We start from the raw sequence: 144179 nt of genomic DNA, 5'->3' as shown, positions 1-144179 counted from the left end.
TCACACAGCGGGCCATTGACGCCTTCAGAAGTACAACTTCTTTGTGATGCACCGCAGCACCCTATTTGTCCACTATGCTATTTCTTAGGATGGCCTCCGAAACACATACACACTTGCCACCAGTCTCAGAGTTTGCATTACACAAGAAGCCTTGTACAAATTGTCAAGCACCAAAGCTGTACACTAGTCCACTGGTATGCATGTCTGGCTCCCAACTGCACACTGTCACATTGGCATGAGTTCGATCTCCATTTATGATGACATGGAGTTTCATACCAAAACTGCAAGAGGGAAACCTGGTGCTAGTGTTTACACACCCTGCTGGTAAGGGGGTATTCGCACAAAGGAGATACCTGAAAGGATATAGGAGGAGCAACATGACATCAATCGTCACAGAGTATTCCCCGTAGACTTCCCCAACTCACATGGGTGAGCCCATTGGAGAGGAAGGTCAGTGTTATCAGAGTAATTTGGCAGGTTACACTCTCGACACTACGCTTCATCTTTTGCTGATGACAACAGCCCCAATGCGTTTCAACGAGAGTGTCATTGTCGTCGTTTAGTTTGTGACCGGATTCCTATTCTGGACACTCTCAAGTTCTGCCATGTTCTTACCTCCTGAGCCAATCAGAAAAACCTGCCAGCCAATCAGAACTGAGAGCATGACGAATTCGACAAATACCACTCAAAGCCACTGTGACTGCAGTGACCACAACAAAGCGATTGCAATATGGCTGCCGCCCTCTTAAGCACAAATTTGGTTAAGGTAGCTAGACGCCAGCACAAAACACTGCTGGATCCCTTGCCATGTAAGTAGGAGTTCTGGAATCAGAGGAGGGCATTCCACTGGTTCCTGTACAGTGGAAACAGCCTCCTCTCCCTCCTCCCTTTTCTTACCTCCCTCCCAGCTATGAGTGCCGACCTTTCTGATATAGTATAAGCCTGGGTTACACAATAACAAAAAAGGTTGCATGAGAGAAATGAGCCCCTGCTCCTGCTCCCCCACTCAAAAAACAATTCCAGAGCCGCTGTAAGCAAAGACTGCTCACTCCTCTCGGCAACAACCTTCTCTCCCTCCCAGGGATATATGCTGGTGGCACAGCATGTCACAAAATCGTGGCACCATCATGTGATGTGAGCTCCCTGCGCTGACAAGTGTAATTTTTACCCTTTGTGAATGTCCAGTAAAGCACTTCATCCAGCGTTGATGAGCATTACATGAATATGTACGAGCTTCACTCTGCACCGCCCATCCCCCCGACTGGGCTTTGAACAATCTTCTTGTTTTACCCACAGTCACCTCAAGTTTGCTGTATGGCAATGACTAGTGTGACTTACTCTTTGATTGTGACCATTGCACTGCTTTCAGAACATCATAAGCAAAAATAACTCTTTAGACTTGATTAATGCAACAACCAGGGCACGTTGGTAGATATTTAAAAAGGCAACAGCATAATAAAAGACACAGATGGAGACGAGACAACAAGGACAAGCACTGATCCAGCGCTAGTCCTTGTCATTCCGTGTCTTTTCTTGCACTGCCACCTTTTCAACTCTTTAGTACACCTAAAAAGTTACCTACGGTGAGTGCCACCACCCACAAACCGTTCAGATATAGCAACACATGTACCGAAAACTGTAAACATATTTATGCAGTTGGAATGAAATAACAGGATCAGGTATAACAGTTCTCAACGAAAAACACTCCATTGCTCTAAGGAAATTTCGCGCAACTAGCACAGAACACTAAGGATAAGAATTTGGTGCGTAAAGGATTTTTTTCTGGGTCGTAGAGCAGCAGCGACAAATGCAGCACCAGCAGGTAGGGCACAGCCAGGGAGCGATCGGGGTGCTGAGGCCAGCATTCCGTAGACAGGTGAAAACTTTATGTAAACGGCGAAGACTGGTTGGAAAATCTGAGGAAAAGATGACAACGTTGTCGAGGTAGCAGAGACAAGTACGCCACTTCAGGCCATGCAGGATGCCGTCCATTATGCATTCAAAGGTGCCGGGCGCGTTGCAGAGACCGAACGGCATTACAGCGAATTCATACAAGCCATCTGGTGTTACATACGCGGTTTTGGAACATTTAGCGTCAGCCATGGGCACCTGCCAGTAGCCAGAGTGATCTAAGGAGGAAAAAACTCCACTCCTTGAAATAGTCAAGTGTGTCATCGATACATGGAAACAGGTATACATCCTTTCTGGTAATCTTGTTAAGCCTTCGATAAGCAATATAAAATCGTATGGTGCCATTTTTCTTTTCTTTAACTACGATGACTGGTGATCCCCAGCAACTACTAGAAGGCTGGATGATAACGCGTTTGAGCATTTCATTCACCTGGTGGATAATGCGTCTTTCAGTCGGCGGTACATCGGTAGGGACGCTGTCGAATGGGTGCATGGTGCCCAGTGTCGATAGTGTCTAAAACAGTCGTGCGGCTGAGTGATGTTGCTTGGCAGTCAAAAAAGGAAGAGAAGCCTTGGAGCAAGTGAAGAAGTTCGTTGTGCGGCGTCATCATAAGGTCACTGGCAATAGCTGGCTCAAAAGAACACGGCTAGTGACTGAGGAGGCGATGCCTTGAGAGCGACAAGATAAGTGGAGTCGTCCATTGTGTCAAATATTGAAGATGAGGTCAGTGGCTCTGCTCTGCCAAGGTTTTCACAGTGGCGTAAAGTAATTGGTTTGGCCAATGGGTTTGACACACACATGAGAGGGGCATCAGTTCTGAACTTAGGACGGTGAACGGTAGTCGTAGTGACCGGCAGCGAACTAAGTGTTCAGACGGTGTGACGAGTACTGTGCCATCATTTACAGAGTCACAAGAGATACTGACAAGAGCAGAAGACCAGGCAGGTATAACGGTGTCTTCTGAAATGGCAATATTGCGACAAGGGTCCTTGTTGTCAGTGATATCTGTAGAAAATGGAAACAGTTCGATTTCAACGCAGGTGCAGTCGATGATCGCATGATGTGTGGAGAGAAAGCCCCAACCTAATGTGACGTCGTCGTGTGAACGTGATCGCAACACGATGAATTCGATGACATAAAGGACTTTCTGAATAACAACACGAGCGGTGCATGCGCGGGATGGCTCGACATGCTGCGCGTTGGCAGTCTGAAGGGACACACTAGAAAGCATTGTCGTCACTTTTCCTATCTTACAGCAAATACAAACATCTATTGCTGAAAGTGCAGCGCCGGTGTCTAAAAGTGCCAGCGACAATATTCCATCTAATTGCGACTTCGATAACCTTTTTTGGGGAAGTGTGAGGCCTTATACATTTCGCTGACACCGCAGTTCTCACTTCCTGAACGGCGATATATAGTTTTCCTGGCGCAGAGGGCTCTGCCAACGGTGCATGGGGAAAAGGGAGCGGCAGCGAGGAGAAGGTGAATGGCGAGTGGAGAATGTGGTCTCGACGGCAGAACGAGATTCCAATAAAGGAGATTCAAAGCTGTCTGAATAGTTGCAGCATTGTTGGAAACGTGGCACATATGGACGCACATTGTTGGAGACATTCGGTGTAAGTAGCCAACAGTGACGTGCCACGTGTCCAGCCACGGTCACAATAAAAACAAATCATATGGTTGTTTTCCGTGTGCCAATGGTCTTGAGGTCATGCATACTGCACCACTGGCCTGGCGGGAGATGATACGGATAGACACAAAGGCGGGCGAAGGGGACCATAGGTCTGCGGTGCAGGGCTCGCAGTGACTTCAGCACACGTCACGGGAGCAGTTGGAGGCTGCTGGAGAGAAGGCGAAAAGTGGTCGGCTACCTGCTCCTTGATGACATATTGGAGAGCGGGCGCCAATGGAGAACTCGACTGGCCATGTGTATGCGGTATCAGAGAAAGCTGATGAGCAACCTCTTCACGGACGAACTCCTTGATCTGTAGCAGCAGCAAAGTGCGATCCAGGGCGACAACCAAGCTCGACATTGAAGTGGCTTGAGGAGGAGATTGGCAGGTGGCTACGTGTTGTTTGCATAGCTAATCGAAGCTTTGACAAAGACTGACGAGTTCAGACACTGTTGTCAGATTTTTTGCCAACATCTGGAAGGCGTCATTTTCACTGCCATTTAAAATACACCTGATCTTCTTGGCATCAGCCACTGTTACATCAACGTGGTTACAGAGGTCGACAACATCTCTTATACAGCTGGTAAATGTCTCCCCACTTTGTTGCCCATGACCATGCAAATGTTGCTCTGCACAAAGCTTGCAAATGGCGGGGCGCCCGAATATTTCCGTCACATTACTTTTGAAGACCACCCACGTCGTGAGATCACGTTCGTGGTTGTGGTGCCGTACGCTTGCAACATCGCTGAAATAAAACTACACGGAATTCAGTTTTTTTGGTTGCGGATGCTCACATGGTCGTAGTCAGCAAGCCAGTCTTCTACGTCATCGTCTTCTGTACTGCTTAAGGGTGGGTCACGTTGAGGCAACAGGCCAGGGCAAACCATGGCAGCCACTGGGGGCAGCAGGTCCTTGGTCCTTGGTGGACGGGCTGTAGTGTCCGATTGTGAAGTTCCAGATTTCCTGTTGTACATAGGAGCTCCACCAATTGTAAAGGTGGTTTATTCAGGTCGTGGAGCAGCAGCAACAAATGCAGCACCAGGAAGCAGGGCGCAGCCAGAGAGCGAACTGGGTACGAGCCATGCGATGGCAACGGGGCTTTTCAGCGTGCCAATCTTCTTCCTTACAGGTGCAACAAAGGCGCAATAGTGATCACGACTTGACGATAACGATGACAGCATAGTGTAAAGGATGATGGAAAGGATGGACACAGCAAATCCATATTCAAGCTTTTAAGCACTGTCCCGGTAGAACTGTAACTGTTGGCAAACCAATTAACAACACAACCGATTCTCAAGCCAGCTTGACACAAGAATACATTTGATACTTGTGCTTACATGTTGCACAGGCTCTCACAACTGGTATGCGCATGCAAGCTGTCATCAGAAAGACATAAATTGATGTTTTCTATTGCTTTAGAGCATGGACGTTTAATGTTATAGCTACAACACATATAGGTTTCCATTACATGTAACTTGATATGCCTATGGTTTGAGTCGAATACATATGAACGAGTACAAATAAGATGACAAGCATGCGCACAAAATGTGTTCTATAGTGACTTGTGTGGCATGGCTTGTTTAATGATTTGTGATGTCTGCATTATCACTGATTATTGTTTGTCACATTAATAATTATGATGCCTAATAAGTTTATTCAATTAGGTGTTGATTTAATGTTTATTTTGTATTTTTGTTGCTTTGGCCATTTATTGATGGATTTCTTGTGAGCCTTCTGCAGTTTGGAATAAAATAAGTAGGATATTTTATCAAATCTAAGATCATCCAAATTCCAAGCCTCCCTCTTTCCCTTTCTATCATGACTGGAGTCCCATAAACACACAAACATTCCCATTGCTTTTGAACATGATCTGTAAAGGTTGGAGTCTATGCCATGGCAAAGACTTAAAAATAATAGTGCAGCATCACAGACAGGCCCCAAAAGCAGAAAAACAACTGGTGTGGGATACCGATAGGCAGTCACTGCATGAGTGACTGCACTAAGGGTCCTGTTTGAACAATACAAAGCAGTGCACCATTAAAAGGAACACTCTCATTCGCAGACTTCACATTGCTGGCAATTTAGCTACAAGTTCCGGCTGCACTGCACAAGTGCATAGATGCACAGCAAGTATTATGCACTGCACAGGTGCACAGAACGTTACCATGCTACCAACCACAAGCCACTGGGCAAGGCTGGGCAGCCGTACAATTGCTAGGGGGGAAAATTCACACTGAACTCTAGAATCCCGTGTTCCTTAAGAGTGGAATGCACTACGCATGGCTGAGCTAGTTTAGACGGATGTGTTAACATGTCTCCCGCACAATACTTTTCTTCATGTGACAAATGAGTTTGAAGTGCGTACTTGAAGCTCTTCTGTAAGAAAATTAAAGTTATTACACATGGCACCAAGGTAGTCCGCTCCTCTCCACCCCCCCAGCCCCCCCAAATGCAGTGCCTGGCTCTTCAGCATTCGCTTACAGCAGCAGTGTGATGCTTACAAGGATTGTGACACACTACTCCTAAGATTGGCTAGCAACATTCCCTACAGGGGGTGGTATCCTGTAAGGGTCCACCTTGTGGACATGTCCATATTGTCTAGTGCTGAATGGCGGGGCTGGGGTACCAGTGAAAAGGAAACAGGTGCCCACAGCCAGTTTCCTTCTGGCTAGTTCAGCTTCAGCCAATCAGCTGTGGCCGAAATGGACAGTCCACTAGGTGGACAACTACAGAATACCCCCCCCCCCCCCCCTGGAGAGCATCTTTCTTCTGCTTCGAATGTTTCCTGGGGTGCAGGCTTTTAGCATGCTAGTTACCACAGTTCTCCTAACCCTTCACAGCCACCAAGGACCCATGGCGTGATTGGCTGTGCTGATATTTGTGCTGGTCTGTGGACCTCAGATGTCCCTGAGAGACTTAAAAAAAATGTTGAGTCTTGTACTAAGATTACAAGAGTAAAAGCCAACACTTCGGTCATTCAACAACCATAGGAATAATGGTTAACATGTGAATTTTCTTACTATATGGTACAGCTTCGTTGAAAAAAAGAAATGCGTCACCACTTCTTGTTCTTTCAAGGCTCCATTCTGTTGCATGCTTACATCACATGTCTTTACAACACCTAAGTGTATCCTACTTACAACTAATTCAACTGTGCTTTCTTGGCAAATGAAGAACTCTAGAACAAAGACAATGGAACTTTTTTTTTTTTGTAGAAGCTAAGGAGGCTAAGGCAGTCGATATAGGCAACCACCATGAGAAGACTGTCCTTTGAACTACCTCGGGAACTCTTCAAAACAGTTGTTTGGTCAGACAGCCAGATTTTTAACTTGTGCATACTAATGTTGCTCTTGAATATTACGCTACTATTCAACATATTACATAGCACACTGACATTTACATTGACATTCAGGTGCACAAAAGTGTTTGTGGTTGTTAAGCTAGTAAAATATTTCTTGCCACAATTCGCAGGGTGAAAAGCCACAGAGTTACTGTTACATTAATTAGGGGCACAGTAACACTAGAAAACAGTATCTATTGATGGTAATGAAGAAAAACTATCATGAGGCATGGTTAGAAAGTTATAAGGTGATGGATATCTATGGTGACTTCCAAGATATAAAAGTCTGCACTCAGTTCATATCTAGGCAACCTTCCAAATTCTTAAGCCTACATATTCTAGCGTGACTGCTGTTTATACCTTGTACTTCGTCTCACCGACTACATGCAGTGCAGCAATAGCTATGGGTAGTGCTGGCCGACCAGAACGGAGAACCAGAAGAATGTCTCCTCCCGTTATCTCCCTTTACTCCCCCTCTGAGCAAAGTCAACTTAATGGAAGCTTCATGGAAGAGTCAGTGGTGTACAATCAGTGTCTTATCCTGTATTCTCCAAGCCAGGTCTCATTACTAAGTAGCTGACACAATCCCTAGGCTTTCTGTACTGCACTGTGCTGGTGAGAAAGTCACTGTGATGGAAATTATACTTTAACAACATGAAAACATGACTTACAAGTCTTGACATGCGTCAGGTCACAAAAAGGCCTGTTGTTGGTTTGCTTGCACCTGCACAGAAGGTATTTCTTGCTCTCTTCAACTGTAAAGCGCACCGGCCCAACACCAAGTTCCTTGCCCTTGTGAGCCCCGTCGCAGAATGGCTATAAAGGATGTGGTAAAAGACTTAATACAAGACATTTTGACATTTGTTTGGACGTAAGGAAGAAAAAACAATTTAGGAATTCGCACAAGGATGATTGTAGCAGATATAGGCATAGGTCGTCATATATACTCACTAGTATACTAATACATAATCATGCCACACTCATTTCACAGGCATGAATAGAGAGTTAGGAATGATGTGAGCGGACTGGAATGCACAGGGGTGACTACCGGTGAGTTTGAGTGGAAGTGAGTATGAACAGTATGAGTGCAAGCGAAAGTCAGTGACAGAGATTTTGAACATGAGTGATTGTAGGTGAGTGTGATTGAAGGGAGATATGTACATGACTGAATGCCGGTAAGTTGGAGTGGTAGCAAGTATATGAACGTGAGCAAGTGCCGGCGATTGTGAATGGAAGGGACTATGAACACCTATGAGTGTTGGTGAGTACGAGTAAGTGTGAGTAGGAACGTGAATGAGTGCCAACGAGTGCAAGTGCAGATGAGTGCCTGCGAGTACAGATCCTGCTGAAATATTTGTGAGGAAGTATGAGTTAGTAACCACTTATTCTGTCGACCTGTGGATGTAGGTACACATGAGACAATCCGGCTAGGTTCACTCGGTTCGGTTAGGAGATAGGTGGAAGAGGTAACTACCACCCTTGTAGCCGGACTAAGTGCCCCTACAACAAACTGGAGTTCAGTAATCAAATGGGCACAAACTTGCATCGCTAAAGGCCCCATAATACCGTCAAGACACAGCTAAAACAAGGCTGATCGGGATTTCGTTGCAGAAAACCTCAGTTAGCTATCGCAGTACTAAGCATAACCGCTAGGTTAACAGATGCATACCTTACCTGCTTTTTGCTGAGACCACAGGCACACCAGGAATACGTTTTGCCCGCTTCAAGCTTCACAAATGCTGGAATCCTTTTAGCTATTTGTCCTTTCTTAACCGGCTCCTTTGGCGCTGCGGTCGTGCTACACTTGGCCTACAAAACAAAACAGACGTAATTACGTTCGCATGTTAGTACAGCCGTTCGTACGTAAGAACACTTCGTGAGAACTGACGCTGCCCAAAAATGACAGCGATTGAGATATTAAGAATTAATAACGACTAGACGAGCTCTTGTGTTATATGTAGCGGTGAAATTTGTTTCAGCGCTCTTTCACGAATCAACTCCGTAGTGCTGCCCGAGCAGAGAACGCAGCCAGGAGACGTATTGATAACAACCTCGAAAGAGTTATACGATAAATTAGATTTTAAAAGAAGGCAGTGATATTACTAATGCGCAGTGATGATACGCGCTAGGAAGGTGAGCACGAAACATTTTCTATAAACCGTTAGCGATCTACGAACACGAAACACCCGCACCGCATGCGCACGACTGCGTAGCTCACCGCTTGAAGCCGGACAATAATTCGCATCTTTAATGCGTTGTTTGTGATGGCAGACATGTTTTACTTGAATAAGGAAGTCACCACAAACGGGTTGCAGGAACTGTCAGGCCAAACGATTTTATTCCCAGTTGTTAGGTAAATTGTAACTCTCGCAAGGTCGTCAGCTAGAGGTGATGTTGATATTGATGCGACTTTTCCCGTTAAATGTACCCCATCCCACAGTGTACTATTCCGATGAAAGCGTTGCCTGATGAACTAAAATTTGTCTTATTTCATGCACAGTTTAAGGACAAAAATTTGTAATAGAGAGCTATATTATGCTTCTCTTCTGTATCTTTAATCCACGCTAAAATAAGTGCTGCACACATGGAGCAACGCATCGAAAGGCGGGAAAAATAAATCACCTGTGCTCTCTGCTGCGTCTTGGGCATGCCATGGGTCATCTCCAAATGTAGAAAAACATGTAGCAAAGCTCTGGTCAGCAAATTATAAGAACACATTTTATTTTTATTAAGCGCTGTACAACTACATAACACTGCGTCAAAGTTTTGCATGCGCGGGCGCGTTTACAGGAAGGCGTGACATTGAATCTCAAAGAAAGACCATGAGTTTGGGGTACTAATATGTCCCACACCAGCAAATAAGCGGAACGCGTAGCGCGCGCTACAAAAAGAAATACGAGTTCGTTTTACTGAACTTAATTTCTTCAGTAAACTTCAATAAAATACCCACTCGTTTAGTTTACAACGTCCAGTTTGATGCTAAACTCGACGCGTTACCGGGGTGACAGCGTCCACACCACAACTGTCGGCAGTGTAGGGGTTGGAGGACGGGACTTCGGGATGGAGAACCAAAACTTGGGGGGGATTTATTCTACATTCTATACAGGGAGGTGAGCGTCAAGTATCAGACGTACTGTCATTACGGGCCGGCAGCAACTCGGACGCTGCGGCCCGCGGCAAGAGGTTCGAGAGAGCTGAATCCGGGAATCAGGGCATATCCCAGAATGCTCAGGTCTCTCTGGAAGGCTTCTTATAAGCCCTTCGAGCACTGCAAGTCACGTCATGTTTGACCAATGGGAGAGTCCACTCCGATGACGCCACTTGCAGCCAATGGTAGGCGCCCGTGTCGCGGGGCACACCTGTCGGGGCTCTCTGCGGTCTTGCCACGCAGACTGGCAATCACTTCTAGGCCGGAGAAGGAGGGGGGCTGCACCTGCTCCATTGTCCGACGCCCACCTGCAAATCCCGGCGACTCGGCTCCGCAGCGGTGGCAACAGCCTTCTTCAAAGACGAAGGGGGTCGATTGCGCTCCATTGTCCCAGGCCCCCTTCTAATCCCGGCGACGCACGAACTTGTTGCCTTAAACTTGTTTGCTCGGCCGCTTCTCTGGAATGCGCTTTCCTGCTCCTGCATTCCTCAATTAGCTGTGCTGCCACTCGAAGCGGTTTGGGGAACTCGAAGTAGCCTCAGGAACCAGCTCCATATCTAACAGCTCGTCCTCGCCCCGGTTGTTCTGAATGGCCGGTGAACTCAATTCGCTGGCCATGAGGAACGCTGAAAGAAGCTGCAGGGTACTGGGGTCGAGCCACGTTTGACGAACTTCGGGATCCTTGGCCCTGGAGAACAAACGTCAAACAAACAAAACAACACAGCGCTGCCCCACGTGTAAGCGCAGGCTCTTCGCCCCTGACTCGCCAGACTATTACTGCGTCAAAATGAACCCTGATCTTTTAGTTCCCCAATTTTGACAACAGTTCCAACCACCCTTCCAAACAGCTATCCATTTCTCCTCGATTGCCGACAAGACCAGAGCACTATTGTTGTTGCAAAACAAAAGGGTCGTTGAGGATGCAAACAACAAATGAAAACAGCCGAACATAACATAAGTGGCCTAACTACACGAACAGCATGTTTCCAATCTATCGCAGTGGCGTACTTATCACACGTATTGGTGCCACTGAACAATCTGGTCAACCTCACAAGTACGTAATCACAAGCGCACTAGCCTTGTGGTCACTAAACAAAACGCGTACTTGCATTGTAGGCAAACTTTTCACTTACGCTTACTCACGTTTTTTCCCTGAAGGTCCTACAGGACACGTGACGTAAACGAACAATTAAACTTGCGGGACTTACACACTCCGCAGAACTCTTAAAATGATGCGTCTTCTACTAACTCTTTCCACGCACGTTCACTAAAGAAGTCAGAATACACGGCTGCCCTCACACACACTAGCAACCCAGTCATAAAGTCTGCTTCCTTCCGTCCACACAGGACACGCGCTAATGGAACTAAGAACGCTTCTCCGTGCAAATCATGCACTCACTCAAATCTACGCGCTTAACCTTACAAAATTCAAAAACGCTTAAAAAGAAAGAAGGTTAAATAACACACACGCGCGTTACGATAGGCCTCTTAACAATAACCTTGACCCTCAGGTTACTCACACACACAAAGAAAGCCTATCTACTAATTAATGAGCATCTCGCGAGACTACAAGTTTACTTAAAACGCATCTTTCAAATCTCGAGCTTCTCAAACGAAAACATAAACAAAGCTCAAACCTTACATATTGAAAGAAATCCTACTCTCAAATCGTGAAAACTTTCCGATGCCCAAAAATAAAACAAACTAACACGTTTTACTTCTACGGAAGGGCTCTTGGCCTCCCTTTGCAAACGCTTACGTCTGACTCATACTTTGAGTCTAACCCGGGGTGGACGTGGTCTGAAAGCTACTCTGGCTGCCGAGAGACAACAAAAGGGCTGATTCACTATCAGCTCCCCCAAGACGTTACGGTCTACTGCCAATTTGCGTCCCCGCGCCCCGCTTTCAACACAAACTCGATTGACCGCGTCGCTACTCCCCACCTGGTCTCGTCCTGCCACCTTGCGTTTCTTCGAACTGCACGCTGAGCTATAAAAAGAACTACGGAACGACGAGGAGCTTAACTGCCCCGTGCCCTTTGTCCGCGTCCGCGCAGAACATTCTTCGCGGTCCCCCTTTGACCGGTGGCTCGACCATTTTGGATGCGTCAACATCGTCCTTGACGACCGCACCTTTTTCCTCGCGCCCTGCCCATTTGGGTTTCTCGCCATCTTTGGCGGCGCCTCATTAGTTACCGACTTTCGGTTTTTACTGCGCTTCTTTTTAAGGCGCTTCCTCTTTGCACTCGCTTTCATGTCGCCTCGTGCCTCGTGCTGGCCGGTACACATTTCGTCGGCCCGGATCGGTCTCTTACCCGCACAGTCTGAGTGATTCTCACTTAAATCAACACTCTCTCTGCCTCGACTGGCGGACAGCTCAACCGACTCTGGAACAATGCAGCAGGCTTTACTAGAGTTAGACAACTCGCACTCTTGCGAACTGCCCTCTACTACATTGCCCCGCTCACGCTGTGCATCGGCACACAGCCCGTCGGTATCGATCGCTGTCTCACGCGCACAGTCCGAATGATTATTAACTGAACCATCCCTCTCTAGGCTATCTAGACTGGCGGAGAGCCGCACCGATCCCTGAACAATGCAGTTGTTCTCTCGTGAGCTACGGAGCTCGCCACCCCGAGAACTATTCTCAACTGCACCGTCCAGCTCGCACTTCATTTCTGCACGCACATCTGGCTCTACATGGGTGCTCGCTTCTGTCTGGTCAACAGTACCCTTTTCCTCGCTAGCAACCTCGCTAACCTTACCAGCGACGCACACACTCGGTAACTGTGCCAATTTGTTCGCAGCTGGCCTAGCTGTCTCCACAGTCATCTGTTGGCACAGCACCTCGTCGCTCTCCTTGCGGCCCTTAACGGCCTCTGTTGCCACTAAGGCATCGTTAGCAGCTAGCCTTTTCCCTTCACTTATGACTCTGCAGCTAATCTCACAGGCACTACGCTTTTCGTCGGCTTCTGGCGAAAATCCGCTCGATGCTGCCTCATTCTTTCGCTCTGTACTACCTACAGAATTCTCAGACAGCCGTTGTCTCTGTGCCAATAACTGATCACAATGCTGTATCTCTTTGATCAGTGCTGCCTTCTCTCTCTCATACTTTTCCTCTCGCTCACGTTCGCGTTCATTCTCACGTCCGTGACGCTCACACCTAAGAGTAAGTTCTTGAAGCTTATGCTTCCGTTCATTCTCGCGTTCTTCACGCTGACGTTCACTCCTAAGCTCACGACGCTCTCGCAAACGTACACGACGCACACGCTCCCGTGGCTCCTGTATCACCTCCCAAGCAAGCTCAATGCTTTTCTCATCATTGCCACTATCTTCAATCGCCTTTATGATAGCTGGCGTTTTCATCCGTTCGTCCGCCTCAACTCCCAAATCGTCGCACACCAACAACAAATCTAACCTCGTCAACCTTCTAAGATCCATGGCAGCTGCCCCGACAGGTGGTTAAAACTGTTTTCCTTAATTAATTTGTGCAAACACACAATGCAACAAACTCCCGATTCCCAGAACTATCAAAATTGAACACACAACCTTTGAGTCTGGCGAATCATAAGGAAAAAAACCACGCGCTCACTTACGGTTGCAGCACCCTGCCATCCGGTTCGTTCGTCCGCTGTTGCCGGTTCCTTCCGGACTCCCTGGGTCGAAGGCTCGCTCCTTCTTCGATACTCCCAGTCTCTTCGGACCTCTTTCGACGAAGGCTCTCTCTTCTTCGCTCTTCCCGGTTCTTTACGATCTCTCTCGACGAAGGTTGATTCGTAGCGCTGCCACCAGCTGATGTATTCGGAGGCGATCCTACCGCTGCCAACCAGATGTAGGGGTTGGAGGACGGGACTTCGGGATGGAAACCCAAAACTTGGGAGGGATTTATTCTACATTATATACAAGAGACGTGAGCGTCCAGTAACAGACGTACTGTCATTACGGGCCAGCAGCAACTCGGACGCTGCGGCCCGCGGCAAGAAGTTCGAGAGAGGTGAATCAGGGAAACAGGGACAGTCCCAGAATGCTCAGGTCTCTCTGGAAGGCTTCTTATAAGCCCTTCGAGCACTGCAAGTCACGTCATGTTTGACCAATGGGAGAGTCCACTCCGATGACGCCACTTGCAGCCAATGGTAGGCGCCCGTGTCGCGGGGCACACCTGTCGGGGCTCTCTGCGGTCTTGCCACGCAGACTGGCAATCACTTCTAGGCCGGAGAAGGAGGGGGGCTGCACCTGCTCCATTGTCCGACGCCCACCTGCAAATCCCGGCGACTCGGCTCCGCAGCGGTGGCAACAGCCTTCTTCAAAGACGAAGGGGGTCGATTGCGCTCCATTGTCCCAGGCCCCCTTCTAATCCCGGCGACGCACGAACTTGTTGCCTTAAACTTGTTTGCTCGGCCGCTTCTCTGGAATGCGCTTTCCTGCTCCTGCATTCCTCAATTAGCTGTGCTGCCACTCGAAGCGGTTTGGGGAACTCGAAGTAGCCTCAGGAACCAGCTCCATATCTAACAGCAGCGGCTACCGCAGAGTAACAAAAGCAAGTCTTGAAAGGCCATGCTTTTGCATGCTGCAGACGCCGGAAGCAAGGGCCGAAAATTCCGTTGTAGAAACTAAGGTTCCCGAAACTGGAACCACAACGTTCTCACTTTGCGCGGTTTCTAAATTAACCTCAATTGCGTTTGAAAATTCGTACGTAATGTTTGAGGCTGTTCAGCTGAACAAAAGTCTTGCACCATAAAAGGCACGATGTCATCATCGTAATTACTCTGAAAATGTTTCTCGTAGCAAGCTCACGTCGCGTGCGTGAGCAATACCAACGCGATTGACGTCGCGTTCGGTATCTTGCTACCACGCACCACCAGTACAAATTCCGTAGTAGCCCGGCATTATCCTCTGCGTGCGTCATCCCACATAGTTCGTGACGATTATCGTACATCTACGATCATATTAAACTGATATTAACGCCAGCATTTTAGCCACTGCCTTAGGCAACATAGTGACCGATGTGACGCTAGGGTACGGTGGCTAGCCACCGTAGCTAGGGTGCCCAGTGGCGAAAGACGTCTTAAGAGGAAGCTTTAGCTCGGGTGCTCCTATCTAAATACATGTAAAAGGAGAATTCGCTTTTTCTCGGCAACCACTGCACCAAATTTTACGAGGTTTGTTGCATTTAAAATAAAAACTTAATATCTAGTTACTGTTCGCTTCGAATTTTGGACTTGGGTCGTCAATTTTTTATTAAAGATTGGCAAAATTGCAAATATTCAGAAAATGATACTATCAAGTTTACAACTCTGTAATTCAGCAATTAAATATGATATCACAATTCTGTGAATTGCATCTAATAGTAAATTTAAAGCGGACAGAATTGGTATGTTACACATAAATCTGAAAAAAAGATTGTACTATGGAAATACAGCTTTTGAAGAACCCTTGTACACAACGTAACAAATTCACGTAAAATATAAATTGACACATCGAATTTATCCGCTTTGATTGATCTAATGAACGCCGTTTTCGGAATAGTGATATCCGTTCTTGATACAGAGCTATGGATTTGTAAACTTAGTGCTTCTATATTTTTTTTTTCGAACATTCGAATTTCTGAAAATTCTTTTAACAAAATAGAGGCCCTCAATCTAATTTCCGTTTCCAACAGTGTTACGATTGGCGTGTAATACCCCTTGCAAAAAGGATGATCGAAAGACCATGCCTAATCGAAACGGAGGTTGGATCCCTAATAAGCTTTGGATATCTCGAGAGGTTGCCGGTCTGGCGGGCGCCTCGCAGTGATTACGGGCCCCTTCAGCGCGATCCGCTATAAAGGCGCTGCTGCGATACTTGAAAGACACTGGACTTTCCGACAAATTGTGACAGTACACTGTGTGGCGCAGGACTGTACGGTGACACTGCGTAAGACTAGGAATGCCTTTGCGGGTTGCGTGACAGTGCCCACAGCAATAGTTCGTGTGTACGTGCGTGTGTGTGCTTAGGTTTTTTTTTTCCTTTTTTTAATCCTTCTTTCTTTCTCACCTATTGCATCCCCTTTCCCCTCCCCCAGTACAGGGTAGCCAACCGGAGATAATCTCTGGTTAACCTCCCTGTCTTTCCTTTGCCTTTCTCTCTCTCTCTCTTGTGTGCGTGCGTGACCAAAAGAAGAAAAAAGGCCCTTTCCGCGAACTGTGCGGCTCAAGGAGAGAACCCTTTCCGCGGACTGTGCGACTCAAGGGGAGACCCTTTGCTCGAACCAAACAGGACCCACGAGTTGCCGCCAGCTGAGGCAAGCACGTGCAACGTCGCCTAGATGAGAGGGAGCAGCCGCCAAGCACCGACGGGACTCAGTACATGTCACATGACGTTGATGTGAGCAAAATCCCGCTTACGATTTTAGCGGGCCTATTTAGGCGCCCCGCCCCCAATGTATTTTTTATTCACTCTCTTCTTTTATATCCTTCACCAACCACGGAATATACAGTGCATGTCTCGCACTAGCAATCGTCTCGCCCCTGCCTGGTCGCCATGGTCTACCGGACGCCTGCCGGCTGCCGACAACGCTACGCTACCCCGTAGTAACGCCGGTCGAGGTCCCAGTAACACGCGTCGCATCAACAGTCACTAGAATTTCGTTGAAATCGATCCGGGGGTTATCTGAGAAAAGCGTTTCTGCGTTTTACATGCATTTGAATAGGCCGCGTCGGAGTTCGGCCCGAGCTAAAGCTTCCTCTTAATTGATGGTTGACTATCTATAGTTATTACGCTTACGTATAATGCCAGTTAATTAACGCTGATGCTAATCATAAGTGTTCCCTCTGAGCGTGACAAAAGGCGCGCGGACCTGCTCGGATGTCCGCTGTCATAAAACAACTGGAAAAACAAGGAAGATAGCGATGATCGGACTGCGTGACCGGAAACGGGACGCCAGTCAACCTGCGCCGCTGGGCCTGGGAAAGAAAAAAAAAAGAGTGAAACGCAGTCGGAGGCAGACGCGAGCAACGAAGCGACGGCTGCGCAACCAACCGGCCGCACAGACCAGCACGACGAGACGAAATGGCCTACCGAGAGACGACGAGGAGTGAGGCAAGCGCAACTCAGCCAGCTCCACGGGCCAGCGTCAAGTCGACCCTGAAACAAAACACGGCGCCGGCCGGAGAAAAAATCGAGGTCGTGAGTGCGCGCGCGAAGCGAAAGGGAGCCGCCGTCGCGGCGTCTCGAACACGATGACGACGACGCGAGCCGCCCTTGCAGCCAGCAAAAACGGCCGAGGAGGAGGGATCGGATGAGGGCCGTCCCCATTCGCCTGGGATGGCAGCGCCCGCAGCAGACGACGACGCCGGCGCGCCGGCCCGGCGGCGGGCGCCCAGGTCAACAGTGGCGCTAGCTCGCGCGGCTGTTGCACCCACTTCCGGGCGCGAACAACGTGCACGACGCCGCGCCGGGGCCTGACCATTACTACACGATGGCCGCGGCTGCTCCCACGGTTCGCTGCTTCCGCGCAGCTGGACAAAGGCAGCGCGGGGCCGCCGGCAGAACAATGAGAGGCACTGCCCAATAAAGGAACTCCCCGGCGCCGAGCGGTCGCCGCCGTCTGCCGGCGGCGGCGGGCGCCGAACCCCCCCACCCCCCATGCCTCCGTCATCGCTGAGCGGCGACCCGCTTGCGTTGGCCCCAGTGAGTGGTGCGTGCGCGACAGCCCTCTCTTCTGGATGGAGTCGGGCGCACACCTGCCGACTGACGCCGGAGTGTCGCGCGCTGTGCTAGCCGAGCGTGATGTTTACGTCGAAACTCGCCCCTCTCTTGCAGAACGGATGTACTGCGTACGACACACACACGGGTTTGGGGCATGAAAAGACACGCAAATGGTTAAAAAAAAAAAGAAGTGCGCTGCGTGCTCCGGAGAGGAAAGTCGGCGCCACCGTGCCGCCGTGCTACGTATACCGCTCCGCACGTGCTGCTGCCGGCTTTCCCAGGCTCCGGCCGCCGCCGCTGCTGGCTGGCCGGGAGGGCGACCACGTCGGTGATCGCATCTTCTGGAGGAAGTCTGGCTCACCTTACGCACCTTACATATCAATTGAAATGGACGGCCACTGGTGCCGAGATTGAACAAACACGTGGCTTTTCCTTTTTCGTTTATCCCTCCCGGCGCATGCAAGATGAGTTGAAGGGGACTTCGAAGTAGTTTGTAACTTGGCGCGGTTCTCACTTCAACGTTCTCCGAGACCTTTATTATATGTGTGCGTATCTTCATTTGCTTTCCGCCACGCCGCTTGTTATTCATGCTTGCGCCACTTCATCCTCGGCTAAAAACGATGGAACAGCATGTGCGATAGCGCTGGTGAAAGGGACTCGTTCGACATCTTACTACAGCGCTGTACAAGCACAAAACACCTAGTCTGGCGGAGCAGCTTTAGACCGGCCGGTTTGAAGGTCTCGTAAGCATGTTTACACCTTCAGAAAGAGAGCGATGGAGAAGGCCAAATAAAAAGAAAAGAAACGGGGCAGTCAGTGTCCAGGAGGCGCCGAGGCGAGTTCCGAATACCTCCCAGCCTGCCGAACAAAGGACGGATGCGGTATCTGGTTCTAGCCAGTGAGATACGCGCGGCGTCGAAGCGGGGGGTGCCTGTATCAGTGGCTGCCGGCAGCACGTATGCTACCTTCCTTCCCTTTTACAACAGGCACAGTCCAACCTACACATGCACCTTGATGTGACAACCACGAGGCACATTTTACAGCGTATAGCGCAATTCCACAGCGGTTCTCGTGCGGCGGCGCGCGTGGTCAGTATCAAATGTAAATCACAGGACATCAAACAAAGCAGCCTGTGCCCAGGACATCGGCGCGAGAATGCGTCCTCAAACGCCGGCGTCGTTAGAGCCGGCGCAGCATACAGGAATATCCACCGGATATATTACAGGGAAGTGTCGGAAGAGGCTCTGGTATAGCGAAGGAATTAAGGAGTTGCATCGGATATAGTGAAGCGTTCGCAGAGTCTTGGTATACCAAGACTTTGCGACTTGATTTTGGCCAGTGGCAGTCAACCCAAACTCTAGAACTTCGAAAGGGCGTGAAAATTTTCTTATGCAGCTTCGCTGTATGAGATGTATGAGGTGCTCGAATTGGCACACACCTGTAAAGGCCTTTTCTCTCTCTCTCTCTCCCCTCGACATAATGTCGGCGTGACGTCGACTCATATCCCGCGGAACAACTATGCTGTTTACGACGACGGAAATACGCAGTTATCCGTTTAAATCGGTGACCACAACCGCCACTCCAACGCTTGGGACGCGTCACACTGGGTACACGTAGGGAAGACCGAAACTGAAACAGGATGATCGCTTATAACTTCAGCTCAAGCGTTCGTATAGTGAGCGTAGTGTGGTGGTATAGCGCGAACTCGGCATAAATAAAAGTCCCACATTTCCGCTCGTGTTTGTTTCTTTCCTTGTCCCGTGGATTCGTCCATCAGCATGGCGCCACGTCGACTTCCCGAATAGCCGTTTGTCCCCTTATACACACTAAACAGAAATAATCCCAGATAGGAGTAAGTGCTTCGTCGCCTATAGAATTCCCGAATTAAAGTTTAATATACTCTATTGATATGAAGTTTTAGTTAACTCCATCTCTCACAGGAATTTTTATTGAGACAACGATTATATAGACACTCCAGGCGCCTTTCTGCCGTCCCCGCGTGAGGTTCCGGACGAGTGAAAGCGTGTGAGGGTGAGTTGTATGCGCAAGCGAGGAGCGCGCGGGCCGGATGGCGCATTTACATTCGCTCGCCTGTGCAGCCGGTCGACTGCAGCGCCGCCCCCGCGGCGCCAGCGGGAACTATATATCTAGGTAACTCGGCATCATTCGGGGTAGCACGCGTTTTGGAACGATTGAAACGCTCGTTTACGTACACAAACGCGCGAACGTGTTAAAACACTTAATTTTATTAGATTCCATGGTGTAAAATAATTTCGCGCCATTGCATACGTTATGCCGAAGCCTCAGCGCTATATCTTAAAGCACTTAAATGACTCATTTACTTGCCGAAGTTTGAGTCTGGAGGCGACTGAAATGCCCATGCATGAACGCGTCAGAACGCGTTCTACACATCTTTCTCGGCTCCTAAACTATTCCCTAAATGCAACCTCAGAGATCGACCCCGATCACCTGGGGGCTAAAGAAAATTTAAAGTTTCAGCTTCGATTTCTGACTTCTAAGCCAATTTCTTCCCTTTCTCTCTCCTGCTGTTTATTCGTTTCATATAATGGGATCGTCTTTATTTGGGAACCGTCACGCTCTTTTTTCAATATGTCCCGTATAGGTATCTAACCTCTTTTACGCCAACTTAGGTACCAGGTGTGTGTCACTATGTGCCAGAATAGACAACTTGGGTCATTGGGTACGTGCAACTACACTGGGCACGTGTAACTTGGTAGGTGCCTGAATAGACGATTCAGGACGTTCGGCATATGTGCAACTAAGCAAGTGACGCGTTAACGTTCTCGGCCAATCCTCTAGAATTGGCCGAGAACGTTATAGTATGGCCTCCATGGTGTTACGAACGGCCTGCAGAGGTACCGACCTACAAATTTCTCCCAGCCCACTGCAGCTGCGGGGCCGGCGATCTACGGAGAAGCGACCGCCGAGTCAACAGCCATTTGGCGCCACCATGTCTGCTGCGACGACTCGCTTTGTAAGGACCACAATGCGCCGCGTCCCCAACCGAACGGCGCCGGGATATCTACAAAATCGGCGGGCCAAGTATTGTTTGTGGAGTCGCCGTCGCCTTCACGGTATGATTGGAGCGGGGGAACTTCTGGAATAAGAAGTTTTGTGGCGCCATCTCACGGTTTATAGAAGTCGTCAGTCAATGGGCAGGCGCGGCGGCCACTGTCTGCAGAGTCGACACTGGAATCAAGAGGCACCTGCTCGGGGCAGGACCCTGGACTGCGAGAACCCTCTCACCTCGGTGTGGTCAGTGAAACCTGTGCGGAAGTAAGTGTGTAAACCCTCCCCCTCCAAGGCTACGATGACTGGCCGCTCCCAGGTCGATGGTTGAACGGCCGTTTTCCCTCACCGAGGGATCTAGGGAGGACAGAGTGTATTTAAGGAGCCGTTGGCGGCTCCTCAGGGTGGATTCTCTCTCAGTCATGCTAGACTGATGAACTGTAACGTTCTCATGTAGATACTGTAAATAAATCCCCTATTCCTCGTTCTCGATAACAACAAGTCCTTCCCTTCAACAACGTCCTCAGTGTGGACGAGTTGGACGACGGCATGGGCCACCTACCATCTTTTTCATGCCCGACCCCAACCATTACAATGGGTGCCAGGATAGACAAGCAGAACAAGGGGCAAGAAGTTGAGAGAAGTTGGCAACAGAAAATTGAAGAATTCAGCTTCACCAAAGCTAGAAGGTCTACATGAAAAGCCTCCAAGTGTGGTTTTAAAACGCGTTCCTGCAGCTTTGCGTATACATAGCAACCTAGAGAGACCTCACGTTGCGCAATGCAAGCGCGGCCGCAGTCTGTTATCCGGCAACGTCGCTGGCGCCGCATTTTTATTGAAAAATAACGACCTCATGCCTGCTAAAAGAGGCAATTACATTAAAAAAAAAACATGGTATCGTGTTACCGCGACGTTTTTCATTAGCGACATATGAGACAAAGGAGTTAGCGCGCCTCCAATTGTACGAAGCTTCAAAATCATGTTGTTTCTCGGCAGCGTAGCATTTCGTCATCGCCCATTTCGAGGCGTATGTCTATATTTCTTTTCGTGTGGCTCAGCTGCCTTTTGCAATATCTGTGTTCCTGTTTCACCTGTGTCATGCCAATAAATAACGCTTATCTGAGTGTACTTACACAGTCGGCAGAAAAAAGAAAAAAAAAAGGGGGGGGGGTAGAAAGAAAAAAAGAGAGGAAAACAAAGTGGGAGCGTAGGGGTATTAGTGGCACGACAACGTTTTTCATTAGCGACATATGAGACAAAGGAGTTAGCGCGCCTCCAATTGTACGAAGCTTCAAAATCATGTTGTTTCTCGGCAGCGTAGCATTTCGTCATCGCCCATTTCGAGGCGTATGTCTATATTTCTTTTCGTGCGGCTCAGCTGCCTTTTGCAATATCTGTGTTCCTGTTTCACCTGTGTCATGCCAATAAATAACGCTTATCTGAGTGTACTTACACAGTCGGCAGAAAAAAGAAAAAAAAAGGGGGGGGGGTAGAAAGAAAAAAAGAGAGGAAAACAAAGTGGGAGCGTAGGGGTATTAGTGGCACGACAACGCGTGTGCGTACAAGCGCACGAGCTGTTTTTGACGGTTCACACGCACGCACACGCACGCACGCACACACGCACACACGCGCGTGCGTGCGCGCGCACCTACTCTACTTTTGTAGTTCCCCGAAGCTCCAGCCAGTGGCGTAGCTAGGTAGTCTGGCACCCGGGGCCCATATAGGTCTTCTGTCACCCGCCCCCCCCTCTCCACCGTGTGCAGTCAGGAAGGCGAGGATATCGAAAATTTCCGGGAAGTGGGGCGGCGGGGGGGTGTGATGTTTCAGCACCAGTACAGCCGCCTTAGAAGCCCCCCCCCCCCCCCCCCCCTTCGCTTTCGTTCCCAGAGATCGCTAATGTAGCAGGTATACAGGCTGTTTTATTTTCTCTACCAAATAACGCAGGGCGCTGCACTGATAACTTGTGATAAGCGCGTTTGAACATCTGATGTCAGACTGTAAGGCTTGGCAGGCAATAAAGATAAAGTTTTAATTAGCGATTTTAGAGGCAATATTGAATTTGCAAAATTGAAGCCCGACAGTCATATGCTGACCAACAACTCTCCAAAAATAGTCGTAGGTACTACGGCGTGCAGTATTTTGGCTGTCGCTAGCCCTGGAACCCAAACGAAAGTAAATAGCGTGTCAGTTACGCTGATCTCCCCACCCTATCAGAAAATGCCACCTGCTTCCTTGCTGCGCTGGCGCCAATGCTATTACGACTTCTCTTCATTCTGATCCATGAAGCCTTTCTTAATTTGCTGCTATTGGCAAACGTGATCATACGAGCTGCGGTACCGCCACAAGATTGGATACGGAATAGAGCACGCTCCGCGCGGATTCCTGGCGTCACCATGCAAAAAACGAGATTGCCGCGGTGCATGAAGCCCGTGCCAGCGAAAGCTTGCGCTGCTGTTGGTCTGCACACGCAATGGAGAGGATAGAGAGATCGACGTCACTGGTGCACTATTTCATATTTCTTTCGGTACATACTGCCATACTGGGCCGCCCGCAGTGACAAAGTACTGCAGGCTCTAGCACCCAAGAAGATTTTGTTTAGAGAAGATTTTGTTGAGCTAATAATATGACCTTGAGATCCTCAATTCCCGAATTGCAATGTTTCCTCTATAATTGCTAATTAAGCATTTATGTAAGATATACTTATTATTAATCTGTCATATCTTGCCCGATACCGAGTTCCTAGTGGTCACAAAGAAACATAACCTGATAGAATATCGGGAGATACCCTTACAAAATTCACTTTTTTCTAAAATTTCGTGTAGCTGACACAGGACACTATGTTTGTGAGATGAAGTCACACAACAACAAAAACAGGAGGAGGTGGAGGACAAGGAAAAGAAGGAAGGAAAGGTCAACCAGACGCACCTCCGATTTGCTACCCTTCCCAGGGGTTTAAGGGAAGAAAAGAAACGAGAGGGAGAGAAGAAGGTACTGTCGGTGTGAATACGTGCAGTTGACCATAACTTCACGCCTGTATAAGTAAGGTCACTGAGGACAGTCGATTTCATGAAACGTAGCAGTGCCCGCGTTGCTTTGTAAGCCTGCTAAGCCTGCGACGCATGGGGCCATGCATGGTCCGAGAATCTTACTCCCGTATTCAGAAATTCATCCTAACTTGAAGCCCATGCTTCACTTGATATTTATAAATATCGCCTGGTGCGAGCGCGCCCAAGACGCTCATTGCGTTTCCTTTGGTGCGTTCACCACGGGGGTCATTTAAATCAAGTCAAGCGTGGGCTTCAAGTTAACATGCATTTCTGAATACGGGGTTTAGTCTCTGAAAATGGTCTTCTATCTAATCGGTTTAACAACCTCCGAAGAACGTCACGTTCGATCTCATAGAGATTACAAAAGCGCAACACGTGCTCGATCGTCTCTTCACATTTGCACGAGTCACAAATCAGTGTGTCGGTCATTCCAATAAGGAATGAGTAGGGTTTCGTAAAAGCCACCCCTACACAGAGGCGGCACGGTATAGTTGTATCATGGCGGGAGAAGTGCGATGGAATGTGCAGCTTCAACGTAGGATTCAGCCGGTGGAGAAGGCAGTTGCAGAAGATCAGGGCGTTCCACAAAGTTTCAGTCTTGGTTTGAGCAAGCAAACAAACCCCTCAGCGTCTGTCCTTGATAAGTGTACAGGAAGTGTCAATGTTTCTTTATGGACTGACTGGGTGGCATCATCAGCAAGGTCGCTTCCAACGATGCCACAGTGCCCCGGAAGCCATTGGAAAATCATGTTACGTCCGTTTATAAGGGCTTCATTGAGAACCTTTTTGGTCTCAAACGCCAGTTATTCATGGGTCTTGCGTCGTGCTGACTGCAGACTCTGAAGGGCTGCCTTGGAGCCACAGTAAACGACCCACTTTCGAGGTTTGGCTTGTCCGACGTAATAACTGCGGCACGTATCAGCGGCAAGTTCCGTTGCCGTAGAGGCCGTTATATGGGACACTTTGAACGTAACTGTGACTTGTAAGGCCGGGATGATAACAACGCCTGTGGAGCTTGTTACGTTTCGCCTACGACGCGCGGTATAGCCGGCGCGGATGCAACGGACGCCGGGGCTTCGTTCAAAGCGGCGGACATTTTGGTCCGTTCGGAGCTGCCGCAACGCATCCCCGCCAAGCGCGTCCAGGCATGTTTCAGTGCCACGTGTCTTCGTGTGTGCGTGTGTGTGTGTGTGCCCACGCTTGTCAAAGCGCGGCAGCCAGGGAGAGGAGCTCCCCAAGTGTGAAGCGAGGAGGTCTGATCGGCGCCGGCCCGGCTGATGCGTCACTACACTCGTCTCAACATGTCTCTCAGCTTGTCCTTGCCCCGCTGTCACGTGGTCTCGTCCCGTGACGTTCCCTCTTGCCCTCAACTCCGAGAGTATAAGAGCAGCTGCCCCCGGACGCCAGGAGAGAGGCTCCGAATTCTTCCGTCGAGAAGCGTGCTCTCCCGTCTCTCCACTTCGGTCGACCTGACCGGCCGCTCTTTTGCGATGCTAGAATAAACAAGTTGTTCTGTTAGCAGTCGACTCATGCTTTGCCAGGACCTTCGGATGCTTCCAGTTGTGCCCCAGGCCGCCAGGCCAACGCTACCCTTGGGGCTTGCGACCCATTTGCAATAACGGGCGTCAGCACTGAGGTTCCAACAAGCTGGTGGCTGAGAAAGATAGATCGGTGTAAATGTGCGTTCTTTGTTCATATGTCTCGTTCAGTAATGACAGTGTGAGCTGACGTAGAGCCACTGTTGAGTGACGGGTCTTCTTCGTAATTCCCGGAATCGTGAGGCGTACTTGTGGCTGTTGTAGGCACCAGAGGAGTGACAGTGGTCTCGCTGCCGGTGTAAAGCCCGACGTAAGGTAGCCTTCATGTGTCGCAACAAGTTTAGCAAATGTGGCTTGAGGTCTTCGTGCTGGCAAAGCAGCAATGTAGTGACTGGGTATATACGCGACACAAATTTCGAATGTGTGCTCTAAGGTTGTCAATCGTTATATGTGTTGCAACCAAGTAATCTCTAGCAATCATGACTGTTGCGTGAGTCGGGGCACATCGTGGCAGTCCAAGACATGTTCGTAGAGCCTGGCCTGCAAGCTTTCGAAGGTACGAATGCTTGTTTTACATGTATTCGGAAAAACCGGCATGCTGTACCCTAAAAAGCCCAGAAACATTGCTCTGTACAGCTGCAGCATGGACCGTACCGACGTGCCCCAGGTTATTCCGCACAGGAACCTCAGTGTATGTACAATCGAAATTAGTCTCCGCTTCAGGTAGATTCAGTGGGGGCTCCATAAAAGGTCCCTGTCAATAATCACACCTAAGTAGCGGTGAGACTTCCGGTATGTGATAGTGGTGATAGGGGCCGTGGGTCCAGGGTGCAAGGGGCCAATGGGGGAGGGGGGGTGTCACATACGTCTGAAGACACAGGGAAATTGTTGATATTGTCGCCTTTCTCGACTACCCCCGGCGGGGGGGGGGGTGAGGGGTGTTGACAGAAGACCTATGGGCCCCGGGTGCCAGACGACCTAGCTACGCCACTGCGCTTTACTGATGAAACTTCACTTCCATCTGAAGTGAAACTTGACAATAGTTGCAGCGAAGCAAGCGTTTCATTTCAGTTCAGTAAATAGTTAGGCTTTCACCATTCCGCTATAATAGACGAGTTAAAACTTATAAAATTACGCGATTATAATTTTATTTTTGTGGTTACCGCCTTATTTAGGAACAGGAAAAGCTTGAAGTACGAACTGTTTGCAGCCTCGCGGAGGAACAGTGGCTGACGGTTATGAGGGTGTGGGCGGGGCTTCATTGCAGACTTAAGTTGTATCCGACTATAATAATGCGATTCCGGAGTGGAAGCTGCATACTACGGTCGCTGGAAGAAAATTCACTGGACTCGAAGGTGCTCACTTTTGCGATGGACAGCTCACATGCCTTCTTCGGCAACCTGGTGAAAAGAATAAGGCTCACCATACAGAAGCTCAAGCGACAAATGCTCACAATGGCCGACATAAGGGAATGGCTGACCATCGGCCTTAAGTCTCCCCACGCTTAAAGTCACTACATATGCCGACGGACCAGAAGAAAAAAAGCTTCCACAGATTTGGGCAGAACAAACTCACCGCTATAGTTATAGAGTGACAGAGGTTCCAGAAGCTATATGGAACCTGCTGCAAGAATCTATTCGGCTTTTCGCCGTGAGACTACCGCCCTCGGGTTATCTCTTCATCTTCACTCTCACCCTATGGAGGGTATAAGCACAGTACGCACATTTATCCAGTTAACATACACGTTGGAATCCATGTGAAGTGAAGCGGTGAAACTGGTATAAAAACTAAGTGCGATGCTTACAATTTACCATATTGTCATGCTCTGCAACGTTTAATCGCATGCAATGTTTGTGTGTGTTTTTTTTATGCACCTGACTTTATGTAATGAGAAGTCTATCTTATGCACTAGATACACCGTTCACGATGTATCCGTCGGAATGCGCACGTCAGTTTATGCAAATAAACTCCATATCTGTGAGACATCAACACCGTGATGTCAGGATGACGATGTTTAATGTTTACTGATGGAACAATGGTATATGAGGTGTGTATATGCAGACAGAAATGCGACACGAAAGACCACGGTGACACAAATACGTTAACTACATATTCGTCCATTTCATTCTGAACGCACGCCGTGCTATAGCCTTAGGCGACATGACGCCCGGGGTTCTTCACCAAGACAGCATGCAGCTAGCAAAGATCGGTATAGAGTTCGCAAAGATGACTTCGCTTTGAAAACGAACTTCGTCCAGCACCGGGAAATTCATCATGTACTATCGCGCTCAATATAATTTGCAACACGGACATACGGTCGTCAGTTCTTTCAATAATAAAAATGACAGGCGTCATTTTCCTTGTAAACAGGGTGCTATGTATCAGTAGTCGGGACGGTGTTCAGCCATTTGTGTGCGTATGCGTGGGCTACAACGATCAAGTAGTATGTGGTGGCGTCGGTGTGCATGCAAGTATATCAAATGATACTGCAAGCGTGCAGTGCTGTATAGCGGACGAATACGACGCCGCGTGCATCGCAAAGCTGTTTAAACGATAGCGCCATTATTTGAGGAGAGAGAAAGATCGTGGAGAGAAAGAAGGCGCTATTTCCTGCATGCCTTTAGGGAGCACGGCTTAGCGCCTTAGGGAAGCTATAGCGCTCTAAAGACAAAGAGAGTTCCGGGCACTCTCGTTGAGGGAGTAACTGCTTGTGCCATATTTCACTCTCCTTTCGAGACTATATAGTCCCTCTTTGCGAGAGAGTAGGGCAACTCCTCCTGACAGAGTTTTGTTACTCCACCGCAACGGAGTGCTAGTACTCTTCCGGAAAGTGCTAATAAAGAGGTAATAGTACCCCTCCAAATTGAGTACTTCTACTCCACCAAGCCGTGTTTCTACTCCCCCAAACAGAGAGCTTGTATTCCTTCAGAACCGTGAGTGCTATAGGAGAAGGGGACATAAAGAGCAAGCAAAGCAAAATAGCAGCGTTCTCTCCGAGAGCCTGCTGCTGTCGCAGCAAAAAATCTAGAGCCCATACAAATAATTGCTGAAATCTGCTGGTGTTATAAAGGGACACAGCTCCGTGCGCATGAAGCTCAAATTTAATATATGCAGGTATTTGCATGCCACGCGAAGAAAGTTAAAAGGTATCCGAAAGTTCAAACGTTACGAGAACTAACGGTTCTTCTGTGGACATGCGCGATTAATCTGAAGGGATCACTTCGATTTGCTGGAGCCTGCGTGTTGAACTACATATGCAGCGGCAGCCATCTTAACAAAATTCACACGCGTACGATCATCACAGAGAAAACGAAACTAAATTCAGCGACTTTCTCGCTAAGTTTACCAACACTTGTCCTGCATACGATGATGGCAAATGATGATGATCATTTACTGGCCTCTACTGTGAAACGGGGCGGTGACAAATAGCCACCTATGGGCTGCTTGAGTTAATCAGGTATGTTACGCATATACTTTTCATTCTAGCATTTTTGTAAACGTCTCTTTAACCTTTCTGTTCTTCCTCAAAACTACTCCATCTACCTTGTGGCGCTACCTATGCCTGTAAGGGATCCGGTCATATCAATCTCTTCCCTGCTTTTTTTCCCACCAATACTCTAAACGTCTCTTGCTTATCTCGACTGATGACAGGTTGGTGCCTCCATACACTTTACATCCAAGCGTTTCCGGAAGGCGTACGTTACCTACGGATCTGACTGGGTGAGTCCCTTCGCATTTTATTAGGACGTGCTAAGCGGTCTCCGGATATATATATATACATATATATATATATATATATATAATGTAGCATACACATGCCTCATCTTCTTGCGACTATTTGGTCCGGTATGTTTTTGTCCTTAGGCAACCAGCACGAGCCTGTAATGGGAAGGCACTGCCCTTTGTGTTATCGTACAGATTCTCCCTTCAAACTTCTTTCTTCCCATTCTTGTAAATCCCCATGGCCTTTCTTTTTTTTTCTTCATTCTTTGCATCCAATGCGCTGTCTCTGTTGCTCTCACTTTCCTTCGAAAGACTCCTGGCTGTCTATTTACACTTTCAATTACCCTGTACTTGTTTGCGTGCATTGCCTGGTTGCCTGCGTAACAATCAACCGCATTGCGAGCGCTCCACCAGGACGCATGCGCGGTATCCAGTGCGAGTGTTTGCGGGCGTGGTTACTATATATCCGTGGTGTGCGGTTTCTTGGCCGCAAGAGTTGCAGAGGTGTCGCCCCATCTTCGCCGCGCACTCTGCGGCCGCAATACTTAATTCTTGAGACACTGGAGGCGAGAACGTGACAGTCAACGCGCGCACCTGCATGTGGGAGGTCGGACCTTTTCCTAATCTTCGCGTGTAGACTGTCCTGCAAAGCTCCGCAGACTCTCCACGACTTTCGTCCACGAACCCATTCTTCGCATTCGAACCCAAGTCGAATGCGCAAAGTTGACTGCTACCCCGCCTTGGGAAGCACTCTACGCTTTGAGCCATAGCTGCATGGCTGCCTTGCAGCCAGCTTGTGGTGGGGCCCTCTAGAACGGGAACAGTCGGCGGAACGATAGTAACCTCGTCCCGATGAACTGCTGCAGCGGAGTGCATGACGCCGCGCCACAGCAGCGCGAAATTTCCTATAATAATAATAATAATAATAATAATAATAATAATAATAATAATAATAATAATAATAATAATAATAATAATAGAGACAATTGGCGGAAATCACTTGAAAATTCTTGTCAAACTCATGCGATGGCTTCCCGATAGAACCAATCAGATATGCTGCTCGTTAGCTCTATTGGTTAAAGGACTTCGGAGAGAGTATTTTCGACATTTTTATCTTTGCGTTATATGAAGGCGCCTTGGACCTCAGAACCATAGAACAAATATTGGCAAGCATCAGAGCGCCATCAATAATTTAGGGGACCCGCAGAAATCTGGCGCTGTCCTAGCGGTCGGACATTTAAGCCACAACGACGACGGAGACGTCGTTAGACTATAGCAGACGAGTGCGCGGGCTACAGCGCCAGGTTCACCCCGGCTAAAAAAATTTGAAGCCTTTTCGATGTGTCAGCAGCCAGTTGCCTAAGCGCCCATTCTATGGCTATTTGCGATAAGGATCTTACGTTCCTTAGAAGTTGATCAGTTTGGATTGTGTCCATACTGTGTTACGTTTGTGACACATGCGCAGCACGAGTTGATTGACGGTGGCTCGCCTCCCCTTTCTCCCTTTCAGCCCCTTGCGAATAGTATATATTTGTGCAGGCTTGAATAAACATGTTGCTGGCAGTCAGCGCTGGTCCTGTGCTCTTCCTTTGTCCGTGCGTTCTTTTTTTTTTTTTTGGCGCTGTTTAAGATGAATGATCCGTACCAACTAGCTCGCGTCCAAACCCTTCCGAGTCTTTAGTGTTATTTCTTCTCAGAAGTCAAGCGGCAGCAGCGCATCTCGGGCTCTCGTCACAAGCATATTTTGACAAAAAAAAAAAAAGCCAGAGATATCCTCATAACTGCAGCGGGTTCCACCATAAGGAAGTTGCGACCGAGGCATGCGCTGGCGTACTCGAATTTTCAGGCGCCTGCGATGCCTTGCAGGTAAGTTAGCTTACACGGGCGTGGAAAAGGTCCATCGTCGAACTAGTTGCGCCGTGACTGAAGTGTCGCGCTGCAGCGCCGAGGTGTGAACTGATGTCACATTTGTGCCACGCTGTCGTCCCCTCACCATTTTACGACTGTGCGTTCCTCTCGGTATATGTAGCCACCGTGCAGGATAAATAATGATAAATAGACGTCATAAATTTATCGTTATGGTCCAAGCACATTTTTGCCTTGCAATCTTCGTGTAATTGCGTTGGTTTTATCTGCACGGCCATGCAGCGTGCACGACCCCTGCTACATCAGTTTTTTTTTTTTTTTAACGACTCTCCGAAGGTTGAACGTCGCAAAGCGATCAGCTTTGGGACATCCGACGGAGGTAAACTGCTGGACACTCAAGCGTCCAGAGAACGCAAAAAAGTGCCCCGTATAAACGTGCACGGAAACTGCGCATACTGCGATGTAATGGTAAGCGTTGCTCTGCTATTTGGATATAAGGAGCAAAAAATTTAGAACTTGGCATCGTAGAGCACAGATGAGAGTCAGACAGAATAAAAAACAAAAGAAAGTTCGGACCTCAGATACTTTATCTGCGTTCATATGCTATCGACTCCTTCCCGTGCAGCGCGAAAATCTTTCCATTGCTTCAAGGGGTGGCATCGCAAAGTCGATTTCGGTTCCCTTAGGGGTCGCCAGGTGCTTAGGGCTACTCACCTGTCGCGCAACAGTTCACGTGGGCACTATTCACACAGCGGAGGCCGTCGGTACAGAACCCAAGCTCACCCTCAACTACAGTGCTCACGAAGTCTCGGCAGCGAATTCCCTAAACCCTCAGCCCTAGTTTCGTAAATACCTCCTTTCCCATCCCCAATTTTTATTTCTTTTCCCGCACACGCTCCGCTCGCAATACGGTTTTACACTTGCCCCCTGTTGCCGGAAAACTGAAAGGCCGCCTCCACCGTGACGTCACGGAAATACAAATCCTCCTCTGAGTTACCAGCGTTCTTAGGTTCTCACTGAATTTTCATAATGCACATACATCCCCGCTTGTACAGACTAAAACCCCTTAAACTTCGTAGAGTGCCACGCTGTGAAGAATGCCACCTCCTACTCGCGCGCTCTGGCCGAGGCTGACGCCGCGTCGCTATTGGCCTAATAGCATCACGTGGGCCCTCGCGCCGTGCAACAGCGCCATTTTTGCTCGAGAAGAGTCTACGGAGTGGCAAGGAGCTCATGTTGGCTGAAAGAGAGGAGAAACGAGGAGTGAAGGCGGAGGAGGAGTGTCATTACTTCACGAAGTTTAAGGGGTTTTAGTAAAGACCCCTCAGTCCACGCTTCCCGCTCTTTATCTCCCCCCTATCTCGTCCAACTGCGTTGAACGCGTTTTGCACTTACTTGAGGGTCTGGGGACCTCTTCACGGGGTGCCCTTCTTCGGGACGGTTCGTTTTGGACATCGCCGCGCTGTTGCATTTGAGACACGCCAGCCGTAAAATTGCAGGCTGCGCTGTTAATTGCGTCCTTGCGCCGTCTCCATTCTGTGTGTGCGTGTTTTTTTTTCGTAGATTCTAATTGTTCACTGCGCTCGGCTGAATAATCCTTTTGCCGCATTCGGAATTTCAAACCATTGTTTAGCCGTTGCAAGAGCGCACCCCTGTTCACGTTGAGCATTCGATGTGCCAGGACGCCACAAGCAACAGGCCGACAGAGGGAGGCGTGAAACGCGAGACGTAGGATACCTGTACCTTTATTACAGTATAAAGTATCTTTTTTTCATTTTGTACACTTCTGACAGAATTTGTACAAAGCCACGCATTTGACAGCGGAACCGGTCACAAGGGGAAAAACACATACCTACTATTAAAAAAAAACGCATTATTTACACTTTACATATGTACAAAAATGCATGGGAAAAAGGAAAGCTTTCGTTAAGTCATTCTCATCGTGCCTCCACACTCCAATACAATGAAACAACATATAATACAGCACAGTCTAGGACGCTTGAGCAAACTTATTAAAACACACATGCACGCACACACTGCTTTTTCGTACATTTGCTTCTAGTTCACAGTATTCGTAAGGCATTGAGGCAGGCAGAATGGTATTGGATTGTCACTTCCATACCACGCGTAGAAAAGTTTTTCATATGCTTCTTGGAGACACAGATATCGACACATGCATCTGAAGTAAGAAAGGGCAGCACAAAGTCGTTTGGCTACTCTAAGGGGAAAGAAGACTACTTATCTAAAAGAAAGTGCATCTATACACACACGCTCAACAACAGTGTACGGATTACACAATCTCCCCCAGCTCCCCAACCGACCAGGCACTTTCTGCAGGCTTCGCCTAGCTTCTATAGCTGCGTAACATGATGTTCACACATCAGTTATATATATTTATATATATATATATATGTATATACTTATATAATCTTTCTGTTACCAAAGAGTGGATGGAATAGTTTTTCTTTTCAGAGTGATTTGCACGTGCATGTACCACAAGAATGCGCTTTTGCTGAAAACATTCACAGGTTTGCTTAGCATGCAACAGACATGAAAGAGATGCAGTGAGGCACTAAGGCCTTGGCCTGCTAACAAAGCTGTAGCCACGGCAGCAGATGTGATAAGTGTTTTCACCCCAACGAAAGATGCTACAGCATCCTCAGTTTCCCTGCATTTCTCCCCAACCTGAGCCCTAACAAGAGACGCAGACGACGACATTGCTGCTACAGATTTTGGCACTTCTTTGTGTGTTCTTTCATAAGTAAAAACGAGAGGAAGAAAGAATAAACAGACACAACAAGCTAGAGAAGAGGAGTGCAACATGACAAGGTGCCCTAAAAATGGCTTTTCAGCCCAACCCTGTTTTAACTCGCAAAGCCTACTTGACTGCTAAAAAGAAAAGTGCCACAGGAGGCGCCACCAATAAAAACTCCATCTCTCCCTCACAAGAGTTTAATGCCGAGTTCCATGGGCAGGTAAAGTGGCAGAGCAACCGCACAACTCCAGACCTGCTGAGCACAGCGTTGGTAGAAGCTCAGTGCCCTCGCTTGCAGCAAGGCCTCCATAGAAAGCATAGAAAGCTAAATGGGGAAAGGTTACATACGGAGGCCACATGGTGACGCAGGAGTGAAAAATGTGAGATGTGTGACGAAGAAAGGGGCTAGGCCCTCCCCTGCTAGAAGGATAGGGTCTGCCCAATATGGAAGACATGAGCTGCATACACGGAGGGCCACGTTTGCGCGGTCAGGAAGGCAAACCAGGCTGGACACCCACTATGCACAGTTCTAGAGAACGAGACATTTCCCCACAAAGTTCGGTGAGGTGGACAAACGTGTACCCAAAGCTTAGCAATCATGCTTTCAAGCTGTCAATTGGGAAAAAGCAAGCTCCCACAAGATGTTAGAGGAAACAATAAAAGGCACATCACATTCCTACACAATGACAGGTGGGCTTGGTCAAGATACCGTACTTTAGAAGAAAAGGTAAAAGTTGCGATGAGTGAGAAGACAAAGCATAGCAATCAACATTAAACACTAACAACACACATTAAAGCATGTTGGACTCATTCACGCACTTCCTTTCATACAGATTTATCGAAGATGCCATGTGCAACATGTGTATGAGCTACACGGAAGCATTTGCATGCATTTCAAAGCAAATTATCAACAAAGCGCCTTGGGGCAACTGAAGCATCTTTTCTCAGGTTGTCTGGTCAGAATTCAAAGGAAGCAATATAAACTGCAACAGCACCAAGAGCACTTGTTTAGCTACTTTTGAAAATAGTGTGAAGGCTGTATTTTGCTGTTCTGGCCAAGGTAAGTGCTAAGCAACTCAGCAAAGCTGCCAGTCTAAGCTCAGAGGAAAGTCATGACAAATGAACAGTGATAAGAGTGGCAAGGAAAATGTGGAACACTCGTCTTGACCCTTCAAAGGAACAGGAGACGCAACCAAAGCTTCTACAAATGCACCTACGAGATAAATATGCCTCCACCTGAAGCAAGGTTTGACTGTGGGGGGGAGGGGGTCTGTAGAGAGCCAAGTCAATTTGGACAGTGCAAGAGACAAGCATTGGGGCATCAAGTGCTAACCCTAGTCCTAAAGGCTGTGCTGTGCCACAAGAAAGGAGTTATTGTGATGACCTGATTAAGAACAAGTAGAAAAGAAATGCACAGGTGACTCGAAGCTTTTTAGGAAGCAAACATCTGTTCTACAATAAACATATCTCTCAGGCTGGACACCGGTTTATGAGAAGAATGAGCACAGGCGGGCGAGTCTGAGAGCTTGAAAAATGAAGATGACTCAAACAACACGCATCTGATTTAAGTAACTCCATTCTTCATGCTTACCATTATAATATTAAAATATAACTAGATACAGTAAACAGCACGAGTTCTCAACAAATTAACACACTACACAGTGTCCACATGCTCAACACGCAGCTGCTTGCAAAGATACCGAGTTGCAGCAAAGCGGATACAGACACACCAAAGAGAATGCAACAAGCAATTTGTACTCCGTTCTTTTCCTTTCAGGAGAGGCTTTAGAGAAATGAGAGCAGGGTTAAATGGGAAAAGGAGGCTGTGCTGAGACATCACAAGCATATATATATATATATATATATATATATATATATATATATATATATATATATATATATATATATATATGTATATATATATAAAGGCATAGCAGGCAGTCCTTTCTTCCCTACTCAGCGGGAACCACGGTAATAAATAAGCTGACTCGCATGAAGGAAGAAGCTGCTTCGGGCAAGCTAGTACCTTTTGCACTCCGGAACAACAGACTCGTCCTCTTTTAAGAGAACAGAAATGTTATAAGAATGGCATAGTGCTTCCTCTCATCAAGGTTAACACCTCACAAATGATCTTCCCCAGCATTTCACCAAGCAGAATATAGGCTACACGTGACAGTGCAACAGGCTGCACTTTCTACCTGCCTCACAGATTCTTCGGTCCACACATGTTGCACAAACTTGACACCGGTTATCATAGACTACACCATCAAGCGCTATATTCATCTTTGCAAGCATCTCGACCATATCAGCTAATGAAAGAGAGGGAGGGGCATTGACATAAACTTACAGCACAAGTCTGGCACATTTTGCATGGAAACCAACAGTATTATTTTAGTGATTTTCTGAAAGACACTGAAATGGTTAGAAAAGATGATATTCAAGCACATAACTTGACAGAATATACAGCTAAATAAATCCCAAGACAAGGAATGTTGCCGAATTTTGTAACATGGTAAAAAATTGTTTGCAATTTCAATGCACTTTGCAGTGCCAGGCAAGTTAAATTAATTCCATCATGCTAGCGATCGATGCTCCTACGCAAGCAACATGCAGTCATCCAGCTGACGGAAGAACTGTCAAATCATGGGAAGAGATGGCCTCAGCACTTGCCTAGGCAAACAGTTTACAGTAGCAATACTCAACTTTAACAGATTTTGAAAAACACACTAAATGTGCATAATACACCAGCATAAAAACCACTTCAGTGTCTTGAATGGTCACAATTAAGACATGTACAGCTGTAAAGCTAGTGTAAAGAACAGCTCAAGTGTTTCCGTCGGCACTTTGAGCAAGGACAGAACTATTAAATGTGACTGGTTTCAGCACGTCCTTTCAGAGCACACAACAGAAGCATCGGCACAGGCAATTTCTGCTTCTAAACATTTGCTTTTACAGTTAACTGGAGCAGGCACAAGATAGCTGCTGAGACCTGTGCACAGGGGTACATTCAAAATACAGTAGCAACAAACATACAGCTATACAGTGCCAATAGGAACAAAACGTTTTGCAATATGAAAAATAGGCACTAGTCTTTATGGAATCGAGACTTTTACAACATTGATGTGAATGCAGCCATATTTTATGTACTCAATATGGTATTTCAATGGATTTTTTGTTTTGAAGACATCCATAAGTGCACACACTATGTGTACTCCACTCTTTGCTAACCTGGCAAATAGCACGTACCCAGAACACCCCACAAGAAATGAAAAGTCACATCCCTTTGGTCAAGTAATGCAAGGAATAAGACTACACAAGTCGATCAAGGGCTTGAAATGCATTTTGTAATGACCAATAAGCATATTTATATTCGTAACTCTGTGCCTTGGCAGGTGAGCATGGATTAGAGTACACAGTAGCAGATGAAAAGCTCAACATAATGTGCAATGACGGACTGGGTAGTACACAGCAACTCTTAATGATCATAGCGGCACCTAAAGTCGGTAACAGTCCACCTTTACAGTGCTCTATGGGAGTTAACAAGATAGCATTTACACAAAATTAAGCTGTGCTCTGCACGTTTCAATTTCAAGCTCTCAGGCGTGAGGCTTTGATGCTGAAAAGTATGCAATTGGTATACTTGTATATTGATCATGGTAGTTAGATCGCAATGACTGCAAAGCGTGCCCCTGTTAACTGCTTAAATCAAACGACTCATTGTAGCGGATTTTGATCCTCAGTACATACACAAATGAAAGCATGGCAGGTCTATGAGAACAAAACCCAAAGTCAACTTTTTGACAAGCACACTAGAAGAATGGGAGAAGTGCATTTCGAATGCTTCAATAGCTCTTAACTGCACATGACTGATGATAGCAAAAACTACACTATCTGCTAACACATGGTTTCATAACATGCGCGCCTCGGAGAACACCGGGCCAATTGTGAGGGTACAATACAACCAATCAGCTGTGAAGAAGTACAACGTGACGACCTGGCCTAATCAGTCGAAACGCAACGCTCGTTTGCGTCCTTGCGCACTGGTGCGATGGAGTGCCTCGCCCTCAAGCCAGTTGTTTCCAGCTGAATGGTCGGGGAGCAACAAAGCGAATGAAAGAGACGGTGCCACTTCAGCCTACCCGAGGAACATCCCGCGCACACGTAACCAGAAAGCTTTCACACGCCCTCTGCTTCCTCGGCGCAAACCGACCACAAAAAGAAAAAGCCTCTCCCTACCGGGGTCTCGCTCCCTGCCACGACGAACGGGTCCGCGCCGCCTTCATAGCGACGGGACGCAGCCGCTGCCGCGTGTCCGGCCGACACAAGCACGGGGAGTGGGGCAGTGCGAGAATGTTAAAAAAGAAAAGAGGTCAGGCAGACCCGCAACCCGCGACAACGGCGGTCTGCACGGGAACCTCTCGTCCAGCCGGGGCCGAGCAAAGAAAACGAGAGTTCTTTTTTTTTTTTTCGTTTCTTTTCAGCCCCATCACCTGGGCGGAGGCGGCGTGGTGCGAAAAAACAGTTCGAGGGAGCAGGGCAGTGCGGTGACGACCTGGCGGACGTAGTTGGGGCCCCAGCCCTTGACGAAGGAGATGCGCGCCACGTTGGGCGCGTACGGGCCGTCCCACGAGACCGACGGGATGCTGCGGTAGAAGCGCGCCCGCTCCCAGTCGAAGACGCGCAGACAGTAGCCCGGCTGCACCTTGAATACTGTGAGGTTGCGCACCGTGGGCACGTCGAGCGTCGGCGACGCCACAAACACGGCGTGCTGGGAGCGGTTGTAGAGCCACACGCCGTCGCGCTCCTGCAGCAGGGTCAGGCCCTGGCCGATCTTGGCACGCGTAGTCCGCACCACGTCGCGCTCCTCCTTGCACGGCGCGCCGGGGGAGGAAGAGCGCCCGGCCAGCGAGTGCAGCCGGAGCGCCTCTTCGCGCGCCGACGAGGGAGCGCACTCATCGAAGGTGACGTGCAACCACGGCCGCTGCACCGAGTACAGGTCTCCCACGCGCTCGTTCAGCTCCCAGTAGGCGATGCGGCACCACGGTTCGCCGTCGTCCCCGCTGGCCTCTCCGACTGGCCCAGCGGTGCAGTCCACCACCGGGGCCGTCGCCGAATAGCCTGCGTACGTGAGAAGGGAAGAACGAGATCAGAAACACAGTTTGCATTTGAAGTTGCGCCAAAGCGCCCGGACTACGGCGACTTTCGAGACCCGCTCCTGGCGTCCTGTGAGCACCAGACGCGCGTCACACTGCCACGCAAGTCCGAGACACAGCCTTAAAATTGCAACAGGTAGGGAGGTGGCCGAGGGCGGCTTGGGCCCTGTACAGCGCGGGTCGACGTACTCACTCACAAGTGCCCTTGCGCCACACTCATTTTTCAGTCATGAGGTACAGCGTTAGTGGTTAGCACGTGCTTGAGTGAGTGCCCGTATACGCGAGTACGAACTTAACGTGACTGCGATTTCGAGTGGAACTCAGTATGAACGTGAATGATTATCGCCGAGCGTGACGTATATGTATGCAGCGAGTGCCGGTAAGTGTGAATGGACGCTACGAGTGTGTACTGCGCTCAGCGATTCAAACGCGGTTGGGGACACTGAGCTGATGCATTGCGGCATACAATGAAAGCGAAAGCCGTACTGAGTGAATGGGTACCCCAGCGCTCACTGCTGGCGCAAGAAGCGCCGGCCGCAAGCACTGACACAGCCTGCGAAGATAATGGTGAGCGAGTGACCTATGCTGCACAGTGCTGTCGGACACAAGTGTGAGCTCTGGGCTGACTTACATTCGCGAGTTTCGTATGGGTGGCAGTTTTTATAAAACGGTGGTCTTTAAAAAAGTACGCACGCAAGAAAAATAAAAATGCGCTGTCACGCACACACACACACACACGGATGTAGCACTAAGTACGATGCGGACACTGAATTCGGTCGCCAGGCCTACGTCCCACACGATCGCGACGCTTGCCACTCAGCAATGCTACAAAAATTGCACTGCACCGCGCCAGCTTTCACTCTTGCTTCGCTACTGCTTCAAAGCTACGGCAGCGACCCGGCTAGAGGGAGAGAAAAAGAAATAAAAAAGCGCCCTAATGAGCGTCGACGTCTCCACCATCTGCCACACACGCGTAACGGGCGAAAACCTGCGACGCCAACGACCCGGCAGAATAACCCCCTTTATTATTATTTTTTTTTCCCCTGTAATCTCCCCTCCGATACCGGCCACCGTATGCCTTGGGGCGGTCTACCACTGGCGCCGCTGCAAAGCCCCGTCCCTCGGAGGCAGGCAGCTGCTAGCGTGGCCAGTCCGATTCAAAAGACGTGCACGCGCACTTCCCGCCGCATGTCCCCCCCTCTCATTTGCTCGAGGAACCCCAGCAGAGGACAAGCCAGCAGCGGTCAGTCAGCAGCGAGACAGACGAACGGCGCCTGGAGGCCCTTCCCCCCTCTAACCCCGTCGCGTCGCCGCCGCCGACGGCCCAGCAAGGAAACCGCTCTCTCGCTCAACATCTCTGCCGCCAGTCAAGACGGAGGGAAAAAAAGTGATAAAAATGGTGGGCGACCGGCAGGCAGGCGCGGCGGCAAGAAAAAGCATAGACCACCACCGCAAGGGGGCTTGCCGCAGCCGACCCAGAATTGCGAGACGCAAAACCTTTAAAAATATCGCGGGCACGATCGAGCGAAAATACTACGTTGCGGCAGCAGCGCCGGCGCGAGCGAACGCGAAGGCCTTCCTGGCGCCGGCTCCCGAGTACAAGCGAAGACCAAGTCCTTGGCTCAGACAAGGCTTTCGGCGAGGAAAAGCTGGGGAGATACGCGCAGAGAAACCAGCGCAGTGAGCACCTAATTTGATCGGCGAGCTCCGTCAGAAAACTTGCACCATTTTTTAATCGCTGCCTTCGTAACCAAGACCCAACTAGTGGATACATGCTGCGGGGGGCGACTCCTCAATCTCATAGTTTAAAATCGTACCTTTGCTAGAACAGGAACAGAGGTAGACACGCGCATATATCGCTGAATTGCGACACATCTTTAGCCAAAGCGATTCGCCATGCGACGGCAGGCACGTTGGCGCAGCAATACAAAGACTGGGCACACCTGTACCAGCAGTGAGGACGCCAACGCGCAAGTGTGCTGCTATGTTCTCTTATCACACAACTACCTTGCAACCAAACAAACTCCTCTTCCTGGAACTGAGCTCGCATACCAAATTCTATTCACGAGGAATGGCTTTATTTAGCAAATAGTAATTTAGTAAATTGTTCCTACTATTTAGCAAATAGTAGGAACAACTTTATTTTAGCAAATAGTAATCGTCCTGCGAAACCCACCGCTTATTCTGGCCTCTAGGCACCGAAACAGCGGAACAAGAACTTGACTTGCCGGTTTAAAAAACTGACAGCCGATTGTTACTATGAAGAACGCAAGACGGCGCCCAGTTGCCGTTACTTTTTGCGGTATCGCTTCACAGTTAACAAGTGAGGGCATGAACAGTGGCATGACACGGTATTTACAACCGCCTATTCGAGGAACATTACAAGCGAGTCTCAAGTGGTGCACATGGCAGTGCAATAAGCGTCATTTCAACCACGCAAAACGTAACCGACGTTATGTAGCCGAAGGCTCGCGCAGCGTTCGTAAACAACCACGCTAAATAAAGAAGAAAAAAAAAATCCGCAAGAATGAGGCATGAGCTCGGCATCGCAGAAATACCTGATGCGGACGACAAGGACGAGGCCACTGCGTTGCACCGACGGCGCAGAAGTGCGCGCAGCGCGATGACAAGACGCCGAAGTCTCTTGACAATTCCTTTCGAGAGACGGAGATACTTCTTGAGCCGGCGCAGCCAGGCCAACACCAGCATGCGGCAACTGCACACAGTACGTTCCATGGCGGCGGACGACGCTATGCAGGAGGACGTCGGCATAATCGAGACTACGCTGTCGCTGTGGCCGACGGCGCCAGGGATGTAGATTCAAACGACGACATCGCGCCGCCGCCAGCGCACGAAGAGTGACGCCGCTGCTGTCGAGGCCGCCATTGCGGCGCCCCTGGATGCACGCGTAGAGGGGGGTTCGCTCGTCGCAGGCAGACTCGACTCGGCACCGGTTGACGCGAGAAAGCGCGCGCGCCGGGCCGTCCTCATTCTCTAGCCAGCAGCGCACTCCCTCCACCGCCTCTCTCCAGCCCTTCCTCTTCTCTTTCCACACTTCCGGATACGCTTGCCGACACCGTCGACAGATGACGCCAGCAGCAAAGGAGGCGTAAAGCCCGGAGGCGCGCCGCTGCGATGTGCGAGTACGCCGGCGCAAACGCGCCCGTCGATCCGAATGAAACTTTCGTTGTTGTGGTTGCTTATGTTCTGGCATGACAAACGCAAACCAGAAAAAGCACTGTCTGCTATAACGCTGTAACTCACAAGAACGCAAACGAAAAAGAGTAGTCACAATGGCCCTGCCTCACCATGGGCAACGCATGATACGCTGAGGGCTATCAAGAGCGATAAAATAAAATAAAAGGATATGTGCCTTGCGGCCTTAAGTGTTTCAGTTCATGTTGGAGGGCCGTGCAGTAATCGATCCATATTGCGTACCCAGCAATGCGAAGCTCTGAAAGTTAAGAAAACTTTTACGACTCTTGCTCGGAAGTGTCCCGCAATCCCAACCGCACGGTCCAGCTCTGCTAGCGCGTACTGGGGAGTGAAACGTTCCATTAAGTCTGCAACACAAGCGAACTTTATCGGTCGACAAGTGCAACGGACAGCGAGTGAACTGCTTCCTCACTGTCCCCCTGCAGAGCTGTCTTTATTCTGTTGCGACCCACCTGCATGAGCAACAAGATCCAGAACTTTAGTTTGTGGTTAGTTAGCTACGACACGGAACGCTTTACATACAGTGCGACATGTTCTCAACAGACCAAACTACCGACAGACCAGCTACCGACTCCGTTTTGACGCGCAGAGCGTGTGTGGAAAGCGTCGCTGCGATGGGCACAGCGGTGGGAGCAGTAGCAGCTATGCTGCTCTGACGGAGTTGCTTCAGTGCAGGTTTCGATACGGCAGAACAAGGTAACCGCGCTTCATGGATGTTTACTATGAAATTTTAGTAAATGCCTCCCGTTAGGCTGTTCTAGGAGTAACTTTAACAGATGAGCTATGACCACACGTGCTTACTAGAAACTGCGTGCACCGTTACGGGAACCCCTCTGGCAGGCCGAGTGCCGGCTTCTGGCTCTTGCAACCCTGCACGGAACTAGCGAGAGAAAGAAAAGTACGGGACGTGGATGGCGCCTCCAGCTCCGGCAGGCCCCGAGTGACGTCGCTTCCTTCGTTTTCATATATCGCCGGCGCGACGTCGTGGCTCGAGCCAAAAATACTTTTCATCCGGGCGGACAGGAGGAATGCATCTGCGAGGATGCCGTCCAAAAGCGTTGCCCCTGATCGCGCCTCGAGCTTAGCGACGTCAGAACAGTAGCAGCGGCCCGGGGGAAAGCTTCTCTCGGCAGATTTCCATGTCTCTCCCGCGCATGCCACGGCGGGGTTAAAGAATTCCCCCCACCGCAGCAGAGTTGGAACGACTCCGCGGAGTCATTCTGAGCGCACGAAACGAAGACAGCACGGTCTTGGTTACAGAGCGGAGGAGGTAGCAAAACCACTCGCCAGGTGTGTCACAAGCAACCAAAACGACCTGGTGCGAGAGCAGACGTCATGCGGAACGCCGCTGAAAAAGTGTACTCTCATTGTAAACTAAACGCGTTCGCGAACTTTGAACGAAACATACCGTTCCTTCCACAGTCCCGTTTTGTCGCATCCTGCTCCGGCTAAACGACGCTCGCGTGTGACCAGAACGCTAAACATTTATGCCGCCGTAAGCATAAGCCTCTCTTAACCTATAGGAAAACGCAAGGTTAGAAAAAGTGGCGGCAGTTCCTGATATATGAAGGCGAGGCCTGACACCTAGGCCCAGCTTACAATGCAATTCGTAGTCGTCGCGCGAATTTATTAGCTTGCGATATCCACGAGGTCCCACGGACCCCCCGATCTCGGAGTCCCTGAACCACTCGGTTCTCGGCAAAGCTGGCGGAAAAAAAAAAAAAGTGCCGTGCCGGTCACAGCCTTTTAATCTATGCAAACCTTGTTACTATTCCATCTTAACTGCGCGCATACAATGTGCGCAATAATTGTGCGCTAATTTGGTGTCGCGTAGACGGCCCCCGGTCCTTCTGTGCCGGTCGGGTTGGTCTTCTTCCTTGCGACTATTTCCGGCTGCAATCCCGGGCCGGTGTAATGTGTGGATTCCCTTTCGCTCGATTCTATTTTCTTCTTGTTCATCATCCACCGTCAGCCGATAGCGGCGATAAGTCCATGGGCGGTACACTACTCAGGCCACTGACGATGCGCAATGAAAGAAATGTAATTGAAATAGAACAGTTACATTAATGCAGACCTGTTCGTCTAGCACTACGTTTATGTTGGACCTCGGCGCGCCTGCGTTTAGTTATACCTGCGCACGCACGTTGGCAGAAATAAGCGGGAGCCCTGCGCAGTCGGATATGATGGCTCGGAGGGCGTCAGCGGGTCGATCGAGCAGACAGCTAACGATAACGCTCCTCCAGTGAGCAATAACGTCTGACTAGCTGCAGTAAAAGTAAAACTGCATCCAGTCAGCCAGGGGCTGAATACACAAAGATTTTTCGTTCGGCAGTTGTTTGCCACTAGCCGGTCGCCTTCGTTTAGTACGTCCAAGGGCGCGCTATTAGCTAGTACCTGCTCTTACGGACAGTCCTATACAACGTGAGAACTTTCTACGTGTGTGTGTGCGAATACAGGACGAGAATGCGCTTTGCCACAAAGAACGACAGAAAGTGTTGCGGCGCGTAACCGTCAAACAAAGCGGAGGACTTAATCGGGGCCCGTTGCTTACGCGGTTACTGGGAGGGTATATAGTTCTGTATTTGGCGAAGACGCCCGGAGGTCTTGTCCAAACGCGCTGCCGGAAGCGTCCTTCGCCATTCAGACAAAAGAATCGCTCGCTCCCGTTTGCTGGGACCAGCGTATACCTGAGAAGCAGCGGGCCTTGGCGCCCGATCATTCGTCCCTCAACTTTCAGGCTCGACCTTCTTCCGCGCTAAACGGTTCGCTACTAGACCGCACTCAATGCGCAACGATCAAGAGGCGAGGCTGGGTCTCGCCGTTCACTTCTGCGAAATGTGCTACATTGACACAGAACGTCCTTCTTCCTTTCTTCTTCATATCACCTCATGTTATCATTCAAAGAATGATAACATGAATTCGGAGTCGGAGAAGCCGACAATACAGCCGTTGTCATGCCATCACTTTCAATTTCATCGAAATATTAAATCACTCGCTCCACGTAGTTGGGCGTACAGTGTGATTCAGCAAAATTTTAAACTGCGCGAAGAAGACGGGACATGAACAGTAACATACATATGACGCACACACTGCGCTTTATGTGCGCGTCTATGTTTCTGTTCATGTCCCGTTTTCTTCGCGCAGCAGTAGCTACAAGAAGCGCGACCTCGCACCTCCACAGACCGATGCGTGGCTCGGTTTACTTCACCTATCGAAGACATCTCTCTGCGTACCGTCTTGATTTCACTATGTAATGCAGCGATAGTTTACGGCCTCGAATACAAGTCAGGCGTGCCCTTTTATAATTGGTGCCCACCGAACAGGTGGTATACACTGCCACCGCGGGGTCCCTAGTGTTGTACATCCAGCACGACAAAAACTGCGCGCTATCTCGGCCCATTTATCCTATATAGCAGCGATGTGGAAGGTGTGAATAGGGCGACAATATGGCGTGCGTGACGTCACGTGAATACTCCTATACACGCTTACGAGACGAACACATTGGCACGCACAGATTTCAATACACGTAAATCGAAGCGTCCCGCAGACAACAGCACAAACAGAGGGACAAACAAACGAGGCGAAGGAGATACGTTCGCTCGGGTGATAGAAATATGTCCGCGCAATGCCAGGTCAGCAAATTAACAGGAATATATTCGCACGTCCGTGTCCCTCGCTATTTTGGCCACAAACGTCGACAAACGGGCGACGTACTGCAGGAATATCTCCACCTTGCATGCAGGCGCAATAATGTTCGAGAGCACATATTGGACACGTGCTCGTGACGTACTATCCATGCAAAAGAACTACCGTTCGAAACATAGTGAATGAACGCCGAGAACCAGCTGGAAGCCATAAAATTATTCCGTGGGATTCCGGCCAACAGCGCAGACATTCCGTTTCGAGGGCTCTGCAGACGCGAGTAGCAAAGGAAACGGCGTGCCTCTTAAGTGTTACCCCTGACAAAGTCTGCTCAAGAAGCCGTGAAATAGTCGATGTTTTCTAGAGCTTTAGGCCAACTCAGCAATGCGGAATGCAAACATAGATAGAACTGCCGATCGTGGCGGAGAACAATGCTGCTGCTGACAGAAAGCAAGCCGCAGCTGGGCACTGCGTGCACTTAGCAGGCGAACAGCGTGGAAAAAAACAAAGGAGAAGCGCGGTCGCGGCTAGGACCGATGAAATGCGCGCTTCTGGCGTCTTGCGATGTGGCGGGTCGTTACATATGCATGTCCCCGGGAAACACACAAACCGAGTCGAAGGTCCAGAGACTATATCACGCCTAACCGACCAACTACGATTTAATAAATTCTCTATTTCCATGGCGGGTGAAAGATCGAAAAATACTTTCCCTATTCAAATGACCGATATATATATCCCTTACCTTATTCTCATTATATGGGTTTACACAGGATGAATGACAAACAAATCAAAGCTCTTGGTCTTCGTACAGCCAACTTCCCATTCTTTCGCTCACACCTACACTTCAGTGAGACACGGCGCGGGTGAGAATAATCAGAGTGAGAGTTGGGGGAGGAGGGAGCACGGGCGATTACGATACGTCGCTCGCACGCACAAGGAGACTCGTTGGACTGGCAAAGAAGGCTAAGGGGAAGGAGGGTGCCTCGCCGCAGTTGATGCCCGCCTAGCGCACAATGATAAGGGACGGAGCGAGATGAATAAAAAGGGAGAGAGAATTCCATGAACCCATCGTTTTTTTTTCTCAAGCAGCGGGCTGCTGCTGCAGAGCCGGCGCGTCGTGACGCCCGCCGCATTCGTCACGGACAAGCGGCACGTAACGGCAGCCGTCGCAAAAACCGCGCAAGAGGCTAGCGAAGTGCCCGAGAAAATTTGGCCTCCGGGAGAGATCTCTCTCGTCTCGGACTTCAAACGCACGGCCGCCAAGGCCTCAGAGCCCCGCCGTTAGCCTTTCACCGCTGACGTAGAATGGGGCACATTCGCAGCACTCTTTGTTATATGCCTTGGCCACCCAAAAATCCATTTGCCGGGCGGCACGCTGTAATGACAAGGCGACCGTCAAGCAAACCCCAGAAGTTCGGTTCCGCGACGACAGAAGAGCGAGATATGGCGCGAGCAAGCCAGCGGTCGGTCTATTTGCGACGATTCAGCGTACTCGGAAAACTGCTGCATGCTGTCTGGATGTCACTCTGCTCTGAAACTGCGACAGGTGAGCCTAAAGAGGGCAAGAGTCAACCGGAACTCCCTCCCCTTGCTGCGCACGTCAAGGTACCGACTCCCCTTCACCTCTTTCCGCCCCCCTATTTCCTCGAACCAGTAAGGTCACGCGCTTGCGGGGACGGAGACAATACCAATTAACGCGCATACACAAGAAAGAAGACAACAGATACACAACGCCACGTCTCTATTTCGTCGAAGAAGCGTCAGCGCCGGGGTCCTAATTGGTCAGAAAAACTGCCTTCTCGGTGGCAGCCCACGACAGGGTGCACACAGCAAATGCAGCGGCAGCCGGCGCCCCGCCTTGCGCAGACACAAAGTGACAACAGCAGACGGCCGGGCAGACAGTCGGTCGCACGACCGCGTCCCCAAAAGCTAAGCAGCAGTGTGGTCGAGAGCACAGCGGCGGTAGACGCCACCGCACTAGCTGCCGGGCGCAGAGAGAAGAGGAAGGTTTTCTATGATTAGCAGGAGGGCAGCCCGAGCGACCGACCGCGCGCCGCGCTGGTGGTGGCTGCCGCTGCGGCGGCTGCTGGCGGAAGCAACAAACATCGTCTGCGGCGGCGCCGCCGCCGGTGATGTACGAGCGAAGGCTGGCGCCGAAACTCGCCGGCGCCACCGGCTCTCCCCAATCCCCTCTCTCCCGAGTCGGCGCCGCCGCTGCCGCCGCCGTCGCGTCGGAGCCGCCGCCCGCGATCCAGGGACGCGATAAAAGGCGACCGCGGACACTGCGCATGCTCCGATGACGCTCCCGCGCTGCCCGCGCGCTGCGAGGGGAGGCAAGAGAGAGAGAGGCAAGCAGCAGCGTGCGTGCGTGCGTGTGTATGTGCGCATAGTGGGAGGGGTCGTCGTCGTGCGTACGTACGTATTCGCCCGTACGATCACTCGTCTCGTCGTCGCCGCCGTCAAACGCTCCCTCGGACAGATGTCGCGCGCCGCACCGCACGCCGGCGCAAGCGTAGCACGCCCACTAAGCCAGAGGCGCCAAAATCGATTAGCCTCTTTACCGTTTCTTTTCATTCTTCTCGCACCCATGCCGACGCGTGCCGTCGCGAAACACGTGCTGTGCGGCGTCAGCCGCAGACCGGAACGGTTTTCGTCAGCACCTAGCGGCGTCGTTCTCTGCGATGGCAAGGACGCTTCCCTTCAGGCGCAAAGACTTCGAGCGCACTGGGTGCACGTCTAGCGCATTGTTGCTCTTCTAAAAGCCACGTGAAAGGGGTAAGCGAGCAGGCTACGTATAGTTAATTGGAACGTCGTTAAGCCTGCCCTACAACGCCTACAGCAGAAGTGCTGCTGTCCTACATCGGCGCGTGACTCGGACACTGTTATAGTAGGTACGCTATTATACGCATTCCAGCGTCAGCGAATGCAGACAAATAAGCGGCACCAAATCGTTGCACAGTGCTAATAAATTAATATTTGATCTAAAAACGTTTAGCTCAAGAACGTGCTGTCGTTCATTCTCTTCGGTGCTGACAAATATTTCGATGAAAAGGGACCGCCTGCTCTGGCATCCCATATTTCGTCTTCACTGTCGCTGCTGCTGGCGCCCTTCACAGCAGGTAAAACGGCACGAAATAAAGCCAACATAATACTCAAGATGTGACAGCGCGACTTTGGACGAGAACATAAAAACAGATAGTGGACGAGGGCCACGCAGAACCAACTAGCCCTATCTTTGACGTTAGCTACCTGCACCATACTCTAACCTATTCCGCCAAAGGTCGGCCGGCAAGCGTCTGACGTACGCACGGTCCGACAGCTCGAACGGCGGCAGCGAAGGTCGCCGCGGCCGCTCCAACAACGGTGTGTTTACTCTCCGCTGGAAACCCGCGGCTGTCCGTTCCCAGTGAACGACTTCGCGAGAAGTCAATAGTGCTCCCCGACCAAGTTGTAGAAGCCAGGCCGGCGCAAGAAAAGAGAATTCAGAAAGAAAGAAAAAGAAAGGAGGGGGGGGGGGGAGGAATACGGCAGCAGGCGACGCGCGCGCTCCGACACGGAGGGAGAGGCTCCTCGGCTCGGTGAAAGCGGCGCCGGGGCGACCACGACGCGAAGGTCGCGCCGGCGCCACCGCATACACGACAGGAGACGACAGCGCGCGCGTGTCCCTCAGACCGACAGGAGACGTCGATGACGCGACGCCGCCGGTTAAATATGATTACCGAGTGGAATGCGTTTTAAACCTGCTGTGCACGTGGAAAGGCGCGCCACCCACAACTAGGAGGGGGAGAGAAAAAGAAATTTGCCCATCGTCTGGCGCTAAGCCCTGGCGCGAGATGGCAGCGCCGTACGAGGCGAACATCTTTCCGAGTGAACGAGACTCGTCGGCCGTCCGATACATTCATATTCGTCATCCAGTTTGTTGACAGGTGCAATCTGTCAGGCCTGCTGCCCGCTTTCTCGTCTGCTAGATTTTCGTGTTTGTAAACTCCTGACTTTGACCAGTCTCAATGGACACTTGTTTGCTTTAGTGAAGCCAGCCGTCTCACAAATACTCTCTCTCTCTCTCTCTTTCACACATATACGGCAGGCTTACTTAAGCTTTTTGATCAAACAACGCGTTTAATATGTGTTTGTGACGAACATACATACGCGCTCGTATGCGCCGTCCCTACACGTTTAGCATGGCAAAGCGTACGCACTTGTCTGACTGGACAGTAATGCAATAAACTAATGAATAATTTTTTTTTTCGTGCAGCAAACGGTTTTGATGCTACCACGGTGCAGTCAAACGGCATCAAACTTACGTACACGGTGTTTTTGACCAACATCTCCCTCAACTCACTTTATCATCATCATCATCAGCCTGGTTGCGCCCACTGCAGGGCAAAGGCCTCTCCCATGCTTCTCCAACAACCCCGATCATGTACTAATTGTGGCCATGCCGTGCCTGCAAACTTCTTAATCTCATCCGCCCACCTAACTTTCTGCCGCCCCCTGCTACGCTTCCCTTCCCTTGGGATCAGCCACTCAAATACCTTACGGCTTCCTCGTATTGAAGCTTCGACATCGCTTGACTCCGGGTTCTTATAAGAACTCTGTATCCCCTTGTCACCACCAATAGCGCCAATCGTTGCCGAAATAAAAAAAACTATCGTTATCTTGTCATTACGTCATCGCGCAGCCGCCTCTCTCGGACCTTCGCCACACTGCGCTCGATACAAACCGTTATATATCACGGATAAGCCAGTTTCAAGCTGTTATCTACACTCATACCAATGTAATACTTGTAATACTTTTCTTTCTTCCGCCCCCTTCCTGAAGTACAAGATAGCGCCAACAGGGCGATACAATGGTTCACCTCCCTCCTTTCCCACTTTCATCTTATCTCTGTCTCCGCTGACTGGTTGCAAGCACGAGTATAATCGTTATTTAGCAATGAACAGAGCCTTGTTTGAATAAGCACGAGTTAAAGTTATCCAGGAGTTAGCGCAGGACAGGGGTGGTTGTAGATCACAAGGACAGACCTTCGTCCTGCAGTGGACATAAAATAGGCTGATGATGATGATGATGATGAACGCTATCCAGAGAGGAGTACAGCCTCCCTAATACTTAACCCGAACAGCTTTCTTTCGGATGACGCTGGAGATTGATGGTTGGGAATGGTTCTTTGAAAATGCTAGCATTATGCGTCTTCCTTCCAAAGCACTGGATGTTTGCTCCTTAAAACCTGCATTTGTTAAAATTAAGCCGCTAGAGACGCATATTCATGGTTCGGGTAGAGTCTGACGGCGTATGTATAAGTTAGGAAATGAAGTTGTAAATACAGAACTAACAATGTCTCATTAAAAAAGTACTACGCTATATTGCTTCTAAACATTTATTATTATTATTATTATTATTATTATTATTATTAATCGCTATCCTTCTTGCAGGGCGGCGCCAAAGTTGGATCCAAGCCTGCAGTTTACTGGAAACGCCGTAGAGGGCCATTGTATAGTGGTCTGCGTTTTTCATTCTAGCAACTTTAAGAGACATCGCGCTTACCACGGGTTTCGTTTTCGTCGAATTATCGAAGCATGACTGCATCTCTTAGTTATCATCGCACAATAAAACACTTATCGTTAGTTTGCCTGGTCGCTTTACCTTTGTCGACCGACAGCGAAACGAGTCCCACCCATCTGCAACAGCTTGCGTCTGCGACAGCATAAACTGCGTACAAAAGTAGCCTTTTCTTGATCTTTATTTTCACGTACAAGGCGTTGCTACAACAGATTATAGCTCTATCATAAAGTCTTTTGATTAATTATTCGCATTGAAAAATATAAAGCGCGAGAGACAATACACGGCGGCAGGCGAAGGGTCTTCGTTTAAAGTCGTTCGAACAAATACGCAGATCGCGTGCTTCCCACACGTAGAGGTATATAGCTTGTTTTAAAACTGGTCAGAAACTGTCGCGCACTCCAAGATGGGCAGCCACGAGGCGAGCATTTCGCAAGCCCACTAGACCGCGTTCCCGCGGGCAATAAATAACTCACGTGCAACATTGCGTCGAGGTACATAGCTACGAAACGCAAATAACGATTTGTTATGCGAAATCATTAATCCCGCGTGCAGTGGCAACGCTGCCACTCGCCACGTTGTCGGAAGGAGGGGTCCGCATATTTTCCGTTTCCTGGCTATGCGCCCATCTCTCTCTCTCTCTCTCTCTCTCTCTCTCTCTCAGCCTTCTTTCCGGCAGCTAGCTGTCGCGGCATCGCGTTAAAACCAAACCACGTCAAGGAAACGGTGGAATCTTGAATCTTGTCCAGAAGCGCGCTTTACGTACGCACCAATGCAGAGAAGCGGCAGCGAAACAACACGGATAACAGATACCACTGCCAGCGGAGAGAATCAAGGCACACGAGACACGTGGGGCGCGCCTAGCATTTAAATAAATAAATAAGATGTTAAAGGAAGGCATTCAAGCTATTACGGGTGGTCGTACTTTATTCTTGCGCTATGTGCTAAAAGGCGGGGGCAGGAAAACAGAAACAAACGCCTTCTTGAACATTATTACGGGTGCCTCTTAGCGCAAGTGTGCTTCAATACTGTAGCTTAGTGTACGCTCATGCAGCTTGAGCACAGCCGAGCCGATCTAACGTACACTGCAAAACGTAGTAACTACAGGAGGGTCGATGGTGGCGGCATCTTGATTAACCAAGATATATCTGACAATGTGACCTCCGAGATCCGGTGTCGCGCCGAAAGATGTCGGACACACACACACACACACACACACACACACACACACACACACACACACACACACACACACACACACACACACACACACACACACAGAGAGAGAGAGAGAGAGAGAGAGCATTCGTTATGATGAATGTGTATTGGTACAGAAAATGAACAAGAAATCCTTTAGAATGCCGACAACAACTTTTGTGAGGGGAACGGAGCATCGATCGCTCGCAGGAGTTCTAATCAGGCGCATTAAGTGTTGTTCCCTTTACCCCCATGCACGTGCCCCCATGACCCCATGACACGATCTTGCTGGTTTGAACTTGAACTTGGATTTGAGAGCCTCCCCATTCCGGTCCGTAACCAGGACGAAACGCACATGGGTGGGCGCGCGTTTAGTACAAACGTGCGGTCCCGTGGCGAAACCGAGGCAAGGCCTTCCAACTTTCTCCGCATTTCCGACTCGGGCCCCGTTTCCTGCTGCTTACGCGCGGCGTGCGAAATCGGAGGGTGCAAACAAACGAGCACCGTGCCAACAACGCCGTTGGTTGCACGTGCCCAGACGTTGTTGCCTCGTTGCCGCCGTTGTCACGCAAGAAAAAAAAAAAAAAAAAAAAACTCCCTTGAATACGGTGCCAGACCGAGCACCGTTTATCCTCATTGTGGTAGTTTACAGGTACAGAGGCGATTGCTGGCGCAGTCTTTTTTTTGGGTGTAGCCATCCAATTAGAGGGGTTTTCGGGCTAACCAAAATGCCATGCAAATAATAGCCGAGAAGAGCGGACAACGCGAGCGATGACTGCCAGAGATTTACTGTTAAAAAAGATGTTGAAGAAGAAGAAGCAGGCCGATATATTCATTTTCTTCTTTTACAATTCTCGCCACTGACCCTCACGTCTGCTTAGGCCACTGATCTATCTTCGTGATGCAAAAGAATTCACTGTTTTAGAGCGCAGCTCTTTGGCGTCCGTTCCTGGGTTTCGCGTCGTCGTCGGCGTTGTCGTCGTCGGCGTCGGCCTCGTAACCAGCTCGCCGACGAATCTGCTGCTCCGCCGCCGCGCATGCGCGCTGTCGGCTCTCCGGGCGAGGGAGGATGATGGAAGGGAGGAGGAGAGACTGTGGAGGAGGGCTGGCTACACAAATGGCCCTTTGGCGTCCGTTCCTGGGTTTCGCGTCGTCGTCGGCGTCGTCGTCGGCGTTGTCGTCGGCCTCGTAACCAGCTCGCCGACGAATATGCTCCGCCGCCGGCGCCGCGCATGCGCGCTGTCGGCTCTCCGGGCGAGGGAGGATGATGGAAGGGAGGAGGAGAGACTGTGGAGGAGGGCTGGCTACACAAATGGCTCTTTGGCGTCCGTTCCTGGGTTTCGCGTCGTCGTCGGCGTTATCGTCGGCCTCGTAACCAGCTCCGCCCCCCTTTCATCCCCCCAGCGCTAGCAGCGACCGACTGATACCGCTTTCGTGAGTCCGCTACCGCACTCACGAAAGACGTCGTGCACTTTCTGCAACTCGCATTAACCGTCCATCGATCCACACCGATGTTAGTAGTGGGGGACTTTAATGTTGACATAAAGACAAACAGCTATTTCCTAACACTTATGCGGGAGAACATCCCGTTCCTCTCGCTCGTAACGCGTCCCACGGCTGTGACAACCTCGCGAGGCACTTGTATAGATCTCGTCTTTGAGAATCAAGCATTGGTGTACCAAGTCGAACATATATCAGTCTATTTCTCCGACCACAAAGCTTCCTTCATGACTGTCAAGAACTGTTAGTGGAGTCTTTGTTAAAGGAATACGTGTGAAAAATAAAAAAAAAATTCTGTGAAAGCGCATACATGTGTTGCTCGATTTCTTTGCCTCAATCTATCGAAAAGGTGAAACAGCTTATTTGCTGCGCTCAAATTTCGCATTAGGAAGTAACGTAATCGTCGGTAATTTTTTTCTTAAAACGACAATTTATCTATAGCAAAAGCGAGATGCCACGAGTGCTTCCAATACTTCATTGGTATAACACACACACACACACACACACACACAAACGCGCGCGCGCGCGCGCACACACACACACACACACACACACACACACTGTTATCTGGTTTTCAGCACCATGGCTGTTAAGCTTTGGCACAGGATTCACGTAACTATCTAGTGTCTTACATTTTCCTGCTTGCTTATTATACAGGATCTGCGTTTCCCGTCCACCGTTTGGCTGACAGTATGCGCCCGGGTCCTAGTACGCCCATGTTGCCGAACAGATCCTTGTATAATGTAGTTTTCAATAATGCTAAGCCAGTAAGGACTCGCAGGCGGGGCTGCGTTCGGTTTATGTACGTAGAGAAACACCGTCGAGACGAAACACAGCGGTCTTCCGCAACTCTTTATTTATACAGGCAGACCGCACAGAGAACGCGGCCACATGGCTTTTCTGCAATCACACAAAGGCCTTCCGCGTGCCGCGAACCAAGCAACCAATCAGACGGGTTTACAAATCTCAAGCGCACTGACCGTTTACACGGCGCAGGGTCCTGACACACGTTATTGCTAAATGCTACGAGCGTGCGTCACGCCATGGGTGCCATGCGCACCGGTGGCAACAGCCCTTTACAAATCACGTTTATTCGGGCGGTTACGCAACGTAAAAGCTGGTAAATAAACTACATGCGCGAGGTCGCACGTGCGACAGTGGTTTCCGTGTGTGACACGCTATCCTAACCGAAACAGGAAAGTTTCTAAAGCGCGGTTGAAGGAAGCGTCACAAGATGGCGCTAGCAGTACTGCTTGCTGCTGCCGTCGACGTCTCCGGTGTCCTGCGGGGTATTCCGTTCACTACACCTTTTTATGGACAAGCTGTTGATAGTAAATGAGGCACCCGTATATGGCGGCATTGACTGCTTCCTGTATGGACCTGTTACTCGTGCGGGAAACTGATGTCGCGGGAACCGCAGGCCAACGCGAGCACAGATAAGCGTCACAGTGCTGTGGTTAGCACGAGTTCAGCATAGGAGCTAAATGATAAAAGCGACGCAGTAATGACAACGAAATTTCGAAGCAGTCCACGTTATCGCCGAGTTTCTTCCCGTGATAGTCTCGTTTACTAGCTTGGCAAAGAGTAATTGACGGTAATTAGTTTTTCAGGTGAGAAACGAAATTAGAAGTGTTCCAGCTAACAACGAAATGTCTTTTTTCTCTCTCTCTCTCTCTCTTGGGCTGTAGATTCGAGCTGTCTGTTATAAACCGCGGGAAAGCACATGCGGGCACCACGCATTTCTCTGCACGTAGGCTCCACAGTGGAGGCGCTGCGCTGCGCAACTTCACAACTCTTCTCTCTCCTCCTCTTCCATCCCCTTCCCCCTCTCGCTATCTATTTTGCCACTGGGAGCGTTCCTTACGACAATGCGTATAATAATCGCTCGCATTATTACTCACTTTTTTTATTTTTTAGACGTCAAACACTCCGAACTTTAGCAACACTAATGGCTTTCTCAATAGAGGACATAGTTTAGAACGGGCTGTTGGAAGAGCGGCGAACACTGTGTCGAGAGACTAAACGAGACGGAGAACTAGACAATGGACCGAAAGAAAAAGGGGGGGGGGGGAGCAGGCACAGCGGCGCACACAAGCAGCAGGTGTGGGAAGGTTGAAGAGGGGCGCCCGGCGGGGTTTATTCAGGCTGACACCGTGAATGGCGACAGTAGCCGGCTGACCGGTCCCGCCAGGCGAGAAGGTTGCGGAGGAGAGGCGCGGAATGTGCACCGTTGGTATATGTCTTCCGATTTTGCGCTTCCACTCAAGTTTTCGGCGCGGTTGAGTTGTGCACAGTCGGTGATATAGGTTACCGTCCATTTCATTCATATCTCAAGAACCACTACTACACTACCGAAGTTTCTATGATTTTGTGCTTATTTCACGAGCAAAGCGGAGTTTATGCGCAACGACATTCGGTGAAGACGTCACGCAGGTCGTGCCCTCGGCGCCCCCAACTGCCAGTTACCCAGCTAACATGTTTTTTATGGTGTAGGACGACACTGCAGGGAAATCGGAAAAGTGAACCGAGCGTCAAATCCGCAGCGGGGCACTTACATTTAAATGTTCTTTCCTGCGAACGCACTAAGATGTTGCACCAGCGGCCTTCCTCACGACCTATGTCGTCTAACTTTCGGACCGCTGATGCTGGGAACGCGGCTTGACTGTCCAGGCGATTATTTCGCTCCCTCCCTCCCTCACCGTAATCAAGCGCACCCTGCAGCACTCATAAAATATTTTTACCCTGAGAACCATTAAGCGGCAACAAGAACAGGTCAGCGAAGACGCACGACCACGCCACCAGCTTTGCTTCCATTCGCAAGCAAAGCTAGCGGCGACAAGTTGCGAAGATGCGCTATGGCGGTCACCTTAAGATGACGGCGGAGAGGGGAGAGGTCACACACACACAGCTACCCCCCCGCCGACCAGGCGAGTAGTGCGGCGGGAGCACTCTTTTCGGAGGCGTTCTTCACCGGGACCGCTCCGGCCCCCACTTGGGGTCCGCGCGAGCGAAGTGCCCGCCAAGAGAAAGGCATGCCAAGTATGCGAGCAAAGCGCGCATGCAACCAGCGCCGCCACCATCGGGGACGCCCTCTGACGGCCGGCGGGAGAAGTCGGCGGACTGGCGCCAATTATTGCGGCCACTTCGCGAATTCCGCGCGGACCTAGCGAGACTTCGAGGACAGCGAGTTGCCCCTGCTCCGGACGGCCCGCGTAGACGGGAAGCTAAACTATCCTGTGCGCGCTAATTAGCTGGTTACCACCGCCGGCGGTCGCCAATGAGCACCGAGCTAGCTCTCTACGTCCAAGGAGCCGGTTGGCGGAGTTGTGTGCAGTCAGACACCACAGAGAAACGCTAAACCAGGGCAGCAATTTGGCCGCGCTGGTCTAAGTGAGTGAGTGACGTGAATGCAGCGCAAAGCACCGAGTTGCGGGAATAAGTGGTTAGCGGAAAGAAGTACAAGCACACGCGCTGCCATAAACACTAAATCAGCTTAAAGTGGTAGGGTAGGAGAGGTCGATTACTAGAAGAGAAAATAAAGGTCCAACTTCGTTTTTTTTTTCTTTCTTTAGTTCGCCAATTTCCCGTAAGCCAGTGACATCACGAGTTCAAAAGTTTTCTACTTCCTACGTTCGTTCTTTGGCGTGTACAGTACAGCGTGTACTATCTTTACCGATAAAAAAGTTGACCAAGCCCGGAATCGCTGACGTCACGACAAACTGGTGCGAGCATTAAAGGGGCACCAGAGTAAGTTGTATGCATACTACAAACAAGTTACACGAACACTATATATATAAAAAAAAGCGACTCCTACCATAAGGAGAAGCGCGGTAAGCAAGACGGAGGAACGAAATAGCAAGTTTCAAGAACGTTTGCACCGAAGTAAGACTGACGTGCCGGCGCTCCGTGATCACGATTCCTCGCATGTGGCACAACCCCTCCATGGGGGATGGACCACGAACCAGGTGGTAAATATGATGAACGAAAGAAGAATGGGCACGAAATTCAACAAACTGAACTTTTACCTTAATTTCCTGTTGTCACAATCAACTCATTACCGCGAAATTGCAGAAATAGAGAGTGTTGAGAACAGTAACAAACAGATTTAGTGTCTTTGTGTCTTCAATGTGCAACAACACGTTGCATTTCTTTTTTTTTTTATTCACTAAACTGTTTAATCCGTGTCCTGCAATTTCTCATTGAACGAGCTGGTCACAGGAGTTCGATGGAGCCGCGCAGTTCGCTTCCCCAAGCTGCCCCACACGAGCATTCCGCCCGCTCGCCTCATCGCGGCTTCGGACTTCGCCTTGTGCCCAAACACGGACAATGCCGGACGCGTTGCCATGTCGGGGTCGACTGCCAGTGCACCGTTAAGAATGTGCCGCACTCGGTATCAGTAGTACGCTGACCGCAAAACGCGTCGACTTCTGGGAATCGGTGGCTTCGATAACCGCGAAAAAGCCCCGAAGAAGACAACGTATCTGCAGCTCGCGACGAAAATACGGGTCAAGCAGCTTCTCCTCTTGTAGATGGCTGCCGCGGGTGTGAGCACGAGTGAGAGAACAACGAGATTCAGGTAGGAATCACGATAAGAAACTCTCGCAGAAAAGAACAACAAACAGGGGGTCAACGCAAGCAAAGCCCCCACCCAGCAGGCGTTCTCCTTTCTGAAATGCCACGCATCATGTAAGTAACGCAAACCATTTGCGCGTCCATTAATCTAAAGCTATGAAAGTGGCCTCCCAGATAGCACCGGCGCACTCCAGTGCGACCACTGAGGCCAGGCTATCAATCAAACAGGAGTACACCATTGGTACGTCTAACGCGACGCTTTTACCAATTCAGCCAGTGACGGCAAATGATATGGGCGCGATGTAATATCTCATGGACCACTTTCATAGTCAATCTGCACAGCTGGCCCTGTTCTCTATGTACGATTTTTACGAAGTTGCGCGAAACAGGGGTTGAATTCACAAATATTCGCTGATATGTTCGCTATCAAGGCTGGTTGCATTTGTTCTCGCGAAGTGACCCAGCCTAAGAACTGCTCCGTGGATGCGGGCCCTGCTGTTTGTTTATTTGCTGCCAGCAAAGCGCAGGAAAACCGACTTGCGATTGCAAAGACGTCCCAGTGCAGGACACGCACCGCTGCAGGGCGATGAAGACGCCCTCCACCGCTTTCGTTGCCACGGAAACAGGTCCGTCGTATCGCAGCCGACCTGTGATCCCACGTGAGGCACAAACTGCCCTTTTTCGGAATTAGACTTACGCGTCACGAAGTTCACGCGCCACTATACCGACTCCCAAGTCCGTTGGCGCCACTGCAGACCTGCGACTACGTCGGTGGCGCTCCGCCTATCGCTTTCCTGGTTACAGGACACGCAGTACTCGTGGTCAGCTCGCGTCTATCTCGGTCGCACATCAGCAGTGCCGTCCACCCAGCACGGGGGCGGCGCCGTCCTTTCCTTCAATCGACGAAAACATAGTGAGTATGCAGCACGGCTCGCGTTCAACTTGAGTGGCTACGGGGCGAGATGCTAGGCTTTTCTACCTGCTTCAACATCCATCCCTCTTTCTCCCACAGAGATATCGATACAACAGCAGCAGCAGCAGCGACAACAACAACAAAATAAGACTGCCACCACGACACGAGCGTGCAACAAACACGAAAACGGAAGAACAGAGAGGGAGAGGGAGCAACTGCTCGCGGCAGTCTGCAATGGCGCCACTCCCTACGCATTCTTTCGGAGCCGCGTTCTGCTACGCGGGGGTCCTCCGTTGTAAGCTAGGACAACGCCGTGCCATGAAGTGAGCGGCTACGCTCTTTGTAGCGGCGTCCTTCTTCCTGCATCGGGGAAGGAACCCACCGTGCCCCACCTACACGGTTTCCCCTCGCGCTCGTTCACCCCCCCGGCCGCCACCCCGCTTTCGCGTCTCCCCTCCCATTCGCGTAGGCTGAAAAGCGGAGCACTCCAAGACGACGCTTCTCGCGAGACCCACCTTCACTGCGATGCGCGCGACAAAAGGCTGATCTCGCACGAGTGCGTGTCGAGCGAGGGATCAAGGAGGTCCTCGAAGCGCTGTACTCCAACGCATACGCGACGACGAACGCCGTACATGCAGAGGACATCGAACGTTTTCTCTCTTTTTTTTTTCAACGCCATTTTATATTTTTCGTCTCCTGCACAGAGTTAACAACAAAGCGACGACACGAGTTTACCACAAGCAGATACTGCTAGCCAAGGGCAAGGGCTTCACGCGTCACGTGGGGCGAGATGTCGCCCCACCACCGATGGCTCGGTACACAAGCCGCGTGTTTACAGTTTACATGATCACGACCGTGGCGAATCGTACCCAGCAACCAAGGACGAAACAAAGGAATACAAAAGAACAATCTCCTAAGTGCATCGCATGGGTAAGCGTAAGGCTGCGATAAAATCACCTTACGGTACGTGCTGGCCTCGGTGTCGTGCAAAGTGAACGCGAAGCGGTTATTCGGGCATTTTGAGCTATTACAGGATTAGCTTCATAATATACCATAGTACGTACGATTACTGCTGGTAGTACCACACCCACCGGACGGCATCGGTACACTTTAGTAGAAAACCGTCACTGCTGTAGTGCGAGCGAATTCGTCAGGCGCAATAGTTCGGCTGGTGCACAAGCACTTGAGTGCCGAGGTAATTGTACCACACATACTAAATAAGGAATGTCCAGTTTCCGGATTAAACGGAACGCATACAGCCGCACATGTAGTCGCATAACCGAAACCTGACCAGATATACACCCCTTTCCAAAGGCAATGCGCACGTCGAGAGGGATCAGCGCCTCCATGAGGTGGTAACTGCGTAACTGCTCTCCGCCGAAACGTCACTTCCGTTTGGAAGGCTGCCCGAGCGGTGACTCGTTGCGGGCGTGACCGTATCGCGAAAACGGTGGTTCTCCAAAGAATCTTTCTCGCACATACCAAACGCGTTTCGGTCATTGGCAAACGCCCAGTGTGTAAATATACAACTCTCCCGGCACAACCTCCTAAGAAATGGAGTCAAAGCGGGTATGCACTTAAAACGAGCCGTTTGTTCTTGCTCGCGCAGCATTTATGCGTAGCCCTTTTCCGGGGACTGAACCCTGTTCCTTCCAAAGCACGTTGCCTGAACGCGGCAAATGAAGGAAGACTGTCATTTTGCAGCCATTACGCGGACACAAGGCTGCGCACGCTTCCTGCAAGGTGCTTTCAGCTGTACGCTGCATTCGGGCAAGACGTGTCATGCGAAATGTACGCCTTGCTCTGCCGGGTAGTAGAAACGGCGCCGTCGCACTGTGTTCGAAACAAGTGCGCAAACACGCGCCTCGAGAGGAAGCGCAATGAAGCCTTATTGCTCTCTGGGCTGGTTTGCTGTTTCTGCATGGTGAAGTGGTGTTGTTTCTCTCCCTATTTCCGGCACCGCGTAACAGCCACACGGCCGCACTAATGGTTAATCTGAAACTCTGTTCCGGTTGGCCGTACGCAGTTAATGCTTATTTTACTGGCAACACTTAACCGCGCTTACACGTGGCGCAACCACGCCCGACGAAGTAATTGCACTTTAGCTTTCCAAACAAGGCAGGTGTTCACCGGAACATTGAGACTTGAAATGATCAACAGTTGTCGAGCAAGGGATGTGTAGGCACCAGCTTAAGGCACTTCTTTAAGCACTGTATCGGGTCTTAAAGTTCGTTGCTTAGCTGAGCATAAGTGCATATTAAGTGACTATAGCGAGTGCTCGGTAGTTTGCTGGGAGAAATGCGGTGAGTCGTCCTCGAGTAACTATACACAGCACAGTCCAGGCGAACAGTGCGGAAAACGAGCCGTTTACGCCGACGTTTCGGAAGAGCGTGAAACTTTTCGTGATGCGACAACGGGGGCCCGTACCAACCGCGACTGGCTGTATAACCTGTAGTGTTTATCGCTTGGCGCGAGCCGGCGCAAACTGACGCTTGCAAGTGTGTTGGACGCAGGCAGTGAGTCATTCTGCAGCTCGGGACCCCTGCGGCGGCGGTCATGACGAACGCACAGAGAATGCAACGTTTTTGAGAAGCAGTTGTCGAGCAGATGCGCGCTTTCCCTGCCGAACACAAGCGACACGTTGTTTCGAATGGAGGGGGGGGGGCAGGGGAGAGGAGACTATGTGTAACGAGGATGTTCCCCGCCCAAAGAAAGTCCGCCTCTCATCTCTCTTCAAGAAGCACGACACGCTGTGCATTGCGGACGCAGAAAAGAACCGTCACAAAATATGTCGAAATTGTCTCGTCAGGCTTTGCCCGGTGCTTCACGAGAGAGAGAGAGAGAGAGAGAGAGAGAGAGAGAGAGAGAGAGAGAGAGAGAAAGGATAGGAAAGGCAGGGAGGTCAACCAGAACAGCATCCGGTTTGCTACCCTACACTGGGGGTGGGGGAAAGGGGAATAGAAGGAGGAAGAAAGGGAGATAGTAGACTAGTTGGATAACTCCAGGTGCTACAGAGTGTTCCTGCACTGGGCAACCCACAATGACTTGAGGCCAAAGTGAATGGCCGCGCCAACCTCCGATCGAAATGTGGTCGATGCTCGTCGGTGATACCCCACATACAGATTTCCGAGCGAGATAGGGTGAGCGGGTGACGTCCGCGTCAATTGAATGTATTCCTCGAGCAACTCCTGTTCTCCCTAGAAATCACCAGGTAGCTGAATCAGGCGTTTGCACGTGCGTCGGAATATAATAATGATAGGACGAGGGCTACGGTGCGGGGTGGGTCGCGTTATTAATTGGGTGCCACGGACGCACGATTTGCAGCAAGCACGGAAGGACATGCGTAATGCGCAGAGCGAAATGTTGATTCACGGCAGTTTGGGAATCCTCCGGCGGCGCCAGCCGAGTGCAATCCGCCACATAAGTGACTCTCAACGTGGGGTCTCGATTTGTCGTGATCATTTGCACCATTCACGGGACTCCCTCCCTCCCTCTCCATCTCCTACCCCTCTCCCCTCTCTCTCTCACACACACATCTCCAATCTCCTTCCCCTCCTCTCTCTCTCTCTCTCTCTCACACACACACACACACACACACACACGGAAGGAAATAAAAGCCTGCTTCCGTCGTTGTCCCTTTTATCAACCAGGGCCAAGAACCTCAAGCATATGCAGTGCGGCGGGAAAGAAAGTGCGCCTGCCCTAGCGGCCGGGCCACGAATAAACGGAGAGAGGACACGACGCGCAGGCAGGAAGAGGAGGGCCGCCGCCAACAAAGGCGCGACCGCCGCAGAACAGCAACAGCGCTCGAGAAGTCAGCGATGCGAAGAAGGGCGCCGCCGCCGCCGAGGGTCAATGCTGCCTCGGGAGAGGCCGAAAGAGCGCTGGCGGCAGACCGTGACGTCAGAGAAGGGGAGCGGCACGCAGCGCAGCTCAGCGACCGCTGCCTGCGTTGTCCACCGGAGAGGCGAGGGAAACGGCCTCACACAGCGTAGTCCATTCACAAAATATCGGGTAAAGGAAAAAGAGGAAATGGAAGAGAGGGAGCACGGTTGCACACGCGAACCCCCTACCTAGCCTCATTAATTTCGCGCACCACGGAGGAGCAACACGAAAGCGCGTAACGCAGGACGAAAGGTGGGTGGGCGGGAGCAAGACCGTAGCTACGCAACTTCATTACGGCCAGAGTCTTCCCGCATCCGGTCAGTTTCATGAATTCAAATTCAAATTCAAATTTTATTTTGCCACCATGGTACAGATGATGGCGGGGACCCGTAGTAAAAGCTGCCGTTGGACAGCTTGACAAGGCCACGGGCCCCCACTTTGACAGCAATACAGTGGTTGTTTTTCTTTCCCTTTTTTTTTTTCACACACACGAAAAAGAAAAGAAAATACAGGAAATACAGATAACAAAGATAACGACGCAGCGTCACGACATCTCAGGGAAGGAAAAAAAGAGAAAGACACGCAGGGTTCAGGATGAGTGCAGCTGTCACGTTACGTTACGCTGGCTGCTCGACCACTGCGGTGCCGGAACGCAACTGCGGTGCGTCGGAGCGCGACGGTTATGTGCGGTGACAGCTTTCGAGTCTTTCAGCGTGGCTTAAACATGACAAATAGATCGGCGCGGGAAGACGGAAGCATTTTTTTCCCCTGTGTGTTGCGCTTAGCGATGGTGGTGCCGTGGACAGGGGCTGGAGGTCGATGATCTGCATCCAGGACGGGTTACGATGTTGTAAATACAACGTCTATTGGCGACTGAACGACTTATGACAGGTCACATACCAATTTTCCCCCTCCTACCCCATCCTATTTTCTTTCTTTCTTTTTCTTTATTTAACCGGGTCGTGTTCGACGAGCTCTAGAAGCACCCCGACCAGGGGGACGGCGAAACTGCGTCTCCATGAAGCTTCCTCAAGTATGAAAAGAAGAGCAGCAGGCTCCACGCGGAAGGCATGAATTATGCATGTGTGCGCGACGCGTGCAAATCGACCGAACGCAAGATGCATTTGATCACTGGTCGCGAGGAGAACTGCATCTTGCGCGTGTTTGAAACCACGAGCGCTCTCCGAGCTCCTTCACGCATCGGCTGCACAGTTCGAAGGGGTCGCACGCAGATAAGGTAACCAGGACTGTCGCTAGGGTCTCCTTCACGGCTCTCGAGGTGTGATCGACTGGAGGCGCTAGCGAATTGTGCACGACTTAGCGAACTATCTAAATTCGCACGACAGTTCTTATTATCCTAGAAGAATTCCAGGCACATGGACTACGAGAGAAACGAAGCCAATAATGCTGTTGAAATTAATGGTGTCACGAATAAAGCTGCAATTTCCATACGGGTATGGCTCGCTAACACCACACAGCCTTGAGGTAAATATAACTCGCGTGTTCTTTATAAAACGACAGCTCAATGTAAAACAGCTCACGACACCCCTCTGGTGACCTCTTCCAGCTTTCATCATGCCTCGAAGGTCTCACCGGCCGCAAAAATTTTCGGCGTCGCGCAAACCCGGATGAACGTACGATTCTATAGTATATAGGTCCAAAAGAGGATCCAGGGGGGTGAGCCCTATCCGCAACGACCAAAAGGTGCGGCGTTGACCTAAGTCATACAGCTTCGGGGGAATCCCCGAACAGAGTAGCGGCACAAAGAGCCTCGCGCAGCCTTTCGCGCCGTTAGAAACGTGCAACCACCGGCAACATGAATCCGCGGATTCGATCAACTGCCGCCACTCGACTTCCCCGGTCGACGATCGGGGCTAGGTAGGCAATTGCTCAATGTCCACTCACTGACACGCAGCGGCGGCGCGTAACGGCGACTGCCCGCTCCGATGGAACTGTCGCGCCACAAGTTCGATAGCAGGATAAAGTTACGGCGGGCTTCCCGGCCACGAGTACGTCGCAGTATACGCAAGAAAAGCCTGCCGCGGCCACGAGTACGTCGCAGTATACGCAAGAAAAGCCTGCCGCAAGAGCCGGCCGCATCGCTTTCAATAACGAAAATCTTCACCACAGAGACATACGCCGCGTGATACACCCCGTGGCACGAGTCGCAATCCGGCGCGTCCTTTCAGCCATCACGGCATCTGTGTACATGCACCAACGCGGTTTGAGCGGACACTAGACCAAGCGTACAAGACCTAGCGCGACGCACCGAACGTTACGGGTCACTGCTGACGGCGGGGCCGACGTCCTGATGCGACGCCTTCGGGAAACCACGAAGCAACGCTTCGCCTTCTCCCATGTGCTCTTTCGGACGCCGTCGACGTTGTCACCGCTCGCGCGTGCCCTCCCACCGCCAACCTTCCCTCCCTCCTCGGGAACCGCTGCCAGCGCCGGAAGGTCGGAACGCGAGAAACGTCCAGAAACCAGCGGCGGCGGCGGAGGGGGAGGGCAGCGCAGCTTGCGCGGCACCCCTTCCCCATCCACGCAGCAGGCGACGACGCCAGAGGAGAGCAGTGCGCGCAACAATGCGCGGCGGCAGCGCGATCTCCTCCGAGCCGACCGTGCGTATCGTTCTTGCACGCTATCAGCAACGGAGGACGGAACGGGTGTGCAACACGCCGCCCGTGTCACGTAGGCCGCTGCAGCCGAGGTTCGCATGCAGCAGCCGCAACGTCGCGACACACAATAAGCCGCCCACAAGCAGACGGGCGGGCGAGACAAGACGACGCGCCCGTGCGCCGCCCACCCACGGCACGGCATCCGCGGTGCAGTCGGGCCGGCAGATTCGGGCTATTGTATACGTGGCTGGCTGTTCACGAGCTCGAGGCAAGGGGATGCCACAAGTGAAAGTAGTGCGCGCAGTGCTTAATCGTAATCCTGAAAGTTTAAGAGAGAGATAAAGAACCTAGAAGGAGGGAGGGTGGAACAGAGGGAAGGTGCTTATCAAGTCGCCGCAACACTCTCCTATAAACATGCGGCTGGTATCCCATGTAAAGGTCCTTTTCGTTTTCCATTCTTTCTTCTGCCATTTTCCATTGGTCCGCACGGACCCCTGCGCCTCCGTTATCACCAGTATCGGCCACTCGCCGCGACGGGTGATAAGAAGTGAGTAGGTCCGAAGAAAAGTAATCCTCACACAATACACGACCCTGGAAAGAAGTCGGCGTTAGTGTCCTCCACATGCATGGCCGTCGCGCACACGCAACGGCGAAGCCCCGAGCACTGCAGCGCGACGAGTCCAAATTCCCTAGAGAAACCGCGTTGGCGACTTCCGCCGCTGGCCCGCCGCGAGTTCATTCGATGCCGCGAGCGCTGTAAAAAGCGAGCGCGTGCGTGCGTCGCCCCTTCGACCGCTACGGAGGAGTGCGCCCGCCAGAAGGGAAAAAAAAAAAAAAAACGCTCCCCGGCCGACCACGACGGGTTGTCGCCTTTTCCTGCAGGTGACGTTCTGCCGCGATAGAATCGCAGTGCGACGCGCCAGTTGCGTGAGCTCGCCGTGGAAATCGCCTCGAGTTGCACGCATGCGCGACTGCGCAGCGGAACCGTCCACCATATATGTATCTTGCCGTGACATGCATTATTTTCAATAACTACCGGGGCCCGTATAAGCTGTACATACCCGCCGTAGTTGCTCAGTGGCTATGGTGCTGGGCTGCTGAGCACGAGGTCGCGGGATCGAATCCTGGCCACGGCGGCCGCATTTCGATGGGGGCGAAATGCGAAAACACCCGTGTACTTAGATTTAGGTGCACGTTAAACAACCCCAGGTGGTCGAAATTTCCGGAGTCCTCCACTACGGCGTGCCTCACAATCAGAAAGTGGTTTTAGCACGTAAAACCCCAAATTTAATTTTTATAAAGCCGTAAATCAGGTGGGTCGCACCATCAGATTTAAATTAATGGTGTCTTTCAGGATAACTTTAACACGCGGCCAGGCTCACAAAACCAGCATTTCTGCGCGGATTGCCTAAGCTGAATTGAAAACTTCGCCTCCCTGCTGCCATATAAATAGGTTCGCCACAAACACTAGAATAGGATATGCCTCGTTTGAGGCAACTCGGTGAAAATTCCGTTTTTACGCCAACTTTTTCAACAACTGATAACTTTCTAAAAAATTCCAGCTAGCCAAGTTCTTAAAACAGGTAGATCAACAACCGTGCACCGGTGTGCAATAGCCGACTGTTCTCTTTGCGTGGCTCGAGGCGCGTATACAGTCGCGAGCAAAATATGAAACACCGAAATTGCTTTTAAGCTGGGATTAGCAGTGATATGCAGATTCGAATCTGAAATGTTCACAAGCCAAAAAGTATATCTATTCCCGTCCTCATTTAGAACATTTATGCGAGGCGCGTGCTTAACTACTACAGGACGTCTTCAAAATAATTTCGTTTCATATTTTGTTGCATGCAGTGCGCACATGACACCATAGCCGCGTTTTAAGCGTTTGATTTATTTAAGCAGCGATTGACAGGTACGACAGACCAAAGTCTCCGCTACCGTTAATGCACCGATTGACTGCGTAACTGCGCAGCACGCAGCAGCGGAGCCAGACGCTGCAACAGTGACTCGCTCTTCGACCACTAACTTTGTTATGAGGAGCACCGGGATGTTCGTAACGAAGATCAACGAGCAAGTTTTCACCCTCTGAACGTGCGCCTACAAGCTCGAACGCGTCTGGCAGGATGCCAACTGGCATGTCGCCGCATATATTTTAACCGCAATGCACATATTTACCGAGGACATGCCAACCCGCGAGTCGCCGCGTATATTTTAACCGTATTACATATATTTACAGAGGACATGGAACTGCGGGAACCATTTGGGCCGACTTCGCAGCTGAAGGCGCAAACTCTTCCGAAACATATGAAACGTAAAAGTTGCGCATCTAATGGGCTTACGATGCACCACTATTACGCTCTCAAAAGAAATATCTGACGCTGTCACTTCTAGTACGAAGCGCTGCTCTACATTCGCAACTTGCATGTTATATTTAGTAGTGTTTGGATTGGTTCGTGCAGCCTCTTGTCTGAATCCTCTTTTGCGTCATCTGTGCCTTCGCGATGTCCAATCAAGCAAACTTTTACCAACGACAGTAAGCTATGATTTAAATCCTTCGCAATGTCTAATCAAGCAAACTTTTACCTACGACAGTAAGCTATGATTTAAATCCTCACAGGCTCATGTAATTTTGTCTGGGTCCTCTCGTTCATCATACGTAAAAGCTAAAGACAAAGGCGAAAAACGACGCAAATCGCCGAATGCGGAACTAGATGGCGCCACTATACCGCGCCGCAGCGAACACTGAGGTTTCACCAAGGCGCGCAGTATCTGCATCGTCTGCACCGTTCTAGCTCAAGTTCGTCAACGTGCAACTGAAGCGGCTATTCATAAACAGGAGCACTTACATACATCCAACCGAAAAGAAAAAAAGCCGGGCTCCCGTGTACCCTAACAAAACTATACATGATAGAAGCGGCGTACAGCGCGAAGGACAACGAATTAGCAACTAGCCCAAGCCTCCACCCTTGTTAAACATGACATTCAATTGCACCTCCACATAAAGTCGATATACGCCAATAGAAGTCAATAGAAATACAGTAGACATTTCATAACACCTTGCCTGTACGGTAGGCTTATGTCAGCGACATTCGCTGTGTGCAACAGAGATCTGAACTTGCTATCGCAAGTCCGTTCAGTGTTGGTTCCATGCAAAGGGCATTCAGTATTTGTGTTCCTTTTCTTCGTAATTTTATTTTTTAACAATAACGCCGTCTAATCGCAAGGTGGACGGTACGCAGCAGTTGTACAGCGACAAAGCGCCAACCATTTTCTGAAGGAGGCGTCCACAAAGTACTTTCTGACAGAGGAGGGACAGGACCGAGCACCGAGCTTCACCAATGATCTCAAAAGATGCACAAACACACCACTGTGCCTTGATGCACTCCGCGCCAGTTGAGCGCATACGAGCCGGCACCCCATTTCTTTCGCCCGTCTCGAAAATGTTTATCGCTCTCCCGTCACCTCGACTCGTAACGTACTGAGATTTCCCAGAACGTCCGTGTCAACGCAGCAGCGCCAAGTGAACGAGACGTGTACGCGACCCATCTGCACACAACATGCACCGATTTTACGATCCACAAAGCCGAGCTTGTACAAAGTCCGCGCAATCCCAGGGGGCTACGAGCGCCGGCCCGGATCCACATTTGTGGCGGGCTGAAACAATAGTCCGGGGCCCGAAAAGAAAACAATGGCTCGCGTGGCACCTGACGCTGGCAGCGGACACGACGCCGCCCCGAAGCCGCCAACCGCCGACGTTGGGAAGGAAGCGAGCGCCTGAGCGAAACCTGACACGCTTGGGCTCCGTCCCGCGCTGGCTGTACGCACGGACCCTAGCTGGCCACGGTCGACGCTTGCGATTATTTGTGCTTGTGCACACTACCGGACTTATAAGCAGGGCATAACATTGAAGTGCTTTAGAAACGGAGCCGGCAAACGGCTATATACAGCGTGACCACGAAATACCCGTCCGTACCGCGCTGAATCCGAACTCCGCTTGGAGGCAGGGAGGATAGGGCGGCCGCGCTAAGCTTTGGGTTCCTAAATTCGGGTCTCTCAAATATAATTGTGGTTACGGTAAAGAAAAGGTAAAAGACGTGTTTTACTCCGTTTTACATATGCTTATGTAACTGAAAAAACTGGAGCAAATAAAATAGATATATGCAGAGACACTGACGATTCAGCTCGGTTGCATGTGCGACGTAACTACGAGGGAGTTGGTGCGACGATATGTACTATAGTGTCCGTTGAGGGACTGTTGACCCGTAAATTGAGCATGGCACTACGGATGGTTGGTGATATGTACGAAGCGGTGCCTACGTGTGCATATTTGGTCGTATTGGCGGCGTTTACCAGTCCCTGGTTTGACGGCCTGTTACAGGTATCGGCGGCCGTTACGCAGGTGGTACCCGGTGCCGCATGCTGGCGCTGTGCTCCTTAAGGCAGGTGAACGACAGCAATTGCGCTGTCGCTCACGTTCAACTGCCGTGGGGCTGCACCAATAGCACTTAAAAAGAATAATACATTGCAGAGGCGCCCACATTCCCGCCGCCGCACCCAAAATTAAGCAAGAATCAGTCTGTCGAATGGCGGCAGTTACAAACCAGATCCTATCGGAGTGCAGCTATCATGCAACTAATACACCCAGATTTATACACGACCGACAAGTGCAGATATTGCGACTCTAGAGCCACCCTAGAGCATATCCTATGGGAATGTACGGGGATAATACACACCAACGGTGATGCAGCCTAAAACAGCGACAGCCTCCGCGCGCGCTGGGAGTTCCCGTTGCTCAGCTCGGACCTGCAGCACCAACTCTGGGCCGTCCGGCAAGCCGAGGAGGCCGCGAAAGGCCAACAGCCTTTGGCCGAAACCTAAGCGGGGTCCAGACACACCCCACCAAATCGCAGGGCATTCAAAGTTATTTGGAATTTAGGGTTCTTTTTTCAACATAAGCAAATAGAACATTTATTTCGCAATCCCTTTTGCTTTAAATTGAAAGCTAGAAATGCGGAAAAGGTGGTGAGATGTTTTCGCGCAATTAAATAGCATATAGCAGTCAAAACATAACGAGGAACCTCGCCCTGTAGAGCGAAAGTCTTCCCGGATCTCGCAAATTTTCCCTCTGTACCCGCGCACACGGCGGCCATATATACACAGCCCACGAGCGACACTCGTCGGGCAACACTGAGACGCGTACAGCTCGAAGCGCTTCCAACGAAAGAATTTCGTTATACAGAGAGCTACATACACTGCAACGCGTTTCCAACTTCTCTGCTTTCACTTGTTGGAACCGAACTGCACAGACGCGTAACGGGACAGACAGCGAGTGGTTACATCGTTATGGTTAGGCTTAGGCCCTGTCTCATTTCTCTCTCACGTGTTTTCGTCTCTCTCTCTCTCTCTCTCTCTCTCTCTCTCTCTCTCTCTCTCTCTCTCCACTTGCGTGTACGCGTAGCGCCACGTCCGCTCCTCCGACACAGCGCGCGAAGGGACGCGGCCCCGGCCGCACCCGGGGCAGAGTCGCGCTACGTGACCGGGGACCAGAGAGGGCCACATGAAAACGAAGAGGGCAAAATAACGAAGCATGCTATACATACACAGGGAATAAAAATTTTCACGAAGAAACGAAAGCGCACCGGGCGCGCGAACAGCAGCCACACACACACACACACACACACACACACACACACACACACACACACACGCACACGCACGCGCGCGCGCACGCACACACACACGCACAAGCGTGCGCAGCGGCGCGCTGGCGACGCCGCCGCCCACCCCGGCGCCCGCCTGGCTGAGTGCACGGCGGCCTTGGTGGCCTTGCGGTCGAAGCGGGCCCGGCCCGCACGGCAGGCACGCACGCATACAACACACGGGGCGGGGATCGAGATGGAGAAGAAAAATAGTAACCAGCAGGACGGCAGCCGGCACAGGTGGGCAGAGGAGACGCGACGCGGTCGATGAACAGTGTCTAGACACGGGCTCGGTCGCCGCCGGCGTTCATAGAAGGGAGACGCGGGAGAAGCGAGAAGAAAAAATCGGAGCGCGCTTGATCGGCGGTCGAACGGGACCGCATAGCGGGCCGAGATAGTCGGCTGCCGCCGCCATGGGGCGTGAGATACTTCGTGTTGTGCTTGTTCGTATATATGGATGGGGCACACGAGGAAAGGGTGCACGTCCCCTTTAAGCATGTTTCACTGTAGCGACGACGTTGAAACGAATTTACCGACGTTACGAAAGTACCGACGAAACGAAAGTACCGACGTTAAACGAAAGTAGTTAAGAGAACTGAAATAAGCGAGAGAAAGAAAGAACGGATATGAGAAACGGGGAGCTTTATTTTTTGTATTGTTTCATTGGTCGGTGTCCTTTTTTCACCTTTTATCAGGGAGGTCAACCAGACGAATGTCTGGTTTGCTACCCAACACTGAGGATAAGGAAGGGACAAAGAGAGAGATAGTGGACACTACGCGCACGACTGAAAATGCGCACAAGGACTACAAACGGTCACTCAAAACGTTTTTTTTTCCTTCTTTTTTTTGTGCCGACGACGGATTTGGTTACGGTCCTAGTACTTTTGAAGCAGAAAACGGTCGGCAGTGCGGCCTGTCTCCCTACGGAATCGAAACAAAAATGACAAAAATCGACACTGTGGGAAATGACGAGTTCATATCCATATAAAATAATAATAATAATAATAATAATAATAATAATAATAATAATAATAGGGCCAGTTTTCGATTTTAACAACGAACATGAGAAAGTTTTACGACAGACAATGAACAGCGTGCGGGACATGCCAGACCATAAGGTGAGTTACTCTGGAGTTGATATCCTGGACGTCCCTGAACAAGGCGCATTAAACTGCCTAAAGTGGCCTACCGCGGTTACTCAGCGGTTATAACGTTCTTCTGTCGAATGTGTGGCCCTGGTTTCGAATCCCGGCCAGAGCGGCTGCGCTGGCATTGGAAGGTAGAAAGGAAAAGCGCCAGTGTACACCTGTGAGCAAAAGTACAGGGACCAGGGATTGCACGATCAAGCTGATTGCCTCCTTTCATCATCATCAGCCTGGTTACGCCCACTGCAGGGCAAAGGCCTCTCCCATACTTCTCCAACAACCCCGGTCATGTACTAATTGTGGCCATGCCGTCCCTGCAAACTTCTTAATCTCATCCGCCCACCTAACTTTCTGCCGCCCCATGCTACGCTTCCCTTCCCTTGAGATCCAGTCCGTAACCCTTAATGACCATCGGTTATCTTTGCCAATGAATATAAGTTGAAAAATGGTACTGCACTCCGAGGTTGGCATTGCGAACTTTCCAGTGCACACGTCAATTCCAGTTGATGCATGTTAACTACGAAGAAATTCCATTCTTTCGGCGACCCTGTGGTCCGTACACTTCTGCTCACGGGTGTACGTAGAATCGGGCGTATACGTTAGAAAAGCCAATGTAGTCAAATACTAATCCGAAAACCCGCGCTTCAGCGAGTCATAGCAAGTGTGCTGGTTTGAGATGGTTCACCAGCGCACCCATGACAAACAATCCAGCGACCAATTAATCAATCGTCCATTAATCAATAAATAAACCAAAATTCCGTGTAGCGAAAAAGCTCTACATAGAACCCGCCTGTAGAGCTACTTACCGAGGCCTTTGTCGGACTTGTGCACGGTCTCGGCACATTCGAAATTATTTAGCGCCAAGCCACTCCAGCACTGCACCGGTCATCAGGGCATCGACTGGACAATTAGGCCCCGCTCGCAGCTACGGCACCCGCCGTATGAACGCGATACGGCGGCTTCCGCGCGAAACTTGCGCAACGGTAATGTTTTCGTCAGCAAAGGCGTGCCTACAGCGAGCCACGTTTTCGTACGGCATGAAGGCGTCCGACCATCTCTTACGCCTCCCTACGATGGCCCTTTCGAGGTACCGAAGCGGACAGAAAAAAACGTGTTACCATCGGCCTCAACGGACGTGAAGAAGTCGTGGCGATATGAAGGGTCATACCTGGCGACCTCGCCATCATTATCCGCTTTGAACGACTTTACAACCGCTTAAGCGACGGATCTACCCGATCTCCCGGCATCTAAGGCTATTGTTGTTGCCTATCACGTGTGTGGCTGTTTTCTTGGGCCCCGCTGCACCACGTGCTGTTCTCGTGTCTGGCATACTTACTGGTTAGCTTCCTAGTTCTTTTCCGCCATCGTGAGTCAATGCTCTTTCTGTATAGGTATTTAAATATCTTAGCTGCCCACCTGTTATCGTCCAATTTCCTCAGGCGTTTTTCGTATAGAATTTTACTCTTGAGCTTCCCGTGCTTCGAACGATACCCAGCCCTTCGTTCTTCTACAAGGAGGGCAGCCCTCTAGCGGTCATCGTCATCTTCCTCGGCCGCCTTCTATATATGGTGCGCTCTGGCGCACGTGTCTCGTGCCTCATGCTGCGAGCTTAGAAGAAAAATGGAATAATAATAATAATAATAATAATAATAATAATAATAATAATAATAATAATAATAATAATAATAATAATAATAATAATAATTGCTTCTTCGGCTCCTGCCATCATTCCGAACGGTTCTCGGGTCTTTCGCTCGCTGACTCACACATTGTTGTAGTGGACCTAACCTCGGTCCCTGTAGTAGCAATGGACGAAACGTGTATCAGATACACATTTGCTATCTTGTACCGAGAAGATAAGCGAACGGCCTTGCCTTGCCGCCAGACCTCTCCTCGCCTATCGCATGTAGCAAAAGTGGATATTTACCAGAAACTGGGTTTGCTATGTGGCTTGTCGGCGTCCACGAACAGGCTTTAGTCGTTCATCTACCACGCGCGGTTTCCTATCAACCGTTGTAGGATATCAAATCGAGAAGGAAACCGCGCAAAATTCGGGACGTGGCAGAGATCACGGCGGCAAGATTTCGGATGAGATCAATTAGATCAGCCTTATCAAACCCACAGTTGACAGCTTCTCCAGAGTATAAACACCTGGCATTTCCCTGGCATAGCGATTCTTGTTATACAAAGATGCTTGAGGTCTGCCTCACCAAATTACGCTGCCGCATTCCCTCCCTAAATTTCTATTTACACAGGTCGGGTTTGGTTCCCTCTCCCCTTTGTTCTTTTTGTGAGGAGGAGGAGACGATACAGCACTATCTTCTATCTTGTCGCCGCTTTGCTGCGTTAAGAAAAAGATTGTTGGAGATGCCATTTAGAAGAATTGGCCTGGACTTGACAGAACCTGCAATTCTTTCGTTCGGGGCGTCCACTTTGGGTTTCAGCCACAGGGATGCATGCTTCGCTGTCCAAACATTCCTTACAGAATCTAAACGAATGCCCTGCTAAATTCTATTTTTATTATTACTTTTAAATTAATTATTTATCACTCAACAGCACCTTCCTGATTTTATTTTAGCCGGTTATTCAACCCTATTCAATGCTATTCCCATAGATAATAGGAAATTTATGCTATAAATTATTTTGGAATAATCCATCCATTTCTTGGCCAATCCCCCATCGTGGGTAGGAGCCAGACGTGCCACAGGCTACAACAACAACAACAACAACAACTTCCGTGCACTATTCCAGCAAAAGTGGAGTTACAAACGGAGAGCCTTTTCCTAAGTTGAAGAGCTCAGAATAACGCAACTTCATTACATTAAGTTATTGATTATATTCCTAACTTAATGCTTCCTTACATTAGTGTTAAATTTCGTTATATTAGAATGCTTACTGCGACGCACTTCATCGTACGTGCTATCACCTTCAACAGTCGCTTGCATGAACTGCGGCCCATGTGGCATTGAACACCACGCTTATATTGTCCTTCGTGCTTGTCCCATTATAGAAAACTCCTGCGAGGGCGCTTATCCTGCACAGATATCAGGAACGGACAGCCCACGCCTACGATGACCACACGCTGCCTCCGGGATCGGCACGTCCTTGGAGTGTGTCCCCTATTAAATGCTAGCGCATTAAAGTGAAGCAAGATGATAATGCAAGGCACACTCACCAAAAGGCGACGAGCAGGCATCTGCCATCGACTGAAAGCTGTAAGGAGGCGGCGGCGACGATTCTGCGAAAAGCAGCAGCGGGAACGGATTCAGAATCACGTTTGACGGGCGGTATCACGCAACGCTGGAACTATAGAGCTACACAGCTTCGCGTTCTCGCCTAACTCCCGCAATTAGATGAACGCGCGCAGCTACAAAAAAAAAATGATAAAGAAAATAATACGTACTCTGGTCTGTCCCTTTACCCCTCAAAGAGAGAGAGGGAGAGAGAACTGAATTTGGAACTGAATTCAAGTAACGTGACCCGCCTCATTTCATTAATATATATTAACATACCCCCTATCCAGTAACATTTGCAATACGCAGTCGCGAGGCAAGTACACGCACTCGTGCCATGACTCGCGCCTGACTCGTGACCCCACGGTCGAATCGACTCATTCGTAAGGGGTTGTGCGAATACCGGTTTTTGAAACCAAATCGTATGTAATCGAATATTTTTCAAATAGCTTGCGAATAATGTGCATCTTCGTCACCTATAATATCAAACAATTTTAACATGTTGGTATTAGCAACAATAGAAAGTTTCTGTCATTACAAAGCACATTATAAAACATGCTCTATTAAAGACACAAATCCATCAGTATATAGGAACGACTAAGCAGCTCGTTAGCAAACTCGGGGCTCTGAGGAGAATACGCGGTCATGCATTAGCAGCTCATAAAAAGTAACCTCGAGGACAAATATTAATATCCCTATACCGTCGCGACAAAACATGCATGTCGTCTGAGGCGAGGATAAGAGAGAGAGAGAGAGAGAGAGAGAGAGAGAGAGAGAGAGAGAGATTCTTCTGTTCGAATTGTCGCGGCAGATGGTGACACTAATGTATAAAGTATGCTGTCATGCAAGGTGTTTCTTTACGGTGTTCCTTTTCTTTACACAGTTGCTTCCTTTACGTGAAACAGGTGATGCAAGCTATAAATAGCACCAAAAACACAATACCCACTGCCGAATGCCGTGTCTCAACATTTTATTGCTAGTGGTCGTGTTTAGGCGGAAAAGTCTGGCTGTAGGTTGGATGAAAGTTATCGCATTCGATGTTTGATCGCGTACAGCCGACGACGTCAAGTATTAGAAAAATATTGGTATTTTCAATAAGTGACTATTCGATTCGAGGACCGTATCGAATATAGGGCAATATTCGAAGCGTTATCTGAATGTATTATTCGCACACCCGTGCCCGCTTAAGACGAGCGCCACAGGCAAACGAGTTGACTCGACCGCGGGGTTCAAGCATCAAGTGACCGTCCTGCACAACTTCATCGGTTGAACCGTGGTGCGTCGCACCGCAGTCTACAGTGTTTTTTTTTGTTTCTTTTACTTTGAACACTCTTAAAAAAAAAAAGAAACGCCCGCCAAGTCTCCGCATATGACCCCACTACAGAATAATTATGTGCGCAGGCGGACATAATTCGCAAGAAATACCAGAGTAATCAATTAAATAATTAAACTAACCGTGCTAATGAACTTCTCAGTTAACCTTTAGAGCACATGTTGAAATCGTAAATTCGCACGGAACGGCAATACATTTCTAGCTCCGCGATTGAACTGTTCAACACGGCCATGCAAGCCGAAATTATTGACTTACAAATTATTTGTTCAGTTTACCGGATCACGCACGCAGCATTGCAAAGCACAGCTCTCGGTGCAACCTTCCTGGGACGTAGCAGGGCGGCATAACAAATTGAAGCTGGGTTATATACGGCGCGATAAAGCGGTTCGGTCCGCCTCGCCCCTGCTGCCGAAGTTATCTATATGCATCCAATCGGGAGTGGGAACAAGACTGCGAGGAGAGAGAGAGAGAGAGAGAGAGAGAGAGAGAGAGAGAGAGAGAGAGAGAGATTTCATCTTGGCCCCCCTCTGTCCGGGGCTACTGGGCGTATATTATAAGAGGCAAGTGCGATGTCAGCTTGATTATTGCGCCGCCCTGCTACGTCACAGGAGGGTTGCACCACGAGCTGTGTGCTTCGCAGAGCTGCGTGCGTAATCACGTAAATTCAACGAATAACTTGAGGCTAGCTATTCCGGTTTACACGGCCGTTTTGAAATGCTGAAACACGGAACTTGACCTTTATGTAACAACTTGCAGCCTTCCCGCATGAAAATGAGCCGAAAAAAGTTGCAAATAGGAACTAGACTTCTATGACGATTTCCTTCGACTTTCCGACATAAACACGTGCCGGAAATATTGAAACTAAGTAGTTTATTAATGCAATTAGTGTAATTAGCGAAGTGATTCCTCTGCTCTTTCTTGCAAATGATGTGCGCCTCGGTACATAAATTATCTGTAGTGACGTGATTCGTGTAGCTGTCGTGAACTTTTTGTAAAGTGCACGAAAAAAATAAAAAACATTGAATACACAACGGCTGATGCTTCCGGCACACTCACCAATGGGTAGGTAGCTCTCCTCCAAGGTCTGCAGACTGTACGGCGGCGGTGGAGACTCTGCGACACGAGAAAAGGAGGTGGCACTCAGCTATTGGCTCTAGCGAGGCGAAAGCTCAATGTTATGCACGGTAACACCGTTCACACAGGTTTGAAGTCGCTGTTCCCAGCGAACAACGAACACTGCGACATATGCAAATCTATTTGGTACGTGGAAAAGCGCGCTACTGAAGAATGCGCCAGAATGTTATACATACGATGAAGAAAACCACGGTTGTAGCGCGGGGGAAGACGTAAAACAAGCCAAGAAATCGAGGTAGCTATTCACCACTACACTTACCGCTGGAATGAACACGTAGCAAATATCCAAACTATTTCGAAGTGAAGCCTGCATTAATTCTGTTAAATTTTTAATAAAAAATGGCAAATTTTGGTTATATGCTGGAGAGAGAGAGAGAAAGCTAATTTTTCAGGTTAGTTCATTAATAGCAGAGACACAAATATTTGAAGCGCCGCGAACACATGATTTCAGGAGGCGAACTTCACCGCCAACACAGACGCTCTCTTCATTTGCCCCGTCTGGCCTCCACAAGCGAAATTGCTTCACTGCGTCCTCCCATACCAGAGCGGTATGACCGCGTGACGAATACGTCACGGGGACTGGGGTGGAAAGGTGCACGTGTGTTGTTTGTAAAATGATGAGAAAAAAAGTTAAAGAAAGAAAAAATCTACCGTCTTTTAAATTTCACAATGGCGTGTTTCTGTGTTCCTTGTCGTTGTTTTATTCTTTGTGATATGTCATCTTGTTCTTCCTTTCTTTTTATTTGCTTCCTTTCTCCCTATCTTCAATCTCTATGCTCTCAAGTTTCTATACTCCACTTCCTAAAGCGTATAGGCAAGCGTCGTGCCCCTTCCGGTGCCAAATGCCAGCCTGCTTCTTCCCTTCTTTGCTCCTCTGTCCATAGTACACGTGTTTTCGAACATTATAATGAGCGCTAAGAATGTAGTTCCCCGTACCCAATTGGTCATGATCGATGAAAACTTTGCACGCGTTGGGAGGCGCGACACGTATGAAAATGAGTACGTCACGTGACACCGCCGACATGAGGAGAGGCAGCGCCAGGAAACATGACCACGGAAAACTCCACGCAGAGAGAAGGCAGGGAACAGGGGAAAAAAAAATACTGACAATAAAGTATGCGAAAAGAAACGAACTGATGGGCGAACGAGGAGCTGAATAACCGCAATTCGACGCTTTCTCTATGCACGGGCTGGGAGCGCGCGGGCGATAAGTAAAACCGATTGCGGCAGTTATCACAGAACATGCCGCTTAAAGGACATATTTTTGAAGTTGCGTGCAGGAACACTGCCTGTTGGGCTGCTGAGCACGAGGTCGCGGGATCGAATCCCGGCCACGGCGGCCGCATTTCGATGGGGGCGAAATGCGAAAACACCCGTGTGCTTAGATTTAGGTGCACGTTAAAGAACCCCAGGTGGTCGAAATTTCCGGAGTCCTCCACTACGGCGTGCCTCATAATCAGAAAGTGGTTTCGGCACGTTAAACCCCATAATTTAATTTAATTAGGAACACTGCCACACGCGTCTGACGCGCTAAGAAAAAAAAATGCGCTTAGCAAGTCTAAAGGTCACGAGAAACACAGCGTTTTAATTTGCTACTAGGTTAAGGTTGATTTCGAAATGCCGGAGCGGCGTCAACGACCTTGTCGTGACGCTGTGATACGGAGCAAAAATTCGTTGACGCGTACTACTAAGGATCGGTATGATGTTGCTTATAAGAAAAAAAAAGAGTAATGATAATAAAGTGTGCTGCGGGCATGGTTTTTCGCGGCGCTCGCGTGTGGCAGCCACAGCGATCGCACGAACGGTGCGTACCATTGTATAATGGCGTCATTACTCACGGTGCATTCACTTTCTGGATACCGAAATCGAAAACGGTTCCTTGCAAAAAAGAATTGCAGTCAATCGTTTGCGGCGCTCTGGTGCTTGCAAGGATATAAGTTCTTGTACAACCACTGAGTGAGGAACAAAAAGAAATGAAAGGGAAGTCGGAAACGTAATCAGTACGCAAGCAGATATTATTCGATTGGAAATATAGAAATATCATTCGATTGGAAATATCAGTTTGTTTTGCCGCCGACTGCGACTCCAGCATTCGTTGCAGCTAATGCGAGCACAACACGCAGCCTGGCTACCCGCTACGAGATGTTAACGGTCGGTGCTAGTGAGAGAGAGAGACAGAGAGAGAGAGAGGGGGGGAAAGAAAACATAAAGCACTTGCGTTCACCATCTTTAAGCTCACCACAGTAATTCCACAGCAACGCAAGACGAGAACATTTATTGGCTTAAGAAAGCTTCACACGTGAAACACGTGGTATATTCGCTTTGTCGCATAGCGGCGCGTCACCTACGGTTGGAACGCTGGCTAGTGAAAGGGCCATGTGCACCCCGTTCACGGCGGTTCGCCTACGGCTGTGGCGTGGGACGTTTACTAATTCCCGCCCGCAATCCATCAGCTCCGATAAGCTCACACGACTGCATTCGCCAAAGACGTCAGGAACGCGAGTTCGCTCAGAATGGCGCATGCGGCGAGAAAGAGTCGCACGAACTCGCGTGCCTGAAAGCTGCAACTGGGGTCCACCACTGGACAGGACGAGTAAGGACACCCACCTCCTTATTTATTTTTGTTTTTTTTCCCCGACACAACGGCAACCCATACCAACCCACTTCGGTGCCCGTGGACCGAAACGCTTGCTCGTGAAACCCCTTTCCTCCGGCGACCGGCCCTCGACGCGGGCAAGCGAGGACGAGGCCCTTGGGAGAGCGGCTGCCGGACAGGCCGAGAGACGACGAGGGGGGCTACGCCGGCGCCGCGACGTCGGACGGCTGCCAAGGCAGCGCCAACGGCCGCTGCTCCGAAGTGGAGGAGGAGGAGGAGGAGGGGGGAAGCAGCGGCGTCGGCTATCTTCGACGGCAGCGGAGGGAGGCGGCGGCGACCATCGAAGAAGAACCAGAAATATCCGCCGCTGCAACCTCCCCTTCCCTTTCACCGCCCTCCCCACTATTCCTCTCGCCTTCCGTCAGCTCCGGAACGACGCCGGAGGCGCTCCGACAACGACTCCGGAGACGAGCGAAGTCGAGCCCGTCGCTCGCGCGGCATCCAGCGAGCCTTTCTTTTTCTTTTTCCTTCTTTCACTCTCTCTCTCTTTCATTCTTTCTCTCTTTTCCCCGGCGCCGGCCGACGGACGTTCAAACGAGACGCGCGCGCGACGTTTCCGCTCCGGCGTCGTCGTTCCCTTTATCCGTTCCGTGCAGCACCGGGACACGAGAAGCAAAGGCGAAACCAGAGAGGCAGCGCCGACGTTTCCTGACAAATGGACACTCTGCCGAACGAGGTCCCGGAACGAACTGGGCAGCAGCAGCAACAAAATCACGCACGCGCCCCGATGGAGACAGCGCCGCGCGAAAATTCAGGTTTCAGGCTTTTGTTCTTCTTGATGTTGTTTTCCCCACTGACGGAACTGTAAACGCATGCAGAAGTGATGTGCAATCGTGTAACGTATCAATGGTATTTTGCTAGGGTGGGTCAATTCTCGTGACTACCGCTCATTCTCTACCGTGATGGCGGAATGCCATATCCCACTACGGGCTCCGTACGTAGCTGTTAGTGGCTGTAGTTTGCGCATGACAGAGGGTAGTTTGTTAGAAAATGGGTCGCCAAATCAGGGAAAGCGATTGACGGGAAAGCTTTCTCCCTTCCCCCACCCACACATACATGTTATTTTTTTTCTTGCTGAATGGCCGGTAATAACAATGAATAAAACCTCGCACAGGCCATGGCGTGCGAGAGCTACTGGACCGTACAGCAAAGGGTGTCAACAAACAATGTTTTAAAGATTTAACTCTTCGCAAAAACCCACGTCAGCCAATGGCGATGTCACTGGCCAACACAGCCCTTAGATCTTACGAACGATGGGCTTTGCTCAGTCGGGCTACGTGAAGCGTTACGCCAGGTTACCTCGTCATAGGCGGAAGCGATCGCACATTTAAAATCGAGCTGTGTTACTTACTACTGCACCCATTGTACAAGGCGGCCAAAACGCTCGACACACAATTGAAGAGAGAACGAGAGAATTGACGTCACAGGCGTAAAAAGCGGTGTAGAGGGAAAGGGCGCGATTCCATTCAGGCGCTGATAAGCGGCCGGCAAGGACGCAGTTCGGCCCCTTGAGCAAACGCATGGCGACACTGCGGCCCGACACGCCATCAGCCCACGGCTCGCCTATTTACCGCACCGCTTATCAGACGCCGCCGCCGCACTTGGAGGGAGGGGGGTCTCTACTCCAGCCTCGCGACACTCGAGTGCACAAAACACTGCGCTATCTGCACGACCGAGATGAGCCTGCCCACTCGAAGGGCATTACACATACACACACACACGCACACCGAGGAACTATACGCGACAGCGGCGAAACACGCTCGTTGCAGCAGTGCTCGTCACCAGGGGAGGCGCCTCTTTCCACAAAGCTAGGGAGCCTACATGCTCTCTAGGCAAAGCAGGGCAAGAAGATGGCAACCTGCTAAGTCAGACCGATCGAGGCCCCCTAGTACGCGAAATGTACAGCGTTCCCGCCGACACTTTCATTTGCTGTCCAAGTGTTCCTTTGCAGGGAAGCTTAGCAACGTGATCAGTTCATATCCCAAACACATTCTTAAGCGCTTAAAAAAACAAAAAAAAAAAACGCAGGACCAGAACGAGTAATAGTAGCGCACAACACACGACGTTAAAAGAGTCTGATTAGGATTGCTTTTGAAATTTGTGTACACAAACTTTTTCAAAGCAAGAACTACTCAGTATGGCATCTTGCGTTACAACAAGAGGGTGGCCCAGGTACCATTGCAATTTCCCTCGTGCGTGCGTGCGTGCGTGCGTGCGTGTGTGTGTGTGTGTGCGCGCGTGCGTTTTTGTGTAGTGGCGCCCTATCCCATCTTTACACACTCTTTAAAGAACAGAATTCATAAACCATGACGCATACTTCGCAACATCGTAGAACGAGCACCAATTCGTAAACTGTAGGCAAAAAAATTCGGGCGACTTGGTATAGTGTCTTCGTTCTACTGACTCTTGCTATCCGAGGCTCCCTTGCCATCCCTCGCTTCTCTTCTCCAGTTCCTAGTCATAAGCGCCGGCTAAACGGCCTGCCCACCGCGCCACAAATGTGGTTATTGAGCGAAGAAAAAAAAAAAAGGAAACGCGCCGTCGCGAGATTAGAACGCGGGCTCCCTTTTATCTCGGCTCACCGTGGCGCCTGAGAAGCACACACGCACGCACGCGCGAGCGCAAGTCGTTCTCTTTTGTCGCATAACAGCTTTACGGCCCACAGAGGGGACGAGGGAAAAAAAGATCTCGCCGGCAGGAATAGCTCCCCTCTGTCTCCCCGCTGCTCGACGCTCGCCGGCACACCAACGGCTACAGCTGCCGCTGCTTGCAGCATCGGGATCTGGCAGAATGACCTAGTTTCATTACTATACGGGGCTTAATTGCGCGCGCGAGACAGAATTAGGCACTTAGACACTGATAAGCTGGTAGAAAAGCTTTCAAATGAGTTACGACCGCGTCACACAAGGCATGCGCGACGCACGCGCCAGAGGCGCCTGCTTCGGGAATCCGTAAAGCTCTAAACTCGAGTTCACCGACACAAGACAGAACGACGAGAAAAGGAGCGGCTCCCATAACCGCGCTTACAGCTGCGCTAGCGTCGCAGCGCCAACAGTACATCAGCTCTCGTCCAGCTAAAGCGTACGACGGCCTTCGCGCTGTTTTTTGTTCTTAACGGCAGGCAACAACTATAGCTCAACGGCAAACACTCCTGCTGGTTATGTATCACGGCAAAAGCACCATATGTGAGGCGTCGGCGGTTCGGAATCCGGTATTTTGGTGCTCCACCATTTGCTACTTCACCATTCTGAACTCTCCACCAGAACATCTCCGAAGGTCGGGAATCAGAGAGTTTGGGTTACGCATACCCTGCGTCCTGCCGGGGGCGCCACTTCCAATCTCTGGTGGTCAGCAGGTCCGAGCGACACTGCAGACACGGGACACGGTCGAACTCTCAGACCCGATACATCGCCCTGCTGCCATGGGCATTGCACAAGGTTAGCTCACTGTTGCAATTTTCTTCTCCCTCGCACACCAGAGGCGTCATCGTCACCTCAAACGCTTCTTCGCGAGCCACTCATCGGCGCTTGGGCGCTCGTCAATCATCTTCACCGCAACCGCGGCCACCTTTGGTCTCCAAAAGCTTGCTGGCTAGCCAGCTCACGCTTATGCGGCGTCGTGTAGGGGGGAGGTCGAGGTCAAGAAGAGACACATGCTTCTGGCGCCGCATGCGTAAGCATTCTAGGGCTACTTCCCTCAGAAATCTGCCCGCGTGTCCGTCCATCTCTCGTCCTATGGAGGCATATATGAGATTTCCTCATTACTGTGTGTGGCTACCGAGATTTATGGTTGCGACTTTACATAGTGAGTATTGTTTAGTTTGGCGTATTAGCTGAAAAGCGGAGGCCTGCGTGACTGTGGTGCCGATGCGAAACAGCATTTCACCGAGTGAACGTGGACAGTGGCGTAGCAAGGTCGTCTGGCACCCGAGGCCCATAAGTCTTCTGTCACCCCCCCTCCCCCCCACGGGTGTAGCCGGCGAAAAGAGGGGTGTCTTAAGACCTATATGACTCCGCCCCGTTGCTACGCCACTGACTGTAGTGCTAATCCGTACCAGAAGGTGCGTCTTTCAGTGACAGGCTGCGGCGGGGGAGACGACGGAGGGTTTTCCCAGAACTGCAGCAAGAGACGCTAGGAGCTGGAGCGGCTTTACCTTCTAGCGACCTTTCGCCGTTGACATCTTCCAGCCCCGGTCGTCAGCGAAACACTGGGCATGGTATGCTTGCTTCCCCCTTTGCGCATGTGCTTTGTAAGTAGTTTGCCTCTCTTATGTACATAAACCCCCTTGTTCATTCATCCAACCTCTCGACTCGTACGCATCAGAAAGAAGCAACCCTCGTCGAGAAGGGACGGACGGCGGCGTGGGCCCGCTAATCCTCCGCGCGACGACCCGGTAGCATAGGTTAGGGCGGAGACCATCAGCGTGATACCAGGCCCGAAGGCTCCTTTGACATCTATCGGTAAAACAGATAACTTTTTCTGGCGTTCCAGGCAGTCCAACAGGTCTTCCTTAAGCTGTGCGAGTATATCTTGTGCCGAGAGGGAGCTGTCGGACACCAAAGATCTTGTGAGGCATGAGTCCCGAGCCTTCGAGGTACGAGGCGATCGTGAACCATGTGTTCCTAGGAGCTTTCCAGTGCAGGAAATGAGAGATGGGCCGTAGCTTACCGATTTTTAGTGGCTTGTTGGGATTTGCTATCATAGTGACTTCTGCGCGCTTCCATACTGCCAGGAGTTAGCATTTTTCCCAGCAGTCATTCATGTAGTCGAGGAGTCCATTAAGACCTTGTCTGGGAGGTTTCGTAAGTTCCTGTTGGCCACCTTGTCATTTCCTGGCCATGTGTTACGGGTTGCCCACACCGCAAGAAAAACAATCAAGATGCAGCTTCAGAACCGCTACAAGCCATTGAAGAAGCGTGCGAGGCAATGTTAACGGCACAGAGCCTGGAGGACCAGCAAAGGCTTTTGGTGGACCGGGCGAGGGTCGCGGCATTAGCCAACGGCTTTCTGCAATCAGAGAGCCGCCCACCTAGGCCGAAGAAAGAACACTTTCTCGCAGTTTGGCACAATAAACATTTATTCCTCCTCTCTCTTCTCTTCTCACGGAATCGGTACGCGCCTCTGACACGGCCCCTCGCGAGGGGAGACGTGAGAGTGGCGTCCAAATCGAAGTGCCTCATTGATTGATTTAACTGCTTAATTTATTTATGTAGTTGCCTGATTGACTTATCTAAGTGCCGAATTGGTTCCGGACATCGGCGCAGGCGTGCCTGGAAGATTGGGGAAGCAGGCGGAGTCAAGTTGTGTGTCCACTTCAAAAAGCTCCTTCACACTGGCATGAGAACATAAGTGGGGACCCTTCAAATTTCTGAAAAATGTTGCGCAACCCACAATGTCCCGCCGGCAACAATGGCCCATCCTGCGGTCTGGCTGGCACGCGCTCATCATATCCCCTGAATGGGAGGCGAAATGTCCCGAGTAAGTTGCGCTTATGGTCGCTATCGTAAAAAAATTTGCACATGCACTACATTAAATACTCCCTCTTTACATTTCTTCTCCTCGCTCAACACTTACCCATATCCTCCTAAATCGTTCTTCTCGGCAACCACTGACTGCACTAATCTTGATTAGGTCCGTCTCATTAAGATAATAAAAACTTGTAACTGTAGCAAGCAGTTTATATATTAGGGCTGTTATGTTTTTTCAACAAGAATTAAACTAAAAAAAAACACGTGCGTTTTCAACTCTAACGCAGTAATAAATAATGATATCACGTTTCTGTAAACACGTCATATTAAGAGATCCAAAGCGGGCAATGTTCACGTAATATAAACCACTCCGATATATACCACTAATTTGTGAGCAGGGCTTCGACAAAAAGATCTCGCAAACAGCGCAGCACAAATTTGTTCACTTAGATGCCCAACAATATGCAGTTTACAAAACTGCGATATCTGTCTTTGGCGGGGAGTTGAGAATTTGCAAACTTCGTGGTTCAGTCTTTCTTGAAACTTACCAATTCCCGGAAATCTAAAAAAAAAAGAAAAGAAAAAGATTCAGGCGCTAAATTGATGTTCTCCTTCCGAGAGTCACCGGAACTTAACTTTCCCTCTGTAACACAACGAATTTAATTGAAATGTGTCGTAATTGCATTTCTTTCTCTCCATTTACAATTAATATACCGTTTTGCACAATGGGACGTGCAGTGTAGGTCGCGCCTATACGCCTCTGCCGGCTGCCGAGTTGGCATCAAAGTCTTGATGAGAGCGCTACCACCGAAGCCGGACGGTGACTCTTTGATCGTGGCCATCATTGTACGCCAGTCCCAAGAGGAAAGACCGTTCAGTGTCGCTTGCATCCTGCACCGCGCGGTCGAGGACCAACAGGTGAGGAGAAGGAGCACGTGGTGTATAAGAAGGCGCTAGACGACGGACGAGCGCACGGAAATCCCGGCCGGGCAATGGAGCCCGCGCCTACGTCTTCACGTGCGCTGCTTCCGGCGTGGGAACAATCCTCGTGGCGCGAGCAACACAAGGCGGCGGCCACCGTAGCGCGCATCACGCCACTGGCGGCAACGACGACCGGATGACGACGGCGCCGACGGAAACGGGAGGCGACCGGCGCTGCTCGTCCTGGCCGGTGAAGTTTCGTTTGCTACGCTCCCAGCTCACTTGGTCGGCGCAAATGCTGAGGAAGACGGCCACGTGCCCGATCGCTGACCCAGTTCTCAATCGCTACGAGCGAGCAACAACCGATAGTGCTAGGCTGATCGGCAGCAGCTTCTGACGTCTGTACTCCACCTTAAGTTCCATGCTGTATACAGCTAAACTAGGGTACGCGTCAGCCGACTGGGGAAAAAAAATTAAAAACGAGATTGAAAGAAAGCAAAGGAAGAAGAAATGAGGGGGGGGGGGGGGGGGGGGCGCTCCGATACACTCTATGAGGGTGGTTGGCCGGCGATGCTGTGGTATCGCCTGATCCGTTTAGATCAATGCGACTTAGCCTTGAACCGGGTTCTGCCGAGCCTGAGCACGACATCGTGGTGCATATTGACGTTGCTGTTCCTTTCGCCGCTCGTAATGTTCCCGCTGCTCTTCGGGAGTCTTAACTGCGTAGCCTTTATAGCGCTATCAGAACAAAAATTAAATCAGTTGCGAGGTGGGTTCCTCTTTTACATGTGAAAGTGTAGTTACGTCACTCTCTGCTTCGTATGGTACAGTTGCCACTGCCCGGCAATTGCAGGTTATGCAACCGTAATCTTTACCGGGAAACGCTTGCGGCAAAGGCTATACGCGAAGGCGAGCTTCCTGGTTCTTTTTTCTCCGCTGCAAAGGCCGGCGCCACCGCTGCTGTAGAGTTACTGTATATGCTACCGTAGCTGCGGTAGCACATACAGTAACTCTACGCTGCCGTCGCTGCCGCGGAGGCGAGCGCCATCTGGTGGTGGTGCAAGGAACACAGCGGCGCAGGCCTCCCGCTGTGATTGACTTTTTGCCCACGGACACGACAAATGCACTGAGGCGTAGATGTATGCTGATTCGCTGTAAAAAGCACCAAAGGTCCCTCCATTGTCCGCCTCTGATGGCTTCCTTACGGGCATGCCGTCTGAATCAACCTGAGGATTAGTAGCGCACACTGGGCGAGCCCTACTCCATTCTCTGGAAAGCGTGTAGCCGGCTCTCCTTAATCACTGGATGACACGAGTCCTAGCATACGCCGCACTGCACGGAGTTTGTGATGCGACTGCATAGAGTGTCGTCGGCAGATTAGATATCGCCGAAGCGATCGCTATCAGTGGCGGGCTCTAAATACTCAACGTCGCCCAATGAGGAAACGCTCTCACGCTAGACAAGTCCAGCGATACGGGCCCTCTTCGTCAGAAGCCGGCGACGTTCGGCAATGTCATGATTTGGCCGGCCTCCTCCAGTTGCGAGCCGCTCGTTCTATAGCCGGCAAGGAAACAGCGCAGAAAACACGCGCACAACTTCCCGAAGTTCACACTTTCATTCAGCGCTCGCACTACGTGAGCACAGGACCTGAGTGTGTGACCCCAAGTATATATAGCAATGCGAACGCCATGTTTTTCAGCAGCCGGGCCCTGTCTACGAAATGAACAGTGCGGGCTGCTACTTCGCGAATACATATCTTTATCTGCCTGACGCCTACTCCACGAGTTCTTCGTCAATGTGTATGTCGGTGAAAAGCGGCGAAATACGCGCTGCAACGTCACAGGAGTCCCAACGTCGAACAGCAAGCAAGCAGTCCGGGTGCTTTGCCAGCCAGCATAGCACACGTGGAACCTCTCCGGCAGCGGCGGCATGCAGCACTGCAACGCGGGCGGCTGCTCCGTGAGAGGAGGAAAGCGGCGTGAGGGGTCGTGCGCTGCGGAGGATGAAGGAAGCCTAAATTTGCGCCTTCTCGGAAGAGAGGCCTCGCGGAGCTGACCGCTTTTATATTTAGTGGAGTGGGGGAGGAAGGGATTGAGAGGGGGGGGGGGGGGCGACATTGTTGCCGCGGAGCTCACGACACACGCAGGGAGGAAAGAACCGGTGGGTAGAGTAACGCGTGCGCGACATTGCAAAACTATATGCTCGAAAACGCAGCTACATGCACAGGCGACGTGTAGATCTCGGGATGACGATAAGGAGCTCGGTAACTATACAGCCGGAATAAACCGCAGCCAGCAACCCACCAAGGACGACTCGGCGCCCCTGTTGCAAATGAATGAACACAGCTCGAGTGAACAGTGGACAGACTGTCCTAGGCATGTAGCAGCGGCCAGCCGTAGTGTGTTCCTTCTGAATAGAAAATCCGCACGAAAACGCAGATGTTGCATTACCGTGCAAGCGTACCAAATCGCCGAGTAGCCGCAAGAAACATGAAGCAGAAAACCTCGAGAAAGGATTACATACGTACAAAATGAATGAATGAATGAATGAATGAATGAATGCCCTCTTCGGCTGATAGGCAAGTGTTCGCAATATAATGCTAACCGTGTTTCAAGCTCTGCGGCGTAAATATGCTTGGTGCCACTGAACGAATATCAAGAAGCAGCTCGGCACGCCGAAAGGGCCTCTCGTCAAACCACATTCTTTGCTCAACTCGTGTTGACAACAAAGCAGCAGCACGCCCCGAGCGCCCACCCATTTCTTGGACGAAGCGGCGTGGCTTAGCCCGGGCCACGGTGGTCCAAGGACCCTTTACCAGTTAGAACGGGCTGCAAGACCCATCTCACACGCACCAACGTGCGAACTGGCGTTCTCGGTCTTTCGCAAAGGACGACGATATGCACACTGCGCCATGAACGCAGTAACCGCGCCGTTTCAGATTCGAAGCACGTATTATGCCTTGCAAACACCTCTGTACAAGGCAGCTGTGGGAAGCTCGAGCACGCGCACAGAAGCGTGCACACTTACGAGCTATTACGCCCCATTAAATACCCGCGCATATTCAAGCCATGCACCATGGTGCGACGTGAGTACAGCCGACCTAACGAAGCGCCAGCGCATGCATGCAAACGTGCTCCGAAACGGCGCCTTTGTGTAGGGGACCTTTCCCCGACTCCTTGAAGGACCACACAACAGAGAAAAATAAGTAGAAATGTGTTCGTTTAAAGAAGAAACGAAGGAGAGAAAAAGAAAAAAGAAACGCTCTTGCGGTAGAAGGCTTCGTAAGCGAGAAAAAATGCAATAACAAAAGACCGGTAACGATGCCGCCTTCAAGTACCCGCACCAGATCGCCATGACGTCATGGATTTCGGCGACGTCTGCTAGGGCCGAGGTAAATTTTTTTTTTTATCCGTAGAGATGGACTACATTGTACTCTAAAAGAGACAAAAGCAGATTTTAGCAAGTTTAAAGACCTCTTTTTACTGAGGCATAACAGCCCAAATACGAGAAAATACCTTGAAATTTGTGACGTCACACTGGCGTGCTAAATAAAGGGGAACCATGGCTTTCACCTCCTCTCCTAATTATGGGCTTACTCATGCGAAAAAAGAAAACTGACGCTAATAGAGTTCTGAACGGATATTATCTGTCTAAATATATCTAGTGTTTCTCTTTAGTGATTCTCGGAGGCAGCGCCACCCTCGGCTAGAGTGTCTACTGCGCTACAACAACGCTCATCGGCGATTCCAGAGCTAAAAATTCCCCACCAGGCCTGCTGAATAATCGCTAAGCTTACTAATAACCAACAAGAAAGAAGACGAACGACGCGCGTTTTTGGCAGCATCGCCACCGCCTCAGGATAGTTGGCGTAGGGACTCTGTCTTGGACACCAATAGGCTATAACATCAATCTGCACCCTACAACAAGAGTCGCAGTTTCGCCCGAAAGGCGAAGCATCGATTGCGATAGCAAATCAGCAGACAGCAATACGAAGTAAGGATAATACTTTTATCGGCCGTAACTAAATTAACAAGCGTGGTGTCAGTGTGCACGGCCAACATTAACACATCGGCCTCGATGACCGCGAGCACTCGCTGTCAAAACGCTGGCGTGAAAAAAACATGGCAACATCGGCGAGCGAAGTCACCCTTCGTGCTATCTCTTCAACGAAAACTGCGTGCCGAGAAGACACAGCACGCACAAAGCTACGAGCCGCCGACGCACCTAGACTGCCCCCAACGCAGATCGTTCTCAAGGCGAAAAAGACCGCGCGCAAGCGCCACATGAAAAGTTGCAGTTGCAGTGCTGGTCGACCAATGTCGGAGACGGCGTTCCAACAACGACTCTACGGGCAGTGTACGATGCAGTCGTCTCACTGCGCTGTGATGTCTGAAAGCCATAATGAGGACAGTGGTGGTCGCTCTGCTCGGCCACAGACATCGCACGCAGAGCTGTCAGGATCGTTCCGCGTAAGCCTCCGCAATGGCGACAGCTAAACCAAAGCTGACATCGGTGCAGTCCCTTTCCACTTGACGCGACCTCCTACTGGGCGAATGAGCCATCAGGGATCGTCTCGCTCCCTCGGGTGGGCAGCGGAGGAGCGATGGATGGATCTCGTCACGGCGAACGAGTTGCGCGCAGACTTTGGCGGCTGCCTTGCTGGAGCCGAGCCAGCGCGAGAGGGGCGACAGCTCGGCGCCCGTCCACAAGTCTCCGTTCCGCTCGGTTTACTGGACCCCCCCTTCCTGCACGAGCCGCCGGTCACGGCCTTCCACAAAGTGACACTTTTTTTCTGCGAAGTGCCCACGCACTAGCGGACGTTTCGCGGAAGGCGCATTCCGCCTTGCGCAACAACCAACGCGTTAACTGCACCAACACCAACCTTTACGTGAAATAGATGCGAGCGGGTCGCGTCAGATGTTTGCTTGACCCAACCCGACCACACCGTGGTTACAACTACGCTTTCTCAGCCAAGGGGGTCGTCGAGTAAGCCTATCCACGCCTAGCAGGCGACCTAACCCGCACCGAGGCTCCCATGGTCCGAATCGCTAGAGTACAAGACAAATCGGATTTCGCTATAGCGCAGCTACAACTAACAAAACGTCTTCAGCGCGACAGAGGGACGAATGACTGAGGTTTAAAAAAAAAAAAATGAGCCGGAAAGGGCAGTAAACCGGGAAGGTCCAAGGCGCGCAGAAGATAGTGCCAGCCTTGCCGCCTTTCCCTACAAGAACCACTTCTCTCTCGTAACCAATACTTTATATCTTTAGATTAGGGCAAGCAAGAGGAATTGCGTTCCGCTCGAGCACGCAAGCGGCCTGGGTCGCAGCGAAACCGAAACAGGCTTTGGGTTTTCTTGGGCAAGCAAGCAAGGCACTCCCGTCCCCTGCAAACAAAAATCATTTACAAAAAAAAAAAGATGTCGCTGAGAGACTGCCACTTACCGTACAGACAACATGATTATACAACAGGAATCCGCCCATCCAATCGTTCCTGAAATAGTACTCCTCGATTCGCTATAAATTCCACTCGCGCCAAACAAGCCCAAGCCACGCGTCACGCACCGTTTACCCACTAGCAGAACGCGACGTGTTGCTATTTCAAAAGAAGACGCGAATACGGAATGCGAAACGTACAAATTTTTTTCGAGCCGGAAATTCATACCTAGTCTCGCACGTATGAAAACTATCGAAAGGCGCGGAAGTAAAAAAAAAAAAAAAAAGAATCGTAAAGAAGGTCAACAGGCGAAAATACGCGGAGCTACGCCCAAGGCACATTGAAGAACCTCTCGAAGAGACTCGCGTCTTTAAAATGCCACGGCTGGCAAGGGCAGTGCACCTAGCAGCAACACCGCCTATATAGAAGCTAGCAGTGCAGGAGAGGGTGCCTTGACGGCGACGAGGTCATCGAGGCACCCTGCACCTAGCAACAGCACTCGTTCCTGCCGCTATATAAGGATCTCTCAATCGTCTCGAGCGTCCCTTTTCAGAAACTGTGCTGCACGATGCCCCAGCTCCAAGGGAGCTCGTTGCTCCGGCTAAGAAATTTAAATCGCAGAAGTAGCAGCACTACAACTACCCGCATACACAAATGAATAGGCTCAAGCAACGACGCTGTCGTGTAGCTATACGTGCACTTAACGTAATCAAGAACATGTTCCCAGCCCTTTTAACAACCTATTAGAGAGAGAGAGAGAGAGAGAGAGAGAGAGAGAGAGAGAGAGAGAGAGAGAGAGAGAGAGAGAGAGAGAGAGAGAACAGATAAAAAGGAAAGACGGAGAGGTTAATCAGACCCACGTTCGGTTTGCTACCTTGCACTGGAAGAAGGGTATATAAGGATGGAGAGAGAGAGCACAATTTAGAGCGTACGCGCTGTCGCAGGGGGAATAAAGCGTGCACACTTTGCATGAGCGTTGCAGACCACCTATACCATCGAACGAACGGTATATACTGTCGCGCACCGACGTGAGTACCGTACGAAGACCAGAGAATGAAGCTAGAGAAAGCACAACGGAGGTTAATTGCAGTGTTTAATTTAATTGTACAAATAATAAAGTAAAGGGAAATGAAAGTGGACGATAAGTCAACTTGCCGCAGGTGGGCACCGAACCCACACGTTCCGCATCACGTGTGCGGTGCTTGGATGGATGGATGGATGGATGGATGGATGTTAGGAGCGTCCCCTTTGGAACGGGGCGGTGGGTTGCGCCACTATAAGCTACCGCGGCGCCACCTCTCCGCAAACTTTCTAGCGTGTTTGTGTACATTAGCCCCGGAATGTTTAGCCAGCGCCGCCCATTCTCAAGGCGGCGGATGTGGTACGATTGTGAGTAACAGAAAGATATAAATCAGCCGCCATTCTACCCTGTGAGTTAAGTCGATGTACAGCGAAGCTGTCGCCGACGTTACACAGGCACCACCACCACAAGCGACGTATCCACATTTACACATTAAAAATTGTTCACGGTCCTTTATGCCCGATCACAGCAATAATCGATTCCCGAATACCAAATGCGCGTTTCTTTTAAAGAGTACCATACTGAACATCGATGTAACATCACGACCTAATCGGAAACACAATTACGATACAGCGCGAGCTGAAAACCGGCATCATCCTACGGGAAAACTCATTTGCATGGTTGCGCAGCACAAGTGCTGTGCGGTCTGCACAACCGCACAGATGCCGTCAGGACGGACGGACGGACGAGCGTCGACGTGACGCTTCCAACTCGCCCCGCTATAACCGCAGGCAGAAGCCGGAGCAACAGTGATCAGCGTGTCGACGTGCTCGCCAAGTCGGCAGCGGCCGCGGAGCGCTCTCCGGGAGGGCGCCCCGGCGCCCGACCCAGTTTTAATTTTCGGCGCAACCGCTGCGCAAGCGGAGGGAAAGCGTCGGAACCCGGGAAGCACAGCGACCGCTCACTATACACCCTCGCTTGCGAGGAACGGTATACGTGCACGGCGCGCGAAGAGAGGACACATCATGCGGAAAGTGAGCGCACCTCTTCTGCTCACTCCGAAAATAGTTCGGTGTCTGTACGCAAGGCGCGACAAATCGTCGCGGTCGTGATACGCACTCGCTGCACAGTGCGAGCTCAGTCCCGATTCGGCACGGTGTTCCATCACGCTCGGTTTCCAGTTATCGCTAAAGACACCCGTGCCCACAAGGCAACGCCCACGATGGACCTCTTCCAGGAGGAAGACGTGCCCCGCGATACACGTCCTGCGGGCGCATAACGCCGCCGACTCACTTCATCTGACGCAAGTAACGACGCCGGAGGGTCGCGAGGAGCGCATCCATTTCGTTTCATTAGAGCCGGGGGCGTCGGCTTGCGCAACGCACGCGGAAGAAAGAAAGAAAAACGCGCTCGAGGAGGCGTGCATTATATTTCGCAGCCTCGCTGCGAGCAAGGTCCTGGCGACGGCGCGTCTCTGCGTTGAATACCGCTTCCTCGGTCGGAACGCTTCGCGCGTGAGGGCGTGCGTAGCGCGAGACGTTTCTTCTACTTGGCCGCCTGACAACATCCCGGGGCATCGCGAATGCGCGCTTGTTGTACACTGCTAGGAACGCATGGCTCTGCCGTTCGAGAAGAGAAACAAAGGGGCTGACCAGAGAAGGGCGGCGCGATTCTGTCGCGACCAAGGCGGATAAGAGTGGAAATTCGGCGGCTTGCGGAGTGAGAACCAACAAAAAAAAAAGAGAGAGAGAGAGAGAGAGAGAGAGAATGAAAAGCACGGTTATAGTGGTGCCCGATTGGCTACACTACACTTGGCGTTAACAGAGCAACGTCCCCTGACACGTATGCCCTTGACACCCAGGCGCCTAGACTCGACGACCGCCTGGTCACAGGCGGTCGTTGAGTCACAGGCGGTGTGATCATAGTCATCATAGCAGTGTGACTATAGTCACAGGCGGTCGTTGAGTCTAGTCGCCTACAAGAAGCGTAACAGCGTTTTTGTGGCTTTATGCACACAAGAGCACTTCGGCTAAGGTTCCAGGATAGCGTCTTGAGGGAGCGGTCTGTCGGTCTGTCTAAGGGGAGAGCCATCAGTACGTGGCGGCCCCAAATGGTCCTCCCGGCGAAGCAATGGCTAAGCCCTGCGCGGCTTGGCCGACGGACTGAGTCGCGTCACGTGATCGAACGGAAGCTTGCGCGTTCGGAATGCGCTTCGCAGTCATCAATTTACGAGTACATTCCGAATAAACGATGAAGCGGGACCACAAATTAGGACTGACTGTATTTCGGCGAGAACAAGGCCAAGAACCGGCCAGTGGCGAGACGGACGAGTCAAGCGTCCCGGCTGCAAGGGCCACGTTAGTCCAGGAGCTCTGGAAGTCACGTGGCTCGGGCCACGAGCCTCGCACCTCTCGGCCGCCAGGAGGCGGCAGCACTTGGGTCATCCGCGTCGTCTGCTACAGAGTGCACAAGGACGAGGGCACGGTTGAGTTAAGGAGACGCCATGGCCAATAATAACAATCGTTTTATAATGGCATGGCCGGTTCACTTGAAACACTATCCCTACGTCTCCTACAGAATAAGGCTGACCAAGGCAAACTAACGGACAAACTTTATTTCTTTGGCAATTTCGCGCCCGAACCGTAGGGCCAATAACTTCATTAGCGAGTTATCGATTTTACGTGCGCAAATGGGAGTTTGGTTACACAACGAGACCGTTGCGCACGCAAAGCGCCACACCCAGCTTGCGTTGTTTTACAATCATTTGCGGTTCTTTCGTAAGCCCGGAAGTTTGCGTCCCCTAGCTTTGCGTATGCAATATAAAAAAACTCCCTATTGTGACGTCAGTGATTTCACAGTATGCTTTAGCGTATCTGGACCCGTTCTGCTGATAGAAAAGTTCCACGAACCTTGTTTATCAATAAGCTAATTGCTGCGAGCAGATAACGCAGTGTGCGTGTGTGTGTGTGTGAGTGTGCGAAAGAGAGAGAGAGAGAGAGAGAGAGAGAGAGAGAGTCACGAAGAGCTGAAGCAGGTATTCGAAAGTGGCGTCGCCGCCGGCCCCCTCTCTCGGCATCATTTTTCGCTTACCACACCTGCGCTCCTGAAAAGACTGGCCCATATTCCCACTACCACAGAAGTGAAAGCCATCTTACCCGTATAGCACAGGTTATTTCTGACATAACATATTCCAACTTGTCTTAATTTATTTTGCCCCTTCGAATGAATACTAATCACTAATACCTTTATACAAAAAATATTTTAGCAAGCGGCAGAGTGCAATAAATGCATCACTGTGATACACGGAAAAAAAAAATTCTGGGATTTTGCATGCCAGAACCACTATTCGAATGTGACGCCGGCCGTACAGTGGGGAACTCCGGATTGCGACCACCTGGGGTTCTTTCACGCGCGCCCAAAGAACGCTGCACGAGCGCATTTGCATTTCGCCTTATTCGAAACACGGCCGACACGCCCGGGGATCGAGTCAGCGACTTAGTGCTTAGCAGCGCGCAGCGCCAAAATCTTAGTACTAAGCCACCAGGGCGAGTACTATGATACTTGCTTGTACAATCTAGTTTCGGAGGCTCGCCCCGTTCCTGCGTGCGCTCGTTGCAGCTGCCACGTACCCAAACAATAGAAGCCAGAAGAAACGCACGCAACACTCTTGTTTTAGTATCGTTATTATGTATTTAATTTGTGAGCAACGTCATCCTACCTAGCTTTACTGCTACACCACGTCAACAAATTCTGCCCTGTGTCATGACGCCGCGATGACGTCGAAGACGCCACGCACTCGCATTCCGGACAACTTTAGTATAGTAGTTATCTTAAGCTTCACAACCTTCACGCTTCGTCACGTCACGTCACGTCACGTCACGTCACATCCGTCCGTCCGTCCGTCCGTCCGTCCGTCCGTCCGTCCGTCCGTCCGTCCGTCCATCCGTCCATCCGTCCATCCATCCATCCATCCATCCATCCATCCATCCATCGTTGTCCAGCGTGACAAGCGCCCTCAAGAACGAACAGCCTTACAGTAAATGAAATATAATACCAACAACATTTGCTCGCACCGCCCACCTTAAGAAAGAAAGAAAAAAAGGTTGACCTATAGACGGTCAGACACTGTTGCTATACTTTTCCAAGGCAACTTCAAACTCTGAAACGCCTGCGCATATGCAGTAAGGACTTGTTCCTTTTTTAAATTTTTTATTTTAATTTTTTTTTAATATAGCCGACAGCCACGCGTCATAAACGTCGAAAAGCTACGGCTTTGTTGTTCGGCATTTCGTTTGTGTCGTCGTGCAGCGCGGTATCAAGGTCCACAGCAAGCTGTCTCGTGACCTCGGGTGGATTAGTGCCTGTTCTCCGCTGCATGTCATGCCCTCCAGGGCTCCTTGCAACATTAGAAACGCACGAAATAATGACGATATATTCATTTGACTGACACAATGCGCACGGACTGTGCAAAATTTCACAGCACACGTGTTCATTTTGCTCTCCTTCGCCTTTTGTTCCCGTGAGAATATATGTTAACAAGGCCGACGTATGCTTCGCTCGGCTGCGTGTAGTTAGTTCGTTACCTATATATATATATATATATATATATATATATATATATATATATATATATATATATATATATATATATCAACGAAACTTTCTTCCCCCATACTCTTCCAAACACACCAACCAGATGGCTTTGGTGTCAGATCACTAATTCCTCTTAATAATCATCAAAGAAAAGTTCGACGAGTTACTAAGTGCTCGTATTTAAAAAGTTCAGGACCGCTGATCCTCTCGCCCAGATGGGCAGAGCGCCGGTCGGACCACTGAGTACGGTTACACCAACCCAGTATATTAACTGACACACAGGCACGCATGCAGTCGTGCAAAAAGTTGCCCGTTTCGACTGCACCTCGCCGGGCAATGAACTGAAAACCTTTCCGGCTCAAAGCTGTGGTACACGCCCAAGGCGCTCTCCCCTGGACGCGAGGGTGGGCGACAAAATAGGCGAGACGACAGGAGTAAGCGTGAGGGACAGGGTCCACTACATCGCCTAGCCGCTCTTTGCGGCTCGGCTTACAAGGGCGGCGGCGGCTCGCTCTGAAGAGGACCGAGACCTTCTTCCCCCCCTGTCCACGCCTGGCCCCAGCAGCTGCGGCTATAGCGCGCGATCAGGTTACGAGCAGCAGCGATGGGACGAGGACGCCGCGCATTCCTGACCGCATCTGGCCACGGCTCACCCTCACCCGTGTGTCCCCCCCCCCCCTCCTCTGACGAAAAGATGAACGCAGGCCGTAACCGCCTGCGTTGCGGCCAAGGGTGCAGGAGGCGGGGCGTGGTGCGGCGCTTGCCCACCGGACATGCGAACCCGCGACGGTGTGCAGCGACGCAAATGCGAGCGGCGAAGAAAGCGACAGACACGGATCAAAGGTGCAGGGGTCGTACGCGAAAGTTTTCAAAGCGTGAACATCCGGGATCCGGGACTTCCGGGATTGCGTGTAATGCCGCGCTGCTTCGAAGCTTTACGCAGCCTCTGTGATCGCAGCGCCCTCTCTGCTGTTCGTACACCAGTGCGGCATTACAGTATTGGAGGCCACGGTTTTGACATACTGCGGCCGCAACAAGGAGTTCATTCACCCCTTTGGCGAGTTTTGCAAACCCCCGTTGACGTTATTTTACCGATGTAGCTATGACTGTATATGCGAAAGGCGAGGTGTGAAAGCGCCCGTACATGTGTGGGCACCGTCGCTTTTCGGTGGATACTTCGCTGCAAAGTATGACATCGCAGCAGTGCAAGCGTGCGCCGTGGGAGAACAAGAGCGCTGATTTGCTCGGTTTCCCGAGTGCCGGGCTCCCAGTCCAGCCATAACTGTTATTTCGCCATCTTTGCTACGACCACTATACGATAACGAAGAGCACAACTCGCCTGTAACAGTTAACGAGTCACAATAACAGGAAAACGAAAGCGAAATCTCGTCCAGACTGGCACAGTGTACGCCTCGCACCTTGCCGATGATAAAAAAGACTCTGGACGGCTTTCGCGAAACGGCGCTACACGAATATCAGAGCCAGCGGAAAGCGCAAAACACCAGTGCGCGTAGAAACCATCCGACCGGCTGCCGTATGGCTGGATCACCCCGGGCAAGACATACCGTCAGATTTTCCCGTTAAGTATCCAACTGCTTCGAAAAGTTCGATGAGCCCCACGTCCGAAGAATCGGGCTTTTTTTTTTTTTTTGACGCACGTTTGTTTACCATTCAAAACAGAAAACACACGTTACGATTGCGTGATCCGACGTCGCATCCCAAAACCGTATGCGCAGAAGTTTTCAACAGCTGTCATCAGGAACCAGCGAGTTCCAACATAGCCTCCTTCCGGAAGCGTCGCGCGTCCATATATCGGCCACCGCAACTTACCACGCGTCTATACCGCTAGAAGTCCAAACCGGAAGTTCGACTTTACACGCAACGGAATGAAATCTTTACACTAGGCACCTTATACTCATCAAAAATAGCGTATACAGTAAACGGCCCGCTGTTAGAGGGAACGCATGAGTGTAGAGCATTGCCTTCTGGCAGTTGCACAATCGCCCAGCATTGCAGAACCCTACTTCTGATTGGTGGTACCGGCAACTCCCAGTGCCCCCTTGCGGTGCGTGCATTGACATATAGGTTCGGTTCGCCGCCACTTGCAGTTGAGGCGCCAGCAAAGTGAAAACAGCAAAGTAAGATCCTCACATTGAGGTGTTCTTTTTAACAGTGGACCGCTGCAATACGCAGCTCAAAAGAGACCACTACTAGTACTACTACCACTAGCACTACTGCTGCTGCTGCTGCTGCTGCTGCTGCTAATGCTGCAACAACAACAACGCAGTAGCATGGCTGTTTAAAAGTTGCGACAGCGTCTCCACTCTCTCGCGCCCATGACGGGTGTCCCCCGAGTACCCGACAGCAGATGGGCAAGCGTGGAACGGAGACAGTCTGGCCTCGTCTTGCGGCGCCAAAGCAGCAGGAATCCCGCCGAGGGGAAAGCAGCGACGAAGCTGGGGGTCGGGGACACGGGGGGAGGCTAGACTTAACACGTGCCGCCGATAAATCAGCGGGAACGTGAACAAGTGAAAGAACACTCACTCACGCACTAACAATGAGCATTGTATGCACAGTTGTCGCCCGCGCGTGTAAAGTCGAATGAATAACGACAAGTGGTGTGCACCCTAATAATCACTCGCAAACGGCGGTGATTGCGTATCCGTGCTGCCTTTCTTTCTCTACTTTCCTGTCGCTTTACCTCCCCTTGCCCAATCTCCCCAGCGTGGGGTAGCAAATTGGATCTTCCCCTCTAGTTAACCTCCTTGCTTTTTCTACCGTCTCTCTCTCTCTCCGTTTTTGATCCACGGCAATCTTCGCGCGTGGCTTTGGCATAGGCAAACGACGCCCGTCAAACGGTGCGAATGAAGTGACCGCGAGCGGCGCAATGGTGATTTCCGTGCTGATCTACAATAAGCATTCGTCACTCTCGTATCCAATTGCTTCCGAGTCATAGTACACTGCCCCGTAAAAAGCAAAACAAAGAAAAAAAATTAACGACAAGCATTTGTTCTTGCGCTCCGCTACTTGTACCTTACGACCGAAACGAACAGCTGCGTTCGTAGACGAGGTTCGTTTCACTCATTCCGCGAATATATATATATATATATATATATATATATATATATATATATATATATATATATATATATATATATATATATATATATATATATATTCCGCGTAAATACGCGGGACTAGCCAGCTCTGGAGAGCCTGCCACTTCCGTCAACGTTGCTCCTTCTCGAATTCATTCCGTGTATCAACAGCGTTTCGAAGAGCGGACCTTCTTGCTGCAAGACAACCGTAACGTATGCATTCCGATAACCCTACATGGTATGATTAACCGTTCCGGATGCATAAGGACTGCGTGAAAGTATAATACACTGTTCACTAACACTATTATGCGTGCGTGTGCGTGTGTGTGTGTGTGTGTGTGTGTGTGTGTGTGTGTGTGTGTGTGTGTGTGTGTGTGTGTGTGTGTGTGTGTGTGTGTGTGTTGGTATTGAACGTGTTACGGCATACACTAGAAGCCGCGGTACATTTCAAAGCAAGTCAAAGCCAAGAACCCGCAACAGCTATCGTCGTACAAAAAGAGAGCAAAGGGACGACAGGAAAGGGGACCGTGCGCAGCGACTGAAACCCCCTTTCATAAGGCTAGGCGCTGCGACTGTGAACTGCCGAAGAGACGGAGGGTGCAGCCAGCCGGAGGGCATGTAACCGTAATTCTAGCTAGTCGTGCACACCCTCCTGCAGCCCCGCATGCAGCTGGAAGCTGCAATTAGGCCACCGGATGGCCCGAGCATCCTACCGACGTCATCTCCCTCTCTCTCTCTCTCTCTCTCTCTCTCTCTCTCTCTTTACCCGCTTCCTGCGCGTGTGAGAAGAGAGCAACAGGATCATGTGCAACGCACGCAAGGCAGACGAGAAAAAATAGAACTTAAGTCGTATTCATGCACTTATTCCCTCTTACGGAATAACGCAAGGCTGCAGCGCTGCAACCGACATCTCGTGACGCTTTGGTCAACCACAAACCCGCGCAAATCGGAGCGCTATAAATACATTTCATCACGCGCGCTGTGCATCAGAAACTGTGCCGCAGCAACACACATTCCCACAATCTATTCTGTGTTGTTTCAGCGGTGCCCTCGCTGAAAAGAAGAAGACAGAGGGCGACTATACGTCACTGATTGTTGCTGGCAACACCTTAAGACCAGCAGCTAAATATGACATGGTTATTGTAATGGACCCTCTTCGCATTTGTAAAGCTAGCTGCCTTGCGAGGAAGATTTCCCAACTAATGGACGGCTTAGTCATATTTGCAAACAGCGCGTAGATGTACATTCTGCGTGTATCATGACATGGAAAATGTAGGCGGGGCCCTCGTTACGAAACTATGCGCTAGAGACAATCCGCAGCAGGTACAGCTAGCACTTTGTCTTGATTTGAATGATGGCCGGGGCCACCATTAGTTGCCACCATTAGCTGGGCAAACGTGAGGTGCAGAGAAGGCGAAGTTACGTACGAGGAATTTTAAGGGTCTCTCTTGCAGGTTTGTATGCTCTAGCAGAAATAAGTGTCACAAGGTGCAGCTTAGATATGACATTTCTCAATCGAAATTTCGTCTGAGTAACGGTCCTTAAAATCTCGATTTCAAGAAATATACGCTCCCAAATTCGTTTTACCTGCAACTGCCGAGTGTAGTAAGCATAATAACTTATTGTGATTGTGTTGTGCTTCGTTTATATTTCTTCGTTCTTTCTTTTTTGTCTGCTTAGGCGGGTAAAATATTCATGTCATCGCCCTTTCTTCGTTGTGTCTAAAACCAAAGCATACCCCTCGCAACGGTCTTGCTCGTAACAGAGTCATTCAATTGTGCTGAAGACAACAGCATCCATAAATATTCTGACCACACACATGCGCAGACGGCGAAGGAATCGAGGCACACGGCATCGAACCGGGAGAAAAAAGTTGAATGAAAGAAAGAAAGAGGGAAGCAAAACAAGAGAAGTCAGATGAAAGGAGCACGTCGGAGGAGATGGAGGGGAGGAGGACTCGGCCGAGGGAAGGAGAAAGCAGCAGTGGCATCGGCAGCGGCCGGCGCCGCCGTCGCTACATCCGAGGCAGACAGAGCAGAAACGCCGGAGCCCAGTTATTACCGTGCTCGCTGATTACAGGTTCCACCGCTCGCGACGCGAGTGAAGGAGAGGACAGCGAGAGAGTTTGGCAGAATGAAGAAGCCACGGCGGCGCCCACGAGAAGCGCAGCAGGAGGAGGTCGAGGAGGAAGAACCGACTCCCGCAGCACTCGGCAGCCGAGCGCATTGTTTCTCTCTCCGGTTTTTAGTTATCCGTCCTCGCGCGGAAGGCGCCACGCACGCACACACACACGTCGTCATTTGCGGGCGGCGGCGAGGCGCCTGCAATTGTGACTCCGCACGGCGGCGGTGGTGGTGGTTGTTGTTTCGCATTCGTCCCACTACCGCTGCCGTAGCAGTGCCGGCTGGTTGGTGCTTCACGGGGGACACGCTCATCAAGCCCCGTTTTCAAGACGCTAGGACCTGCCCTCGAAAAGGGGATTCCACAGCGCCGCGCGAATTTCTTTTTCTCGCTCTCTTTCAACCTGCTCTCGCACATTAGCGTAAGTCCAAATGTGCACCCCCCCCCTCCCGCCCCACGTTCTTTACCTCCGATAGACGGCACTCCCCCACAGCCCGCGTCCTCCTAATTTTGGGAACTTTAAACTAAAGGCTCAACCAGACGTACGCGTTCCAATGCGTCCGCACACGCCGCACTGACTCGACGTCGCGCCGCGCCCGACGGAGGAAGAGGGCGCGCACCCAAACGATGCACGAGTTGCCGCGCGTAGCCGCGCGTCTCGCCGCGGCGGCGCAGTGTTGCTAGCTTGCCATGTTCAAGGCAGTCTAGCCGTCGCTTAACGGCCATGTTAAGCATGTGTGTTACATATTGCAAGAAAACACAGACTTCACCACCACAGACTTCACGACGCGCGCGTGGAGCCGGAGAGATTGCTCAAACACATCACGCTAGGCATCTCGGAGACGACGAGTGCGCCACCTGTCGCTGTCATGAAAAAATGCCGCACCGCCATACGCGGTGCAGCCCAGCCGATGCTGAGACTTCCCATTCTAGGCACTCTACCCGGGCTTGCCTGAACGTCGCGCGAAGAGTCGTTCCGGAAGTGACGTTGGCTTGCCGTGGTCATGTGAGGTGCGTCATGCTACTGACGCGAGCGGCAGCTTCCGGCGCGGGCGCGAAAAACCTAGCGGCTGTAGGTCTCCACGCCGCCGCGCGCCTACACGCGAAACAGCCTCCGCGCCTGACGCCGTACGCGCCCAGGCGTGGTGCGGCGCGTGCGGGCGCATTGGAACGCGTACGTCTGGTTGAGCCTTAAGGGGTCTGCAGAACTGCGGAGGGAGGGGGGGGGGGAGAGGGATAGAGATTCATGTCGTGGGTTGCAGCTGCGAGGCATGGCGCAACTGAAAGCGAGAACAAACCCAAGCCATCCAAAGCGGAACGTACACACAGACACACACACATACATTCGCGCACACACAACGGGAAAAACGCCGAAGAGAGCGAAGCTGCCTTCACCGATTCCACGCCGCGAGAGAGTCCGGCTTTGGGAAACCATCATCCCAGAGCGCATTATCTGTGCGCGCTCATTGTGATCTCCGCGACTGCCACGTACAGTGCAAGGTTAGCCCGAATTAGAGGGTACTGTTTTATTCTCCACACCCGCCATTACACAGACCAAAAAAAATTCACCGACGATTACGACACTCCCTAATGCGAAATTTGAGCGCAGCTCTACACGTATTTTCATTTCGCGATTTATTGAGTGGCGCGGACAATATCTCGTGCAGCACGTTGCAAACGGAGGGAAGCGTTGCAAAACAAGTAACACTCAATCACAACGATAGCGGCAAGCAGAGTCGGCGATGGTCGAAAATTTTACCTGCGAGTTAAGCGCGTCGGATTTTATACAAGACTCTTCGAAGGTTCCAGGGTAATAAGCTGGTGCCTGTGTACTACACAATTCGCGTAGTAGGAATGAAGAAAAAAGGGCTTATTTGCTTAGTTACACGGCTCCAGTTACGGAAGCCCACTCCATGCAGGAGCAAGTTAAACATACGTGTTCACATCAGGACTCTCGGCCCCCACTGCACGAAAGTATCCGCTTTTAATGCCGTCGTCCTCCCTAAGCGAGTCGACTAGGGAATCTGAGGACTGTATCGCAGCAAATCACAATCGCCGAATCCGTTGCGATACCACGCCCATGCTATCGCAACGCTCCGCAGTAATCCCGCCTCCGAAGCCGCATGGCATGGAATATGTCAGGATAGCAACCTGCGAATCCGGGGTTGTCGTCTTTCTTCGGTAGCATTTAATCTTGGACCTTTTCATCATTAGTTCATTAGTTAAGGCCATCAGGTAGTGGCAGTGGCCTTTTGTGGACCCGTCAGCAGTCGGTGTCCGCGCTGCGTTGATAGGCGCTGATGGATGGGTGGGGGTTGCCTCGTGGCAAACGTCTAATCAATGCCCTTGGTCGTGTTGAGACCGAACAATGGCCAACAGCGGAGGGAACTTGGCCTCCGAAGTTTCGTGACTATGCGCCCAGGGTCTGTACTTGCGCTAGAACCGTTCCTAAGCGCAATTATCGAAATCGGCCGGCCCAATGGCAAGGTGCAGTTACGAAAGAAAAAAAAAACATTGTGAATGGCCGCATGTACAAAGTATTTTGTGACAACTGAAAGTAACTGCATCACAAGCTGTTGTACGTACGCAGGACTTCAATTAGGGCAAGTTCGTTCATTGCTAACTTGCGAGAAAGTAGCAGACAAAAAAAAAAAAAATCAGCGCCCATGTACTGTGCTTCCTTGTTCCCTGCCTCGATGACCTCCCCGTCGTATTTGCGCTGCGTTCTTCCCGAGTGAGCGCGCGCTGGCAGAGCGTTTCGATTAAAGTCCACTTGAGACACTTCCTTTCATTTCCCGCGGACATTCCGCAAACCAATTGGAACGGTTCCCGAAATGACACCAGTAAAGTTTCGTTCGTTCTCTGTCCTCGCTTCACCGTTGGAACTTGAAGCTTCTCGGACGATGATCGGCAGTTGTTGATCAAACGCAGGCAGGAAACGATGAGATCAGATGTACAAGAAATATTTATACGTAAACTTTTCTATATACATGGCAGGTAAAACAAATACATTACAAATTTGAACAATTGAGAAACAAAGTCTCACTCTTCGACTGTCTCAATGACTGTTAGAGCCCAGACTCGTTTTAACGTACATAGTACGGAGGCTCACTGATCTATCAGCAATCCTGATTTCAGCCAAGTCTGAGGGACAACATGTCGTCCCGATTTTTATAGCCCAAATACACAAAGAAAAAAAAAGGCGGTAGGGCCGTTGGTCCGTCCCACAGGTTCAGTTGCCAATCAGAGTCAACCGTTTGTCAAGCCACAACCCACAGGGATGGGCTTACTCTTAAAAATAAATATATTGGAAAACAAAGCTCTTTTCCTTCTTCCCCAAAACTCTTTTGCCCTCTCATTTCTACGTAGTTAGTGACGGGCTTAGCAAAACCCGCCAGGCCCGACCAAGTTATCGCTAGACCGCCTCAAATCCCAACGGCGTCTAGGCCGCAAATGTCTCGGAAGCAGGGGCATCGACACCACGTAGTGCCGCTGTACTCAAAGTTTGGCCGTGTGGGAGACGGATGGCCCTCCTTGTCCTTCAAACTTATTGTCTACAAGACAAAGTTCTCCGAGTGCGTGTTTACAAGACGCCGCCGTCCGAATGCACTCTTCACGTGTGCACCGCACCCCTACAGCGTGCACTGTATAAGCTGGCCTTCGACACCACACAGGCAGTCGCACCCAACAACAAGGCTGGCGATTGCGTTCCGGACGCGTAGCAGAATAGATCCCTGCTCCGTATATGCGGCACGGGGTCAAGGTTGCTAAGCCCTTCTTAACCGCGGCGGCGCCTTCAGGTACTCGGGCGCCAGACCCACCATACCGTGTACAGCGGTCCCTTTCAAGGCTGGTCTGTGCGGACTCGTGTGACCGTCGGCGGACTGCCAACACCGTGCGCACAATACCGACTTCCCGAAATCGGCACTCGCCCTACTGGCGCCTGCCGCGACGACCCAACACCGCGCGTTCCGTGACCCCACATAACACAGAAACGGTTGCCCCGCTGACATGAGGGGGGGGGGAGGGAAGGGCACCCCCTCTCTATACACACAGCACGTGGCCGATTCGTGACACTTAAGAACACGAACAATCAGAGCGACCTTACAACACCCATTCCGCGAGCCTGATTTATACTCGAGAGAGCCCGCGCGTGGCATGCACCACCTAAGGTCCGAGTGATTCAGCTAATGCAGAGTGCGCTGGGACTCCTGACGATGACTTGGTGGCGCAACTCACCGCCCCGTTCCAAAGGGGACGCTCATAACATCCATCCATCCATCCATCCATGACGCGGGGATTCGGCCCTAGCTTCGCGATTGGTTACGCTGGGAAGGTCGAGCTCTCGCATCCATCAACCGCCAGAACGTGTAGATGGCTGCAGTGCAGGTGCGACATTGGCCTCGCCTTCGCTTGCCACCGCGGTCGCTCATTTGCATGCTGGCAGGCTATTTTAGTGCCAGCCGCGCCGCTTCCCCGCGGCGGGCGCCTTCTTTGTTTTGAATCATGTCGCTGCCCCGGCGGCGCTTTCAGATCCAACGAAACTCCAGCAACAAACTCGCCCCTGTCCCTCTCGCGTAAAAAGAAAGAAAGAAAGAAAGAAAGAAAGAAAGAAAGAAAGAAAGAAAGAAAGAAAGAAAGGAAAAAGCGGTTCCACGGAACGCGGGAAGTTGCGTAACCACGTGGAAGCCACAAAAGCCGAAAGAGCAAACAAGGGCAAGCAGAGCGCGCGCGCCAGTGCGGGACACCGTGGAAATATCCAGTAGCGAACTGGCAAACAACGCATGTGCATGGCTTAACACGCCTGCTCATGCAAGCGTTGAAGTAAAAGAATAATCCATACGCAAGTGACAACAATGGCTGTAGCTCAAAGACCAACATCAAGGGCGCTTTATTTGTTTGTTTATTTAATTCGTTGTTCCTTACGTACTGAATCCACCATATCGCGGCGTTGAGAAACGAGCCTTCTACTTCATGATTAGTTGTTCGACTGCCGAATGGAAGTGGGACTGACAGGAGCTACGCGCGAAAGCTCAAGCGAGGCAGATCTTATACGAAACAAGAGCTGGCAGACTACCTGCACAACCGGAAGCGAACAATGAGCGGATCTGGTCTCTTCAAACGTAACGGCTGAGCGTCCGCGACTTTGTATATTGGGACTGCACCCATCCCTGCGCCACGCCGAGCTATGCAGTGCTTTTGTCAAAAATATGCGGGCTACTCAACCCTTCGCCGTATACATCGTTCGGCTATGTGGCGCAGTTCCCCTGGAGCTTCTGACACTACATACCTCTGTATATGCGAGTACGAGAGTTTCTTTAGATCCCCGAGGGGTTGAAACTATTGTACACCACTGGAATTACTTTTAAAAAGGCCGTTGTTAGCCTGGCCGTGTCACGCAACGTCGTAGCCCGAATATTCATGACAAAGAGTAGGCCAGACAATTTTCGAGTAAAGTATTTTTCCATAAACAGGAACGCAACTTTCGACCGCAGCAAGTGACAAGTCGGTGCTAAAGGCAGGCCAAGTGGGACCGTGATTCCGCGTTGCCAAAAGCGTTCGCAATTGCATCATGGTGCACGGTGCCCATTCGGCAACCGGAGCATCGCAGCTACATAGGAAAGGGCGAGATTCGGCGTCCCCTCAGCGCACACGAAGCAAGCGGAGTCCGCAAGAGGCTGCCCTTGTGCGTGTGTAGCGAGCTCATCGCAACGCCTGCAGCGGGGACGCTGGTGGTGAGGGGGGGGGGGACTCCATGGATGGGGTGCGGGTGCTTTCACCCCCTTTACATGTAGTCGCCCGGGCGAAAGTTGCGGGTGGAGAGCGCAACCGGAGCTGCGGCACGCAACCGGGGCCGAGGAAGAGAGAAAGCGGGCAGCAGCAGCAGCAAGCACGCCGTGGGGCGTCGGAAAGGCGCCCTCAACAAGGCTGCCCCTTGTGCCGCCGCCGCCCGCCGCCGCTGCTGCTGCTGCTCTGGCGGTCCGCCGTCTTCCACTCTTCATCCCTCGGCCGCCCGCAGGCTCGAGACGAAGAGGAAGGGGAAAGCCGAAGAAGTAGAAGACTGCCCTCCCCCCCCCCCCCCACCACACGGACAGCCCGCTCTCGCTCGGTCGGGAGGAGACGCGGCGGAAACGCTTTTCGAGCCACACAACGGCACGCCGGAGAAAAGTGGTGCGTGTGTGCTCGGGGACCGTCCAACATCGTAGAAGAAAAAAAGGGAGAAAGGTGGGGGAAGGGGCAGCAAAGTGAACGCGACGGAAACTTCTCGGAGCGCCGAAATCGGCTCGCGACTCATGCGAAATGCGCGCGCGTGAGTGCGCAAACAAGTTGGTGCTGCGGCAGCGGTTGAAAGTCTACATTTAGTCTGTTTCGGTCGATTCACGCAATGCTGGACCGCTTTATATATAGAGCGACCACCTTACAGAAAAGGAATACGTTGGCTTGCTCAGTGGTACAAAAACACATACCGTGTGCTTCATTATCCGTAGTTACTCTCTAGTAATCACAGTGGTAAAGTGTGCCGATAAACGCGCCAGGGATTTGTGATGGAGAGCAAAAATTCAGAGCATCACGAGGGGGAGGTACTGTCTTGCAGTTATCGCCTGCCACCGACAGCGCACTCGTGGGGTTTACAGTGAGTGCGTAGTCTAGTAGTGAGACAACATCGATAGATCCGTTCATGAGTGATGACCAAAAAGGAACATGCGATTTGGAGCCATTATGGACTTTTTAACTGGTTCGCTTCACATCCACTATGCACTTTTCACAAGGGGTAAATTAGCCAATACTATAGTGACCGAAGATACGAAAGCAAAAAAAAAGACAATAACAACAGTGCAACATTGATAGCAGGAAAGGCAGCAGTGTGGATTAAAGATAAGACTAGAGTATGCATATTCTGGTTTATATTACGACAAAAAAGAAGCGGGGTGGGCTGGAGCCTTCATTTTTCGCTTGACAATGACACTGGAATGGTCCTGTTTAACACAATAGAATTCTTATCTTTAACGTATTCGACTTCCAAAATTGTAAATGCAATGAATGCAACAATTAGTAAACGACGCAATTCCATTTCGCTGCAGACAAAACTTAATAAAAAGGAATAAGAAAGTACGGTAAAAAGTGCCTTTTTCTATTTATCCACCAGTAGCGGCGCAAGCCACAGTGAATCGGGCGCGGCACCCTACTTTACCGCGTTGTAAAAGGAACATTCCAGAAACATTAATAATAGCGGATTATGCGCGTGTTTTGACAGACAGCCGCCTCCAAGCAAGGATAAAAAGCACTGAAAGAGCGACGAGGAAGCTTTGTAATAACATAGGAAACAGACGAGCAGATATGCATTCCGCGGCGAGGGAAAGTGTGAGAGTCTCGAGCCGGCCTGGCCGGCGCCTGTCGCCATCACTACTAGGCCTAGTTCCCACGTGCAGCCGACGACAGGCAGCGCGCAGGAGAGCTGCAGCCTAACTGCAGCCTCGCCAGCACTAACTGGAGAGAGAGCACGATAGCGCTCGCGCGCGCGAGCCAAGCGACTGTTTGCGGAAGCGCACCATGCGTGCAGCCTAGGCTAACCTCCCCCTCCAACTCTGGGGCCGAGCAGCAGAGAGGCAGTGCGCGGCGGAGAGCAAGTCAGGCGATGAAGAACATGCCAGAAACAAAACTGCAGCGGCGGAGAGGAGCGGTGGGAGGAGGAGAAAGAGAAACGGAGGAGGAGGGTGCAGGTCGCGGGCAACGGTTGTTACGCAACAACAGCGCTCCGCTGGCCGGCGCTGCTGCAGCGGTGAGAGAAAACGGAAGAGAGCTGGGAGAGAGAGAGAGAGAAAAAAAAGCGGCCGCCGACGCCGGCTGCCATTGTTTACGCGCCCCAGCGGCGTCGACCGACCGGCCACCGTCGGGCCCCGACGTCGACGATCCACGGAAAACACGAAACAGCCGCCGCTTGCGCGGCCCCACGGGAAAAAAAAAATAGAAAAAGGAAACGATGCAGCATAGGAGGCACACAGTACAAAATCAGGCGAGAGGAGAGCAAGAACAAAACGTAATAAAAACAAAATGGCGTGACGTGGGGCCTGGTAGTGGGTGAGGTAAAGGGGACTGTAGCGTTCGCGGTGGCTTTGAGTCGGCGGCGAAGTTTAAACACGCAGAGACGCAAGGGAAGAAGGGAAAGCGCCAGGATTCTGAGAGGAGTCGCATATCCGACCGACCGACACCGTGCACCGTTGGCTGCTGCGGGGCCCGACAAGTGGAGCCCACCGCGCGGCAGCACCACATTTGTCTTGGCTGCTCGGGCCGGAATCTGCTGACACAGACGGCAGCGCTAAACAAAAGGTGGGGGAGGATTCACGTCGAGCTGGGAGTGACAGGAACCGAGCCGGCGCCAAGCAACTATACAAAAAAAAAAATGGTGCACACCGGGATCTCGGCGGCTGACTTCCGCTCCCGTGACATGCTTTTATCGATGTCGTGACAACGAGGTCCGAAGTATTCCGCGACGGTCGTTGCAGATGTGGCATACCGTATGCAGGATTGATTCAACACAACACTGTAAAAGGCAGAGTTAAACGTGAATGCATCAAACCTGAAAGCGCCACAAATCCACAAAGAAAATCCACGAGGGCAGCTTAGGAAGACACTGATTTTAAAAAAATCTGTTTTTGACAGCTGAAACCGGGAACTATGGCCTTTCCGGGACAGTCACTATATCAACTTTTAGCTGACCAGGAGGCCAGCAGATAGGATGGATAAAGCTATAGTTAGGGTGGTTTGTTGGGCAAGTTGATGAATGAAGGCATGAACGCTCCAGCAAGGTGAAAAGACACGAGCACAAGTAGAATGAGCACGCAGCTAGGACAAACCGTCAAATCTATAATTATTCAACAACTACAAACAAACTTCGCATCACTGCGAGAAGCAACTGTACACTGTCTCACCAAGGGACAGCTATGGTGAGATCGTGTATTTAGTAGTGGTGCGCAGTACGTTGCAGTGAAGGCTATGGATGGCGTCAGACAACCAGAAGGGGTCTTCCATTGTCCACCTGTAAACGCCCTTAGAATTCCTACGCGCAACACCCGAGGAAGAGCGTCAGGAAAGGTTCAGCAGCGCACAATGGGCGAGCCCTCCTCCACCCTTCTCTGGAACACGGTGCCAGCTCCTCATTACTGACTGGCTCACGCTAGCCCTCACTGCAGGAGTTTGTGAGACGGAGTGTACACGTCACCGCACGTGGCAGCTAATAACTAATACCGCACGCATACGCCCTCTCGCTTCAGCAGTGATCGCTCGGGCAGACCACACCCTTTTACTCACCGATAGTTTTTATTTGTCTTTAAAGCTGCCATGACAGCTGCACACAGCCCGCAGACACGGCAGAGGGAGGCTGATAGACGACACGTGTATTCATCACGGAGAACGATCACGCCCAGCTAGCAGAGAAAGCAACGAAGAACGATGGAAAGCACGTAACCAAGAACAAATGCGGGGTGGCAGCGATGGTTCGAACTTTCCTTTCGGAGAGGCCGCAAGGGGGCGCCGAGCAGCGCAGTACTGCTTGCATCGCGCTCTGCGTTTCGATGTGTTTTTTGGTAGACTAGTGCATCCACCCACGGTACCGAGATATCAGTCGGCTCGTGAGGATACAAGGAACACGGGTGTGCTACCCACTTGGCCCTCGGCGACGCTCGTGAAGTCCAGCGATCCTACAAAGCCGGACTACGGGGCAGCATCGGTAACCCGACGCCAGCTCAGCGCAGCAGCCGGTGCTGCTCCGACGCGTGAGGAACGCGAACGGCAGCAACCGTTCTGCCTGGGCATGGCTACGGGAACGCTTAGCGAACTTCAGACGACGACGAGAATGCAAGGTGAGACAACACCAGCAGAAAACATGGATGCAACAAATGTAGACAGAACAGAAGACGGCATAACAGGCTCCGCTCGCCACAACGCCGGGGAACGCCAGCGGACGGACGACGACTGGCAGACAGTCCTGACACTACGGCAAAAGAAGCAGCAGGCTCGAGAGCGCAAGCGACAAACGGACTCAACGGGCAGCACTAACCCGGCGAAACTAAGGAAACGACGAAGAGGCATACCCAAACTTCCTCCTCTTCCTAAGGATGACTTCAAGATAGTTATCCGACCACACCAGGGACTGCCTTTGAAGACTATCAGCACGCCGGCCCTCGCCGAAGCGATCGTCATGGCCTGCGACTACCAAATAAGAGGTGAGCAATTTTTGCTCCGTATAAAGCCCGGCTCCAATATCGCCATACTTTCGACATCGAGTCAGGAGGTCGCGGAGCAGGCACGCCGAGTCCACTCCCTCACTATCAACGGACGTTCGCATGACGTTAACGTATACGCTGCCACCGGAGAGGAAGCTATCCGAGGAGTTATACACGGACTTCCACCCCGAACGCCACCGGAGACCATCATAGCAAACATACGTATACGGACTCAAGGCGTCGAACTTATCCAAGCAAGAATGATCGGAGAAACAAAGAGTGCCGCCCTTACTTTCTGTGGCCCGTCACTACCTCGGGTGGTGTACTACAACGGAGGCGAACTCCTGTGTCATCCTTACCGTGCTACTGTTCAGGTGTGCAAAACATGCCATGGAAAAGGGCATCGGACAGACGTCTGTCCACAGCCGGACCTGCGAGTGTGCCGAATTTGTGGACTCAGAAACCCAGTGGACGGACACCCGTGTGAGCCAAAGTGTGCCTCGTGTGAGGGTGCCCACGTCACCGGGGACCGCAGCTGCCAACGACGCCTCAAGCAACCGAAAAAACCTCAAGTCAGAAAGAGCACTGACAAGTGCAATGAAGGGCAGAAAACACCTCGCTGGTTCGCCTCAGAGGATGAGGAATCGGACTACACAAACGGCCATAGGAGCGACCAACGCGACCGACAGGGAAGGACGAGATCGCCATCTCCACACCGACTGAACGCTCGGTCCCGATCAGCGTCACCTCACCGGAGCAGATCCCGCTCTCGAGCACGAGAGCGCGTCCAGGGAGGAGAAGCAAGACAGACGCGACGATCATCCAGAGAAGCACCGAAGGCGGCCGGCGTTCTGTCAAATCCACAGGTAAGCTGGGCAGCGGTCGCGTCCTCCACAACCAAACCTATCACACAAAACGAGGAATACAAGAAAATAGTTGCCGAAAACAGACAACTTAAGGCAAGCTTGGATAGCATGAAAACTGAACTTGAAACACTTAAACGACAAATGGCAAGCATGATGACGCGCGGAGGAACCCATAAGACAAACGCACCCGCACAACTGTCCAACACACAGACGAACCCAACACAGACCAAACCACTATCACAAACGCAGCCTATATCACAGATGCCTACACCCATCACTCATCTGGAAGGGAAACTAGACAATATGTGCGCACAAATGCAATTATTTTTTGCAGAGCTTCACAATCTTAAACGGTATGTCGACGACTCGCTCAAAGGAGCCAAAAAAACGCGAAAACGTCGTAGCAGCCTAAGCCCGGAGAACCGAGATCCAAAGGTCACCGTAACCACAGACACAGAACATTTCGAGAGCCCATACTCTGGCTAACTCCACACCTACACGACAAGAGAATCTCGTAATTTGGCAGTGGAACTGCCGATCACTACATAACAAACATGCTGCACTTACACAATATATCAAGGCGGCGCTCATCCCACCTGACATTATTTGTCTTCAGGAAGTGGGGAAAATGCGGATACCTATTGGGGGCAACGGTTTTTCAGCGATTCGAACTACCCTGAAGTGGCAGCATTGGCCCGCAAGGACCTCACAATCACTGTCGCCATAGCACCTGGCGTAGAAATCCACCACCAAATACTCACCATTTGGCCAGTTAAGAAGGGTCGTCCAAAGTGCCTGATAACCAACGTATATAGCCCACCTAGGGATAAGAGGGCCGATTTTTCATTAATTTTAAGTCACGTATCTACCTTGCTCTCAACGAAAGACCGACTAATCTTTCTCGGAGACTTTAACGCTTGGCACTCCGCATGGGGTTATCAACGCGACACCGCCAAGGGCTTCAATCTACTCCGAGAAACTCAGTCCCACGAACTTGTACTGATTACGCAGCCAGGCACTCCTACAAGGATGGGAAACAGCGTTGCCCGGGACACCACGCCAGACCTCACGTTTGTCAACAACGAGACGGGGGTCACCTGGTGTAACCTGGACGAAACGCTAGGTAGTGATCACTATCTATTGTGTGTCACTGTTAACACAGCTAAAGTTCGACAGCCTCTAGGGGTCGCCAGGCTCACTGATTGGAAAAGGTACAGAGAACGACACCAGGCTGCATCCTCATTTCCAGCCACGGCCGCAGGTTGGACAGCTTTCCTCAAGGAGGCCCATGCTGCCACCACGAGAGAGATCAAGACCACAACGGAAGCACCAGCAGTAGACAGCCATCTCGCCCACCTCTGGGAGGCCCACAGAAGCCTCACCAAACGCTGGAAGCGGCAGCGGCGTAATCGCAAACTTAGGCGCCGAATAGCCCTGCTGGCAAACGAAGCTAACACCTATGCGCAGGAGCTGAATAATCAAAATTGGCGCAGCTTCTGCGACTCTCTCAGAGGCACCCTCAGCACCAAGAAGACCTGGGCCATTCTTCGGTGCATGTTAGACCCAACTAGCACGCGCACCGAGACGTCTAACGTCATGCGGCGGCTGTTAGGAGAATACAAGGGCTCAGAACAAGAACTACTCGAGCACCTAAAACGCACCTACACCGGCGCTGCCCAGACATCTTCAAGCGTTATGAGACAATACCAAGGACAGGATAACTCGAGCTTGGACGCCCCCATCACCTTCTCGGAGCTCTACGCAGCAGCACAAACCTTCAAGAAGAACACGGCTCCTGGACCCGACCAAATCACCAACGCAATGCTGCGCAACCTTAGTGACGTAGCCCTACAGCACTTAGTCGACTTCTTCAATGAACAGGTCTGGCGACCGGATGGGAGACTACCGCGAGAATGGAAGCAGGCAGACATCGTGCTTATACCAAAACCGGGCAAGCCGCGCGAGCTCAACCATCTCAGGCCCATATCGCTCACGTCTTGCATGGGCAAGCTCTTTGAACGAGTAATTCTAACCCGACTCGAAGCCCACATCGAACGAAACTCACTCTTCCCTGAATCCATGTTCGGTTTCCGCAGGCGAATCTGTGCACAGGACGTCTTTCTTCTATTAAGAGATGAGGTGCTCGATCCTCCTCCGGGCAGCATGGACAGAATCCTGCTAGCACTCGACGTCCATAAGGCATTTGATAACATCTCACACACTACAATACTAGACGGACTGCGAGATGTCGGGTGTGGAGAAAGGGTATTTCATTACGTTCAAGACTTCCTGAGCAGCCGCTCCGCGAAAATAGGACTAGGTTCAGCACGTTCTGCTCTGTATCGCCTACCAGATAAGGGCACTCCTCAAGGATCCATATTGTCACCACTTCTTTTTAACGTCGGCTTACGTAGAATGGCCCTGGACTTACAGAAGAACCGGGACCTTGGCTGCGCCATATATGCAGACGACATTACCCTCTGGGCCTGCAAAGGGTCCTACGGAAACCGACAAGACACGCTTCAACAGGCCATCAACACCATTGAAAGCTATATGAGGCGAGCAGGCATGAGGTGTGCTCCAGCGAAATCGGAGTATATTCATATTAGACTTAGACATACCCAAACGACCAGGGCTCCGGATCTGCAGCTCACCTTAGAGGGAGAGCCCATCAAGAGGGCATCCCACCTGCGCGTACTGGGAATGTGCATTCAAGAAACGGGCAGCGTTAGCATAGCGCTCTCCAATCTCAGACGCACTGTTCGGAGCGTAACTGGGCTTATTAGCAGAGTTGCACGCAGCCGCGAAGGCATGACCGAAGCAGACACCATGCAACTAGTAAACGCCTTCGTCATTAGTCGTCTAACGTACGCCCTGCCTTTCCAAACCACGCGGCGTCACGACATCGAACATGCGGATAAGCTCATAAGAATTGCCTGTAAAGCAGCACTCGGCCTGCCTGAAAGCACAAGCACGATCCGACTGAACGAATTAGGAATGATGAACACTTTCGAGGAATATGCAGCGGCCACTCTAATGGCGCAGCGTGAACGGCTAAACACGACACCTCAGGGGCGCTCGGTTTTGCAACGACTTAACTATCCACTGACACCACAATATTGTGGCGATGAAACAATCCTACTGCCATCTGAAATTCGAGAGCGGATCCACGTGGCGCCGATCCCCCGTCACATGCACCCAGTCCATCATGCGGCACGGAGACGCGCGCGGGCAGCCACCTTACTAAGGCGGCGAAGCGACCCGGATACTTACTTTACAGACGCGAGTTCGTATCACAAGAATACAGGAGCCCTCAATACATTTGCAGCAGTCGTGACTAGCCAAGGACGAACAACCGTAGCAGCATCTATACACACGAAATCGGTTGCAACGGCCGAAGCTGTGGCCATAGCCCTTGCTATACGCGCCGCGGAAGCTAAGGGCCAATCGGCCTACGTGCTGACAGACTCGCAGGACGCCTGCCGCCTCTTCCTTGGGGGGGCTTTACCGGGCTGCGTCTTCCGCATCCTAGGAACGAACCTCACCATGGATCATTGCGTGACCTGGTGCCCGGCGCACACAGGGATAGCGGGGAACGAACGGGCGGACCGCTTGGCTCGAGGCATGACAGGCCGAGCCGCGGGCCACACCGCCCGGGAGAACACCTCGACACCCGGTGCGCCAAGAGAAATCCTCGAGTTACAACGGCTAAGTAGGCGAACCAAAGCCCTTCCTCACCCAGGCCTAGACAGGAGGCAAGCACGGGACTGGCGCCGCCTGCAAACAAACACTTTCCCACATTTATACAGGCTACACAAAATGTACCCAGACAAATACAGCAACACTTGCCCGTGGTGCGAAGGAACACCGACATTGGAACACATAACATTCCAGTGCGCGTCACGTCCGGCGGCTGCCACCTCGCCGCTGCTAGACAACACTCTACATAACTGGTCGTGGGAGGCGCGACTCGCGGAAGTGGAATTGGGAAGCCAACTGGCGACCCTTGACCAGGCCCGGCGAGCCGCTGTAACCAGTGGGGCCCTGGAGGAGGGGCTCCACCCACCATAACCAAACAGTCTCTGTTACAATAAACGTTTACTCTCTCTCTCTCTCTTCCTTTCGGAGCCGCATTCTGGAACGAACAAACAATACAAGGCGAAAAGCAAGCGTCGCCGCGCGAGCTAAAGTGCCTAAAGCAGGGAAATACGACACTTCATTTTAAATCATTGCATTGATTACGTGCATCTTGCAGAAGCGTATTCACAAACTGTTGTACGTTTCGATTTATATCAATTCCGGCAGCGTTGAAAAGCACATGCAATACGCAGTATTCTGACATCAACTTAAATTGGGGAGATGTGTGTGCATGCTTAGAAAGCGTGTTTTTCTTTCCTTTATTTTTTTATACAGGAGTTTTTTGTTGTTGTCAATCCTTCATGGTGCGATGTTCTATACGCCATTCAAACAAAAAGCTATACGATAAAAAAGGAAAGAAGAAATGAAGGAAGAAAGCGATATCACATGCACACCACCCTTAGTGGGCGCGAGTCATGTCGTATGATCATCATCATCACCGCAACGGGGGAGATAGCAGAGATGAGATACGGGGACGACAGCGACAGCCCCGTCCGAGAAAAGAAGACAACGATTGCACGTTATCATGAGCTTTCCCTCCTAGTCGGCACCACGAAGTGACCAAAGCAATAGAACCGAAAGAACGCGAGATCGTCAAAGAAAAAAAAGGGGAAAAAAGAGAACAAAAAAGGAAAAAAAAAAGAACAAGCAGCGGTACTGAAAGACGCAACAAGAGCGTTCAACCCCCGACCACCACGAGAAGTGACCCGTCCGTCCCGGCATGCCCTGTGGCGCCACATTTCGCGCGGATATCCGATGGCAGCCAGTGTACAGAGGCCTTACGCCATTGTTCTTCTCTTTCTCTTTTTTTCGTGTGGCCCTTCTAGAAAGTGTCGCGTTACCGTGACGCCACCGTCGAGGTCGAGTGGCCGCCCCTTCAGAAGTGAGTCGCCGCCAAAACTGTCGAGGAATTATTGTCCGTGACTCGAGTCATCGCCGAGGAAAGAAGAGACGCGCATACCGCGTTTCTTTTCGCAATGCTGGGCCAAGCGACAACGGATCACTGCTTGACAAGACTTTCGCAACTGACTTGCCCGTCCTAAACCAACCTTCCTAAATCTACCACACCAGCGTGATTGGCGTCGTCGCGACGTACGGCACTCGCCTCCCATCTTGATATACGATGTCGTTTTAGCAAATCGTGCCCCCCCACCGTTTTTCATTCCGATGGTTGACTCGCCACCGTTAGACATGACGTCCAGCGGTGGCGAGTCAGGATAAAAAAAAAAAGGAAAAAGAGAGAATAACAATGAAAAAGAAAGATACGTCTAGAAAGAATGAAAACATAAAGTAAGATAATATTCCGAGCGAATCATCCTCACCATCATGTAGTGGCTTTTTGACAAAAACTGCGTGTTCCGAGCCGCAAACTGACGACTTCTTCCTTAAAAAAAAAAATAATTATTATAAAGAAGAGGAAGCATGAGAGAGAGAGAGTTACCGACACTGGTCGAGCGCAGTCTCAATCTCCCGACCCCGTCGTTTAGCTTTTCCTGCAGCAACCCATAGAGAAACGTAATATAAAGGCTATTTATTACAGGCGTGAACGATTGCTTGGAAATTCCAGGAAAGCTTGTTCTAGCGCAGCAAAGATGGATCGCCGTGTACGACGTGACAGCTATGCGTGCTGCCATGGCTGAAGTGAACGCTCCTCGCGCGGTTCTGCAGCTAAGCGCACTCAACGATAGTGACAGCTATCTACTGCGCTTATCGCTGCGACGATCACCATCACGTGAAATCCCCACAATTCATGACAGGCTAGTGTGACGAATAACGACGAGAGAGCTAACGAAGCGCCAAAGCGAGGCCAGAAGACATTGCAATCCCTTTACACCGCTTGCCCCCGGTTTCTGCAACGCGCAGGGTCAGGCTGGGCCTTAGTCAGCCGGGAGAGGTGATTGAAAGCTGAATCATACGCTACAAAAGCTGTTAACTTTTTAACAGGTGGCCGCGACTGTACTTCCGCCGAACTGAGGCACCCCGGACAGCTCGGGTCGGCCCGCAATGCCTCACGCGTCTAGACAAGCTCATCCTATGTATGTTCTGCTTCGTATGCCATATATGCCGAGAGATAAGATAGATGCTGATTTTTAATTAAGTGCTGAACATATTAGCCTGGATAATTGCCTAGCATGGCTGGCAGGTGGCACATACCTATAAGTATCTGCTCTGTCCAATAAGCTGCTGCCTTCCACATCTACAGGCACAGCATGATTATAGCATGTGCTGCAAAAGTAAAGCCTATAAATCACTTTAATCATATACGTAACTAAACGAGGCCAAAACAGCACTACTGCTCGCCTTACGCTGCTCGCTATGCTTTGCAACTGCGCGCAATTGTTTAAGGCTTCAAATGCTGGGAGGCCGCGTCACTCGTACGTTAAGAAGGCTACGGTCCAAGTAAATTTACTGTACACTAGAAATGCCATTAGGAAGTTTTGCACGTGCAGGGTGCGAAAAGTGACGAAACTCTCCAAGGTGCACATAGAAGGTACACCACAATCGTGTCACGTTTTTTCAGTCCTTGCTCCACTGCACCTATACATTTATACATTAGCAAATAAAATAAATAAATAAAAACACATTCGCTGATTTGAAATCAAACTTCGTTGTTCCATTAGTGGTACACATATATACATGTTAAACAGAACGTGGTCCCACAGTTTATAACTTCAGCGGGACATATTGTTCTTAGTTGCAAAGAATACATTAATAAAAATGCGCCCATTTCAATCAGAAACAAACAAAAAGAAAACGTTTACGGAAGTTATACAATGATAAAGCAGTAAAGCTTAACGGATCTCTGCAAATCCGCGCAACTGAGAGATCAATGCCAGGGAGGCTGCATAAGTGCTGTTCTCGTAACCGAGTTTTGCAGACGCTTGACATGCATGTGGTGCCATACCTTCGCTACACCGGAGTCTTTCCAGACGCTTCACAATATCCGAGCTTAGCACTTCTATACTCTCCGTTATATCCGAAGCGTGTTCCATGTATGCTGTGCTCGCTTTACTCAGCAAAATGCGTTTGTGCTTCCTCGATATCGACCACGTGCGATGCCACAAACACGTTCCCACCTCTATATACGTCTTCGTTGTATAATATTACCCACTAAAAAAAAGCCACAGTTCAATCTGCAAGCGACGCAATACATGTTAACACAGCTCACGGAAGCAATGTCAAGTTTTAAATGTTTTCTCAGTCATCCAAGACAGTGGCTAGCTCTAGCGTATTTACATAAACGCCGTCACCTCCAGCTGACTCACCTGTACATACGTCGCGATCATATATTATCTTGTACCGTTCTTTCCTTTTCCCACCCTCCTACTCCTCCTAGAAACTTGCTGTCTCTGATCCCGTGCCTGCGCAGAGTAGCGTGTAGGCCCTCATTTCGTTAAAAAAAGATCTCTCTCTCTCTCTCTCTCTCTCTCACGGGAGCAGAAAAGAAGCCAGAGCCCGGCGGGATCCACCAAAGGCAATCGACCACGAGCGCTGCCACACACACGTTCCCGCCGTAGCAAGAAGACCGCTGCGGAACACCCCTATATACGTAGCAAGCGGCTTCCAACTTGGCGCCACACACCCCTGAGGTGGGGCTGCTATACGCACGAAAACCGTGACTCAGGGCATGAAATAACACTCGTCGTCTGGGCTAGGTCGACTGCCCCCAGGCACGTTAATTCCCAGACAATTAGTCGCCCCCGGGGGGCTAAAAATAAGAAGGCCCGCCCGCTCTCCAGCGGCGGCGAACCGACGATGCAGAGCGCAGGAAGCAGACGAATCGCGGCCAACGCGCGGAGCAGCAGTCGACGGGGCATCACGCTGGAGCGTGCCGCTGCAGCCTGCAGTTAGCATCACAGTGGAGCCAAACGCTGCCGCTAGGGGTCGCGTCATAACGCGGGGGAGAGAAACGTGCACCGTGCACCAAGGCGGTAGATCCCGCAGCGTTTAGCACACGGCGGCCTACTGAGGAATATCTTCAAGGGACACTAAAGAAAAATATAGTATCAGCTATATTAGTAAACTACCCTCCTACAATAGCAAAAGAAAGCCTCTCTTACCGAGAGAAGATGCTCAGTAAGCCCAAAAAGACGCAAGAACGAAAGACGGGTGGCGACGCTGTGCCTTGAAATTCTCGCACCAACACGTTTTACGTCGTCTGCTTGGGTCTAATTAAACTTTTATCGCTCGAAGTTCGAAACGAGGGTCCCAAAGTCGAAGACTGTTACCGGACCCTCGGTGGCTAACTATAAGAAAAAGAAATTACACAGATGGCAGGACAGAAATGAAATTTACAAAATGTACCCTGAGAGAAACAATGAGGTGAAGTCACTTCATCCACGTCGCTTATTATTTATTTATTTATGATACCCTCAGGGTCAACAGACATTACAGAGGGGAGTGGTATAAATGAAATAGAAGAGCAACCAAACTTTAAATACAAGAAGCAGTATAGTGTTTATCATTATGCAATAATAGCCATAAAGAGCAACCATACCTCAAAGATGTTAGCCAGCATTGGTTAATAAGGTCACAAATTTATCATGATCTGAAATTGTTACTAACGATTTGGAAAAGCAACTTCAATCATTTAATGTGCGTGGTATGTATAACTGTAGGAATGATTTTGTTTTACATAAAGGAATAATAACCTTATGATCATGATCCAGACAGTGCGATACATAATGGGGAATAAGTATTAGTAAATCGCGCAGCTAGGAATGGTGACACAGTTTGTGAAAAAGGCTTAAGCGGAGCATCTCACGTCGAGAAGAGCGCGCAGGTAGTTTAAGGTTAACCTTCATTAATGTGATGCTCGCGATTCAATTGTAATTAGAGAGTATAAAACGAAGAGAATTACTTTGCACTATTTCCAGCTAATGTACCAAATTACAGGGTTTGCCGGTGAGGCAATGAGACTGGGTCTTGTAAAAATAATTAATTCATCCCATCGGTATACATATCATTAAAATTATTCAAAATAGTCGATACACCGCTGCCAACGCTATTCCCACGCTGCAAAGGCTCCCTGGAAGTCAGCTGCCGTAACCTCTTTCAGAAACTCTGGATGGCGGGAACATCGTCGAAACGGTACCCGCCGCGCTTGCAATTATAAGCTGCTATCTTGATCGAAGATGTCTTAGAGCTCTTTTAGGAGGGCGTTGCGTAGCATGGGCAGCGTACAAGACAGATAGTAAGAGTTGATGAGGCAGAGAAATGAGTTCAATACGCGCTGTAGTGGCGTACTCGTCGTGCGTATTGAGCTCACTACGACTGTGCACGGTCGTAGCAATCGCAGTTCGCCTGTCCAGCGAGGCCACCGTGCGCCTAGATAAGCCGGACTCGTTGCCTGTCTAGACCGGTTGCTCTACGTCGCTTCTCTCGTGGTTGTAGAGTGAGCGAGGCTAAACAGTGTCCTTTCTTCGGATCGCCATCATTGGCTAGAAAGTATACATCTAGCAAGCACTATAGTATTCGTATTTAGGTACGCTATTTCTGGAGCTCCCTCTTGACAGGGAGCTACAGGAGCTCACGTCCCATGATGTCGTATTGTGAACGAAATTCTCACGCGTTACAGGTCCAAGCTTTTACAGGAGAAACGGTGCTACGGAATGTCCACTACACTACTGAGAAAACACACCCTGCCGTCACGGACACAGAGGGCACGTATATTCAGTGCCGCAAACTGCGGCCTAGTGATAATTGACAGGGCTGTTAATAGGGTCGTCTGTAGCTGTTGTCCAATTGCGTGTGCACACGAATAGCGCGGACGTCTCATTACCCGCGACACGATGTGGCACGGAGGGGGGGGGGGGGGAGGAGGGGGAAGGGGTGCATACGGATGCGGCATCAAACAGTGCGGCAGATTGTTTCGAGGGCGCATTACGCCACGATAACCAGCTGGCCTAATTGCGAAGCAGGGATGATTTTCCGAGAGGAGAATCGGGACACGAACAGCAGGCAGCTGACCTTGCGAAGCGCTGGTGCAACTTAAAAGCGTGAAAGCATCCGTGGCCCCGAGGAATGTGGCTTAAATTTAAACCGCCGGCTCGTTTCCCCACCTTGAACCACATGATGATGATGATGTATATGGTGTTTATTGGCGCAAGGGCCAGGTATGGCCAAAGAGCGCCAAGACCTCGAACCACAAACGGTGTGTCGTCTCACAATTAATGCCTTCCATTGCTTCGAACTGCATAGCCGAGGATTGTTTCGGTAGTGGTTCGAACTTAATATATCCCTACTGCTGGACCTGACAATTCGGCTTTTTAAACGCTCTGCGTGTTTGAGACGTATACCATCCTGGCTTCTTTTTTCGCGTCATTTGCGTCGAGTATACTGCCGAAACTTCGGGCTCTCGTTACGTCAGACGAGAACACTGTAACCCTGCAATGTGCCGGTTGACCGCCAGATCCCCCACGAGCGCAGGACGTTGAGTGTTTGTTCATAGTTGCCAGAGTTTCTCCTGCGCCGTTGGGAAGTTTCACCGGCAGCATGGTTTTTTTCCGTACCAAAGGGTGTTGATTTTGATCAGCTGGTCAAGTTTCACAGTTAACAGAAGATAAAAAAATTACCGACGATTACGTTACTTCCTAATGCGAAATTTGAGCGCAGCAAATAAGCTGTTTCACCTTTTCGATAGATTGAGGCAAAGAAATCGAGCAACACATGTATGCGCTATCACAGAATTTTTTTTTAATTTTTCACACGTATTCCTTTAACAAAGACTCCATTAACAGTTCTTGACAGTCATGAAGGAAGCTTTGTGGTCGGAGAAATAGACTGATATATGTTCGACTTGGTACACCAATGCTTGATTCTCAAAGACGAGATCTATACAAGTGCCTCGCGAGGTTGTCACAGCCGTGGGACGCGTTACGAGCGAGAGGAACGGGATGTTCTCCCGCATAAGTGTTAGGAAATTGCTGTTTGTCTTTATGTCAACATTAAAGTCCCCCACTACTAACATCGGTGTGGATCGATGGACGGTTAATGCGAGTTGCAGGAAGTGCACGACGTCTTTCGTGAGTGCGGTAGCGGACTCACGAAAGCGGTATCAGTCGGTCGCTGCTAGCGCTGGGGGGACGAAAGGGGGGCGGAGCTGGTTATGAGGCCGACGACAACGCGAAACCCAGGAACGGACGCCAAAGAGCCATTTGTGTAGCCAGCCCTCCTCCACAGTCTCTCCTCCTCCCTTCCATCATCCTCCCTCGCCCGGAGAGCCGACAGCGCGCATGCGCGGCGGCGGAGCAGCGGCGCATGCGCGGCGGCGGAGCGCGGCGGCGGAGGCGAGCTGGTTACGAGGCCGACGCCGTCGACGACGACGCCGACGACGACGACGACGACGCGAAACCCAGGAACGGACGCCAAAGAGCTGCGCTCTAAAAAAAGCCACACCAGTGAGCTGACGGCACAAGCTCTTGCACAGTGTGCACCGACTGCATACAAGTGTTGCGGGGCCGCAAAGGCGCTTAATAAGGTGACGCTCAACAATGATTAGTGCAGCGCGTTCAACCAGCGAAAAGGAACAGAGAAAGATGCGCTTCTCCGACTAACTTGGTGTTCTGGAGCTCCGCGGCACCGCAGCCAAGAGACTACATGGTTGCGCCTAGCACTTTTGGCATCACCCCCCACGGGACAAACGCACGCGGGCCGTTCCGCGAAGCTCCGTGCAGGAAGAACCGCGTGGCGAGCCTACATCGCATCTCGCCTTCGCGTCGGAGTCCAAAGACGGCGCTTGGATATCGTCCGCGCGCTGTCCCTGCATCGTGATGTCCTTGATGGACCCGCGCGCGCGCGCGCTGTCTCGATGCTGCTGCACATAACTATTTTTCTACCTCTATCGCCTCCTCTCTCTCGCTGGCTGTGCACATCGGCAGGGCACCGGCGCGCTGATCTCGCGTGTATATCTGCTGCACATAACTATTTTTCCACCTTTATCGCCTCCTCTCTCTCGCTGGCTGTGCACATCGGCTGCGCACCGGCGCGCTGATCTCGCGTGTATATCTGCTGCACATAACTATTTTCTACCTTTATCGCCTCCTCTCTCTCGCTGGCTGTGCACATCGGCTGCGCACCGGCGCGCTGATCTCGCGTGTATATCTGCTGCACATAACTATTTTTCTACCTTTATCGCCTCCTCTCTCTCGCTGGCTGTGCACATCGGCAGGGCACCGGCGCGCTGATCTCGCGTGTATATGTCTTGGCTTATCTGTCGCAGGCGTCGTCGCGCCTGCTGCAGCGTGTGGAGCCGCCCGTGCTACTTGCGAGTGCCATCACGTTGAGCGAGTGCACTGCAGTGCAGTCGGAAGCTGCGGGGTGCGTTGAATTCTGACCGTTCGTCCGTGTCTGCGTGCGTGCGAGTGTGGGCACCAGCGCGCACGTCTGTCGCAAATGGACGTAGCCTTACACTGCTAGTCCTCGAGCTGATGTCTCGTCATTTTGTGGTTAGACATCACGCTTAGACATCACGCTACGCTAAGTAACGCACCGGGCGGCGGCGGGAGACCGAGCTCGGACGCAGCGAGCATGTGAAGTGGCGTACAGGCTGTTTTCCGAGTTTTTGTGGCGGCAGAAAAAGTCCGAAACGGAGCATTCGCTGGAGCAGCGCGGTACGCGATTAAATTTTGCTTTCACCTCTGCAAAACCGCTTCCGAAATGCTTGCCTTGGTTAAAAGGAGGCGTACAAAGACGACCCCCTGTCAAAGACCCGGGTTTTCCGGTGGTTCAGTCAGTTCAAGAATACGCAACCGTACCGAGTGCGACAGGTATCATTGTAAAACGAAAAGAAAGCGTGGCTCTAAACTTTTAACGAAAAATTATGACATTCGAGAGGCAGAAAATAAAGGGGCCAGAGAGCGGCGTCAATGGTCATGAGATCCACGGCCGCATGGAAAAACGGCGCCTCCGTTCTACTCGTTTTCCTTCTACCTACGTTCAAACTAAACTTTTCTCTGGAGAACGTCAGTTCCCTTATAAGGTGCATTCAAATTGACACAATTATAAGAAGAAAGAAACTGTCCCTTCATGTCTGCAGGCAATCTTGAACGCGTCTTCCCAGGTCAGTGCACCCTCTGCTTGTTCCACGACGCGAGGGGTTCAAGGCCGGACTATGGCTGCTGTAACATTTTTTTTTTCTTCTTCTTCTCCTGCGTTCCGGCTTTTGCCCTCGCATATAGAGGAGCCAATAATATATTGCTCTAAGCCGCGTGAGCGTATGAGTCTTGTTTCGTGACTCGCTGTTGCGTAGGGCCGGTGTGACTCAAAATAGCGTAACAATGATGCTTTGTGTAACGCGTAGAACAATAGCTCAGCTCGCCCTGTTTCTTACTCTTCATTTTTTTTTTTCCCTTCCGCCGCGATGTCCTTTATTCATACTGAAGCTCCTCGCAACTGAGTACTGCCAGTGACCGAGCAACGAAAGGATGTCGAAAGACTGCATTATTGCTCATTTTCTTGCTGTCTTCTTCCAAATAAGGGCGCTTTTCTTTTTCTTTTTTTAGACCCCAAGGATTTTTTAATAGAAACGTTGTAAGCGCAGCGAACGTGGCGTTTTCACAAAAGAGTTCCTAGGCGAAGTGCAGATACTTTGCCGCTAATAACATCAGCTTCAGAATAATAATTAACAAAAAATCATTAATAAACTTTCATATTGGTGGCTTGGGGTAAGTTGTTTAAATGACAAATTTGGAAGGAGCGACATTTTAATGCACTCCCGCTGTTTAAAAATCTTCAACATCGCACCTAATTCGAGATATTCATAATCGAATTTCGATGCCCAATCGAGTAAATCCATCTGCGCGCTATGAGAACGTCATCGACTTGGTGTTGTTCATTATGCTGTTGGGCCACTCATATATATATATAACGAAACCTGTTTTTACGAAGTTCCCGATCTAACGAAGAAATTTACATTCCACGGCAGGTAGCCATAGGGTTCAACGTTATCATCAAGCCGACTTAACGAAATAATCTGGGCCAAACTCGATTTAACGAAGTTTTTCCTGAAATTAGTGAAAAAAGCGGTGGCTGCTTTCTATTTTTGACGTAGACGGGTTCTTCTTCGAGCGTGCGCTCTAAAGCTACCGTGTTAAAACATCTAGGCGCCATGGTCACATCCCTAGCTTTATTTTGACGACGCTGCACGCCGTGCCCATGCACGGAACAGCCAACTCAACACCGCCTCGGTGGTTGTTTTCGTCATTTCATGGTTCATGCGACAGATGGCTGGATTAGCGGCAAATACAATGCCGCGGAAGCCTTTGAGCGTCGCTACGTTGCAATTTCAGATTTCGAAGGACCGAAAAATTCCTTTCTCGATTTTACGAACTTTCCGATTTAAGGAAAGAATTCAAGCATGGTAATCACTTCTTTAAATCGAGTTCCAACTATGTGTGTGCGTGTGTGTGTTACTGTGAGCTTAGGTCATTAATTAGCAATAATCACACAAACAACTCTTAAAGAATTCAAACGCGAAATCTCAAGTGCAAAAGTTGTAGAGCCTACTGAGAAATACCCAAGTAATTTCTTTCCATGAACACAGCTTCTGCAGTTTTAATTTTTCGGGAATCCAAAGAAAACACTGTGGACCTACGCTATCTCAAAACTTCCTCTAACTTGCGCAAAACCCATTTATTCGGTACCCCCCCCCTCCCCTCTCCTTCCCCTACGTAGAAATGTGAGAGTACCCGGACCATTTATCGGCTGCGTCATATACGCGAGCATCACTTGTTCTTGTGGCTCCTGTGCCATCGCCATCGTTATCAGCCTACAAAGGAACCTCGAAGACCTCCTCAGTCAACGTTAATTTACCATTACGTCAGCCCTACACATTTTGACACCTTCGACGATGGAGTAGTATATGAACAGATAAACACAATTTCCTTTTGACTGAGCGAGAGCGTGCTAGATCGAGATCGCTCGCTAATCCGAGTACATAGCTGACCGCCTTGGAAGTCTGGCTTAACCGAACGGGCGATTTGTGTTATGAGCATTTTTAAGGCCTATGACAAATCAACCAAGCATTCGCACATCGTTGGGTATATCCGTATATAAGGGTATTCGGAATAAGCGTTCCTCTTAACGGGAGTACGCCATACTTTCACATCAACCGCTGGACGGATACTCCGACATTCTACCAGAATGACGTTCAATGGCTTCTGCACCATTTACACGCGGTACGCACAAATCTTCCTCATATGCAACGTTTATCCTACAATTGCGCGTTCCCCGACACCATGATCTGGCTTCCAACAGTATAGTACTTCCTTTTTTATTACCTTTCCTAACCCCCCCCCCCTTTCTGATAATTCATTCATTGCCGTTCGCTAAACGTGCGTATTTTTATAGCTACCTTCCTCTTCATCACGCCCCCTATCTCGTAAACTTTTATGCAGTTCTCCTGCCCCCTTACGGAGTGCGACCGCCTATGCGGCCAGAGCTAGAATCTTTCTACATCACGCCGTAGTGTCTATAACAAGGAGCAGAGTAGTGACTGAGATGGAAAACAAACAATGAATGGTGCAGCGGATACAGCGCATGTGCTCTGTTGCACAATAGATGCACACGCGCAAGTTATGGATTGTAGAGGATAATGAATTTCTTTGCATACATCAAGGCAGTGAAAGGCTGACAAAAAGCGCCAAGCAGTGCGCACATTCTATGTACATGATCGTGGCGGTAATTACGTTTTTAAGTGTACCGCTACAGCGACAGTCAGGTTGCGTCATCTAGCGAAAGGCACAAGCGCGTCTCTTGTCCTGACCGCGGAACGACTTCACAATGTTGTAACACATACTACGTTTCGTACTCGGAAGGCAACGCTGCGAAAGTTGCCCCCTCCCCCCGAATCAAATATATCCCTGCTTACATCCCTCTACGTCTACACGATTTAAGATAGTGGAGCCATCGGGATGGTATAAACCAGGCAGAACCGTGACGCGGTCCCGTTTACAGAGTAGCATTACAGCACAACGCGACGCGAGCTGATTAAAAAAAAAGTAAAACAGAAATAGAAGGGGGGGGGGGGGGGGCATGTCCTCTTACGAAAGGCGCGCGCGCGGTCTCCTTCCAGACGCACACACGGCGCGCCTTTGCCGGCCACCGGAATTCATGGCCAGAGGAGGAAGAGGGAAGTGGGGGAGAGGGGGGTTAGCTGGTCGATCCATTAGTGCGGGCGCGTGCCAGCCGGCCAAGAAGGAAGGCGCCGAAGAAGGCAAGATTCCGTGTGCCGCCACCGCCGCGACGACTGATTAATGACCCCCGAGCAAGACCACAAGGTCTGTCCAGCCAACGCGCCCAGAGGGAAGAGGGAGGGTACGCAGCAGAAAAGAGAGGGTGAACAGGAAAGAAAAGGGACGCGAGCTTCATTACGAGCACAAAACTAGTTTATTTGACTCGCGAACAAACGCACAATAGTGGGCGTCACGGTAGCAACATTGGGGGAAAGCTGGCGGTGAAAAATCTTGGGACAGCGGAACGACGCAACCAAGGAATACCACGGCGGAGGCAACACCGCAGACATTCTCGCTGTGTTAAGCTTTTCAATTCGCTTAACTGCCCATTACATTGCTTGAGGGATCAACAATGGAGGCCTCAGCCCGGTGCCAACGCAACAGCGGTACTTGAGGGAGATACGTGCGAGCGAGGCGGTTTCAAATCCTTGCGCCTGAAGGGAACTTACGGGGATTTTCTCTATTCCCGGTAGGGTAGGGGGCATTTCGAAGCGAGTCTGGCACTGCAGATGGTTTGCACCTAATGTCAGGGACGAAATAAGGAGCCATTTACAGCTCTCCACAATGTTGCCATGGGTGTAAATAAAGAACAGACAAAAATACAGGAGAAGGGTTTTGCAATCATGTAACGGGACAGGCTACGGCCAAATTTCCGCATCAACACCACGAACGCCTTGACAATCGTCGTATTCGTCTCGCTGTGCCTTCATCACGGTGCGGGAATACGAACTTGCTGTAAACGTGAGCATTGCTAGAGATCAAGAGGATCGGCACAAAGCATGACTTTTTGTCGTGCCACTATACTAGCCCTTTCGTCATGGCTAAACAGCAATAAGACAAACACACAAAGAGAGCGCAAGTGTTTTTCTTGTGGTCTTCTGACGTTGTTTGTTAATGCTTCGCTACACCAATTAACCCAGGAAGCTTGCGATGCACAGATGCCGGTCAGTGCGATCCACACGAACAGCAGCTGCACGCGCACAATCAAGGATTATTTTCGGGTGTGTGCGAATATTTGAAACTTTCCAATTAATGAATCGAATATTGTCCCAATTAGATTCGACTCTTGTATCGAATAAGCAGTGTTCGCAAATACCAATACTGTTCTTAAATTGTATTCTAACACCTTAAATACATGTTGTTTAAGCATAGAAAACAAACCGCGAGAGAAATTGTGGAAGCTCACTGGATTGCTAAATCGTCAACTGTGCGCGATATAACATAGAATTGGGGCAAAAGTTGAATAAGTTCAATCCCGGAGGCCATAAGCGACGTCAGAGACGAGAAGCTCCGCAGTGGAGCATGCACAGGGAGCCAGACGTTTCCGTTATGCCGCAATCATTCGCACCCACCGAAGAGTACCGTGTACGCGAACAAAGTTTTGTGTCTTTAATAGACGACGCTTCATAATGTGCAATGCAATGACAGAAGCTTGCGAGTGTTGTGAATACACTAGGATGTGAATACCATATTATATAGCCGGTGCGAACGACTGATCATTATCCATAAACTACGAAAAGCATTCGATTCGATCGTGGTGCTGTTCGATTCAGTCTCAAAAATTACTGTTTGTGCGTACCTAATTAATTCAATTTTTTTTTATCAATTTCACAGTGAAAGTTCGGAGTGTATGTACACTTCTGCGCACCTTCTGTGCATACAATGAGGCTAAGCCAACTCGCCTATGATAACACGCAGCTTCACGACAAAGCACCCAGAATTGATGTATATAGTACATATAGGACGGCTATTTGTCCCAGCAGTACTGGCCGAATCTTTCCATCAACCCACGAAACATCACAGGACAGGCGCAAGACGTGGCTGCGCTGAGATGTGGCTGGCATGCTACAGCATTTGACCTCGGCAAACGACCCGCAAATCTGCCGTCTGCAGCGCAGCATTTTGGAGGCCAGAGCAAATGAAAGCACTCAAGGACTCCAGTACCGTCAGACACATCGCTCAAGGATGCGCGCCGTCCTGCACGAGCTGCCATACAGAACGTGCTCGGTTAAAAAAATGACAACGCACAATTTAAACGGGCGCAACGCAGGGCGTCGGCGTCATATAAGCCACGCCCCCGGCGCGTCTCCAGCGCAAGCGCTTCGTATCACACTGCGCGATTTGTGTCCGAATCCAAAGACCCCAGAGCAGCTCGAACACTGGATTGGTTCGCAAAAACAACCGGTAAACGATCACTTCAGTCTACGTATCAGCGATCACAGCCTTGCATAAAGTTCTTCCGAACGAAAAGCGTTGTAAATTGTTGGTCAGTGCGTTTTGAAATGAAGCAGAGTTCGAAAAACCGTCAGCGATTCGTATGAGAAGCGCGGGGAAAGCGTGCGGCGAAACCACGCCAACACCCCAGCACAGGAACGGTAAACAAAGCATGCATGTTCTAAGCGCCGCCGCCCAAGTCGGCGCAAGAGTCGCCTTGGTCGCCATTTTTAGAAGCCGCTCGCTCAGCCAACGTCAAGGCACTGCTTTATTTTTCGTCTTCCCGTACAGTGCGCGCTTTATGTCCGTGGGGTACTTTTGCCTCGCTTATTTTCGCTCCTTCAGTTTCTCCTCGTACACGTTTCCGAGCAAACGTGCTTTGTCGAGTCTTCCTTTTAGCTGATGCCAAACGTTTCTGGGAAGTCTAAACTCGGCCAACACACTCACTCATGCCAAGATGACAAAAACCGTTTGCTAAAATTTCCTTACGTTTAGAGCAGAAAAGAAAAAAAACAACGCTCATATATATTCACGCCTCGAAGGTAGTAAAACACACGCACACGCGGAAATGAAACAGTCCCTTCGCCTAAAAAGAATTGGAATTCGTTCCAAAAAAAGAAAAACGAGCCTCCCGCGCGCAGTGCAACTGGCTAAGCCGTTGTAAATTTTACTGCCTTCCCTTCACATTTGGCGCAGTCTTCGCTGACCAGCCACTGCCGACGACCGAGCGAGCTCCATCCAAAACATGTGGGAAGGGAGCGAGCGCGCTGCCAATGCTAGAAATGCTGCTGAGCTGGCTTGCAGCCACGACAGCTTGCGCATGCCGTTGCAGTCCGGCGCTTTGGAGGCGTGCCTGTGTCCATTGGCTGCACCTGCGCCTAGCAAGCGGATTCTATCCAAACACGCGGGAGTCAGGCTAGCGGACGCCTGCTGTTCCGAAGGCCGTTAACGAGCTTCTACCGCTACCATGAACCGATACACAAGCGCAAGGGGCGACGGGCATGAACGAGAGGAAATATAGTGTGACCGCGGGCTAACGTCAGGGACATAAAACGTTTTACTTCCCTTCGGTGGGAAGAAGCGCTAAGACGTCCGGCGATTATTCGTCGCGGTACCAAGGTTTCTCTGGAAGCCCGCTAGTTGGGCCATATGCAGCAATATGAACGGCGCGCAGCAATATGAACGGCGCGCAGCAAACTGCCAGCAGGCTGTCCGATCATGATGAGAGAGATCAACGCGAGCAGTTCGTAATTAACGTGGCTTGATGCATACGAGATGGTGTAAGTGGCGATAAAAAACCCCGTTCAACAGCTGTTTCCAGAAGCGAGTGATGAGGGCGCCGACAGGTTTGACAACTACGCTGCAGTTGATATAAGCGCGTTATTTTGAATATACCAAACGTCACCACGGCGTGAGCCTTCGCGCAATGAGCGCAACGATAGAGAGCAGTTGGGTGCAAATGTCAGGCGCGCTGCTAAAATGATGCGAAACGTAGCGAGCTAGGCCCTCCGCTGCAGTGAACACCAAAGTCTGCCGCATCTTCATAAGCAGCCTGAAGAAACGAATGAGAGAGAGTTGAACAATGCGGCGTCTACTCTCCCCACATGGCTTGCGGCCCACTCTCGCCGCTCCCGGTACTGCGGGAAAATATAAATATACTCCCCGCGCCGGCGCCGATCAAGCAGAGGAGATAGGGAGAGAATCGCAGTAGTTGCCAGCCGCAAAGCCGGCATCCTGGCGGCGGCGGCAACAAGCTGATCGACATCTTACCTGGCTTCTGCACCATGCTCCAATGGTATGGGTTGCAGCAGACCTTGGGCGGCGACGCGTCCGCGCACCACGGCAAGCGCCTCAGTTCGTAGTGGTGCCGGAGCTGGGGCCAGCGCCAGAGTCGGCAGCAGAGCACGTGCGGCGCCACAACCTCGTGCAGCAGCTTGACGTCGTGGTGTGGCAACAGCAGGCAACCACAGCCATCACGTCCCTTGGTCTGCACCGCCTGCAGCATCGTCTGCAGCTGCGGTACGCACAGATGCTTCAGCATCGTCTCGACGGCCTTGCGGTCCTCCAGCGAACAGAAGGCTTCATAGTTGACCGTCGGCGATGCCGCCGCGCACAGCGGCGGCTGCGACGACGCGTAGTACGACTTTACCAGTTTGGCGCTTTCTTCCCACAGGCGTTTCACCAATTTGCACCGCTTACTGGCGAACATGAACGCACACCATAGCGCCGAGGTGTCCCAGCTCGCCGTGGCATACAGGCCGCCGAGCGGGACGCGCTGCTCACCGCTGCCGCTGTCGCCGCCGCCCCAGTGCGGCCCCGCCGGCCCCCATGGCGGCGGCTCTGGGGCTCGACGGCCGCCCGCGAGCACCGCGCCACATGCACACGGTCGCCACTGCTGCACACTGCTGCCGCCGGGCCGCACTGCTAAACACGACCGGCGCTAGAGCACGGGCCCGCAACTGCCGATGAGACACGCTTCTGCTGCTGCTGCTCGGCGGCCATGACTACTGCGACGACGACGCGCGGCGCCCCCACACGGTAGATCCAGTCGTCCCACAACAGCACTCGGCGCATAGCAAGAGGCCGACTGGCGCGTCTGCTGGGGCCCCGCTGGCGCCGGCGAACCCTCCTCGCCCTCGGCTGCCGCCGCAGTCGCGCCCCCGTCGGCGACGGCTCGAAGCGGCGCCGAGGTCAAAGCACCGTTTTCTGCTGCTGCTCCTCCTCCTCGCCCGGGTTCAGAGTTCGGACTCCGGGCCGGCCTTGCTTCTTCGAGTCCGGCTCTATGCACGGCGGCGGCGCTCTTGGGCGACCTAGCACCGCGATCGCCGTGGAAGGAAGCTGGCCGAACGGGCGCTGCTTGCACGGCAACGCATCCGGTTCTCGAGCTCCTTGGGAAGAAGAGGAGGCGGCGGCGGCGGCGAATGCACGCGTGTCGTCGGCCGTCTAGACTGGCCGGCGGCGCTCGCCCCCTCCTCGAAAGCGACCGACCGACTGCGGCGCAGAGCTGATAGTTGCGCAAATGACAGATCAAATTACCTCCAGCTGCCGTGATTACGGCGCTCACGTTCGTTCGTTCCTGTTGGTCCTGTTTCTTTCTCGGTGATCCTCCGGCGGGCGCCGTCGTCTGCGGCTGCCCGATTATTGAGGCATCGCCGACTCTTTGCCTTCTTTCCGAACCGCCTCGTTTGTCTGGCCGCGGAGAATGATCTATCTGATAGTTGGCCCCCTTGGATGCACGAGTAAAAGTAATAGAGAGCTAGGCAGGGGATCAGGGCCGCTCTATCTTACGTCGCGGTGAAATGAGTCAGCTCATCACGTTCTCCGTTTGTCTTTTTTGTTCCCAGCCTCACTCTTGCTTATACGACAGGGTGCTTCCAAGCAGGATCATGGGGCTCCATTTGGCAAGCTGTTTGCGCAATGTCTGAAAGTAGCCACCCTTGCGTTCTGCCCCCCCCCCCCCCCCCCCTCTCTCTCTCTCTCCGGTCAGCAGTCAGCCGGTGAAAGAACTTAAGCGGAGATTCGGCATACACGGGTTATGTTGTCGATAGATTGCTTTCCATCACAGTGGCGCCCTTGTTCAAAGCTAGACTACGATTCAAAGCGTTACTTACGCATTCGGAATGTCCACTAATTACGCCTGTAGAGACAATCATCCACTAACTGAAAGTGGTACGAATAAGAGGCACATCGCAGCTACGTATAGACAAATTTCGTCTGCTGCCTGAGCGTCTCACAGGTTGTTTAGCAGAAGTGAGGTTCATCGCATTGTGATAACTATTCTAGTTACTGTTATCGGCCGCCTCCGCTTTGTCACTCGTAAAAATTGAAGGGGCATTTAGTTATCCTAACGTGAATGAATGCGAAAGCATTGCGAACACCGCGCGATGCCTATGCTCCTTCACCCGTCTTAATTTAACTTCGCCGTAATTAACATCAAAAGTCGTGTGTTCGACTCCGACCAAAGGTCCAGTGTTCGACTTCCACCAAAGCCTTACGGTTCGAGTGTCTTAATTAACTGAATCTTAATTAAATAGATCCTAGTTAGCTCCGCCCTAATTAGCACCGAAGGTCTTGAGTTTGACTCCCACCAAAGGTCGAGGGTTCGTAGCCTTTTTGTACCATCGTACGGTCATGCCAACGCCGGATTTCCCACCTCGACCATCAGCCATATAATGTTTTTGCATTAAAGTAAGTTGCGTGACGTTATCGGTCCCTGAATTAGAATGCTTTCGTAAATTATAAAATGCCTTCCCCTGGTGCTGACACGTCTCTTATCCAAGAAGGCATTATCAATGCATCCGCTCGATGTACCACACGGGAACATGCGCCTTAATCCAAATAAGAGTGAATTAACGCTCTGACGGCGTCGTTCTATTATACAGTTACAAACTACAGCAGTGATGGCAGCACATTAAGAAAGGTAGTATTTAGGAGCACAGTGTAACATACTAACCTTTCTTGCCAGGCATATTATTTACGTAGTCACTGCATACGTAGTCACTGCATACGTAGTCACTGCAGTGCTAACCGCATTCCGTGTTACATGCGCAAGAATGTTTGCATGGTAAAATAGCACCATGGAGCCCTCATCCGTTCAAGCTCGAGTAGGCTAGCTCAGCTTTAATGTATCGTTATTGCCTTAAAATCTGTTCCACATCGTAGTGTACGTGTCATTTCTTCAAACTGGCTTAGAACACTCAAATCATTGTCCACGAAGTCTGCTCTCAGTATTGCCTTCTTTTTGTTACGTAGAAAAGTGCCCATTTAGTGCTTTACCTGAAAATCTAGCAAAATCATCAGTTAAAGCAAATGCCACTTTCTCATATGGTCAACAGTAGTTTAACAAGCGATTAGTCGTCCTGCCTTCGTGAGGGCAGCAGCCGTAGCTGCACTGACGACGAGAAGACTTTTTTTTTTTCTCGAAACGTTGACGCTGTCAGCGGCATTCCTTGTGCGACCACTGGCTTTTTTTTTTCTGATGCATTTTATGCACGAATCTGCTGATAACCAACACAAACTATACTGAAATTATTAACGCAGCAAGCCGGGCGAGTTGGTGACTGAACATATTGCTAGGGGTGGGCAGCGCAACCTGGACAAAGGACGAAAAGTGCGCTCGTATCGTCCACTTCCTTTTGTCCTTCGTCCGGGTTGCGCTGTCCACCCCTAGGAATATGTATAAACTATACGTTCCATTTTCTCGGCTAAGCTTGTTTCTCGAATGGGCTATTTTTAATGCACCCTACTAATAACTAATAACTCTACAGACTCAGTATGCCTATAGGCCTCATAAGTAAAAAAAACACACACACAAAGAACAAAAACATTCGTGCATTCACCATATCAGTCTCGACGTGGCCTATAGGCCATATTTAAGGGACAGATTATTTCGCCCATTGTTCCATGTGCAATGTTCCAGAGGACTTGCAACTTTTCTGTGTGACACAGAAACGAAACGTAACCAGGAATTATATGTGTACAAGAAAAAGAAGAAACAAAATTAAAGTCACTAGGTTACAATACATGCTTCGCTGCAGAGAACTTGAAAACTAAGGTAACCACAGTAATGAAGTTTGCACAACTAACATTCAACAAAGTTTGCGATTTCTTGAGCACACGGCGCCGCGAGTACGTTTCTAAGGAAACCATGCAACTTATTTCAACCTGCGATACTACAGTGACAAAATAAGGATTCTTAAAACAGTCAAGATGTGCCTTTAATGGTACAGTGTATAATGCGTGACATCGGCGTGTTGTGGGAAAAGAGGAATCAATGAAAGAAACTGGCGCATCAGATGAACGGACTATCCTTCCCTGCGAACAGGGACTATCCTTCCCTGTTCTGAAGAGTGTCGTTGTGCTAAAAGCTGCAGTAAGTACCTACCAGCATGCGATGAGGGCGAGGGATAACGATCGTATATATTTACACGTATTTATGCCTATACCTGGCCAACCGCCACGGATCTTCAGTGAAGTTTAGGAATGCGGGCACGTTCGAAGATTTTGCGAATGTTCCCTCAAGTTTTACGAACAATTAAATTCTGTCTGCGAAAATGCATCGTTCGTCGGTCTCCGACCATACCTTTGGAAGTGTTCTGATTGTGAAAGGGCACAAAAGAGACAACCTGCGTCGAGCAAGTTTATTCAGATAAGTTTCTCAAGAAGGCCCAATTGGCGAGAAGTCAACGAAAAAAAATCCTTGTGATCTAAAAATACTGCGTTGCTTGCAGCTCCTCCAAGTCTATTGCTGCTTGTCTACTGCTACCTGTCCACTGCGTCTAAAGGTAAATAATCGTTTATGATGAGCGTATGTAATATATCCCACAAAAGGTGTGTGGTCAAGGCAAGAGTAAAGTTTCGTTCGTTCTCCGTCCTCGCTTCACCGTTGGAACTTGAAGCTTCTCGGACGATGATCGGCAGTTATTGATCAAACGCAGGCAGGAAACGATGAGGTCAGATGTACAAGAAATACTTATACGTGAACTTTTCTATATACATGGCTGGTAAAACAAATACATTACAAACTTGAACAATTGAGAAACAAAGTCTCACTCTTCTACTGTCTCAATGACTGTTAGAGCCCAGACTCGTTTTAACGTACATAGTACGGAGGCTCACTGATCTATCAGCAATCCTGATTTCAGCCAAGTCTGAGGGACAGCATGTCGTCCCGATTTTTATAGCCCAAATATACAAAGAAAAAAAGGCGGTAGGGCCGTTGGCCCGTCCCACAGGTTCAGTTGCCAATCAGAGTCAACCGTTTGTTAAGCCACAACCTACAGGGATGGGCTTACTCTTAAAAATAAACATATTGGAAAACAAAGCTCTTTTCCTTCTTCGCCAAAACTCCGTTGCCCTCTCATTTTTCCGTAGTTAGTGACGGGCTCAGCAAAACACGCCAGGCCCGAACAAGTTATCGCTAGACCGTTTCAAATCCCAACGGCGTCTAGGCCGCAAATGTCTCGGAAGCAGGGGCATCGACACCACGAAGTGCCGCTGTACTCAAAGTTTGGCCGTGTGGGAGACGGATGGCCCTCCTTATCCTTCAAACTTATTGTCTACAAGACAAAGTTCTCCGAGTGCGTGTTTCCAAGACGCCGTCGTCTGAATGCACTTTTTACGTGTGCACCGCATTCCTACAGCGTGCACGGTAAGCTGGCCTTCGACACCACACAGGCAGTCGCACCCAACAACAAGGCTGGCGATTGCGTTCCGGACGCGTAGAAGATTAGGTCCATGCTCACTGCACGCGGCACGGGGTCATAGTTGCTAAGTCCTTCTTAATCTCGGCGGCGCCTCCAATTAGTCAGGCACTCGGGCGCCAGACCCACAATACCTTGTACAGCGGTCCGTTTCAAGGCTGGTTTGTGCGACCGTCGGCGGACTGCCAACACCATGCGCACAATACCGATTTCCCGGAATCGGCACTCCCCGCCTGGCGCCTGCCGCGACGCGTCACCCAACACCGCGCGGTCCGTGACCCCACATAACACAGAAATGGTTGCCCCGCTGACATGGGGGGGGGGAAGCGAACCCCCTCTCTATACACACAGCACGTGGCCGATTCGTGACACTTAAGAACACGAACAATCAGAGCGACCTTACAGCAAGGTTAACAAATAATGAGGGATATTCTCCCTCACGCGAGAATTTTCGCGAATTCTTGAAGAGGGTCTCTTGATACTGAAAAGAGTTTGCGCCAACAAACAACACACACAAGAAAGACGACGACACCACAGGCGCTGTTGTTTTTGGTGTGTTCTTTTTTGGCGCAAAATCTTTGCATTATGCAAGATCACCAACTAGCCCAGCAGTTAAGTCTTCTAAAGGTCTCTCGATACCATAAGGTAGACCACTGCGTTAAAAAAAAAAAGGGGGGGGGTGGAATCGGCGTTCCCTCTGAGTGCATCGTTCGTTGCAGTCTGCACAACTCAGCCCGGAAGACGAACTGACCACGCAGTACACATGAGGCTGAGTCGTAGCCGAGGTGGCGAGAGACGAACAACAGCAGCCGAGCGAGGTCGACGTCCGGGCCCCGAGCTGAGCCGCTGGGAGAAGAAACGCGCCGCTCGGGAACTCGACCCGCCGTACCGTAGCACGCTGCCCCGGCCGTGACTCAGCGATTCATGACTCTAACGACGATGCGTCATCGTGAACGTGTCATGACGAGAGAACAGTGCGCTCTCTCTTCCTTTCGATCTTCGTTTCATTTTTTTTTTTTTTTTCATTTTGGTGCGGTGGAGAACTCGTTCTTTTCAGGTGACCGGAAGTTGTCGTTGCCTCAGAACGTTGGCTCGTACCCATGAGGGGGGAATTGGCCACACTAGACTGATTGAGAGGTGCACCTAACAAAATATCAAAAGGGGTAAAGGCAAACATTCATAACGAAGCGTTAGCCAACTAAATGATCACACAAATTTAGAGAGGGCCGATACCTAAGCTTAGGGGGAAACAACAAATAAAATAAAATGCCCCACGCTGGGTACAATAACAGCGTAACCTTCCGGACGCTTCAATGAACTTGCGCAGATCAGTAATGGTTTGTGCCTAACTGACGGGCACCAAAGGATGAAACGTGTGGTGTGCTAATTATAGATATGAGGGAACATCACTGCGGAGGGAGAAGCGGCGGCAAGAAAGGAAGAAATGGTCAATAGTTTCTGATTCATTACATAAGAAGAGCCGAGGTCAGTTATGAATAAACCAGATCTATGAAGGTAACAATTTGGGTGGGCAAAGCTACAACGGAAGCTTGATAACGCCACCTCGCATTGTCGTGAAAGGCATTTGCTCGTGTTCCACCGAAATTTTAGATGTCAAAAATCATCTGCGGAAAGTAGGTATGATTCATTACAATTTTGAAATGAAAGGCGTGTAAATCTAGTTCCTGTTATACAAGAAAAATCAGGAAGAATATTTAAGACCAGGCCATTTAGTGAATGCGATGCAAGTGAGTCCACTGATTCATGAAAAAAAGATTCCACTACGTGCAGGAACCCAACCCCATACAAAGCGGACTTCGGACTAGTTGTCCAGAGCAAGAGTCAAAATTACACTCTGCAGCTGTGACCGATTATTGGAAGTTTTATGTGTACCTAACAATGCGCATCTGTAACAATTATTACTTTATATTTCTGTGGACCCAATTTTTTAATGATCAGATTAACTACCAGAAATTCTGCAAGAAATATTGGAGTGTAATTAGCGAGATGGAGAGCAAAAGACCAATTAAGCTGGTTTGAAAAGATGCCAACTCTGGCATTCTCTAAAAATTTTTTTTGCGTCCGTGAAATAACCAGGCGAGACGGAAATTGACTGAGGCGATCTTTAATGAGGGCTTCAAGTATGCGCGCTGGAAGAAGTTTTGCATTTTTTTTTTGGAAAAATATAATCAAAAAGCAATTTCCCCTTCAACGAATTTGTTCTTGCAGAAGTCAGACACGGTAAGCGAATTTTTTAAGTTTTAATGACAGCGCCTGAACAAAAGCAACTTCTGGCTCTCGATAACGCCGCCAACCTGTTCTGAAAAATGATTCGGGAGAATTGATGAAAACGGTTTGCGAATGGGAGAGGGATGCATCACAAAGCTTCAGGAAGGTCAGGACAGTAAATTGCTTAAATCTGGACTCAAGCAGTGCAATTCCGACCTCCAGGTAAATCACATTGCTAACCACTAAACTTGGCAGCCCAAGACAAAGACGCAGCGCTTGCCCTTACAGTAGTATTAAAGGTCTTGGCTTATATGCTGCGCATCCAAAATGAACAACAGAGCCGAATTCCACCCCCGAGAATGGGCCGGACGTAAAGTTCATAAATCATCAGTAACGTAGCCCTACGCATACCCGTGAATACTGATTTTTGAGACCGAATCGAATACGAATCGAATCGAATATGGAATACTTTTCGAACAGTTTTCGAATAATGAATAGTCGTTATCAAAATTAATATAAAACGGCGTTGACATCCAAGTCTTTGTAAAGTTATAAAGTTTCTGTCATTACATAGTACGCTATGAAGCTTTTGTTTAGTAAAAGCACAAATGGACCATTATGAGCAACTAAGTAGTTTCTTCGCGCGCACAGGGCTCTTCAGAGAGCGCTAATTAATCGATGTACAGCCTTTAAGGCATGGCTACCGGAAGGACGTAGCCTGCTCCACTACGCAAGTTATGTTTTATGTATAAACTATGCTCGCGCCAAATTTACCCAACTCTTGCTCAAATTTTATGTTTAATTGGGCGCATTTGACGTTTCGCAATATTCGAAAAGTCCTAGTCGATTCGGTCTTCGAATCGACTAGGACACTATTCGATTCGTTATCCGACAGTTTCGAATATTCGCCCACCCCTACATTTTAGTCGCGATTTTCGATTCTTTTGCGTAGTACAGACCAGAGACTATACGCGCGTATACAAGTGAAGATGTCGGTAACGGAAGCGGCCGAGCGTGGATATCAGTTGTAACACGTCAAAACACGTCATCATTGGGGCCAGAACCCCGCATTGCTCGTGGAAGAGATGGATCGACGAAAGCTTCGCTTAACAGCGATTTCCACGTTTGTGCTTGATCGGTCTATGTGGAAGCAAACCTTTACGATTTCCCATTACTAAATTAGCTCAGGTGTCGCTTTGGACACGTGACAACAAAGCATAGGGTGAATTCGGAACAGAGGACAAG

The 144179-nt window shown here is 50.6% G+C and overlaps 2 protein-coding genes across 2 annotated transcripts in view; both read right to left on the bottom strand.

The window, feature by feature from the left end:
* Nucleotides 1–9333, bottom strand: part of LOC135917769 (CDGSH iron-sulfur domain-containing protein 3, mitochondrial-like) — an 11772-nt gene extending 2439 nt beyond the window's left edge. Inside the window, exons 1-3 of the mRNA XM_065451361.1 lie at nt 9144–9333; nt 8600–8734; nt 7597–7741 (exon numbers count right to left, since the gene is read on the bottom strand). Coding sequence (XP_065307433.1) covers nt 7597–7741; nt 8600–8734; nt 9144–9200 — 337 coding nt within the window. The 5' untranslated portion in view covers nt 9201–9333. The remainder of the gene's footprint in view (nt 1–7596; nt 7742–8599; nt 8735–9143) is intronic.
* A 23358-nt stretch (nt 9334–32691) lies between these two features.
* LOC135917771 (mothers against decapentaplegic homolog 6-like) lies at nt 32692–136372 on the bottom strand. Its single transcript, XM_065451363.1, has 4 exons — nt 135274–136372; nt 78439–78495; nt 75992–76054; nt 32692–38835 (listed from the first exon to the last, which is right to left on the bottom strand). Exons 1-4 carry the CDS (start codon nt 135710–135712, stop codon nt 38204–38206), a joined length of 1191 nt encoding a protein of 396 aa, XP_065307435.1. The 5' UTR covers nt 135713–136372; the 3' UTR covers nt 32692–38203.
* Between the last annotated feature and the right edge of the window lie 7807 nt (nt 136373–144179).

Source organism: Dermacentor albipictus, chromosome 4 (assembly GCF_038994185.2).
Source record: "Dermacentor albipictus isolate Rhodes 1998 colony chromosome 4, USDA_Dalb.pri_finalv2, whole genome shotgun sequence".
Lineage (NCBI taxonomy): Eukaryota > Metazoa > Arthropoda > Arachnida > Ixodida > Ixodidae > Dermacentor > Dermacentor albipictus.
Note: the sequence above shows the minus strand (reverse complement) of the source record. Positions and strands in the feature narration are given on the sequence as shown.

Coding starts and splice junctions, on each gene's coding strand:
- LOC135917771 (XM_065451363.1), bottom strand. CDS start 135,712: ATGTTCGCCAGTAAGCGGTGCAAATTGGTGAAACGCCTGTGGGAAGAA. Junction 76,055..78,438: donor GGAGAGCTACCTACCCATTG/GTGAGTGTGCCG, acceptor TGCTTTTCGCAG/AATCGTCGCCGCCGCCTCCT. Junction 38,836..75,991: donor TGCCTGCTCGTCGCCTTTTG/GTGAGTGTGCCT, acceptor TCACGTACGCAG/GCTATTCGGCGACGGCCCCG.